Consider the following 111904-nt stretch of genomic DNA (forward strand, 5'->3'; position numbering starts at 1 on the left):
ATGCACAATTAATACAACATCTCAATTTAATAATAGTTTACAAAAAGAAGGGGGAGTCTTCAACCCATTAGATTTTAAATAGTCTTTTACCTTATATGAGGCTTTAAAACTGTTGCTTATTTGATACTCCATTTTGATAACATTATAAAATTTGGTTTCACCAAGTACTATAAACAGCGTTTATGTAAAGAAATATACATTCCCTGAGAACTATATATCGAAAGGATGTAACATTAACATACCCGCGTTCTGAAATACGTTGCCGGTCCAATAGATTGCAGTCTATTGACAGGCGGTCCAATAGATTGAAGTCTATTGACCGGCGGTCTAATAGATCGCAGTCTATTGACCGTCAGTTCAAAATAGACGCAAATATTTAATTTGTAATATAACAAAAAAATCCAATCAAAAAAATGAAGCGCTGTACTATTGACGATATTTCATTATGTGTGAAATCACGGGGTTTTTTAAAATTAGATTTCTGATGGTAGTTAGTGTTGACAGCTTCACGGATCAATATTCTATATATGTAGATTATATCTCTCATGCATGTATTTGTATTTTATAAATGGAAAGGAAAAGTAAATTGAGAAATGTTAATTCTTGACTATGTAATTAATTCTTCGAAGTTAATTGTTGATACATAATCCGTTTGACGCATGTTTGATATTTTTATCATTCGTTACTTGTATATGAATAAGTTGATAGATGTTATCAGGGACGTATATAACATTCCTTTGAATGAGAGGTTGTCTTTTGTGTAATAAAGGTCTCATTGGTGATGAATTTCATTATATTTTAGAATGTTCGGCACTAGAAGAAATAAGGAAAAAATACATAAACACAAAATATCGGAAAAGACCAAATTTTTTTTAAGTTTTCTGAACTCATGACTAATTGCAATTGTAAATCGCTAAGAAAATTATGTGTATTTATTTCAAAAAATTTTGATGCTGTCTGCTCCTCTTAGTTGTTTTCCTATTATGATCCTTTATACTAAAATCTAACATAAGTAATGATTCTATAGTCTGTTCTTTTTTATTTATATTTTTTCCCTGTATGAAAATGTACCTGTTTGTCTGTACCTCTGACGATTTGTATTTGTAGGTATTATATATATGTTCCTCTTGTACCAAATTATTTGGTTTGAGCGAATAAACTGAACTTGATAGCCGCATCAAGGGACCTAGATATGATTTTATTTCTGGTTTTTTTTTTTGTTTTTTTTTGTATAAATGAATAACTTTCGTATATAATTTGAATGATTCACCAAAATTTCAATGTTGAAAATCAAGTTTCAAGCGAGATACAGAGGAAAGAAGTCAATGTTATGTAAACAAAGCTCGGTCTTTTATGTGTTAACAAATAATGTAAAGTAACAAAATTATCATTTCTTCGATAAATAACTTGTGAAAACAAGATGATCTGATTCAATGTATTCATAGATAATTTAATTAACAACAAAGAGCAACAGATTGAAACTTATACCAATACAACACGTATGTAAACAAAAACAAAGAATTCTAACATCTTTAGCTTGCTTGCAACTCGATTTTTGACTTTCAAATTTTGAGACAAAGCATTAAAATCATCCATATTGATCATTCAATATATAAAAAATGAAAAAATTAATTTTTAAAACTTTGAACTAAAATCGTTTCCAAGTCCCTTTAAAAAACAGGCGATAGACACAAGACGTCATATTAACATATCCCTACGATAACGCAAACCCGATGGAATTTAATTCCGAATGCAAACCCATATTTTATTTAAAAATAACCCCTTTCCTTCGATTTTTAGTTGTAGAGAGAGAAAATCGTGCATTGTAAATTTGGTCGGCATCATACTATTGTTGTTCTTTTCTCAACCATACGGTCTATATTCACATCTTTTAACGTATCATTAAGCTCTAAATAATGCATATATTTAATGTAACTATTTTTAATTACGTTACCTTTGTAAACCAAAATTTTACCGGTGCTCTCCTTGAATTTGTATTTCTGTATTGTGACAGACAGTTACATAGAATAACCAGGAGTGTCCAATTGAAATTTTGTATTAAAACTGCCGTTTTTTAATGAATTTCATTATTTTCTTGAGGGTACCGCATTATCTAGTAATTTATGTCAGCCATCGGAATACAGAGGCGATAAAGCGGCCTTTTGTATTATCATTAAGAACCAGAATTATTTCAAAAACGCATGTAATTCAACTTAAATGATATTCAACATAAGAATAACAGCAATTTTCTTTATTCGGGAAATTATAGAGTTGCAATACAATGAACTTCATCTGTTTCTCATGACGTTTATATGTCAGTTCAAAAGAAAAAGGGCAAAGGCCATTTAATGACTGACCTCTGATTAAAACGTTCTCTCATTTTTCAAGAAGAAAAAAAACTTCAATAGAGAATTTTTTTAAATTCAATTTCTAACCTGGGCCACAATTTCTCATTATTTATCATGAAGTAACCTACTAAAAATGTGCATTCATTAATTTTAAGACACAGCTGAGATCTGCAAAAATGGTCACGGCGCACGGTCAAAATGTGTTTTTTCTATGTACCAAATAACGACGGGATATATAGTTTTGTTGAACAATATCTGTAACTAAAGATAGATTGTCCTCTTTAAAATTGGCTAAAAACATTGACGTCGCCTAATGTCACGGCGCAACGGAAAGGATATGGAATAAAAAGCAATTGTCTTAAATTAATAAAAAGTAAACGTCATATTTCATTGAAAATATACCTGCAATGTACTTTCATAGACATAGACAAATATATCTTGTGCCCATTTTAAGAAAAAGGAACCTTACTTTGAGACAAAGTTACAACTTATATGAGCAAAATTCAAACTTTATCTCAACAAATGGTTGTAGAGATGACACCAATGAACACCCTTCATATTTTTTTTTCAAATTTATAAACCTTTAAAATAAGCATGTAGCTGCGCAGTTCGACAGCTGTTTTAAGGGATTAAAAAGGCACTGTCCTGTTCTTTTATGCATAGTTTGCATTCAAAACAACATACATGTAGAATCTCATATTTATTGCTTTTATTTCATTTGGCAACAGTTTTGGTCAGTTTCGGGCAGAGACAAGCCAACTCAAGAAATGTTTACATTCTTATCCTCAAATGTACAAGATGTCCGCACATCCCCTTACCTGTATTATATTTTTTGGGGTGGAGGTATTTGTATTTTGAAAATCAAAAGAACAAAAAAGTAGGCTATAGATTACTGTAAATATTTTGCCAAAAGACTAAACAACATCTGACGTTCAGGGGGTTTTTCTTATAAGGAACGAAGAGACATGCGGTAAAAAAAAAATCGAGGAACTAACTAATGATTCTCGATCAAATGTGAACAAATTAGATTTCATGTGATAAAGCGCCGATTTCAAATGGTTGGTGAAAAGCATAAATGACTCAGGGCGATATAAAGATTGGGTATTTCTATTTATTAACTGTGCGAGCGTCATCTTGACGTCATGTTTACACCTTACCGTTCGCTGTGATGACAAAACATGTTGTTTTTTTTAAATCGAGTAACAAAAAAACCTGTTCATCAAATGGAATGAAACTTTGTAATACTTTATCAATAAAATAAGTGTTAGTGCATAAATTAATTTGTTAGTTATGACTATTATGAAAAATATATAATAGACAGCCACATTGTCTTTGTATTTTTTAATTGACCCTCGTAGACGGCTAGGCGGGTTTGGGTTTTGAATTCATTACTTGAAAAGTGGCAGCAGATGCTTAAACTTATTGCGCTGTGTTGTTACTCTATTTGGCAGACGTTACTAGTATTCCTTATTAATTTGATTAGCCAATTAAACATGCAACCGAAAAGTTTGTGCATTAGATATATGATTTATACTCAAATCAAATATTATTCATACTTTTTGTTAAGTTTAAAGTGACGTATTACTTTTTGATGATGACAACGTTAAAAGAAGAAATATACAAAATTTCATCATTTGGAAGGTTTAACGCATTATAAGCCATTAACTATCAGTTAAGGGTGTTGTTTACTCAGGGTTTGAGTTCTCAAATTCGGATTGTTATAAAGTTCAATGTCATGAGTAAAATTTGTTCTAAACACAAAAAGTATCTGTGAAATGAATAATTATTGACATAACATTCGATATTTCTACTATATTATGGAATTATGCCAAAACAAAAATAGACTTTTAGCTTAACAGAGGAAATTCGGACTATATTATGCAGATTTTGTTTTCCGCTAAAATATTTTTGGAAGTACTCTAATATTCAAAGTTAAGATTTTATATTTTAGTCTATATAATTTTGCATATTTTCTGTTAGTTTTACCTCATTTATTCATTATAACAACCGTATGGCCCGAATTTAAAAAATATTGAAATATGCTTAAAAACGAGAAAAGACACCATATCTCAAAATTTTGATCATTGACCTCCTATAAATTATATGCCAACAGAATAAGATCAATATAAGTAGTTTAATACTATAAATGTTTTAGTATTATCATCATTCAATTTTTTGTAAAATTTAATCAAAAATGGGTAGGAATTGGAAAAGAGGAAATTCGGACTGGAATATTTATAAAAATTGTGAATGAAAACTTAATGCTTTGTATGTATTTAATGTCATTGCCATTCATAAATTGTATTTCATTTTCAAAAGTGTTGAGCAATTCGTATTATTTTCATAATTAAGAAAATCTCAATCATAGTGTAAAATTTTAAGGGATTTTCCTTTAATTTTCCAAAAATATACAATGGCCATTGACTCAAAAACTAGGTCATTGACCTACTTTTTTGAAAATGAAAATTATCACTACAATCAAAGGTTTATAACACACAATAGTTGGTTTTTCATTATCATCAGTGGAATTTTTTTTCGTTCTGAGTAAACGTCATCCTTAATAAAATCATTTGGAAATTACACATGTAAACAAACCAAGTTGATTGAAAAATTGATTTTAATGTCACGCGATTGCTTACTAAACAAGAGGCCAATTTGCCTTAACGGTCACCTGAGTAGCATATAACCCATACACAAACTTGTCGAGGAGTCTCATATATGCATTTAATTAATTAGGTTTCATTCTGGAGTAGAAGAATTATATAAATTTGTAATGACGACCACCTCCCTGCCTGAAATCTTTGAAAAAGAACTGTGAAACCTATCATTTTGGCAAAAAACTTAAAGATCCGGTCTACAAAATCATGAATTCAGTTTTCCTTTCAGGTGCGTAAGAGTAAATAAGATAATCTTTTAACATTATATGCATTGACACCTATACATCCATTTTGGCCCTGCCCTAGAGTCAAAACCAATACTCCAGGGGACATGAAAATTAAAATTTTAGTAGAGTACTTCCTGGTAAACATAATTATAAGTCAGTTTTTTATACAGATGTGTGAGAATAGAGGATAAGATTCTTAAACATTATATGCATTAACACTATATTGCCATATTGCCCCCCCCCCTCATGTCCTGAACCCCTGACCCAGGGGCGATGAATTTAACAATTTAGGTAGAGAAGGTAGTGGACATCATAACCATTTATTAAGTTTTTGCCCACATATGTGGGAGTAGAGAAAAAGATTTTTTAAGGTTTAAAACATTTTTACTATAGCCTGAACCCGTGACCCAGGGGTCATGAATTTGACAATTTTGGTAGAAGCCCTTTATGGACATCATAACCAGGCATTTAGTTTATCACAAATATATATGGGAGTAAAGAAGAAGAGTTTCTAAGAACAAATATATATGGGAGTAAAGAAGAAGAGTTTCTAAGATTTAATACAATTTTACTATATGGCCGTATTGGCCCCACCCTAGAGCCTGAACCCCTGACACAGGGGTCATGAATTTCACAATTTAGGTGGAGGGCCTCATGGACATCATAATCATGCATTTAGTTTTTAACAAATATATATGGGAGTAGAGAAGAAGATTGTCTAAGATTTAATACAATTTTACTATATGGCCACATTGGCCCAACCCTAGAGCCTGAACCCCTGACATTTCACAATTTAGATTTCTCTTACCATAGAGATGCCTCACGTCAAAAATGGTAATAATCAGCCTTGTAGTTTTTAAGAAGAAATTGAATTAACGCAGGAGGACAGACGAAAACGGATAGCAATAGGTCACCTGAGTTTACTCAGGTGACCTAAAAAGTAACATTGGGATTTTGAAATTATTTAATGCTTGTAGTAAAAATAATGCACCCAATGGCACAGAGAGTGCATCTTAATAAATATAAAGTTTTTGAAGATCGACATCAGATTTCACTGAGAGGCCGCTGGCTAATGATAAATGCCATGCTACAGTATTTTTATTCCCATGCGCTTGCGTGGCTAGGAATCGGAATGGAAAGTCAATATTCATGTGTTGGCCCAACGCTCCATTCTAATTTTCTCTTTTTAATTTCATTTATTTAATTTATTAAACACTGTATTTTTTCAAAAATGTTTTCTGTCGCCATTTCTCTTCCTCTTTGTTATCGATTGGATAATTAAGACTGCCACATCAGACAGGAGGAATGGAATACAGTGGACTTCTCTTTGACGACCAAGACTTTGCTGATGACCTGGCTCTGCTCTCACACAACCACAATCAGATGCAGGACAAGACAACTCGCCCGGCAACTACATCAGCAGGAATTGGACTAAAGATCAACCTGAAGAAAACAGAGTTACTGAAGATAAACACCACTGCCCAGATACCAGTTACAGTTGGTGATAAGTCCATCAAAGAAGTCGAGCCCTCATCTACCTTGGGAGTGTGGTGGACAGACTGGGTGGCACAGACTCTGACATTAAGTCAAGAATTGGCAAGGCAAGGACTGCATTTTCCATGCTTAAAAACATATGGTCCTCTAAGAACGTCCGCATTATCACCAAACTGCGGATCCCTAACTCCAGCGTTTAGTCCATCCTACTATATGGAGCGGAGACATGGAGGACAACATAAACATCCCTGTAGAGGATCCAGACCTTCTACAACATCTGTCTCAGGCGCATCTTCAACATCAGATACCCTAAAGAGATCTCAAATGAAGACCTATGGCGGAAAGGAGGACAAGAAGCAATGGGAATGCAAATAAGACGTCGGAAGTGAGGCTAGATAGGATTTGAGGAAACCACTATCCAGCATTACACGCCAAGCCCTTACCTGGAATCCACAGGACAAGAGGAAAAGGGGTCGTCCAAGAAACTCCTGGAGTTGGGATGCAGAGGCATAGCTACAGGCACTAGATATGACCTGGAACAGTGCCACCAGAGCAACCCAGAACCGTGTTTGTTGGAGGACTGTTGTTGATGGCCTATGTTCCTCACGGAACGACAGGCCTAAGAAAGTAAATAAGTAAGTAATTTTTCAAAAGTTAATCTTTTCATTTAATACTAGATGGTACCCCGCGCAAGCGCGGAAATTAACACTGTACACATTATTGTCATACATGTAATAGCTTTTCAAAATGCTTGCCTGACTAAAAATATTTTCAATGGAAGCATGCATGTGTCAATTAAGCTATCTTATCAGAAATGAATTTTAATTTTCGCTGCTGATCATAAATTTATAAACGGAACGTGCAAATAAGACGAATTGTCGGCCTTTTCTTCGATCTAGAACATGTACATTATAACACTTGAAATTCGATTATTTTCTTAATTCAACTTTTTTAGGAATAAGTGAATGTAAGCTTGAAATCTGGATATTAAATAGTCATTTTTAATTGTATTTGTTATATTAAGATGCAAAATCAACTGAAAGGCACTTTTAAACATTTCCAACCATATGAAAGGGTATACAAATACGTATTGTTTTTAAATGTGTGTGGGGCAGCTTCATCAAACTCATCTTGACAAGCAATTAAAAAAGGGTGGATTCACAAATTCATGAGAGAAAAAACCCTAACTGTAACTTCAATTCAATTAGAATTCCTCATTTGCAGTTTCATTTATTACATGCTCCAACAAAAGTGGAAGGGGGGGGGGGCAAATCCATGATATTTCCATTTATTATATAAAGTTAAGAAAAGTGCTCGTTGTAAAAAAACGTCGGGAGGGGGAAGCAGCCCCCCCCCCTCATCCCAACCACCGATGCTACGTGCCTGTGATGTAAACACACGGTGTGCTCTGTGGTATTCTCATGTTTCCAACGGACTTGTCCACTTATCGCCGCGCCAAAAAAAAAAGCTGAGAAAGTCACCCAGTGGAATAATAATTTTCAGGTCAAAAGTGAATACACTATCTGTTGAATTACATAATTTATTCCATAACAATCATAACGGGCGGGAGTACAATTAATCTGCATACTTATTTTATAACTGTTTGAGGAGCAAGCGTGTAGCGGTAGATCCTTTTTAAAGTAATCTACAGCAACTGTGCATGTTGTATTTTTAAATTGTAACTTTGCAAAGACTGCTCTCTGCAAAATATGGGCCCCTCGTCCAAAACCATTGTCATATCCACTCCAAAATAAACGTATGCGGACTTCAAACCGTGGCTGCAGACGATACCCGTGGAAAGTTTTCTATTACAAAAGCGTGACTGGTGATGCGCAGTTTGACATAGAAACTGATCAGTTTCATAACTTATTCGAATTTCTCAAACACAGACTGTTTAATTCCTTCCCAGAATTCCAATTTATGCAAGCGCTTTTGCAGTTTCATCCTAACTGAATAAGTCAGCCCGCGGGCTGACTAATTATCTGTTCAATAATGTCCAAGGTTTACAACCAATCTGACGTGGTATAAAAAAGTATGAAATTAAAACACGCTAGGTTATGCATTATTATTCATTTGAATGCATATTTTTAACCAGAGTTGTCAGATTCAAAGTATCTGGCCGATGGTTAACTCGCCCTACACTTTCCGCCATGATGTCAATTAGTCAACCCGTTTCTGAGCACCCCGTTCTCGTAAGTTCTTTCAATTCATACTTATTATAAAATCGCATGTATTAATAGACGTCTAAGATATCTGCCCTCGATGCATTATTAACTCGTCCTACACTTTTCGTTAATTAGTCAATCCGTGTTTTGGGTTACCCCATTCTGGAAAGTTCTCAAGCGAATGTGTATCAAAACTAAAATCGGCAATTAAAGAAACGAATTGACCCATTTTATGTACTCAACATTTGTCAAATCTTAACTTTGTCAGATCTTGTATGTATTGTCTTAATAGGCTTACAGTAAATATATTCACTCTTTAAGTAATCATTCAATCTTATTTCATTGCAAGTACATGTATATATATTTTGATGCAAACTATCCCTGACTTAAATCTGCCAAAGCGTGTCCACCAACTTACTCTCATTTTAGCTATTTCGGGCTTGTTTATCGAAAATGAAAGCACATGTGGGTTTTTAATTAATTGCACAATAATAACTTATCAGTTAAAATTCAATTATGCTTTACGGACACCATCACAGATGTGAAATACCAACGGTGTAAGCAAGTTTTCTGGTGCAGGCATTTTGTAGTTTATTTGCAAATGCCGTAATTTAAAAGTATAGATATAAAATGTGTGGAAATCGTGAAAAAAAATATTATTTGGCAAATCATGAGTCACCATGTGTCTTTAATTTAACTTTAATTTATAATATACTGTCTTTGGTATATCTCATTTTTCTGTTATTGGAACTTTATTTCATAACAAAGCAATTATACATTCGCATTAAACATCACAATTTCAAACTGATAAACAAACAAAGAATCAGATACATAAAACCGGACTTATTAAATTGAAACATGTACATATGTATAAAAAATAAAACATTGAAGAAATCTTTAATCAATTACAATTATCAGTTCACTCGATCATGATTCAAACATATTTTACAAATTACACAACTCGATTTCAACAAAATTAACACAACCTTTGAAATAGAATCATCATGATATCAATAACTTTCGGCAAGTCAGATTCTACGTATCATTTTCACACCGATTGTCCATGCTTTCCATAGAATGTGGAAAAGACAAGTCAGAGTGTTTTATTTTATTTTTACAAAAACCAAATACCACTAGAAAAAGAGTTTTAAACTTTGTTATCATTTTCTCTTTCGAGTTGCCAGAAAAGAAAAATAAACACTTCTTACTACGCAATAAAAAATTGTTACGATATTGATTCTAGTAAACAAAACTTCAATAACCAAAGGAAATTGATTAAGTGAAAACCATTGTAGTTTTTATGTCATCAACTTAATCGCACGCTACATTAGTTCATTTCATACACCAATACCTTCCTTGTTAGAGGTTTATGAATTTAAGGTGGCAATTAAGCACCAAGAAATGTAGTATTTACTATAAAAGATAAGCATTAAAAAAACTCCAAAGAGGGCAGTCCTTTAGGTCAGGTACTAAAATACTAAGATGCCCTGGCATTTGTTAAGGCATTGTAATTTATGCATTCAATGACAATACATGTAATTACAAATACAAGGATAAAACAGAAGGTTGCACCGAGAAAGACCAAGGCGAACAATAATAACTAAACTAAGGAGGTCAGGGACTTGGATTCAATGAAATGAAAGCAATATGTTGCTATGGTCAAATTGTGGAAGAATATAAATTCAGCAGTGCTTTCCCGCTTAAATAAGTGTAGGATATGTTCTTATCATAAAAGAAACATTTATCCAAGAAACACTGTAGATACCACTACATCTAAATTTTGAGGGTTATTCTTTAAACCATTTATCCACTTTAAAACTAGTCCTATTCTTTTATCGGGATTTTTTATTGTCACCCAGTCATGAATGTTGGCAGCTGCCTCCGGTAAGTTATATCGTAATTTTTCCGGTAGTTCGCAATTGTCTGCAATTATTATTAGCACTCTATTTGTAGAAATCAAACCCATTTTAATACAATGGAGAATTGTCTCCAACTGAATATCAACAAACTTTTCTTCCTCTAAATATGCGGACGTCAGATAAAATATCAAATGCTCACACTTTTTAAGCAGGTCACAATGTATATTAAATACTGACTTTCCACTTCTGTTTATCAAACATTCCTCGAAAATAAAACCCGTTGTAATATTTTCTTTTCTCAGTGGAACTACGAGATGGTCATAAACCGAACCCCTATCAGAATCACCACAGAAAACGTAACAGCAATATGACGAACTACATCTTACGGCTGAGCACTGCCCAGCGATTCCATAAATTGGTTGTCCTAATATCATTTTACTGATCGGTTGGAGTACGCTGCATCTGTACCATTTCCACCATTTATACAGAGAAAAAATACAAAATAAAAGCAAAAATATTACGACTATCAGTTCGAGCACAACACGTTCTATCAAAAACAAAGTATGGTGTTTTTCAAACCAGAGATAATCCAAACTTAGTTTCTGTAGATTTTGTATTATTTCTTCTTTCCTGTCCTTCGTTGCTTTGTCCATTTTGTAGAAATACGGCAAATCTGGAAGAACATATATCTTGTCTGGATGTTTAACTAGTCGAAAGATAAAAGAATTGCTCTTTTTGTCATAAACTCGTCGAAAATACTCGACAGAATGAATGCCAAAAACACTCGACCCAGCACAAGCGGTAAAGCGGGTTTCATATAATTTTAAGTAGTTTGTTAAAATATGCGAGGACTCATACATGTTTGGAACAAAAAACCAATTCATTGCCGTTCCATATATGACGTATAGATATGACAAACTTGAACACATTGTGGTTAAACCAGGTTTTCTATTGTAATGTGCCCCATTTACGTAATAATATTGGATCAAGTCTTCATTTTCACCAATGAAAAACATCGGTTTCCATCTAATATCAATTGTTCCCCCAGGTGTTGCATAGATGTAGAATTCTCTCCCTGAATATTTTACCACATTGTACTGAGCCATAATGATTTCATGACTTTTAATTATGGGCGAAGCTTTTTTTCTTTGAAAATGTAACTTTCCTCCAATATAATTGTACATCTGGAAAGTGCATGTGAAATTCCCAAACCCGATATCGTCGATGAAATCAATGTCTATGTCGCTGCTTATTTCATTATAAGGAATACTTCTTTCAACATTGTTTTTAATGTAGCAACCACTGTAATTTGAACAAAGATTACTTCCATTTAAAGACCAAAAAACACTAAAAAGGCCAGTAGATAGTGCAGAACAAGGCAGGTTTACGCTTTCGCCGATTCCAACGTTATACGTCAATCGTTGATATGGATATTTAGTTCCTTTCGAGTCCTCTAATTGTAATCTCGACAAGCTTGATGTCTGATAAAGTTTTTTCCCAGTGGATCGAAATAAGTTTTTATCAAGACTAAAGGTCCTTTCATAGGCGTTTATGTTACTCACATTTAATTCATCGTAGATAAAAATTTGATCATAAGAAGACCACGCTGTCAGAAATCCGTCTTTGCTTTCCTTTATACAGTTAAACAACTCTATACAATTACTACATATACTATATACAAAGAAAGTCAATATAAATGAATGGATCAACGTCACAAATAAATACGCAAACAACCTCAAGAGATCATACCGCCGAACAATAGACAATAGATAAAAGCAGATAAATCGAAAAATTGAATACATAACCAGAAAAAAGTGGTTCCATTCCACTTGAGCCATTATATTGTCAGGTATATAGGCGTTCATATTGGCGTATCTTAGAACGAATGGAATAAGACACACCATACAATGATAGGGAAAATAGGGACGGTAGCATTGAATCTGAAACCTTGTCAAATCCTTTTCTTTTGACGAAACATATATCAGACCAACTAATAGAACAATCAAAAATGTAAAAATATAAAACAAAAGTGTTCTGTAATACGTATAGGCAAGGATAGGTTCCGATGAGTTTTCATAATATGAATTATCACTGGTAACAGACCTATACTTCTGTACGTCCAAAAATCCATACACTTGGAAAAATATTGGCAAGAACAGAAAAATCGTTATAGATACCACACCGTACAGGAAATCTATCCGTTTCATTTTCGATACTGTAATAAATACATAAATAAATAAATCATAATGATAAGTAAATAAATTAATAAATCATAATGATAACAACAATAATAATAAGGAACTAGAGCAAAGCTCGTTGCAAAGCAACGAGTGGGTCTTCCGATAATGTCGAAGGTAAAGCTTAAACTGTCTCTAAGAAGCAGAGTTCTTAAACCAATAAACATAAGTAAATAAAACAAAAAGAAAAAAAAATCGAATTATTTTTGGTACGAGTTCACAAAATCAAAATGATTCTAGGTACGAATTAGCAATAACATTATCAATTTCAAGAACGACTTAGCAAATACAAATCCGAATGTGTTTAAGTACGATTTAACAATTATCGATATATTTTAGGTACGAGTTAATAAAACTATGAACATAACATTCTTTTCTTTACCAAGAATGTGAAATCAAAATTTCCAGAAATGTCTATTTTCAAACACCTATATCTTTGTAATGCATCGGCCGATTTTAAAACGGATTTCAGTTTTACATTAAACTTAATAAGCTTTTATTTTTGCTTTTATGATTAATAACAAATTATCGCTCTAAAAAAGGTTACTATAAAAAGACTTTGTAGCATAGCCCTCCTGGCCCCTTATTTGAAGGGTCAGCCCCTTTTTCTTGATATCAAATTAAAGGTCTCGCAAATATAAACATATTTTATTCAACAAGTGTTCACGAATTATTAACCGTTATAGAGATATCGGAACAACTGTGTTTTAGGGGCCGACCCTTCAACTCCTTACTGGGGCCACCAACGAAAAATATTTAAGTATCACATTGTTCAAAACATTATTTTCAGCAACTTTTGTTATACAATGTTTTTCAAAATATTTCTCCTTTTCAAGATAATATTGATCAAAGTTTTGGACTTCTGGCCCCTTCAAACCCCTAATTATGTAACATATGACTTTAGTATGGTCCAGAATAGATGAACAGCTGTACAATGAACATTTTTGCTTCTATAAATAATAACAAATTATTTTTCAGTAAAGAGTTATTATATAAAGATTTTAGAGCGCTCTTGGCCCCTAATTTGAGGGGCTAGTCCCTTTTTCTTAATATTAAATAAAAGATCTTATTAATATAAACATATTTTGTTTAATAAGTGTTCAGAAATTGTTGACCGATTTGGAGATATCTTAACAACAGTGTTTTAGGGGCCGACCCTTAAACTCCTTACTGGGGCCACAAACCATAAATTTTAAGGTACCATGTTCTAAAGAACATTATTTTAAGCAACTTTTGTTCAACATTGCCTTTCAAAATATTTCTCCTTTTTAAGATATTAATGATCAAATGTTGGTCTTCTGGCCCCTTGAAACCCCTAGTTACGTAACAAATGTTTAAAATAAGGTACTGTGTAGATAAACAGCTGTACAATGAACATTTTTGCTTCTATAATTAATGACAAATTATTGCTCAGTTAAGAGTTCAAATTCAAAGACTTTAGAGCCCTCCTGGCCCCTAATTAAAGGAGCCAGCCCCTTTTTATTAAAACAAAACAAAAGCCCGTGTAAATCTTAACAACTTTTGCATTACATGTTTTAACAAATTATCAACAGGTTAAAAGATATTTTGCAAAACGTGTTAAAATTTTGCCAAAAATTTTGGTGCCAATTTTTGACCTCGGGCGAGCTTCGGCGCCGTGCGCATTTTCCACAATGTCAAATACAGAGGATCATCTACAGACATTCATCTACATATTCCTGAAAGTTTCACTTTTCTATACCCTTTAGTTTCAGAGGAGTTACGTGGACAAAATGGTCCTTAAAAATTCACAAAATCCTCAAAATCTCATACCGGAAGTGACGTCATCAGCTCAAAATTTTATATTCGCAAGCACGTTTTATGTTCTATCAGTCCTGTAAATTTGGTGAAAATCGACCAAATAGTTTTTGAGTTATAGCTCTCGAAAAATGTCAGAGGAAAAATATAGAATAATAATAAAAAGAAACCGTAGAATAACAAAAGGGTCTTCCGTTGGAAACGGAAGACCCTAATAAGAAATCAATTGATATAAAGACCTTTTCTGAAAAATTATAAATTCGAACTTCATCAAATATTACCTATGCCCCTTGTTTTTCCCGAACGTATAGATATTGTGAAGACTGTAGAATTCTACAAATTTCTGTTGATAGCATCTCATCCGTCACTTCAATGTTAACATCAACAGCCTCTTTTGAAGAAATGTAGAAAAAATCCTTTTAATAGAAAACTGCAAAAGAAATGAGGGAAATATGCACAACAGCATATAAATATTATGAAACTAGTATGACTGTTGAAGTGAGAGCAGAGTCAAAATGAATGCTTAAAACGGGGACAGCGCTTAATTTTTGTTTGTTTTTTTTATAATAAACAACATTCATTTAAATCGTACGTCGCTATCCATTCAATACCCCAGCATCTTAAATGGTTCAACGTATAGTCTATATTGATCGTGCCGTCAAATTTCCGATACTCATTTTGTTTGTTTTGTTTGGACTCTAATTTTATAGCTGGCCCAAGAACAGTCGCCACGGTTTTTGAATAGTCTGTCTTAGGTTACTGTTTCCATCACATTTTGACGATTTTTATAGAGATATACACAGCTAAAAGAAATGCAGTTGAATCATTAAAAACGTAAACATCTTTCTTTACTCAGAGATTTCCACTGGAACGGAAAACGGGTTTCTTAATATGTAGATTTTTTTTTCATTCGAAAGTCTCCTGGATCGCCTACCACTATTTTCAAATGCTATCATTCAGAGCTTAGTTATTTTATATCATTTGCAATACGAATCTCCACAGATTTTTATTTAACAGCTGCTCTCTTTAGCCGAACAAGTTAGAGAGAGAGGGGGACAAGAAATTCAACTACAAAAACATGCAAATAAATTTTCATTCTGATACGTAATTAAATATTGTGTGAACCCTGAGATATTTCATCTTTGCTAGCCAAGGGTTTCTGATCCGCGCGGCTTCTACGGATCTCAAACCCTTGGCTAGCGAAGGTAGGGGTATTTATGAATAAATAATGAAACAAAAAAATCTTGAGACAGATTTGAGCTGCATATGTTTGGTTATTTTGATTCTATTAATATACATTAATATTGTTTTGAAATCTTATTGTCTCTAGTCGGAAGTAATTTATACATATATTGGATAATACCATTTACATGTAGATGTAGTTCATGTATCTACATCGCAGATCTCCGGATAATATCTCAGCTTTTTACTCCCTTATTTTAAATGTATGAATTGTTTTTAAATGAAACACGACAAAAAAGAGTAATGTAATTTTTTTTAAATAAGAAAATTAATTTATCTCGAGAATATTTCACTTGATAGACAGAAATTGAGATTATTTTTGGTCCCAAAATTCAGTAGAGCTAAAAATTTAATTTTTTTTTCTTTTGTTTATTTTCATTTTTTCAATGTACATTCTGCAGTTCCCCATTATTGGTGGACCTTATCTGTTTTGGACCTACATAACCTAAAGAGGGTCCACGTTAACTCTCACGTGCCCACCAAATATATATATTTACATGTATATAAATCGATGACCCTACCCACTTCACAGAGTACTAATCCTCACTACTTGTCATAATACTAGTTAGTTATATTCTTGTCTCCTATCCAGAATTGCCGTTGGAGAATTTTTCCTTTGTCAATACCTACACGTCCATTGGTAAATATATGAATTTACTATTAAACCAGCATGTATCATTTTATCTTCTTCTTACGCAACATATGGCTCTAATAGTACAATAACAAATTCCGAACAAATCTGCGATCTATCAATTGAGACGAACTTCTTTTTGAATTTTGTACTTATAAATGCATGACGGAATTTAAAAGTATTATTACCTCTTGACGCCAAATGTATATTCCATTTAAATGTGTTACTATTTAACAAAGGGACCCGCCATGGTTTACCAACCTCTCAGGAAACTAATTCGAAAACAGAAAGACATCACTACAGGATACCTAAATGTACGTTACTAGTATCCGACATTAACTAAAATAATTTTAGAATCTCAAGAAACATCTACGCAATATATGCAATTTTTAAAAAAAGGCCCATGGGCCACATCTCTCACCCGAAAAACAATCTTTGTATATATTATGAATTTTTTAAAATATGAAACTCTTCTTAATTAGCTATTTTAAAAGTCACAAAAAGGTAAATTCTCATTTATTTCAAGATTTTACAATTTATAAAATGATATATACAAAAAGCGTTCTGTTTTGGAGATCATATTCTACGAATGAAGGTTCACCAACTGACCAATCTTATTATCATAGGCCCCAAAGTTTCAAAGACAACAAAATTGGAAAATAAACAATAAGAAATTTTAGCAGGTGAAGAATGTCATTGTGCCCTCGATATTAGGTAATAGATATTTACTACATTGTATATACTTTTAAACAGTAGTTTCACTAGACATAGCATTGTATTTCTTCATGTAAATATTTCTAAACATGTTGGTGTCGAGAAAGAAAACAAAAAAAGTCTCTCTCTTTAAAATATAATTCTTCTGCAAATAAACAGAAAACAACGAATCTACAGCCCATTACTAGCATCCAAACAGCGCTTGTCCCCTTCATTTACAATTAATAGTTTTGATTCCATTGTCTTGAAACAAGACAGAGTGTACCTTGCTACGATATCCATGCATGCAAGACACATAGAAGAACCCTTAATTCTCATAACACCAACAACTTACGGTAGTCCCAAAACAGAGTGTCTCAACCACATCAGTTCTTGTGAAGATTCTACCTTGACTTGTACCTCACAACATAGATGCTGAAACCTTTATATATAGTTACTTTAATTTATTGTGATGAGTGATGATAAGTTGATAACATATTTGATTACTAAAAAAATCACATATGCACTGTACATACACCTAGTGTGCCCTGCATGGTTTGTGCCTGTATGTGATTTTATTGAATGGAAGTGTTTAAAAGAAATGAAGAATTCAATCTGTACTAAACCTTGCCGGAGTTTTTTAAATATCCAAACTCATTGGCATAAACGACCTCTTAAATATATCTACCCTGCTTCGAACATTTGTGTATTTCAAATAAATATGAACTTTTACACATACAGCGTATAATACTGTTCTGTGTCGTTCGATTTTTTTTGGTATATAATTGTTTATGTAATATGTATGTAGAGATACATGTACGTCGATAATCTATAGATATGCATACTTATGACTTACAGTATTTGCGTCTAATATACATGTGCACACACACACACACACACACACACACACACACACACACACAAAATTGTGTATAATACTGTTCTGTGTCATTTGATTGATTCAATGTGATGCATGGGAGTTTGAATATAAAGAACTGTGAAAATATATCATTCAACAAATATTGAAAAATTATACTTACGTTTTCCAGCTCTAATTTATGTTCAAATCACATAAGGATAACCTTTAATGATATTCCCTATTCTAACACACACGTCAACCATGACAACACATAAAGGGGTATGTGCAAGCGGTATTTGGTTTACATGCATTCGTATTATTCCTGCACATTTTTTATTATCGTATTTTCCTTTATTACTGATAATTATTTATGATTCTACAGTTTCTTATTTTCATTATTATTTTAAAATAATAAAATCATCATCATTAAAATAACTAATTTATAAATATCTAATAGGCCTATAAACCTGATGAGAGTATATCGACCGAGGACGAGGTACGAGGTTGATATATTCTCGTCAGTTCTATAAGATTATGCACTGACTGATATCAAAAGGCTATAATTGTTTATAATGGTATATTAAATTTAGAACTAATACCCTTAAAAAAATATGAGTATAGGATTAAGTTAAATTTACATTTTCAACTGTCATTGTCTGTGATAACATTACGAATCAATTTTGAACCCTAAAACCCGATAATTTCATAAAACATGAGTGACACAAAATGGGCGTGTCTTACAGCATAACCGAGATTCGGTATTGCTGGGCCGCGTCGTACTACATAGCTTGCGCTACATAAAAAAAATAGTTGCATTAAAATAAAGTCGTTTTAAAGTGTACAAATTTGAAATAATCTAAATATAAGTAATAAGGAATCATACTTTGAATTTTATGAAGTGATAATTTCGGTCAGAACGTGGTCAAATTTATCATAAAGCCCTTCATGCTTTATTGGATTTGACCACGCCTCGACCGAAATTATCACCTCTTATACTCAAAGAATGGCTCCTTATTCCCTAATTAACACAGAATTTATAGCACAATCATGTGACAGTCATCGATAAAATATTATGTATTTCAATCTTTAATTAAGGAATTCTTTTGTGTTGACCTAGAAAAACAGCTTCGATTAACACGACGTTTCAAAATTAGCTCGACAATGTTGCAATTTTTTATTTAAAAATTAATAAAATATACCATTACATGTATTTTGATAATTTCGTGCATTCCATGACTTATTTTAGCTTGGTGTAGCTTTCGACCAATCGATAAACGGGGCTTGTAGATTTCAATCCTATCTGTTTCAATGCAGCTATGAATAAATCAACTATAAATTTCCGCAAGAAATCATACTTGTGTTATGTTGTAAATTTTGTATTCACACTCACCCAGTAAATTCAAAATTTACAACACGACACTTGGTAAATGTAAATAAAGTCCTTTAAATTTAAATGGCCTATACTTGGGGTGCAAGCGAGGTTTACTTATTTATATTCAAATATTTAATAGTACAATTGCTGAAAATTATATAAATAAAAGTAAAGCCCTTCGGGCTTTATCGAATTTGATTACGCCCCGACCAAATTATCACCTCATAACATCAAAGAATGATTCCTTATTCCTTAAATACATTGAACACAACGACACTTGTCCGACTTTATCCAAAACTGTATATTTCAGTTGAAACAGCGTCAATTTCACTCAGTACAGATAGCCTTAACACAATTCCACTAATCTGTTAGTACAGTGTGAACACTAATAAGCTTCTTTAAACAAATCAAAAAGAGATTTCAAATATTTTGAAAGCTTGTTCTGCTGAGCAAACTAGACAGTCCAAGATCTTGTTAAAATGGCTCTGCATGTATATGGTTAAAGGACATATCGCATGTTTTTAATTGATAAATAAATAGGAATTTTGGCAAGAACAATATATTGAATGAAAAAATTTACAATCATTAACATACAGGCAATTTGAAATATCTTGTTTTATTTTCACAATTGAATGAATAATTAAAGAAGATGGGGGAACAAGATAGCGCAAATGTTCATTTGGTTTTGTAGTAAAAAACAATTTCAAATTATTTTTTTTCTAACCAAATATACTAGATGATGTTATATTACAAGTTTACAAAAGCACTATTTTAACTATATTCAGTTTTGAATATTTTAACAAACGATAAGAAAAAAAATAAATTCTAAAGTTTTGGTGGTATCGAACCCACAACTTAAAAACCCTCGCTCTATAATGTTACCTCATGTCTGGTGCTCTAACCACTGAGCCATTTCAGTCACAACAAACATCATTGTTAAATGCTAAATGCAACTTCAACCACGAATTGACGGACTTGTAGTATTTCTCTAAAACGTTCAATTGTTGGGATACAAAATGACATTTTTAAAGTATAGTGGGTCATCTCTCCACGTTTTTGTTGATTGAAATCGGTTTGATTTCTTTAAACCTCATATAGACTATGACAAAAATATGGAGCCGATACCCACTCTATAAAAGAAAAGGCATTGAAGTTCTAAAAATGAAACTATTTGGAGGTTTTTGACACGCATACGCCAGTTTAAATCAACCTATTCCAAATATTTAACATATTTAAGGGATATAACTCGATGTTATGGTTAATATACATTGTTTTCAATAATTTAGAAAGAAATTATGAGATTTTTTCATATTTTAATTTTATAGTATTTTATCTATCCTCATATGGGCAGTTTACACGCCTTATTCACCCATCTTCTTTATATTAGTTGCACTTGATGAATTTATAAAACAAACAATACTAATTTGATAATCGTAACATACATGGGGGACAGTTTTTGTCTCTGTAAACATCGATCATCCATTCGAATATTCGTTTAATTTGAATTGGTTATAATACCTATTCGAATTACCCTTCTTCAAGGATAAAGTGTGAGCACCAGGGTTTCTGAGATTTGGAGGTCATTTTTCTTTTTGAACCACTTAAATACTTGGCTGATTCTTTTACTAGACTTCGTCACTGCCACCCAGTCATGGATGTTGGAAGCTGTTTCTGGTAAGTTATATCTTATTTTATCTGGTAATTCGCAATTGTCTGCGATTATTATCAATACGTTACTCATAGAAATCAAGCCCAATTTGATACAGTGAAGAACTGTCTCTAACTGAATATCACAAAATTTTTCTTCGTTCAAATAGGAGGAGTTCACATAAAATACCAAGTGCTCACATTGTTGCAGCAGCTCACTCTGTATGTCAAATATTGACTTTCCACTATTGTTTATTAAACATTCTTAAAAAATAAAGCCGGTTGTTATAGTTTCTTTTCTCAGTGGAACCACAAGGTGTTCATAAACTGAATCTCTGTCAGTGTTTCCACAAAAAATGTAACTAGAATACGAGAATGCTTGTGTTAAGGTAGGGCAACCGCCATCATTCAGTGTTTGTCCTAATATCATTCGCCTTATTGGTTGTAGCATGATGCACGTGTATGCTTGCTCGCATTTACTGACGAGAAAGATAAATAGAACAGTAAAGAAAAGGACAACTATCAGTTCAAATAAAACACGTATGTGTAAACAACAAATAAGACAATTGTAAAACCATAGATAATTCAAATCCATTTTCTGTAGTTTTGGTTTCGTTTTCTCCATTTCTGCCTTTGTTGCGTTGTCCATCCTGTAAGAGTAAGGCAAATCTGGCAGAACGTATATTGTGTCTGGGTGTTTTACTTCTTGCATTACAGAAGATTTCATTTTCTCATCATAAATTCGGCGAAAATATACAACAGTGTGAATTCCAAATACCTCAGTTCCAACACATTCAGTAAAACGGGTTTCAAACGAATATTTATGATTTTTCGTCCAAAAATGAGAAAACGTCAAATCGTATAGAACCAAGAACATATTCAGTGCTTGTCCATATGACACATACAGAGACGAAAAAGTTGAACATAACCATCCAGAATTTTGTGGTCGATTAAATGCAACTTTATTCACATAATAATATTGAATCAAGTCTTCGTTTTCATTATTGAAATTCATTGGTCTCCATCTGAGATCAATCACTCCACCTAGTGTTGCATAGATGTAAAACTCTTTTCAAATGTACTTTTTTACGTCGAACTGAGCAATAATGTTTCGGGTACGTGATATGTATGCGGAAGCCGCCAAATTGTGTTGCAAATACACTTTTTCAAGAGATAATTGATAAGTTTCCAAAGAACATGTAAAAATTTCCAAAATCAGTGTCTTCTATGAAATTTACATTTAAATCACTACTTATTTCACATTCCGTCGACCGTTCTTCAATATACGTTTTTGTGGTACGAAAACTGTTATTGAAACGAAGAGGACTTTTGTTGAAGGACCACAAAACAGTTATTGGATTATATGACGCTACTGCACCACAATACAAACTGACACTCTCGCCGATCCCGGCAAAATACGTTTCCCGCAGATATGGAGACATTTCTCCTGCAATATCTTCTTCCTTATATCTCCGGAAAACTACAGTTTGATAAAATGTCTGCCCAGTGCAATGAATAAGTTTCGGTCTAGACTATAAATCTCTTCATACACGTTAAACTCACTCACATTTAATCCACTGGATAAAGGTTCATCAAAAGACCATGTTGTCAAAAAATCTGCTTTGTTTTTCTTCTTTACATAATGAAAAAAATCAACACGATTGCTACAGAAGACATAAAATATGTATGTTACCATCAGTGCATGGATAACTGTTACAAATATGTACAACACAAGTCTCCAAAACGTGTATTTTCGGAGCTCAAACAGCAGGAAAGAGAATATAAACCGAAGAATTGAGAATAGGATCAAACCAATTCGTTTCCACTCTACTTGAGCCATGATATCATCCGAAATATTGACCGTCATGTAGGCGTATATTAGAACGCATGGAATTAAACAAACCATGCAGTGGTACGGAAAATACGGACGGTAGCGTTGCATTTGGAACATTGTCCTACGTTTCATAGAAGAATCCCATAGAAAAAAAATAGAATAAATAAATACCCATACGTGTAATATAAAAGGCTTCTGTAATATGTATAGACAGGAATGGGTTCTGTTGAGAATTCGTAAAAGGAACTTTTAGCTGTAACTAAAACGTACATGTACAATGTATGTCTGTGCGTCCAAATACCCATAGACTTGAAGGAATAATGGCAAAAGCAGGACAATGGATAGAAATATCACACCGTACAGGAAATCTACTCTTTTCATCTCCATTTAACTGAAAAGATAAAAAGAAAGTATTACTTGAATAATATAACGGCTGGAATTTACGTTATCATCTAAACGGCTTAAAATACGTGTGGTGCTATTTAGAATATCCTCAAATTGCATACTATACATATGATACTGGCCCAGTTGTTGTATGCGTTGTAAAAACGTACAGCTGTTTATGTGGTAAGCTTAACAATGCTTAATAAGTGTACTGAACAGATACTTTTGGTTTTCCTATGTCTATTTTATCTGCCACTACCTCCTCTCTACTCCCATACATGTGAAGAAAAAAATGAATGCATGGTTATGATGTCCATGAAGTTCTTTAATAAAACTGTGAAATTCAAGGGTTCAGGCTCTATGATGGGGCCAAAATGGCCATATAGTAAAAATGTAATATATCTTAGAAGACCTTCATCTCTACTCCCATATATATCTGCTAAAATCTAAACGCATGGTTATGATGTTCATGAATTTTTTTTACCTAAATTATGAAATTCAAGACCCATGTGACAAGGGTTTAGGCCCTATAGCGGGGCGAATATAGCCATATAATAAAAATGTACTAAATCTGAGAAAATGTTCTTTGTTACTCCTACGCAAGTAAATAAAAAAAACGAATGCATGGTTATGATGTCAACGAATTACATGTACCTAAATTGTGAAATTCATGGCCCTTGGGCTAGGGGTTCAGGCCTTTGGGGGGCCAGGAAGTCCTCTACTAAAATTGTAAATTTTATGTTCCCAGCTGGAGTATTGGTTTTGACTCTACGGCGGGGCCAAAATGGGTGTTTAGTGCCAATGCAGATATTGTATAAAAAATATTCTCTACACACTTGTAAGGAAAACTAAATTTATAATTTTGAAGACTAGGAAGCCCTCTTACCAAAATTATAAATTTCATGCCCCCAGAGGTAGGTGTTCTGAATCTAGAGCGGGGCATTTAATGTTTTAAAAAATCGTCTTCTTTACTTCTGCTGATACTGAATAAAAACTAATTGCATATAAAGAAAAAAAATAAAGCCATCTATCAAATTTTTAATTTCATCTATCCCAATATAGGGATTTAAATCTAGGGCGGGGCCAAAACATCCATATAGTTTAAAGGGTTGTATCATTAAAAGTTGTATCATTACAAGAGTTATGCAAGTATTTTTATCATTTGAAACTGTAACGGGATGGAAGAAATGACCAGACCGGGATTCGAACCCGGGCCCACTGAGGTGCTCTACCAATTGAGTTATCTGGCGCCGGTATTCGAACGGTATTCAACCGTCAAAAAACAAAAACTGTTTTTGAGCTTTCTAAACAAACAAATAGACTTGTTTCTAGTGAAGTAATAATTGGTTAACCAAAATCACTGCTATAGCAGTACAAGCAAAATGGTTTTGGTAAAAAGTTGGAGCAGGAGAAATGGGTATCAAATTATAGCATATAAAGTTTGTTTTATTTTAGCTCACTTGAGCTGAAAGCTCGCTGAAAGCTCAAGTGAGCTTTTCTGACCATATTTTGTCTGTCGTTCGTCCGTCCGTTTGTCTGTCCGTAAACTTTTCACATTTTCAACATCTTCTTAAAAACTACTGGGCCAATCTTAACCCAAACTTGGCACAAAGCACCCCTAGGCAAAGTGGATTCAAAGTTGTGAAAATTGTAGACCACTTCTTTTTTCAAGGGATATAAATAGGAATTAGTGAATTTTTTTTAGAAATTTTCAAAAATCTTCTTTTGGCAAGGAGAGCTGAAACTTGTGTGAAAGCATCCTTAAGAAGTGTATATTCAAACTTGTGCAATTCATGACCCCCGGGGGTAGGGTTGGGCCACCGTGGGGGTCAAAATTTTACATAATAATGTAAATAGTAAATTTTTAAAAATCTCCTTCTCAGAAACTAATAAGCCAGGAAAGCTGAAACTTGTTCGGGAGCATCCTCAGGTAGTGTAGATTCAAATTTGTGAAAATGACCCCCGGGGTAGGGTGGAATCGCAATGGGGGGGGGGGGGGGGGGGCTGGCGGGCAAATTTCTATATATAGGAATATATAGAGTAAATATTTTTCTCAGAAACAAACAAGGCAGATGATTCTTTAAAATTGTTTATACTTTGGCTGTTGGATAATTCTTGGGCCCCATAAGAGATTTAGAGTTTATGTAGGTTTATATCCCATATAAAAACAATTGTTTATGGTCTTTTTGAGAACAGCAATGCTCAACATTTAAGATGACTATAGTTATTTATCCAGCAGATTTTCTTAAATTATTCGATATCTATCAATTCCTCGGGATTCAAACGATGTCTATTCTAAAAAGAAATCCCAAGATTTGTCCTTACCCTACAATGAAAAATCAAGTTTTAATGAATACTACGCACGCCCCCCCCCCCCCCCCCCCCACAACCGGATTAGGATTTTTTTTTTGGCTTCTCGGATTTTTTGGTTAAGGTCCCCCCCCCCCCAACACATAAACTTTTTAAAAACGATGCTACGTGCCTGGACCTTTCATTGAGACATACTCGTATAAGAACTGTCTTAATTGGATGTCAATTGTAGATATGATGCAGTAGAATAAATTTACTTATTCAGTTTAAGGGGCATGTGGATCATGCCAGTATTTGCAGATAGAAAACGATGTAATCATTAATACAATAAGATTGTTTTTGTGGTTGGTGCAAGTATAACAGTAACAATCTTTTGCAAAAAATTGTCAAACCCGCGTACAGCTTGTATGTTCTTGTGTTATGCAATTTCGGATAAAAATTATGATTTTCAAAACTTTAATTCAGTAATTTTGAAAAAGCCCCAGGGGGATAGAAATTACGATTTCCAAAAATTCACAAATGCTCCAGGCGGATTTGAACTCGTGATCTGCGGTTTACAAAATGCCTCCATCAAATCTGAATTTTACACGAACTACCGAAAGTCCAAGCTCTTGTTAAAACGGCTCTAAATGACATCATGCTGTATTGTATAATGGGATACAATGTCATTTGCATGATAAAATGTTGTTACACATCATTTAATGAAAGCATGCATGAATAATGCAATTCAAATCGGAATTGGAATTATATGATGATATCATACACTGTTAATATCATCCACCACATCTACCATGGAAGTTTGAGAGAGGTTGAACCAGCTAGCATCACGAATGTTGCATCCAAAGCTACCTCTATGCTATATGCACGTATCTTCATAAAAACATACTATTTAATTCCAAAGTGTGTTTATATTTTTTTGTTTGTTTGTTTGTTTGTTTTTTTTTATCATTGTTGATAAATGAAACCATGCTCTGTAATTAAAGTCGGACAATCAAACCTGCTTTGAACTAATCCCAAATCTTAAAGCATTATGGGCTGTATTTTTATAGAATTTTATTTTGCTGCAAAAACTTGCTAGTATGCTATGTCTGCATGTAACTAAACTTTTATGATAAATAAGATTTGAAAAAATCGTTAATTTTTGTCAGAAGAAAGATTTCTCTTCTAAGGAATATATAGCAGTTCAATTTTTGTACAGGACGACAATAATTCAATTCTGCTTCAATTAAAGCTTCTTAACGGCGTTTCCCACAAAAATAAAGCTAACAAAGATTTTAAAAAACGTGCATGATATTTTTGTCATTTTAGTAGAAAATAACATTTTCAGGAAGAAAAATTCAGCATGAAAATTGCAACTCATATTGCTTTAAATCTGTCCTAGTATCCTGGAAAACGAGACCAAGCTCTGTATCTGAAGCTACCTCTGTGCTACACATCTATACATGTATAGTTACATTACGCATGGAATTCTGATTGGTTAGGACGAGTATGTAACAAGTTCCTAGACTCTAACCCACTTCAAAGTGCTCCTAAAACTTTAAACCTACACTAGCATCAAGATCACGTATGGGATTAAGCTCGATCCGTCTCGGAAGCCGCATTGAATATAGACACACTAAAAAAAAAACACTTTTAACTTCAATATAGAGAAGTTCAACCCGATTGCTCCAAAAGTCACACTTTCCTGCAACATCTGAAACCTATGGCATTGGTCTAACATTAAAGCAATCAAGTGTATTAGTATCACAAGTTTCACCATTAAATTCATCCAGATTTGGTGAAGATAGGGTCAGTAATAACTGAAATATGGTCATCAAAGTGCACCTGCTAAAAAAACTTTAAACTGCCCCTATAACTTTATATCGCTATAACTTAATTTAACCCCTCCAACATAATACTAATAATGGCTCATATTCAGTATGCAAGTCTTTAGAGTTCTCAAGCATCCCCAGATGCACAATCAATGCAAGTATGATGAAGTTTGGTCCAGTTATACAGTGTAACTTAGATATGAATCCTGCTCCAAAATCGGTATATGAAGCCCCCCAGAACTTCGTTGAACTAAGTATTGTTGCTTAATTTTTTTCGAGTGATTACGATGTTTAAATATTCCTAAATCAAACGCCTGTAAATGACTGCGACAAACGAGACAGTGCCGATAATAACAAGAAACGATGGCATGATTTAATAAGTCATCAAAAATTGTTAACTAGGAAACCCAATAATAGAAATACGATTTATCTTTCTTGTACCATCCCCTAAAATAGAAATTTTCCATCATTCTCGTCGTTTCTGAAATAGCTGCAAGTCTTTAAAAACTTAACATCTTGAATTAATTGATTAATTTTTTTTATCATTTATACACATTCATTTTTTCAAATACATCAAGTTGCATATTTTCTGTGATGGGGGTGTGGTATTTTATGCTAACTTTTAAAGATTGTCAAGGTACAGTGACGCATTTTTTACTCAGCTCAAAATGTACCGTTAATTAAATTCCTATGAAACATCAGAATGGATTACGAAATTGTAAACCTTCGCAAAATATTATGAATATTTGAACTTACATATTATTTTTATTTTCATTCGCATGGAAAATAATGTGAGTTTTTCTTATTATTAAAAATATATATACAGTCAGTTTTATTCCGTGAAATTCTACGTAGAAAGAAAGTAATGATCCGGCTGAATTTTACCAAGAAACTGAAAGTAAAAAATATTGAAGTCAATTTGAACAAATGCAGTGATTTTTTATCGCTGGAATTTAAATTAAGAATACAGTGAAATTCCAATTATTTTATCTTTATAAGATAAAAGTGTTACAAAGCAAATATCAACTATAAGGTCGGCTCTCTCATTTAAAAATTGCTTTACACGATAACGATTTTAAGCCCTTGTTTTTTGGCAATTGTAAAGTACAAAAGTAGTGTAAACACAATGCATTATATATGCAGATCGATAAATACGGCTGATACACAGCGACCTGGCAAAGGATGACATCACACTGCATGCATGCTGTAGTAGCGGCCATTTTCGCGAAATCATTTGTACAATCCCTGTGTCTGATTGAAAAGATGCCTGTGTTGTAATGTCTGTAATCACCGAGTAGTGTTCAGAACGTCATTTTTTCAAGCGCTCATTGTTGTCCGGGTGAGGGAAATTATACGGCTATTTTTACATAGGAGTCACAGAACAGGAATTTTAGTACACTCCATGGATTTGTTAGTGGTGATCGCATGTTTCATTGATTTAGAGAACACAGGCCGATGATATTTTACTGGAATCAGCTCTCCCCGATCATTGAAATCTTGTACGGGGTATAGAAAATGATGAGTGAATAAAAGCTGACACATCGGTTCGAATTTCCTCACTATGGCGTCGTTCTCACCGGATTATTATTTAAGACAGTATGGAAGTGACCAAGTGCCTCTAAGTTTAGGTGCTCTTCAACTAGAACCAGCAGACCGAGCAGTTCTAAAAATCGCAGGTAATTTGAATTAATTAAAATTGATTTATTACATATCGTCCTTTGACATCGACCCTCATGAAAAAAGAGGAAAATTGCACGTGCTCATGGTAAGGCACGCGCAATTTACCTGGCAAACACAAATATGCATGTAAAAATCTGTTACTAAGTATTCCTGTTGCATTCATGGCAATACATAATATTTAAATTGTCGTCTGTTAAAAAAATTCAAACGTCCCAATCCATTCCGGGCCGGTGTATTCAATCCGACTCGGATGAAAGTTTTACCTTTGGCCTACGTCACACAGGTAAACTTGTATATTGGGAGTTTTAATAGACACGCATGGTTTAGTGTATGAGTGACATGAATGAATTATTCTTTGCCTAGAAAGCAAAAGGAGTTGTTGTGATGGCTTTGAACCTTACCGACAGTTTAACGTCGAGGGGATGAGCACCTGCTTTTTGAACTGGTCTGAGTTTTAGTTTCATGCACCTATCGTCATGTGAAATCGAACCAATATATCGCTACAGAGTTAATGTACTGTGACTTTAACCCCGTAACGACACTTTCGATAAATAAATCGGGAATTTAATGTGTGGACGTTTAATTACAATGGGGTATGTTGTGTAGCTGTTATGTCATGGAATGTAAGGTAATGCCCATCGTCTGCTGAAAATGGACACAGCTATGTACAGATTTCGATCGGAGTCCAGCAGTGATGAGCCCCCCTCCCCCACTGCCATGGCTCACTATGAGCAGAACAGAAGGAAAGAGACAGGTATTCTTAATGTTCATCATTAGGTGAAAAATGCCATGTTAAATGCTTGATTGCTAACAGGGAGAAAACTTGCAGGACAGGTGTGTTTTCACGATTCTGAACTCCCACATGCAGAAAGTTTGGTGGAATTATAGATTGAATATTTTTATTGACTACTTTAAACTTTTGGCATAGTGTCAGATAGTAGAATAAAACTGGTTATATGTGACATTGCTGGTGATTGATGCAGCAATAGATCTGCTCTTTATTAATAGGTGTGAATTTTACAGATAACAGATGTGACACTTAGAAGATAAAAATATCCCACGATATTCAATCAATTGATTTACACATAAAATGTAGGTGTTGGAACATAAATTAAAGATTAAGCTTAAGGTTGCAAACAGATATATGTATCCATTGAACCTAGAACATTTAAAAACCTTGAAATATCTCCCCTTAGAAAGAGAGAAAGATAGGGAAATGGGGATAGAGAGAAAAGAGATTATATACTCTTTTAACTGTAAGCAGATATGTAACAATTAGTTCTGGTATATGTAATAGCTTAAAGCATTTTGTTTTGGTTTTTTTAAAAGTTGTGTTTTTTCCTTTTAAATGTAATAGTATGTCTCTCATCAGATTGTTAGAGAGAGGATGGGGACATTTTATAAATAAAGAGCCTCATTAAAAAGCTTTAAAATGCACACTTTTCTCCACAATCATCTCTTTCAATTTTGGAGCCTTCCTCCTACTTAGCTGGAGCCATAACACCAATTTCAAATTGATTGAAGTTCATGAAATTTAAATTGCATAAAGATTTCACACTATAACCCAAAATACTGAGTTCACGTTTTAATCAATAGCTGAAGGTTTTTTCCCCAGCAATTTACAAACAATGTGTCTGCAAAATTAATGCCCATGAAAATTTTGTTTGTTTTGTTACAAGAACCTGTTTGGCTACCTACATGTAGGTGAACAATACATAAATGTCAGAATGTAGTAATAAAATAGACTCTGTTTGCATACATAATGGACTTTTTATAATGCATTTCAAATATATGTAAATTATAATGGGAAAATATTTTATCTATGGTATATTAAGCTTCAGCTGGTATTCTTTGATATCAAAAAGATGTTCACAATTTAAAAAACAATTTTGAGCCAAATTGATAAATCAAAGTGAAAGTAAAATAGAAATATTTATATCCCAAAAATAAAAGACAAAATTATGAAATACAGATAGGTACAGAATTCAGATGTATATTGATAGTGTATTGCATAATAATTTGCAGCATATGTTTCAAAACAAGGAGATAAGATGCAGTTTAAAGATGCAATATGAATTATTTCTAACACCAGCCCAAAGCTGATCTTTTGGAAGGGGAATGCATTGATGCAAAGTTATTTTTGGGGCTTCAGCCCATCTGTGTAAGGTTTGAAATAATGCATGAGACTACAAAATCAAATCTTAAATTATATACACAAATCTTCATAGATGTGTACCACCCTACTACCAGGTAGTAATTTCTGGTTCTTATAAATCTTACATGAGTATTTTCCTTAATAGAACTTATATGATAGATTTCATGATACTTATTCTGAATCACTTGGGGACAAACCCTGCATGCTTCTTTTGGTTAAGGACCAGATGGTTCATGTATCATCCTAAAAGCTTTAGTCTACTGTGGGTTGGAAATTGGAGTTGTGGGGTGGGTACAAGGGTACTATAAAAATCAATGTACATGTTTTAATTACTAATGTAGTGTATTTTGCCCTTTAATTAGATAGAAATAATGTTAGCTTAAAAATTATGATTTAAGAAATATTCTTCCGTTGATGATATGAATAAATGTATGTTTTAGAACTTGGAATGAAAAGAGACCATGTATATGTAGCCCGGTATACTGGTAGAGAAGATAACATTCTTGTATTTTGTGGTTGAAATGGGGCCAAATCTCTTTTCTGGCCACTGTATTGGAAGCATATTCCATCTTTTTGAAAAACTGAAACTGATTTTTAAGGTGAAGGCTGTGCTATCTTATTCATGTTATTGATTGCTGCAATATTGTTCCAGACTGTACAACGAGTCAGTCCAAAGTCTGCAAGTCATTATGGCAAATTTGGATGTCTGTGTTGGCAAATTAGCAAAAATTTACAGTTTTCAATACATGCTATCTCTGTTTTGGGACTAGTATCTTTCTATGGTATATTTAAGACTTTATGGAAGTTGATCGGTTAATTATATGCTCAATTACCCTAATCAAGACTTGGTCGTATCTTTAATGGCACTTAATTAAGTATGATATCTCTTGTAAAACACATTAAAGAAAATAGTGATCAGAAAATCATTTACACTTTTTCTGAAATATTGAAGAATACTTTACAATCTTTGGGGGGTCTGGAGAACACAAAAAGTAGGTGACAGTCATATTAAGATTGTTTACTTAAGAAAAGACTGTAAAATCTTTTTCTCTAAGCTAGCATACTTGAGACATGCATTTCTGGTCCCATTATTTACACAATGACAAAACAGTCAGTGATAACCAAATTGAAAAAAAAAAATCTTGGTTGAACAAGCCAAGGATTTCTGAATTTCAGATATGGGAATAAATTTCAAGTTGTAGAATCCTTTTGAATGTCTACTTCAGTCTGCTTGCTGTGGTATCTTGATCTTTTTTTTAAAGAAGTGCGAGATTATTTTCAGTCCTCATGTTCACAAAATGACAAAGCGAACCTTTCGTGGGCACTGTAGTATGCGGTTTGTAGAGGTGTATAAGTTTGATATAATGGTAAGTCAGATAGGACACAACAGATTAACGCCCAGGTGTTAGCTGCATGTTACCTTGTGCATTTGTTGCTGCTGTGCAGCTCACAGCATTGTACTGACCATAGATATCGAGCTGTCAATTTAATGCAGGTACTTCACATAATATTTTAACAACAGATTAAATCCCAGGTGTTTAAGTTGTGTGATATCGCTGTGCATTTGTTGATGCTGTGCAGCTCACAGTATGAAACTACCCTGTAGATACATGTATAGAGCTGTCAATTTGATGCAGGTACTCCACACAGGACTTGCACAGTAGTGATGTCAAAGTCTAGTCTGACTCATGCAGGCAAGCATATGGACACTGTATCGTTCGTTCATTCATACTTTATTTCCCTTGTGCAAGGATTTCTGGTACTTAAAACCTAGTTGATCATCTTTGAGATACCCTTTCATCTTGTTAATTATCATTCGCATCAGTTTATTAATATTCATGTATCATTCCATTCAGTCTTCCTTCATGGGAGGAATAGTGTGGTTTTGGCATCATGATTGAAGAGACATAAATATATTCACTTGTTGTATTAACAAATAAATTTTAAAAAGTTAATTGGTGCATGTTTTATTTAAGCTACTATGTCCATTGAACTTTAGGTATTTTGAACCCATGGTTCATACTGTACATGTACCATGCAAGGGGCAAGCTAGGTTAAAAAGCCATCCCCTGTTGTACAGAGGTACATGATTTGGCAAAAATTGAAGTGGAATTAAACACTTGTTGAATGGATGAAGGGATAAATGAAGAGGACAACAACCTGCCTAGTCCAACAATACTGTTCATTATGGCGGGAAATCTCAGCCAGGTGCCCCTCTGATTATGTTTTCATGCCTGGTCTATCGGGTCATCATTATTGAAGGGTAGAGATATCAATGTATTCATTGTCACTTGTGGGACTTGTTTCCTGGAAGGAACTATCTGTCATTGAACTGAATTATTAAATGCTTTATAATATGAGATTTGTAACATTCCACCAATAATACCAAGCCACAGAAAATTCATTCTTGCCGTTTTAGTGTGGGTAGGCATGCAATGCATGAGGAAATTAAGGTCTCATTCTTAAGGGCATAATGTTTATATTGACTTCCTAACAATGTCTGTAATGTCCTAGCTAGCTTATATGGCAGACTTATGTTTTGTTTATATGGCAGATTGAAGCCTGGATCAGTCTGAAACAAGTTTTATCTACAATCATAGGTACATATACATCTAGGTATACCAGGTATCCTACATAATGTATCTGGATGTAAAATCGCATGATAAAATACATAAAAATAATGTGAATACATATATAAGCCATAAATTCTTCAGAGCATTTGGAGATCTACACATGGACATTGTAAAAACATAAAACTGTCTGAAGATCTGTGCACATTGAAGAATCCACTTAGATTAATGTTGTAATTACATAACTTTCTATATTGTCAGAAACTTGCAGCCTAGCAGGGTGTGCATACATATTGATTGAAACTGTTTTAAAAAGTAGACCTGTTATGTCATATGCAGCTACACCCTATCTTCTTATGTCAGAAGGAAGACCACTTAAAATGTGTAACGAGATGTGAATAAACGTTATAGGATAAAGAATTCAATTTGTCAATTAAGGAAGAAAGTAATCGAAAAGTTGCATAAAACTTGCAATGTGAACAAATTTTTCAGTACTTCTTCATTTCAAGAACTGTTGACTGTTTATCCTAGCTAATATATCACATTTTCTGCATAGTATATACATATGTATTTCTGATTGATTGAAAAAAGAATATGCTGTGCAGCATGTTATTACCAAGACTCATACATGTAAAACGGAAGCATTCATGATCTTTATCATTTATCTACAAAGATCAAGTCTGATGAGCACAGATTGTGGTAGATAGTTTCCCACTGAAGAACAGAGACACAATTTGGGTAAAAAGTTATCCTCTAGATACATGCATATTTAGAATCAGTGTCATTGTAGCAATATAAATGTATCATATTAAACAGGCTTGAACCATATAATGACATCCTATGATGTACACTATATAGGTACACTACAGGTGGAACTGTATCTACCCAGTATAGGTACATAAAAATATACTATACATGGTACGTGTAAATGTAGTTTATATATCAGATTCAGAATCTTGAGACCAAGTTTGGAAGATTGTCAAATGAGCACAGGTGTTTTTACATATTTGAAAGTTTTGTTGTTTGTTTGATTTCAGATGAAAGAGATGCAGTCCAGAAGAAGACATTTACCAAATGGGTCAACAAGCATCTCCTGAAGGTATGCAAGCTGGCAAACAAAAACAAGACAACTGGTTTAAATTCTCAGTGTTTTTGTAGCGTTAAATTCTTACATGTAACTTTATCTCAAATCAAGTTGAAGAGCGTGACATTTACACTTGCTGTTGACAAATAGAGTCAGTACGCAGAGGCAGGACTTGATTTAATTGTGAACAATCTCCTCTTTTGTTGGTCAGTCAGCCGTAGGAATGCTGATGTATCAGTTTGTAAATATTTGTCGTAAACTTTAAATGTAATATGTGCTATCAGTTTGATGTCAACAATTGACATGGGTTACATACATGAGATTTTCTTTTTGAAAGCTAAGAAAACATCAAGTATATATAGAAGAAAATTGTTGTGGCTTGGAAGCACTTGAGAATCTTTCATAAATGAATTAATACATACACAACTCCAAATACTTTGTAAATCTGGCCAGGTTACTAAATGCTTGTTTTTTACATAAGAAGCTTAAAAAAATATCAAAATAAGGAATAAAGTTTCTAAAAATTCAACATGGAATACTAGTACAGATATTCAATGATTAATAATTAGGTTCTTATACAAATTAGATTAAGTACAGAAGCACAATATTTATTTAATGTATCTATATTGTATATCTCTCTCATGAGGACTATATAGTATAGCCTTTTATCTCTCTAAAAGTTTTATTGATAAATGAATCTCAGGAAAAGTTTCTTTAATGACATTCATACACCTACGTTGTTGCTGTTGTCCTGTCAGTAGCATATTATTACCTGGTATGTAGCACTAAATACAATCTAATTATCATTTCCCTTTTAAACGTAGAAATATCTGCTACTGATTCAAATCTCTGACAGGAAACATTTAGCACCTATTTCCTTTTAGAAAATGCATCATAACATATGTACAAATGTTGTGCAATCTGCAGTATTCTGGAGTGTTCTGCAATCTACTCTTCACAATCTCAGTGTAAAATTTTTTAACATTTATGATGTACTCAATAATAGATATGCAATGTATAATCATTGAGAGAAAATCCACTGACTTTTTCGTCCATTCAAATGAATACAAAAGCTTGACCTTTCCTGAAATCTTTTAAGACTTATTAACATTTCATTTTAATATTTTAATACTGTGCCTTCTCTCAGTCTTTCATTTTTTATCTAGCTGGAGGGGACAAAAATGTTATTACGGAAAATGCCTAATTAAGATTAGGCAAGTGCTTGAAAAGTATTAATTTTGGGGGGCGTTTCATGGATCAAAGTAATACAAGCTTAGAAATGTTGGAATTTTCACAGTACTTCAACACTCTAATGAATTAGCAGGCAGAGGATTTTTTGCAAAAGTATTTTAAGACCTGGTCCCTCTAGGCCTATATAGGCCCCCCCCCCCCCCCAGTGTAATAACAAGTAGAAGAAGTATTTTCTTTTTTTTACCATTCCAAGAAACATTTTCCCTTGCAGTATGAAACATCTGGAGAAAATAAAAGTCATGATACCTACTCTACGACCTGGTGTATTCACTTACTTAATTGTAGTAAAAACTGATTAGTGACCTAGATAATGTAACCAGGAGGTTGTAAAAAGGGAATATTGTACAAGAGACTAGTAGCATACTACGCTCTGCAATATCTTACTAGGATGTGTAGAGGTATGCTTTTTATTGGTGGCCAGCTATAACTCCACGGTAAATTCCCACTTTGTGTGTTACCTGGGCAATAACTCAGTTGTCAGCTGGTCGACTCAGGTGTGCTGGGTGGACCTGTGTAATCCATGGCCAGCAGCTAGGGCCAGCTAGCGAGGGCACGTGTCATTAATTATCAAGGTGCAAGCAATCGTTTTTACAGGCCTTAATTCACACAGCCCATGCACACACATATATAACTGTGCACAGACTTTGTTCTTAAGTGCTCATGCCAATTCTTCCTGTTTTGTCAGACAAAATTTGCTGTTAATACAGTATTATATCAAATTTGTGACATCAATATATGTTAATTTGTCAATCACTGATAACACTTTCCCCAGTGTTGCCCCCAAAAGATCATCAAAATTGACAAACATAGACCAAGCCCTTGTTTAGCCACAGGGGTGTGTGGGTCAGGAGTAATTCGCTGGGTCCGTGTAGGAGTTATATTTTCTGTCAGTCTCATTTGATGTAAGAAGTTGTTTATTATGACTGTACCAGTTGGATCAGCATTTCCCCTTATCTCATCACTTAGTCAGGAATACTTGTGTTGTAGTGTAGAGGCTCCTTTGTTATAAAGAATACTGCCCCCTCACACCACCTAAACTCAAGAGCCTAGTGTACATGTAGGGACACACCCACTGAAGAAAGATGTATTGAAATATTTTAACATGTATTAATTATTCTCCAATCTAGGAATCACAGTTTCATCCCAGTTATGTGCATATAACTGTGATGAAACTTCTTTCGAGCAGCTATAGCATTTCCGCTTGCCTCGTGTAAGGGTGAATGTCTTCTTTGATAGCTAGAGCTCTCATTATACAGAGGGAAGAAAAAATATGTGAGGAAGTATGTAGTGTAGAAATGCCAACAAATATACTACCTTTGTGCACATGGGAAGAAGAATTTAAAATTAGAATCAAGTGAACCTATTTTTCGTGCCAATAGTGAACAGTATGTTTGACACAATCAATCTGAATGGGAGACTGGCATGTAACCAAGAATTAATCCAGACATATGGTTAGAATGTGCCCCACAATTCATAAAGATCCCCCTCATCTGTATGATGGGTGGATACGGGAAGTTAGATGTCTATCGATAAAAAATATACAACATGATGTAGCATTACCCATACCTGAATATGCCCTATAGCTCCCTTCCCCATATCCCCTCTCCCTACAGCAATATTTGTCATGGTCATGTACCTATAAAGACAGAGTACATATGACTTTTGTTGTTAACAATGCAAGAAGGATGTTGATACAGCTTAACTATGAACTGTAAATAATTGATTATGTATGAATTTGCCCATGTTTTGTTGGCCAAGAAGTAGCTATTGAAAGCGGTCCAAATCCCATATCTGGCATTTACTGCATGTAATTGAGTACTAGAGGTCAAATGCCAAGCATATAATTAGATTTGAATGATGCATGTTCATAAACATGTACAAGTACTGATACTTGCTGGTCAATATTGTGACCTGTAACTTGATTACTCTCGTGTTTTAGGATTCGTCAACACTGCTTGCTGGATGATCAAATCTGATGACCGTTTAATAATAAATAAATGTTTTTATAATGTGTTTATCTTTGATCCTTTTCGTCATGTCTCAGAAAGATGATGCTCGATTGAGTCAAAATGCAAATAAACATTTATTTTTTGTTTGTTTTATGTATCGAACATTATGTAGTAATGTCTGATGTGCCTCTGATAAATCAATACTATTGGGAGGCTTCCATCCCTACAAACAATGCAGGACTGAGAATCCACATATGTCCATAGACTGTCCCATTAATGACAATACAGGCATTTATACAGCTACAGAAAAAGTAATTTGACCCCTCTAATTAATTTGATATGTATTGCCTCGTCAGTGTGTATTGTTTCTCATTTTGGCCTCTGTTCCTACAATATGCAGACCCTCTTGTATTCAGTAACAAATCAAGTACAAAACAAACTAATGTGGCCAGTCTGTTGAAGGCTGGAAGTGGTGTTTATACCTTGTTCCAGCCACGATAGCTGCTTATTTGAACCATTGCCAGTTTGATAAACTAGTAAATACACAGTCTGAAATGGGAGGCTACTCTAATTGTCATATTTGTTTTATTAAGTCTGCATCTTACAGAGTTATCTTCTCTTTAAAACTTGTTCTTTTTTGTTAAGCAACATTATTACTATTTTTAAGTATACCGGTATATGTACATATAGATATTTCAATGATTTTAGAGACTTTCATTACTCTAAATGTTATAATATACTGGTAATGTTTTATAATGTTTATACTATTACATAGTGGTCTCCCCTTCCTGTTGATTATATGCAGCACTGGAGATTTTCGCAGGTTTGATATCAATCCTAAAGATGCTATGCTGCATGATTTGTTGTGTTAATTCCCCCAAAATTGAAAGAAAATACTCATTTTACATTTTATAAATGTTTGTAAGATAGCGATTTGTTACAGTTATGATGTTTGTATATGCGTCTGATTGCTTAAAACATTTCATTTTTTTTAAATTATCAAATTTTGTAGTTTGGATAGAATGAAAAACACTGAGTTTATTTCATTTATCGGCATGCATTGTTTTAATACCTTTACATTTGCGTCTGAGTATTTGTTCGAACCATTTAGAAAACATTTTGTGGAAATGTCCACGTTCATCACCCTTGTTCGTGACAGAGATTCTAATGGAGTCCGGTCAACACACTAACTTATAGGCCATCAATGGCAATCAACAATTTTCTTTTAATTATCTTTAAATTTAGTGGAGATTTCTTCCCTTCATTCATTTTATTTGTTGACTTTCGAATTAGTTTTGTTTATCTTGGGATTAAAAAAATAGGGTATGGAAGTTTTGTACTTCGTGGGATGGGAAAGATGTATGGATTATTTGCTACACTGGTCTCTAGATACCAATAGGCGAAGCTCGTAATTGGAATACAAAAACTAATTTACAGATATTTGTTATAATTATATGTATTATGTTTATATAGAGGTGAACGAAGAAATAGAACCATAGCTCTTAACACTAGTTAATTTAGTCATGTGCAGTTCTAAATATTTCTTTTGAAGTGGGGAGATGGTTGTTTTATAAAAAAGAAATCTTTGCCAGTAATTAGTGGTGATCAACTCTGCACGACCTGTCAATTGATTTCAATGATTAATTTATAAAATTAAAAACTCAAGATGAAGGGTCAAATTTAGAAAATCGTGCGCGGCAGACTGCACAGTATGTTAATCATCAATGCGCATGCTTTATTGTTTTTATTAAGCATGTCTGTGTCTTATATGCATTCCATTGTTAATTGTTCTACCTTAGTGTGTTGAAATGTAAATGTTGTGGTTTTAAGACATTTTCATTCATCATTTTTTATATTTCATTGTTTTAAGATTTATGCCAACATGTTTACTTAAATTAAAATCGAGAAAGCTGTTAGAATGTCCCTTAAATATTTTTTTATGCTTAGTTTATAACATCAACAGTATTTTGACAAGGTTCTGAGGAAGTATAGCTTGACGTTGAATGCTTTGTTACATTTTTCTAATTTTACATATTGATACACATTCTCTGTTGCAGGAATATACTTTGTTTCAAAAAATACTGGTAAAGCATATAACTATACATACAAATGTCTTTATTAAAATTATCACAGAGGTTATTGAAGAATGAAAATTGATACCAAGAAGCTTATTTTTTATATTTCGTACTTGTGTACATATCTGAAATCAATTTGATTGTATAAATGTGAGTGTTATGTATAAAAAAATAAGATCCTAATTAGGTCATGTTCACTATTTACAGGCGGGTAGACGAGTGATTGACCTGTTTGATGATCTTCGAGATGGACACAACCTGATCTCGCTGTTAGAGGTCCTAGCCCACGATACTCTGGTATAATCTTATGCATTAATTCATAGCCCACGATACTCTAGTATAATTTTGTGTACAGTATCATTTCATAACCTGTCTGTCAAACAAATTTATCTTTGATTTTGTTCCAATGTATATAGATCTAAATCTTAGTTTACTAACAATTTTGGGAGGTATCTTTGGCAAAAAGAAAGTTTTTCCACAATTAATAAACAATATTATCAAACATACAAGCAGAAGCAAAACCCTAAAACAAAAAAAATGTTGAGATTTGTGAAGCTCTAAAAAAAATATTTTACGTTAGTTTCCGGAGTTTAACAAAACGAGCAGCATAAGGGGACCATGTTGTTTGTTTTTCCGGATTATTGCTATCAAAGTGATTGAGTCCCGAGATTAAATTTTTTAGACATTTAACTTTGTTTGTTAGTTGATGGTAGATTAGAGAGCTTGAATGTCATAACTCCGAGTAATGTCGACCAGACGATCAGGGTCGATAAGAAACCCTGGCCCGTTATCTCCGTAGATAACACTGATTGCAGTGTCATCTTGTTTTAATTTAAGCATAGGAATAAACAGATATTTAAAAATAATTAATTATTCTGTATTTTTCCTTGCTCATTGTAAATTGTAAGCAATTATAAATTTTGATCTCACAATGATGTTTTAAAATCATACTTTGTTGTTGATAGCTTTGTTGCCATGCAATGATATGTTATCTAGAGAAGCTGCATTCTTGGAAATTAGATTGTTTCAAATCCTGTTTTGCAAGTGATTCAATCAAGTTATCTAGTTGAAGTTTAAAATTCTGTAGATTTATGAAATAAACAAATAAGTAATTATATATATAAACTTACATTTAGTAACATTTCAAGTGGATTTAGTTGATGTTGTTTTTTCTTTTAAGCCCAGAGAAAAGGGTCGCATGAAATTCCACAAAATACAAAATGTACAGATTGCTTTAGAATATCTCAGTAAGAAAGGGGTAAGTATTCATTATAAATGTGTTGATTTGTTTGCAAAATCATTGTTTAGCACCAGCTTTGAAGTGTTGACATGGTTCAAATTAAACCTTTAATATGCATTCATTGAGAAAAAAAACCCACATGATTTTACTTAGGTTGATTGTGCTTTTATTTAGTATTAATTAATTGTTTTTTCCAAACATTTTTTGATCAGTATGATTAAATATATGTAGAATCTGCAATAGAAAACTGTTTTTTCTAAATCAGATTCGACTGGTGAATATTCGCTCGGATGAAATAGTGGACGGCAACCCAAAGCTGACCCTGGGATTAATCTGGACCATCATCCTCCATTTCCAGGTAAGGCTGTTTGGTAAAAATAAAAATAAGGCTAAAAAAGAAAAGGGGTGCAACTTGTTTGTTAAGAAAATTATTCGAATGTCTCTCGGCGTTCATGTATTAATCTATAGATCTATCAAACTTAAGAAAAAGATTTTGGCAAAGTTTAGCAGATGTTTAGAAAGTTTGGGAAACCCAGCCCTTTTGGATATATGCAAAAACCAGCTGTGCACAGCAATGGTAGGATTTATTGTATTGACAGGATAAGTTGTTTATAGGTTCAGGGCCTGTCACATGATGCTTTGAGGTCCTCTGTATTTTACTGTTTTCTATTGGCGATAGAATTATTTTCACACAGATAATGCCAGTTCTTTACATCCACTTTAGACCATCAATGGAGAAGATTCTTGGGATTATAACACAGGTGCTTGGTATCTGTTGATTTTAACTGCATATTTAAAAGCCGCATGGGGGGATAATTGATTGTCCTTAATGTTGCTTTGAGTTAATTTTAACTAGCTTTGTGTTTCATCTTGACACTTTTGAATTTTTTCAACACAACCTGCAACGACTTGTAAACAGTCTACGAATAGATAAGGAAAAAAAATGACAGCGTTAAATTTCATTCATTGGATTTCATAGCATTCTTCCTTACAATCTGAAAGTTGGGCATTGTGGTAGAATTGTTTAGTCTTACGTTGCAGACTGAAAGTAATTTGTTATTTGATGTTTATGTGGAAGAGTATGCTTAATCCTCCTTTTGATCTGGAATTTGAGAATGTTTAGATATATCTACCATTATCATAAAACCAATTCTTAAGTCATTAGATAAAAAATATAAAAAATCTAGTGAAATTTTATGAATCTGGTGTTGCAGAATTCATATTGCTTTTAATTCTTATCTCTGATTTTCCTGTCAAGTAAATTATAGAAACTCTCGTTCTGAGCCAATCGTAGACTCTCTACTGTGCAACTGTGTCTGGGATAAGATAGATGCACCGAGATGAGATGATTGATGCTTGGACTCCTGTGATTTTGTTAAATCATAAACCCTTTGACTCATCATTATGCTGATGAGTCAACAGTCTAAGACAGGACTAGGAGCAGACTCTATCAGATGGCATTTTCACTGACAAATAAAAAAAAAAATCCTGATGCAATGGCTTTCGGGTCTCTGCTAGCTTGAGTGGTGTTCGGAAAGGTTTTCTGGTAGAGCACATTGCTTGCATGGTGCTTCCATCCGTGCAGACAGAGGGAGCACTCTGCAAGAAATCCTAATATCATTTTGATTTCTGATGGAGATAACACAGCTGTGGCTGATTATAATGTTTGATGGCAAAATGATACACAGATAAAAATGCAGGGTGAAGTTTTTTGACATATTGTGATGATGTACTGGGGTTCACGGCTTACTCACTTTTCCCTGGCCAGCTGACACAGTGATGCCTTCGAGCTCTGAGATTGCTGCTGGAAAAAAAATATCTGGTTCCACCAAACTGTGATGTCTGATCGGCTGTGGAATTTGGTGTCATAAGAAATCAAGATAAATGAGACATACTGGTACATGGATTCTCACCAACTGTTTTAGTACTTGTTAAGGCATTTAAAAGCAGATTTGATGTCCCGCATTGCTGAAGCAAATTGTCTGCTTGCTGATAGGGACTGAAGCACCTGTATGTCACATTAAGTTCAACTTGGAACAACTTTTATCTCTTTGATTAAAATCTTGCAAACACTGTTAACAAAATTAGTCATCAATTCACATTTAATTACCAGTGCTTGGCCATGTTATTAAAATGATAATTAGGTGTTTATAAATTCTTTTGAGGTTTTAATTTGATTTAATTATTCAACATCCACGCGTAGAGTGACATACGACTTACCATACAGCAGTCCATGTACCATATTCGTACGCAATCCCATCTTTCATTATAATTGCTAATTGCAAGCTGACTTCTTAATGTATAAAAAAGAAAAGCCTTCATCACAATTTAAATCTCATTGATGGCAAAGTTTCTAATTTTTTGAAATTCCGGAAATTATCAAATTATCTTTTTACTGAAAATTACCAAATCTCATTTAAATTTTTTGCCTGTAAAATTTCATTCAGATGCTTAATAAAAAAAATAACTTTTTATCTGCAAGTCTTCTCCAGTTTCTACCTAATTTTCTTAATAGAATGTATACGGTACATCTTAAAAGAAAAGTTGTTATGTTCGCAATAAATGAATATTTGGGCAATAATTTCAGGACAAAGAAAAAGTTCTTCTTTTCACAATAATGGTTCAATGGTGGTTCAGTAACTTTTCTTTCTTTCTTGTTTTTTTTTTTTTTACACAGATAGCCCACACCAATATTTTCAAATTTTATGTTTTTTACAGAAAAAAAAATCCTGATACCAATCTTTTCTTCTTTTTATTTTTTATCGAAGTGAATCACAAGTGCTCATGTCTTTTCACCAAAATGTCTGAAATGAAAAATCACCAGTTCCTGATCTGAGGGTTGCTTATCAATAAGGCTAGATAGGTGAAACAGTAAGCTCTGGGCAGTGATTGTATAATTGAGCTATCACAAACTTAGCTGTGTTGTGTTTTCATCGGTTGATGATGCATGTGATAGCTTTCCTATCCAGACTTGGTGTGTAAAGAACACCCTCAGTTTACTTTCTCTGTGAAACAAGAGTTTGGCATGACCAGTATTCGGGTGAACAAATTGAGAAACACAGGGCAAAAAAGCCAAGTTTGTGAACAAAAATTATGGAATGTTTGTTTTTGAGTTAACGAGAGCCTGTTTATGCCGTCAGTAATTTGATGTGGAGGCCCATGTTCAATTGTTTTGGAATATCCAAAAGTATTCCGCAGTGAAAAGGGGATTTTTGACGTGAGGTTAATTAAATACGCATTTATCCCGGAAAAGTAAGTTTTGATAAAAACAGACTGGATGGATAGGTTTTCAAATAATTGAAAGTTTTCACTGACTGACCGAAGAAGCTGTATCAGGCATATCATTTTCATTCTACAGAGATTTTGATGTACCTAGAGTAATTTAATTTCTCTAATTTGATGAGTGAATGGATATTGAGGAGGAGAGCACTGCTGTTTAATGTGTGTGCTGTTATATAACCACCAAGCAAATTTATCTCCGTTACCTCAAGCCATCCAGCACTAAATTACTAGGAGGAAATACATGTGCTTTTTTGCAGCCAGGATTAATTGAAAACATGGGATAATTGTTTCTACCTTCACAGCTATACTTTTGTGGGGTTTTTTTTTTCACACACACTCTCATTTTCATATTTATCTCATGGATTGGAATTATTCGCTAGTGTGGAGACAATGATGAACTTTACTTATAACCTCAAGCGTAAATTTAAACAGAAGTTCTCCAAGAAAAAGGTAAGGTAGCAAGCTTTGTTGTTTAATTTGTTTGAACCTTCCTGTACATTAAGATTATTCCCCTCTTTTCATTAGGGCAAAGTAGAAGCCAGCCAAACTTAAATGAATTTAATCTTTTGCATTAAAGTGTGTCTTTGCATTTAAGTTTCAAACTCAATTTTTGAAGTTATATGAATTACAAATAAGTGTACATGTATATTTTAATGAAAAAATGACAACAACAAACTGTCAACAATCTTAGAATATATAAATATATGGTATATATGTTGTAGTATTGTTTTTGGACCGTTTTTTCTTTAGTACCAGGTACGTTCCATTCAGACAGTGAGACAAAAACGTGATGGATCTTAGCAAGGTTAAAGAGGGTTGCGTTTTGTTCTGCAGGGGAATCTTTTGAAGGCGATGAATGACATTACATAGATTGATAAATAATTACGCAGATTTCTGCGATAGTACATTTGATTCTTCAGCTGATGAAGTATTTGTTTAGCTCAACTAACATCTGTTTTTGGGATTATAGACTACAGGAAGGAAAGGTAGATTGCTCAAAACAGCTTTATTTTTCAGTGGGAGGGAGATCTCGTTTTTCAATGCAGAAAGGGATCTTGATTTCTGCTTATATTAATGGTGTGGGGTTTTATGGTATATGATTTGATGAATAGTTTTCAAGCTTGAAAGTGCAGAAACATATTACTGTGTGGGGGGACTTTATGTCTTATCCAAAAGATGGCTTCTGATAACTTATCATTTCAGAATTCATCACTTAAAAATTGCAAAAAACATGGTCATATATTTTGTGCTTGATGGATTTTTATGTCTCATTCCCTCTCAAAAGAACCTGTATTTTGTGTTTTGGAAGTTGTTTTAGAAAGGGATTAAGATAAGGAAATTGTGAAACTTTTTGGAAGTAAAATGAAAGATTGGCAGTATATTGCTCTGCAGTGTACAATACATATTTGATTCCAGCATCCTTGCTGTTTTGGTTTTACAGGTTTTTGACAAGTAAAATCATAAAACAAACATTCCCCAGTATTTCTGTCTGTTATCATACCTGGTGCACAAAAATAAAAGTGACGTACGAGGAACAGAGAACCTAGTTTTTTTGTGCAGCATCTTTGCCATTAATGAATTGCCACATACCCAAAGCAGTGGTATAATGAAAACAAAGTGACATAATGTTCCAGATGGCTTAGTCTGATGCATAGGGGATGGAGTATTTTGTATTCAACCATCTCCTGCTAAGTTGTAGACAACCTTCCATCTCAACGGGTGTCTATTCATCTGGCAAGGTCCATTCACAAGAAAAGGTTATACCCCAAAAGAATTTAACTAAGGACAAATGAATGAAAAATGGAGAGTTGCTTTGACCTAGAGTGCTATGTGTGGCTGAAGGACAAGTTGCTGAAAATTGATCATAGAACTGTTGTTCATGAGTTGAATGCCCCTCTGAGGAATTGTTTTCGTAAACTCAATGGCTCTCTGTCACAAGAGTGTTTATAAACGGCCAGGTTGACTCATAATGTAGTATTTGTTTAAAATCGTTTCATCTTACCATTAAAAGAAATAACTCATTTATAGAGGAAAAAATCAGGATATTCTTGTTTCCTTGAATCAGTTGAAGAAAATTCCAAACAGTCAAGAATATAATGATCCATTTATCAACTTGGATCCTAATATAGATATAGGCCACAACATGACCCCGAAAAACGCAAATATTTTGATAAGTGGCCCCAACAGGCCATTTGGATTGTCCATGCAATTGTTGTATATAGACCCTGTGAAGAATCGGGGTATTGTAAAGCCCTAGGATCAAGACTCTACCATTAGTGTACCTGAGAATCGTGTAATTGGTCAACTGACATTGGGGGATTACTGTATCAGTACGTAGTGTTTGTTCAGTGTGTATACCCGAAGAGCGGCCCACACCCTGTGGTCTGGTTCACACTGTCGCTAACAATATTGACAAAGGAGACAGAAAGGAATGGCTGCACAAGTCTTTTATTTTTTTTCTGTGACCGGCTGATTAAATGCAGATCGAATTTCGTGCAGGGTTTGGATACCTTGACCTGATCTCACTTTATGAGCTTGATTAAGTGACAATAGTATTGGATTAACCCTCTAATCTGTTAAAAATTCACAACAGTTTGGCAGAGAGGCGATTTAATGTTGATCACACCGCATTTGGCACCCAATCCGATCATTTGAATACACTAAAAAAAGAAATTGTATATTTACATTCAGCAGTGTATTTGATAGACAGATATTATGTTCGTAGGCTTTTGTGGTGTTATTCATGGGCAATTTTACAAACTCTGAATGGGAAATATTTAGCGTCGCATGTGAAATTACTTATTGGAGCAGAAACAACTTAAAGGATTTTGACGGGACCAACCTGTGTTAAGGAGGACCTTTTTGTAATGTGAGGGTAAAAACTTAAGGGGGAAGCATGTTTTCATGCTTCAGAAAAAAGAAGAAAAAACTTAAAGGGAAGCCTCCTTTGGCTTCAGAGGCAGTTGTTTCTGTGAAGGAACCTCAGCGTCAGGCTACGCAACAGGTAAAACCAGATCTTTTGTGAACTCAGAATAGACAACACTCGATCTAAAAAACAAGATTGCCGCACAATTAGAGTGAGATGAAAGCTGCAAAACATTGTGTTTGCAAAAACCATTTAACATTTGCAATGATTAGGAAAAAATCATTCCTTTTAAGAATTTGATTAAAATTACCTTATATACTTCTATTATTTTCCAAAATTTAAATTACAATTTGATTTCTACTATTGTTGTATCATGATGATTCAATAAGATTTTTTTCTAATAGTTAAAGTAAACTTAGGGCTTGGAAGGAAACAGAGGTGACATATGAATATTATTTTCATTTTGTCAAAGAAAACATTATTTCCTCAGCTAACATGTCACCTGTAAATAAATATGGAGGACCCGAAGGCTCTATTTTGCACTTGAGAGAACACACTGTCCTGCTTTTTATCTCATCACAAAAGGATTTAAATGTTGTCAGTCTTTAAGCCTTTGTTTTAAGATATTCCACTACTCGAGTTCACATTCCTGTATTTAGGCCATTCTCATCATTAAGAGACTGTGGAGTAGTGTGGACCGTCTTTCAGATAACTCACTTAAGATTATTAATGAAGCTAGCTAATGTGAATTCTTAATACTTGTGGAAATAAAGAAATGGACCAAATGTGATACCTGGTGTAATTTGTCATTTCTGGGTTAAAAATCCTATTCTTTCTGGATTATATGGTATTTCTGCAAGTCATAGCAAAGAGCTAGAATTCTATGTTAGAAATAATTGTTTATGGTAATGACAGTGTAAACAATATTATATGTATATTAGATGATAGTAACTGGGAACTAGCTCTTACAAGTTTGTATAGGAAATATCTGTAAATACTTGCAGCACATGATGCGGTTAAAACCACACAAACCAATTTTTTTCTGTAAAACCTAAGGTTAACTCATGTTTGTTTGAGTTTGATTCTCGGGTTTTGTAAGAAAAACAACTTTTTTAATGCCACTTTGTCAGTCTCAAGAGATTTTTATGTTTCCCTTTTCATTTTTTTTGGAGCTAAATTTTTTCTCTCTCTTCCGTAATGTTGGATGATTATAAATATATCCGTCTTGCGTACAGAAATGAATATATTGCCCATCTATATCACATGCCAGCCACTCTGTTTATAATTGATAGTCTCTTGTACCTACAAAGCATATTCCGAAGTTTGCTGAACTTGATCAAGCAGCTAATGAGAATTTATAAAGTATTTAATATGACATGGAGACCAGATGTTGAGCAGAAATGAGGTCTGCCATGTGGGTTAAAACAGACACTGAGGGAAAACATATGGTTTATGTGTCAAAGTAACCTGAAAGATTTCAGGTGTAATGCATCAATGAATTATGCAAGGGAACAAAACGAGAAATAGTAATAAGGAAAATTTGTTTACTTTATTACTTTTTGAAATAAACCTGGTTAATTTACATGAAGGAAGAGTTGAAATGTGTCTAGCATTTGAGTGGTGAAATATGACAATAAATGCATGTAAAAGGTAAATGTATTACAATTTTTGGTCTTATTGAAGTGGAGATGAGAAAAAACTCTTCCTGTCATAAATTATTTTGAATTGACTGTAATCATGCAAGGAATTTGGCAGAGGGCTCGGAAAAGTTTTTGATCTCACTTTATCTTATCCCAACAAGTATTTTAAATTAATTTGATCTGTGGCGTCAAACTTACAAATGCATATTTAAGTGGTGCTCTAAATCCTAGGACCGTGTTGCACTTAGAGGGGCCAGCTATTTTGAAGACGGTCCTCATGCAGACTCTTTAGGTCATAGTTCTGACAATTGGTAGCTATAACACCAATATTTACCATCTACCACCAATAAAATAAGGGAAAGTGTTCATGATTTATAAAACAGCTGATTTATCTAATATTGGTTTTACAGATAGGGTACTCCAGCGGTAAGTGCTACCTAAGCATTACCTGGCTGGAACCAAATAAGTGATTAGGATAAACTCCATAGAAAATCTAGAACTCCCTCATTTACCTATGTGCATTACTATGCCCTCGCCAAAGAGGGCACTAGCTCTTGTGTCAACAGTAGGGGAGATAACTGCGGTGCTGCTCTGTAGAGAGTGGGGATATTGTGTTGATTATTGAATAAATAAATCTTTGGGACCGGGTGATAACTTCGCCTATATCAAGTTAATAGAAGATGAAAGCATGTTTATGTACATGAACTACCCCGTAAGTGTTTGGTTCTCTGTAGACAGTAGCCCAGACAAAGTCGTACATGGCTATACACAACAAACATCGAGTGCCTTGGCCTCAGAGAAAGGTTATGTGAAATGGGATCTTGGTGGCAGAAAGAGGAAAATTATTATCATTTTCTGATAATGCTGACATGTGCTTGGGAGGCATATGCATGTTTCTTGTTGATTTCTTCTTTTTCTCTCACAGGAAAAGTATTGACACTTCATCAATTTAGAATATTTTTTTTTCTGATCAACCCTTCAGTCTTATGAATATGTACCTGGTACAGATATAAAATTGAGTTTTCAAGATTAAACGACCAGTGGTGGAATTTTCTGCTAGGTTTGCTAAGAATTCTTCAGAGTGATTTATGTAGAAGAAAATTTACTTTGACATGAATGTGTGAATTTAAAGTACAGCAAAAATGTTGTGTTTGGTAGTTTAGGTCAAAAATGGATTTTGTAAAGAATCCTTGGGTAGTTAATTTTCAAAATTTTACACTGAGATATATTTTTTTAAAGGTTTTCCAATACTGTGGGGCTAGGAAATTATGTTAAATGCTTTACATTCAATTTACTACCATAATACTCACTGCTCATGTGCATATCTAAGTTCTATTATTTAGATTTATATTAAGTTTTTATCCCTCATATTGCCTCAGTTTTTGAAATTTTCCGAATTTTGATGCGTATAAATAAAAACAAAACAAAACTGCTGTAGTTTTATTGTATTGAAGTATCCAGTTATTTTATGGCATATGTGATGCCACTTAATTGATATGAACAAAATTGAATATTAAGTATCATTATTTAAAAAATCAACAAAAGTTGAATCCCCAATTGAAACCTGCAGATCTTATATGTGGTAATAGAATGTAGAACCATTTTAACAAGACCTTGGACTTTTGGTAGGACGTTACTACCTATTTCTTGCATTAAAACAAGTAAAAAATGACGCTGGTTTCGAGTGAAATATGCACAGATTGTGTAGTCTTGGCTCAAAAGCCAGACAAATCTTGTTTATTTCAAAGAGCCATGACTGAGTGGCCAACAACGAAATAGACAGACCTACATCACAATGCTGTTTGATTCAACCACCCAAAGTCCAAGCTCCTCTTAAATTGGTTCTAAAGTTCTGAATCCACCCAGGTGACCATTTTGTATTCTAAGATACAAATATGTGCAATACGATATGATACAACAGGTATTTCTGAATAAAGGAGTAGTTGTATGTTGATCACAGATGCACAACCCAACACTGTTTCACAAGTCATCAATGTATTATGTATGGAAGATATCACATTTACCTAGCATATGGGATGACCCATGCCGATAAGAAACCCAAACAGACTTCTTTAAAGCAGCTACTAGCAGGGTTTTTTTCTCGTGGGGGGGGGGGGGGGGGGGGGGGGGGAGTTATGTAATTTTCGAAAGCAATGTGAAGAAAGACACTTGATCTTAATCTTTTATAATCTTTCTCTGTATGTATATCGGCTGAACCTTTGTAGCTCTGAATAACTTTATTTTTAGAGAGTATCACAAAATCTTACATCATATTCAAAAATAATTTTGAATGCAAACTTTAAATATTGTTCATAAATTGTTCAACATTGCAAATAAAGAATACATGCTTAATTTTAGTAGATAATGAAATTCGAACATTGCTTTCTTATATCATTCCATATGTTTTGTAGGGCTGTACAATTTTGAAGAATCTATAAAGCGCATAAAATATTTTATTGAATGAAAAGTGCACTCCTTCTTTCGACAGGCCCTTTAATACTAAAAATACTTTAATAAACATTGGAAGATAAACATCCTTTGAGTTGCTTTTGAATCATTGAATGGCTGTAAATTTATATTCATCTAGCACACATTGATTTTTTAAATCATATTTAAATATTATTGCAAAGCCTAATACCTGTAAACCTCTTTTGTTGATTTGCAATAGTGCATCAGATTAAGGTAAAATGGGGGATGACGAAGTGAGAAGGCTCCACACATTTTACAATGAATTCTTCATTCTTTTTTACTATCAGAGTCTGTAGTAATTGCTTATCAACTTATCATATAATTTTCGCAAGCTTGAGCAATTCTCCTCCAAGGTTCAGTGGTGGTAAATCTAGTTCTTGGAAGTCACTGAGTGCTCATTATAAAGGCTGCCGAAGATTTCTTAGTTTTTCAATTCTGATAGGTCTACAAGGCCCCTACATTTTCCTATCTGGTCATAAAACCAACTTCCATGTTCATTAAGGGTGAAGAAGAATTCAGCATCAACTTGTAGAGATGTCATGGTCCCTAGTTAGCATGCTTTCTTGATAAGCTGTATCAGTTTCTTGATAACAATGACTAGGTTAGATCAAAAGTACATATCTTCTGTTAGCCATAGACTGTTATTTTCTGTGGCCATGTTGTACCTTGGATTTTTGGATTTCAGATCTCAGATGTGGTTGTGTCAGGACAAGAAGATCTCTCGGCCAAAGAGGCACTGCTTCTTTGGAGCAGACGGACAGTTGAAGGTTACCCAGGGGTCAAGGTCAAAAACTTCTCCAGTAGCTGGCGAGATGGACGGGCATTTCTTTCAATCATACACAGACACAGGTAGTGAAAGTTTATGATGCACAAAAAATACAACTTTCTCCAGCTCACATTTCTATCAAAAATAGAGTTATCGATAAACATGCTTAACATACCTAAATACCAGAGAAGATAAAAATTTGATTTGTAATAATTTATCAGTTTATAATACATTGTAAGACCTAAAGGAATGAAAGTGATTTTGCTGCCAGCATTAATTTGTTACAATGTATTCAGCCTATTTTACTGTATGGTAAAAAACCCTGTTATAAAACTGTGCCATCATTTCCTCTGTTTAGACCTGACTTGGTGGACTTTCGGAAGGTACAAGTGAGCACACCAAGACAAAACCTAGAACAGGCCTTCAGCATTGCAGAGACGGAGTTTGGGGTAACACGACTGTTAGATCCTGAAGGTAACCATTTCTGTGATATAAATCAGACTTTAAGTCCTAAAAAACATGGGTTTTTTTTTATCTTTATATCATTATGAACTTTTAACATGGCAAAATATTATTAATGAATTCTGATTGGGGCTCAGAGAATTATTGTAATGAGATTCTGTGTAAAATTAGATGCATGGCCTAAAAAATTATTTAAAAATTTTTTTTTTTATGAAATATAAAATTTAAAAAAAAATGTTGTTACAGATGTTGATGTCCCAGAACCGGATGAGAAATCTGTGATCACTTACATTTCCTCTCTATACGATGTCTTCCCAGATGTTCCCAGTGTCGAAGAAACTCTTAGGGACAATGTAAGATATAAGAGATGCCAATTTCACCTTGATACATATCTGTCTCCTTTAAATAATCTGGAGTAATGTGAGCTATAATAATAATGTGATACTGTAAATGCCTTACTTATCCTTAGGTCACCATTACCGGGCTTGGGTCCCACTATTTTTGGTAGAGGTGACCCAATTTACAATCTTATCATACTTAATTCCTTTTCTTAATTTGTCTAAGTCTTGAAAATTACTACAAATTACACCCCCTGAAAACTCTTTGCTTGTGTTTCTAAAAATATATCTAGTTATTAAGATTATTAAAGTTATATTAGAATGCTCACATTCTCTTAATACTATATTTACTCCTTTGCTAAAGCATTTCAAAGTAAACCAAATGCTAAGTATTCTACATTCAAAGTTTCTCAGCACAGTGGTTTTTTACCTAACTGTAAGCCCATACTGTACGAGGTTAATAATTCACACTTTATTTTATGCTTGAATAGAAACATACAGTATACTATTGCTACAGAAATGATTTTTTCATATTGATTAATTATGATCAATGTATCATTAATGTACCGGTAGTTAATTTAGAAAGTTTTCTTCGCTGTTAAATTGAAATAAGGGATATTTGAGAGTTTGCATTTCTTTTGTGTTTGTAGGAGCGACAGTTGAAGATAGACGAATATCGAGATTTAGCTTCCTCCCTCATCTCATGGCTGAAACAGACCATCATAGCCATGAAAGAGCAGAAACTCCCCTCAACTCTTATAGAAATGAAGGTAAGGGGATTCATTTTATTAACACTCGAAAAACGAGAGGATGGTCTTTAAGTTTGATTGTGTACAATACATGTACATGTACTAAAACAGGTCACTGAAACTGTTTACAATGGTATGAAAATAAAGCTTGATTTGGAGATTTTGATACAAGATTGTGTAGAAAATATGAAGATTAATTATGGTACAAAACTTTTTTTGAAATGAAATTAATAAAATACAAATGTAGGTATTGGTCATATTTGCTAACTTGTGTGAATTGATGTGTGATCAATGGCTTTGAACTCATGTGGGTATTAAAAGTTTTGAAAATTGAATTACTTGACTTTCTAGAGGTTAACAAAATTAGTTAAAATAATCTGTTGGCAAGGTAATTTTTCCAATTTCATACTAGGAAGATTTTGCAATTTGATCTATTTTATAGTTGAATAAGACATGGTTTACTTGTATGATATAGAAAATGAAAATTTAGAGGTGCAGCTTTCCAGCTTATGAGATAACTTTTATTGTTGCAGACTCTGCAGGCAGAGTGCAATAAGTTCAAAATCGAAGAGGTTCCACCCCGACTGGAAATGAAGAAGAAGCTATTTCACATCTATGATGAAATTCAGGTATCTGCCAATGCACAGTGTCTGCTAATTTGTTTTACTTTTCATATATGCATCAATATCAAAACAAGATTTCTGGAGTAATGTGCTGTTACACTATGATGTAATTCTGATATTAGGGGTTTCAAGGAGGAACGGCGTATTTGAACATACCAGAGGAAATACGACCAGAGAACATGAACAGATTCTGGGAGAGGTTCGCTCTTCAACAACAAGAAAGGGACAACTACATTCAATCAGAAATCATCAGGTGAGAATTTGACATTAAATTCGGGTCAAAATTAATGGCTGCTATCCTGTTTTAAGTATAAATGTAACTCATGTGTTTTACATAATCTTAGATCATCAAAGGAGCGTGAACGTAAACTGATGTTGCCAAAAAATCAGTTTAAAGACAATACTTGCATATCAAATGGAAGTCCCAAACTTAACTTTTCCATGAATTTTAACCTCTATATCTCTAATCCTTAGATATTTTGGAATTTTTTTCTCTGGCCTTTTTTTACTGAATATGTTTGGATCCCAAGAGTTTTATGTTCCCTTGGATGTTGCCCAACAAACTAGAAAGACTACAATTAGCTAAAAACAATATATAGAACAATTATTTTAAGCTTTATTAAATGCAATTGGAGAAGTGAGTACCTATATGGATCACTATAGTTTTATATTGGATATTGCCTTACAGACTTGAAAGACTACAAAGACTAGCGGAGAAGGTCCACAGAGACTGTAAACACTGTGAGGACAGCTTGGAGGATATCGGTCCTCGCATTCGTGAGGAGCAGACCAGGGTTGAGAAGATCCACCCACTGGAGGCCAAGAGGAACTGTGATGCCATAGACCGGGCCCTCCAGAACATTGAGGAAATGGCTCGCAGTGTGTTCAGAGACATCCAGATGCTGCAGGAGGGGAAATTTGCCACGTCTGATCAGCTTTTCAGAAGGTAAGGAGTCGTGCAATTTTGTCAATCTATGTGGATTTTTTAATTACCTGAGTGTAAAAGTTTGAAATATTTGGATTTGCTAGTTTTGATGATTTTTAAAAATGACGGAGAAATAATCAAAATTCAAGGAGCTTAGTTCAGAAACATGCATTGTAACAAAATATGTTTTTGATTTTGAAAGAAGCATACTCTCTTTAAAAGGATTGATGATATAACCAATTAATGTGAGGCACAATAGGCTTTGACTGATCTAACAAATACTAATTCTATTCCAGGGCTTCTTCCATCCAGTCCAGGGTGTCTGAGCTGAGAACACTGCTGTTTGGTGAAGTTATCCAGAAACTCATCAGTAAATCTTACATAGAGGAAAGCTCCACTCTTACAAAGAAAAAGGAAATTGTCACAGAAATTCGACTGATTGAGACCAACCCAATATTTAAACATGTGCAAGAATGCTCCAACTGGATAGAAAGCAGACAGGTTTGTCAGATTTTTTTATGGTCATCCACGCTGCCAAACATTGTATTGGATAAAGATATTGGAAACTACTGTGGTTTCATTAATATTCAAGGGTATCAATTTTCGTGGATGACGTGAAAATCACAGTTTCGTTGATACGTAAATTCGTGGTTAATAACCCTATCAATACAAAATGTTAATAAAAATTGCACTTCGATGAACATTTAATTTCGTGGATCAACTAAACAACGAAATCCACGAAATTTGGTATTCAACGAATATTGGTTAAATCACAGTATGAAACGAAAATTTTGGTGTATTTTCAGAAATCTCTTGAAAATGCTGAATATGGAGGTGACGTTGACACAGTTCAGAGTCTGGCAGAGGAACATGAGGAATTTCATCGGGAAGTGTTGAGCTTCAGGAAGGAAGTGGATAGGTGCATCGCAGATGGGGTAAGGGGCCCAGTAGATATATGTTTGCATTTATGTTAATATTCATTTTGACTTTGCTAAGAGATGAAAATTTTTCAATTAATCATAATTTTAAGATTTTTTTAGTAGCAGTTACAAAATAGTAGTCATTTGTTAAGTATTAAGGTAAATATTTTTTCCTTCTATATTAAAGAAAACATTACCGCCGGAAGAAAGTAAATTGTTTACCAAATGGCTGGCAAAGGTGGAAGTGGCATACTCCTTGCTAACTGTAAGTAACTTATACTGATCCACTTATTAATTGAAATGTAAGAATTTCAATTACCGGTAACTCGAAACATTGAGATGTTCATGGGGTACCTTTCTAAAAATTGTATAATACACGGTGTTCGTAATTTTCATAGAAGAGAAGAATTTTAAAAAATAGAACAGTTGTTCAGACAATGATGCAATTTTAAAACTTGTCTTTTTAAAATTTGACTAATTTTCATTTTGTGATGACCTGGTATTACCAATGCACATTCTATAGTCCATCCCGCAAAATCTTAATTGTCCACAGTACAAAGTATTATCAATTCTTCTTAAGTTTTGCATAAAAGTAACAGGTGCCCCCACTCTTTCTTGCAGAACACTTCCACACGGAGACACAAATGCCTGGAATCACTACAGGACTTCCTTCAATCGGCCACTCAGGAACTGATGTGGCTCAACGAGCGAGAGGATCTCGAGATCAGCCGAGACTGGAGCTCACCGGATGCTGACATGGAGCAGACAGACTCGGCCTATAAGGTGAGACATGAGCTAAGTATAAAGTTAAGTGGAAAGAGGCGATATCTGTACATGTATCAAGTCATAGGAGTTTTAATGGTAAAAGAAGGAATTATAATGGTAAGAGAAGGAATTATAATGGTAAAAGAAGGGCATCCTTCCCTTTTTTCTAATCACTGGCTTTAGCTTTAGGAAAAGGAGCAAGAAGATATGAGGTGTGATTTAAAAGAGCTTATACCAATAACATGATATTTGCAACATACTGTGCCATTTTATTAGATGTTGCAATTTTGCCAAAAATGAGGATTTTGGGGGACTAACAGAATTTTTTAAAATCGGGGAAAGGAGCAGGGTTTTTTGTTCATGTTGATAAAGAAATTCTGCTGTTATCATGATTTATGATATTGAATATGTTAGTAACCATTAAGATGAACTATTCAAGATTGTGTTACACAGTGACTCAGCAAGTGTCTTTTTTCTTATATCTCCAGTTATAACTTATTGTCTGTTTCCAGGAATTTTATGGCTATGAGGCACTCTCTAAAGAGGTTTGACAATTGACATATTTCGAGGAATGCCTTTGTGTGAAATAACATCCTATATATATATTTATGATGGTAGCATAAAACAGGGAGACAAACAGTGTACTGATAACGAAAGCTGTTGAGCATGAATTTGACATTCTATACACTTGTTCATGTAATTGTATCTGAATGACCTAGACGACTTGCATTTGTTGTTTTATCCAACTCTTGTTTTATTTTTGCCTGTGAAGTGTTATTATGAAATCATTGATTGAAAATGGTGATGTTCTCTTCTGTTCTCTGAAATTGCATGCATCCTTTGATGCTCTATCTTGAAACTTGGTTACGAAAAAAATACGAAGGGAAAGGAGGTAGGGGAGGGAATTGCATGTTGACAGAGATTTGGTTTAATGTATCACCAGGTTGTACCTGCGGTGAGACATTATGTGGGGGACTCGTTATTAATTAATTTATAAAAATGACATCAAAGAAGATCGTAATTTTTACCAGTTTAAGGATGACTGGGGGGGGGGGGGGTTGATTGCCCTGTATTGCATGATTGACTAAGACCTTACTGTAGAATACATGTACATATCATAACTATTCTTTACAGTTGATGAGCATGTATAATATTAACACGATAGTAACAACATATATTCATTCAGTAACAGTTAAATCAATAATGATATTAAAATGTTGTGTATCCATCTTTTTTGAATCATTGCTTTTAAAAATTTGATTGAAGCTTCCTTTTCAGTGAGATTCTAAAGGAATATTATTGGTAATTTTCTGTTTTATTTTCAAAATAGACAATTCTTCGAGAGTTGGAAGGTAGAGAGTCTCAGTTTAACTCCGTTCAGGATCGAGGGTCGGCCATGGTACTGGACAGACACCCTGCATCAGAGAGCATCAGGGTAAGAGATAGAGAGATGATAAAAGATAGATTGTTAAATAGATAGAGTGATATGGAGAATTAGATATTGAGAAAGAGATATATGTAGAGAAAGATTTTGATACTGATACTGTTTGCAGTTGAAATAAGTTTGTTGAAAGTGAATACCTAGTACCAAATTTGACCTAGTTTTTTAAAATTTTTTGTTAAAGGTTTGATTTATTTTCAATCATCTACATTGACAGGCATATATGGAGGCCATGCAGTCTCAGTGGTCCTGGCTGATACAGCTGACAGTGTGCCTTGAACAGCATGTCAAATTCAAGGCCCTCTACCACCAGTTCTTCAAGGACTGTAAGACGTGTGAGGAGGACATCGACAGACAGCTGGAGGTGCTGTCCTCCAGATACAGCCAGGAACACCTGGACTCCGACGAGGCCAAACAGCGAGTCAAGGAGCTCCAGGAGCTACAGAAGCACCTGACCAGCCTACAGCACCACATAGAGGGCCTCGTACATCGAAGTGGTGAGGTCCCCCCTCTACAGCTGAGGTCCTCGAGGGTCCAAAGTCCAGTCAGAGTTCAGTGCTTGTGTACTTACAGACAACCAGAGGTAAAGACTTTTATAGTTAATTTGTATCAATCATAATGGTTAGATACATTATCATTTATCTAGCTAAAAGGGCCATGGTTCTTATGTTTATACAGTAATTATAAAGTAAAGCCCTGGCAACCAGCATAAATGTTTATGAGCCATATGCAAAATTTGACACTGAGTTACCTCTTATTTTAGATGTTGTTGGAGAAGGGCATGGACTGCTTACTGTTAGATAACAGTGATGGAGTCCGCTGGAGGATCCGTAACAGCAGTGGTCAGGAGGGCCGAGTTCCAGCCGCCTGCTTTGTCGTTCCACCACCCAATCAAAATGCCATCCAAACAGCCCAAAGGTCAGGAACAACAAATTCTTTCTGTGGTGTTATACAAGAATAATGTTTGCAGGCATTGTAAAAAATATGTAAACCCCATCATCAAGTTAAAAAAAAATTCATAAGAAATAAAGGAGTAAATACAGAGAATTTATTTTATAATTCTCAGCACAAACCAATTGATATTGAGGCATCATATATATTCAATGATGATATATTTTTCTTCTTTTTTTCAGCCTTAAATCTAAATTAGAAAAATTGTTAGGAAAATGGAAACTTCAATACAGAACAATGAGATACAACATGGTGCTTGCTACTATCCATAAAGTGAAATCTTGGGATCTGAAGCAGGTATGGTCATTTCTATTGTAAAACATTTATGTGTAGCTCTTTAACATTTATTTATAGTCATAAATGAAAATTTGATATGATTTCAGTTTATGCTGCTGGATCCATCTCGGAGAGAGGCTTTCTGGAAAACTCTAAATGATGATGCAAACTCCTTGATGAGGGAAATTGGAGAGTCCTCTCCTGAAATGAGAAAACTTCGAGAGGAGTTGGCCAACTGTAACCAAATCTTCCTCAGTCTATCAGCTTCAGCCATGGAATATGGTTAGTTCCATTTATGGATTAGTTACATTATTTATGTTCATGATAAGTACTAAGATGTGGAGTATTAATTAAGATTTTATGAGGTTAAATGATGTCTATTTCAAGAAATAAACGAGAACCAGTCCCCTGAGCAGACGTTGCTACAGGATCTTGATTCACTGAACCATGGACTGAAGTCATGTGACCAGTCTCACATCAGCATGGAGACAGCTGTATGGGATAGAACTTCTATACGGCATGCATTAGAACAGCATAGAGTGAGTAGAGTGACCAAGTCAACTAGGATTGATAATGAAAAAAATTGGATTTACAATGTATACTTATAAACACTAAATTTGTATTTTAAGCTTCAATAAAATGAGTAAAAAATTTTTTGAATTATTCAAGGCATGGGAAAGAATGTTCAGAGCCTATGAAGGAGATCTAGAGAAGGTCAGAAGAGTCTATGCCACATTGCCAAGGAGGAGTCACAACTTGGAGGTCAAGTATTCAGAAGTCTCGCAGAAGTGGGACCAAATGTTGGCAACAGCGGAGGCCAATAACGAAAGGTGAGTGGATCAAGTAAATCACATTCAATTCAAGTGTACTTTATTTCTCGATGAGGAGGTCAAATTCAATGCTAATGGTTTTTTTTATTAACATGTTTTATCAAATGGACAAATTTTTAGGAAGACTCATTGTTTGTAGGCTGAAAGCAGTGGATTCTGTGCTGTCTGGTGTGGAGTCCATGAAGCAAGTTGTTGCTGACTTTGAAATAGCCTTGGTCTCCCAGGATACCATGACCTCTGACCCTTCAAGTCTTTATCAACTCAGGGAGGAACTACAGGTTATAAGAAGATTATAAGCTTATTCATTATATTCTAGTATAAGCAGGAGTATATTTGTATTTACTGAATGAAATTGATATCATTTTATAATGAATTCTATATGAAACTAACGTAAAGATAATTTCAATATTTTCTTTCATTTCATAATTTCAACTTGCAATGTCGCAAATGCCAATTAAATGCCTTGCAGCATGTAATGCTTACTCTGCATAATCATCCGCCTTGCGCTGCTTAGACAACTGATATGCTTGCGTATTTCAGGACTTGAGCAATTCCACGAAGCAGCACCAGCCTGTGATTACCAGCCTACAGAGAGAGATGGGTGGGCTGTCCAGTAGGGAGGGTGTGTCCCAGACCCGCACCCCCTACAACATAGGGCTGCTGAAGGAAGAGGTCTCCTCCATCACAATGCGCTGGGACAATGTCTGCAGACAGGTGTCTGAAAGGTATTTAAACTTATACTAAGTCAAGATTTACACAGTGGTAACATTTATAGTCCTGATCAAAGTATTTTAAATAAAGTCCACATTCATGAAATGGTCAAGTTTGTTAAGAATTTTTGAAAAGCAACTTGCTTGTACTTCAGTCATTATATACATTTAAGCCAGAGTAGAGAATAAAATACTAGGATGTTTTTTGTTGATAGGTTGCAAAGTATAGATTTGGCTGATGACATGCTGTTAAAATACACAACCGGCATCCGGGGAGAGCAGACATTTGTGTCTGAGATGCAGAGAGCCAAAGACAGACTACCAATGTTACCATTTGAAGTAGAGGAACTGAAAATGTGCATAGAACCAACGATGGTGAGTTAAACATATTTAGATAATGATTAACCTCATTAAAAATGGATGTTGAGCATACTATTGAAAGAGCACTCATTGTGGAGAAAATCATGATGAAGAAATATACATGTAGCTCAATGATTATAAAAGTTATTCTATGAGACAATAGAAATACATGTACGGTACATTGTATTCCTGGTAAAGTTCTATGGCTTTATGTGCATTTAATCATTTTATCATAATAGGCAATTTACAACAGTCTTGGAGAAGAGCAATACCAGATAGAGACCGTGAATCGACATGGCGGACAGTTTATCCGGGAGGCTAAGGTACAGCACAGCTTGCATCCACAAATCACTAGCAGCATATTGGCATCTTGGCTTATTATGGAAATAAAAACTCATGGCAACAAGGCTGCCATAGGATGCTTTCTAGACATCAAGAAAAGTCATAATGAAGGCTATTTTGACCTGTTAACAAATTTGTTTTAGCATGTCAAGAGTAGTTTTTTTTTTTTAATTTTATTTGTTTGTTTTGGAGAGAGAGAGTGAGGATGAATGAAAGACTGTCCTTGTCCACCTCTTCTGTCATGTTAACACCTAACCTGTAACCTCATGTCTCTGTTCTGTCATATGTTTTCCAATCATTTCGTATTGTGTATTCCTTTTATCACTCTCTTATGTACCATGTTCCAGCTTTCAGCAATCAATCAACCTCGACCAGTCTACTTTATCAGTAAAGTAGCTGGTAGAAATTTGAACAAGCCTTGCATATCAACCCTGTTGTTTTGCCAGCTGTTTTATTTTGCAATAGAAGACATTTCGGTTGTCTGCATTGACCCCCAGCGCATTTAGAGACTTTTGAACATGCTGATCAACCTATAGCATATTAATCAGACAGCTCTTTTCTTTTGATTAACACACAATACAAAAAACAGTTCAAGCTCATTATTACAGAAATGTGTCGGGTGAGTACAGAATCCCCCTTTTTTTAACCAAACAAATCAAAAACGAAACAACAAATGTATGAGCTGAGGCCTCTAAATGTAATAGGGCCTCACTGATAATGAAGTAATGTTAACCATTTAGCACAGCCGCTCACAGCCTCATCTCATGTCACACTACATGAACATGGGCTGCTTGCTTGACTGAATCGGTCAGACCAACAATCCGAAATGAGAAGTAAGTAAACTGTGACAGCTTTGTAGTGCCATTGAATTAACCCGCTTATGGGGAAGGGGGCCAGTAGTGGTAGTCTCTTTAAACACTCACTGTTCTTTGAGCCTCAGTTTGGAATGAAATAACCTTTGACCTTTGTCATAAATATTCTTAATGATTGGTTAAGTTTAAATTTAAGATACTGATAAAAATATATTAAGATTAACATTTGCTCAAAATAGTGAGTTTTTAAGGATGTTTATATGGTTTATTTTAGCATGTTTGGCATTTGTAGACGTCACCTTAGGTTTCGGTGATTCTAGATATTGTTTTAAACTCCTTTTCGATGATACAATTATTATGGCTTTTAAGTTATATTCAACCATTATTATAACAACTTTATATTGTTCTCCTAGTTTTAACATTCTGAAAAAGCCCAGCTTTTGCTTTTCTTAAAAAATGAAACAAAATACTTCTGTATTCACATACATGTACATGTATATATGATTTATTTGTATAAAAATATAATTTTTAGAAAAGAGAAATGTGAGAGCAGAAATATTTTGCATTTTTTTTTCACACCTTGCTTGTTACTCTAGCTTTAATGCCTGCTGAATGATTGTATGAAAAGCTGCTTACTGAATTTGAAGTGCAGCATGAATTAATGATTTTAACAGTTACAGGTATGTCGAAATCAGTCATGTCGGCATTGTGTGTATTTGAAGAACATGATGAGCTATTATTTGATCATCACATACAAATACATACCTCTATATATTTGTACAAGTGCATTTAGAAAATTCTTTTCAGAAATTTTGATTACAATACATATGTACAATAAATCTGAAAGAATTAGTGGAGTAGTCTTGGAGTATGTTGTTTTGACCTTTATATGCATAGTCTCAGTAGTTGAGTAGAGCCTTACGAATGAATTCAGACTTGTTAGAAAGAAAGGTTGTGGGTAGCACACTTTGTTTTATGGTTGAAAGAATGCTTGCAATGAGGAATACTTGAGGTTGGTATGGTAGAATTCTTGTAGAAAAAAATCTATGTACATGTAATAAGGGATCATTGTCCTTGGATATTGAAACATTAGCATAGTGGATTGCACTTATTGCATTTATGTTCGGTGTAAGTCATTTGCATTGAATTTGAATAAACTGTATCTTATGGTATGTTTTTGAAACAGTTGAGTTTAGGCAGAGTTTATGTCCGGTGCAGTTTGATGTATATGTAGTATCAATTATCAGATGAATAGTCAAGTATATAGAATATGTCAGCTATTTAGAATGTACAACATATTTTTGACACTGTGTATCAGCTCTTGCACACAGTATTTATCAGAGAAGCACCAATATCAATGTACTTGTGTATATATATTTATTTATTTTGGGTTAAGGTCAATCACTTGCTTAATGGTACATGTATTGCTAGTGGGGTACAGTAAGAATTTATTGTTGTTGGAATTTGGGTAGAACTTTGGATAATCTGCCTCTACTGTAGCTGCAGCATGCAAACTAGGGTGCAGTGCTCAATGGTTTACATTGCACTAAAATTAATTAAGCTAAAGTTTAAAACAAAAGCCAAAAAAACTTATACATGATAGTTAACAAACAGTATGGCCTAACACTAAGTTTGCAAACAGTATTCATTATTTTTATTTACTGAAATGTACACTCATTTTTGTATATTTAAAAACAAACATGCATATTATATATCTATATTGTTATTATAAATATTATGATATGGATTGGAACTTGTTTACTGTTCAAAGAACATTAATAAAGTAAAAGACTATTCATGAAATGTTTTTCTTTTCTTTCAGATTTATGACCGGAGGTTGAAGCAGTACAGGAGCAGTCTGGAGGATATTGACGCCGCTCTGATCCAGGGCATCAACAAGCGCTTCAAGCGACAGGACGGGGCAGAGGTGATCAAGATCGAGCTGGACGAGCTGAATAGACAGTACATCTCTCTGATTCAGTGGACCAAGGACAGACTACGGGAGATTACTCGCAGACTCTCAGAGGCCAATGTGAATATCCAGGTAGAACTAAAACATTATCGATAAATTGTGTGCTTAGTGGATAAGTCAAAAATTTTATTTTTTCTCAAATAGTATTGATCCAATTATTGTTTTCATCTGATTATTTTCATGATAACCATGCAAATTGGATTTCATTAATGATAACATTATTATTATATGGTATAAAATGTTTTATTGAATCAAATTGTTTGATTTTTTATTTTTATTGATCTTATTTTATTTTCTCAGTTCCAGATGGTGATTGATGATGACATTCCACTACTTAGGACTTTCAGGAGTGAACTAGCCAAGCGTTCCTCTGTGCTGATGGATGAAGACATGCAGGGTTTCTTTGAGGAGTTATCGGAGTATGAGGGCTACACAGGCACTCCCGGTCAATTCTATGGAATAACTCCAAGTCAGTTCACTGCAAAAGCCACAGCAACAGTGACATTCCAGAAGCCAGAAACATTAGAGCGTGTGTCAAAAGTCAGTGCTAGAACTGAAACTGTTCCGGACAGACCAGTCCAGAAGCCACTTGAAGTAAAGGTGAAGAGTAGGACAATTTCTTCCGTTCCTGAACAAAAGAACAGACTTTCTTTGAAACTTGAAAGCATGACAGGCGTGAGGGCACCTCAACCCACTCAAGAGATGGGATGGAAGCCTCCTAAAGTTTCCCAGACTCTGGTGACAGTGAAAGAAGAAAATGTGGCACCAACTTCGCAGTTTTTACATAAACCTGGTGTTCTGAATACTAAAACAAACATGAAAATGACCCTAAGTGAAGCAATTAAAACTGGAATATTTGATCCTAGAGCAAAATGTTTAACTGATACTAAAAACCAGAGAGAATTATCATATGAAGAAGCGTGTCAGTCGGGATTGATATCAAGAGACTTAAAACAGGAGTTGGGGAAATCCTCTGGAATTCTGAATGTGTTAACTGGACGTCCATTCACTGTCTTGGAGTCTATGCAGAAAGGAGTGTTTGATCCTGTCCACGGCACTGTGAGAGATCATTCCACTGGTAAACATATCCCTGTCCATCAGGCGGCTGCCATTAACATTATCACAGAAGATATTGCTGAAAGCCTTGTGGGACCTGAAGTGTCGGTGACAACAATCACTCAGTCACAAGCAATATTTGGAGAAGGCAGTTTAGACTCCATTGATGTTCCACTTAGCTTGGCTGAGATGGTGGAGAAGGGGTTCTATGATCCAAAAAGTGGCAAATTACAAGATCCAATATCTGGAGCTCAGTTAACCATAATTGATGCAGTGGAAAAAGGATATGTGAATCCTTCTAAAAGAGAGATCAAAGATCCAGAGACCAAAGAGTTTGTTACTATTGTTGAAGCAGTTGGCAAATCTCTGCTTGATCCAGAGACTGGACTATTTAATGACAAATCCTCAATGGAAAAACTTAAGCTTGATGAAGCCTATGAACGTCAGATTCTTAACAGACCTCTAACACTACCCAAAATGGTTCGAGATGGTATCCTTAGCGATAGAGGACATGTGACCAATCCAAGAACAGGAGAAGTGATGTCCTTTTCTGATGCTTTGGATTCTGGATTAATAGATGACACTGTCAAATGTGTTGTGAACCCCAGGACAAATGATGTTCTTTCACTGTCTGAAGCTATTGAACAAGGTTTCCTGGACTCCAGAGGGTTATTTGTACCACCAGGTGCTTCACCAGCCATTTCCATCTCGGAGGCTTTGGCTCAAGGTCACTTAAAACTTGTGCAAGAGGAGGTCATCTTTCCCAAGCCTTGTGTGTTAGATGCAATGACTGGTAACAAAATACCAGTTTCTGATGCCTTGAGACATGGAGTCATTACACATTCAGGAGAGTTTGTGGACACCTCTACCAATAGAAGGATTCTTCTTGGTGCTGCTGGAAGTCAAGGTTTGGTAGATAAAGGTGTGGTGGAGGAACTCACCAAAGAGACCACTCTAAGAGATGCCACCAGTAAAAATATCTCTTTCATGAGAGCAATTCAGATTGGAATGATTGATGTTGGAAAAGGCCAAATCTGTGACTTCAAAACTGGAGATGTCATGAACTTGCAAGAAGCTGTCAAAGAGGGGCTGATTTCTAGTGAAGATGCTGAAACCTTAATGGAAATGTTAAGTTCTGCAGTCACACATACAACTGTAATAACCAAGGTCCAACCTAATTCAGAAGAATCCAGCATTGAACCAATGACGATCTTAGAGGCAAAACAACAAGGTTTGATCAACGAATACACTGGTAACTTTAGAAATCCAATTACTGGTGCTACAATGTCTATCGATGAAGCTCTGAAGAAAGGATATCTCATACCTGATGAAGAAGAAGAAACACAGTACTATGTTGAAGAGATGGATGATCAAGAACCTCTGGAAGAATTGGATGAAGAGGCAAGCTGGCTGAGAGAAGTGTCGCAAAAACATGCCCAACTTATACCAGGGACTTCAGCCACTGAATCAAAACTCATCAGAAAGGGAGATTCAGGATTTTCATTAACGACAACAACTGTATCTAGACCTCCTGTTCAACAAAATGTTGTGTCTGAGACAAGACATATTGCAGTACAAAGTGCTTTGGACCCAAGAACCAAAGAGCGCATATCTCCACAAGAAGCTGTGAAACGTGGTCTGTTGGATATGCATCAAGGATGTTTTATTCATCCCGCAACAGGCAAAAAGCTGACCATAGTTGAAGCTATCAGTCAAGGATTCCTAACAGGAAAAGATGTTGATGAAGTGGATTCACATGAAGGATCTGCAATTAGTGAAGTCAAATCCTTTTCTATCACTGGAGTGATTCATCCCAGAACCAAGCAGAGGATCACAATTAGCCAAGCCACAAAAGAGGGAATCCTGCACTGTGAAAAAGGCCTCTACATTGGAAGAGATGCATTTGGAAGAGAAAAACCAATGAAAATCAGTGATGCTGTCAATGCTGGGTTTATCCTAGCAGACACAGTGAGTCATGATGCTCCCTCAGCAGCAGAACTAATAAGAGAAACTAAACAGTTCACAATAAAGAGTGTGGTTCATCCTCACACCAGGAAACATGTTCCTGTGATAGAGGCAGTGAGAGAGGGAATTATTGATGAGCATAATGGAATCTACCATGACTTCAGAACTGGAGAGAAACTTACCATCATTGATGCTATCGAAAGAAAATTGATTGAAGCAGAATTGACATCTGTCACTTCCAGTGCTGATGGGAGTGGTAACAAAATAATCACCACCAAATTGACAACTCTGATGGTATCATGGGTTGTGGATCCTAGATCAGGAGAAACCATTTCAATTTCAAAAGCCATTGAAGAAGGAATAATTGACCAACAACATGGTAGCTACCACAACCTTGTAACAGGCGAAACAATGTCCATAAATGATGCCATCGAGAGAAAACTGGCCATTGCTAAATCCTCAACCCAAGAATCCAGTGAAAGTGGTAGCATCCACAGCATTCACATTACTGATGAACAAGAATCCTTTGAAGCTACCTTAGTTGAGGACATACACTCTGAAACTGTGACTTTTAGCATCAGCAGTGTTATCGATCCACAAACAATGGAGATGATTTCCTATGATGATGCTGTTGAAAGCAACATCTTGGACATTGCTAATGGAGTGTATCGCAATCCTGCCTCTGGAGAAGAAATACCTATCAATGAAGCATTAAACAAAGGTCTCATTCATGCAGATATAACTGGGAAAAAGAGAGAAGAAGATCTAATGAGAAGTGCATTTGTAGCAGAGAAAATTGATTTCCCATTGAAAAATGTAACAACTGTGATTGATCCAAAAACAGGAATGGAAATGTCTGCCATGAGAGCTATACAATTTGGGTTAGTTGACCTTGAAGATGGCATGTTCTTGGATACCAGAACTTCTAAACGCATTCCACTGAAATCTGCCCTAAGACAGGGATTTATCACATTGTCCAAAACAACAGATCCAGCAGAGATTGAAAGATTGCAAAATGAGTCATCCGATTCTATCCATCCACCAAAATTCTCAGAAAATGGATTATCCCCATCAGTGGTGGATATAAAGCTTGAAAAATCAGGAACCAGAGAAAGCAAAACCTCAGTCTCAACCTGTGCTGATGAGGTGCTGAATTATACAACTGACATTGAACAAAGCATGGATGCAAGTTTCAATGATGATTCTACCGATGGTAGGATAGTATTTGATTTTGCTGATAAATTGCAAATGGAAAGAGGTGCCCAAGGCATTGGCATAGAATCTCTAACATTCCCAAAAGGATTCTCATATACTGAAGCAGTAAAGATCGGCCTGGTTGATCCAACTTCAGGGAAGGTGCGAGATCCTTCATCACAAAAGCTGATATCCCTGCAAGAAGCAATGATGGCAGGAATCATCAACCCAAAGAAACCAGCATTAGTGACAAAGACTGGAGATCACCAGCTTACTCTGCAGGATTGCATGAGGGAAGGATACATTGACCCCAGAACAGGAAAGCTGAATTTTGGCAAATGTAGTGAAGAAGAAATAGTTGTGAGCCCCAACTTTACATCCCAGTTCTCCAAGCCTGGTCCATTGAATTTACTGGATGCTGTAAGAGCCAATTTATTTGATGAAATAACATGTACATTCCTTGAACCACTTTCTGGAAATAGACTGACTCTTCAAGAGGCACTGAATAGAAATGTGATAGATGGAAATCTCGTGACAGTCGAAAACACAGAAACTGGTAGAAGACTTTCATTAAAAATGGCTCTACGTCAAGAATGGATTGATGGTTTCTCAGCCAATGTAAAAGACTTTGCATCCAAATCAACAATATCCCTCATTGAAGCTGTGGACAGAGGATTAATAGCAAATGCTATTGATGAAATGTCTGGAACACTGTATGATACAATATCTGGAAAAGAAATTCCACTGGCAAAAGCCCTGACATCTGGACAAGTCAAGAAAGATGATGTCATGGTATTGGACAAGAAAACTGGTGATTTAGTTTCACTAGACACAGCAATGAGAAAAGGGCTTGTTCAGAGAAATTCTGGCGTAGTGACAGATACCAAAACTGGTGAGAAGATAAAGCCACAAGATGCCATTAAAATGGGCCTGTTAGCAGTAGTTGGTGCGCCTGTACTTGGTGGAATGGCATTATATGATGCTGTGACAAGAAATCGCTCAGAACCAGAGGCAGTGAGCACTCCAAAATCCACCATTGAAAAATCCAGGAAACTTTCAGAGAAAAAAGATCAACCTCAATTTGACAAACCAAATACTAATGGTCACTCAGACTCACAAACTAATGGTAGATTTGAGAGATTTAAACAGGAAATAGAAGATGCCGCTCCCAAAACAACTGTTGTGTTTGCAAAACCAGGAGATAATATTCGACCTTCTCAACCCTCTTGGACACCTGAGAAGAAAGAAGACGATTCATTCAACAGAAGCAATTTGGTAAGTGAGGAACAGATGACTGAGGATGCACAAGAAATATTTAAAAGGATGAGAGAAAAAGACACCAAGTCAGGAGTTAAATTACCTACTAACCCTATCCCAGCTTCTCCTAAATCTCCTGCTTTCCGCTTTTCTCCTTCTGCTTCTGAACAGGTGAAGGACTCTGCTTTTTCCCCTTCTGCTTCTATTTCTGAGACTATCTTGCAAGAGGCTCCTTCTCCCTCTCCCTCCCCACCTCCCACTATCCTCTCTTCTCTAACAATCAAAGATAATATCACTGTTGATTGGCCTGCTGGCAAAGTAATTGTGAAAGACTCTGGGGAAGTTGTCAATGTTGCTGAAGCAGTCCAGAAAGGATATCTGGATTCAGAAACTGTGGAAAAGTTAGCAGAGGCTGCACTTATCGAGTCAAAGTCACCAGACATCGAGATAAACTGGAATGATGGAACTGTGACTGTGAAGGAAACAAGAGAGACAGTATCAATTGATGAAGCTCTCAAGCGCAAGTACATTGATGTACATATTCATGAAACATTGAGAACTGTAATTGAAAAAATACAGGAGATCAAGAAAACAAGCACTGTAACACCACAAGAAACAGTCACTAGAGTTAAAAGAAGTTGTGTGACATCCCATGCTGAGCAACCTCAAGTGCAACCACAAGTGTCAACAGTGAAGACAGAGAGACAACAATTTTTAAAGACAAATATGTCTGAAGTGCATGTTCCTCAAGACAATAGATGGCAAGAACAGTCGACAACCAAAGAATCAGCTTATATTGTTCACCATCATCCTCCAAGTTTTAATCAAGATGCCCAGAAAACCACCACTAAAGAAATGGCATATGTTGTACATCATCACCCAAGCCCCACGATTTCTCATTCTCAAGAAGCATTTGAATCTTTTAGACATGAGAACTTTTCAGAAGGGCCTTGGTCTCTGAATGAACTTGTGCAAGATGATAGGTGTACAACTTTTGATGGAAAAATTTTTGTCCCACATTACGGCATTCCCATCACAATTCAAGAATGCATCAACAGACATTTTCTGAACATAGATACTTCCTGTATCATTGACCCACGCACAGGAGTCGTCATCAACCTTTGGGAGGCCATGAAGAAGAACATCATAGATGCTGAAACTGGAATCATTGTTCACACAGGGACGGGAGAGAGGATCACACTGAAGGAAGCTGTCTATGAGGGCCTGATCCCACAACCTGGATACAGTTACACCTCATTCAGTGAGGAAGTGGTAGGTTTGACTAGTGGGTCTCTACACATGTCCTGGAAAGATGCTGTGGATCAGGGTCTACTGAATCAGAAGATGAATACCTTCCAACATCCTTATTCCAAAGAGGTGATGTCGGTCTCCTCAGCTGTTGAACTTGGACATATTTATCATCCTGGAACGGACAATGTTACTATTGAAACAACAGAAGTTCAACTGAAACCAATGAAATTGAGTACCATAAGCATGGGCAATAACATCTCATTTACTGATGCTATCCAGTATGGAATGCTTGACTTGGAGAGCAATCAGTATACTGAGACAGATACAGGTACCCAGATGACAATTCAGGAGGCTATAAAGACTGAAAAGATCAACCCACTGATTGAGACAACAGAACATAGAACTGAAAAGATGACACTGACTTATGCAATTGAACATGGATATTTCAGTGAGCAGACTGGAATGTTTACAGATACCAAATCAGGACAAACTTATACATTGCAGGAAGCAATCAACAATGGATTCATTGATGGAGATAATCAGATTTATGATGTTGAGAAGAAAAGATTCCTGACAGTCAGTGAAGGTTTGAAGCATGGTCAAATAGATAAGAAATCTGGTAAACTAAAGTACAAGGAAATTGAGCAGTATTCTTTGAAGGATGCTGCTAAGATGGGATTGATTGCATTCATAGGAGGACCAATTTTAGCAGCTTCCAAAATCCAAAAAGCCATGACTGGGACAGGCAAAAGAAGCAAATCAAAATCCCCTGAGACATCACCAAGCAAAAGTGATGAAGTTTTCTTTGCAACTTATCCAAAAACTTCAAGTCAGCATGTTACCCAAGAATCCCAGCATGTAGAACAGCATGATGCCAAACAAACAGCATTCTACCCTGATTATACTAACAGTCTTCCCTTAATCAGGAAAGAAGAGAGCATGACTCTTCTTTCAACTGTAGTAGATTACATATCACCAGACACTTTAGAAATAACTCAATACATTCATCACCAGGATGGTTCAACAAGCAAAAACTCTAGTAGAATGAAGGTTGACTCAGTTCGAGATCTTGGAACAGGAAACAACATACCCCTTCATCTAGCAGTTGATCGAGGAATTATAGATACTCATGAGGGAATTTTCAGAAATACGCTGACCGGACGAACCTTTAGTATTTCTGATGCACATCAAAGAGGTTACATTGATGGCAAGATTCTTAGCAACTGGGCAACAAAGACAGAGCCCCAGCAGAAAAGTGTGAAAACTGATGTCCTATTTTCAGGTAGAAAGGAACTTACTGTTGTGTCAGTACTTGACACATTGTCTGGAGAAAGAATAGGTTTTCAAGAAGCACTGGATCGTGGGATAGTGGACCAAGATGGGAAAACTTACATCAACCAAAGAGCAGGAGAAATGATGCCCATCATGGAAGCTGTTTCTAAAGACTTTGTCATGGTGAGAGATGTCAACGTGAGATCGGCCACTGCCAGACATACAGACTCTGTCAGGCAAAATACAATTTCTCAGTCATTTTCAGTGAAAGTTGACTCAGTGGTAGATCCAACAACTGGGAAAGATGTCAATCTTCCTTTAGCTATCAAATCAGGAGTTTTTGATCCAAGAGCTGGAGTTGTGAAGAATAAGATAACTGGAGAAGAAATATCCATCAGTGAAGCCTTCCAGAGAGGTATGTTGAAAGGAGAATCAACATCCTCTGCTGATGTCCAACATTTAGATGGTACTAAAGAGGGTAGTGTACACATGAAGTCTGTGTTTGATCCCAGATCCAAACAATTTATTCCTGTCAAGTTGGCATTAGAGAAAGGCGTAATAGATGTTCAGTCTGGTGCCTACAAAAAAGAGGATGGAAGAAGAGTCTCTATACAACAAGCAGTCAAAGAGGGCGAAATAAAAACAGCTCGAGACAGAGTACATAGTTTAGGAAGAGTTCGGCACCATGACATTATAGTTGAGAAACCTCAAAAAAGTGGAGGATTTCTGCCATCAGATTCCTTTGATTTCAGAAAATTTAGGGGAGATAATGAAATAATTGTTGGGTTAAAAAGATGTAAAGTAAGCTCTGTTTTGGATAATAAAAGAAACCAAAGCATTACCCTGGAGGAGGCTGTAAGAAGAGGCATTGTGGACCATGAACTGTGCAAATACTTGGACCAAAAGACAAGACAGACCCTTGATGTGTCTGAGGCAGTAGACAGAGGTTTCATTGTCCTTGAAGGTGGAAGCCATTCTCAGGTTCCTCTTGTGACCTCTACATTCCAAGATGAAATTTCTCTTAAGGCAATCCGCGACCCTGTCACTAAAACAGATATTCCTCTTGAAGAAGCTATTAGAAAAGGGATATTTAAGCCTGAGAAAGGACAAGTGCTTAACATCAGAACTGGCCAGATGATGTCTGTTGAGGAAGCAGTTAGTCAGGGAATAGCATTGACTGATTCGTCCAGTAGATCTTCAGAGGATGCAGTGGTTGTGAAGGGTGAACTGATTGAGAGTGTGAGAGATCCTGTGTCTGGTAGAAGCATTTCCTGTAGTGAGGCCATAAGAAAGGGCATTGTAGATATACAGAGGGGACTTTATTATGATCCAAAAACTGGAGTGTCCATGTCACTGACAGATGCCAAGAAAAGTGATTTAGTCAGAAGTAGAGGTGAAAATTCTGGAACATCTGAGAAAACCACCAAGGATCAGAAACAGATGAGCATTGGGCTTGTTCTGGACACACTGACAGGCTTAGAAATACCAGTCCATGAGGCTATACAGAGGGGTATCTTAAATCCAGAAATGACAGTTTACACCAATTTAAAAACAGGTGAGTCCATGCCAATAGAAGAAGGGTTTAGGAAAGGCCTAGTGTCTGGTAACCTTCAGAGAACGACTACAACAAAATTGGAATCAAAGTCGACAAAACCTGATGCCAAGTACAACATTACAGGAGTTGTTGACACAGTGACACATCGGTTTCTTAATGTGTCAGATGCATTACAGTTAGGAATCTTGGACAACCAGGGAAATTTCTTGGATCGTAAAACTGGGGAAATCAGTTCTGTTCCTGCTGCCATGAGACGAGGTCTAGTAGTTGGGGAGGAAATAACGGCAACGAAGAAAAGTGTGAGGTTCAAAGATGCACTCCAGATGGGATACATCCATACCCCAACAGGGATTTTTACAGACCCCAGTACCAATAAGATGTACACAGTTGATGAAGCCATTTGCATGGGACTTCTTTCTGATGACAAAGGAGATAATTTCAAGTATCTTCCTCCAAAAGCAGATGGGTCTACATTGACATTCCAAACAGCTATTCAAACAGGGAAAATCAATCCAAAAAACGGGATGTTGGGGGACAGGGCTTCAAGGGAACTTTCTGTTGAAGAGGCCCTAGCCAGACAAGTTCTGTCCCCGTTGTCAATCCAACCCAAACAATCACCCAAGAGAGAGGAAGTCAAGAAGAAGGCAAGATTTGCAGATATGCATTCTGATGACAATTTTCAAGGTTCTACAATGAGTGCTCCGAGAGAGAGTGCCATCCCTGTGCAGTCCAGCTCTGTTATTATTGTCAAAGGCACCGAAGTTCAACCTATGTCAGTGGATGATTTTATTCCCTCTGAAAATGTCATTCCTGATGATACATTTACTGAAAGAATGAATGAGAAAGCAAAGCGACAGCAAGTGGGCATCGCATCACCTGCTCCATTATATCTTGAAGATGCTATCAAACAAGGCTTTGTAGACAAAATCACTGGAATCTTCCATGATAAGTCTGCTGGGGACATGCCAGTGGACGAAGCTGTGATCTGTGGATTTCTTGAACTCCATAACGCAGAGCCACTAGATGATTATTGTGTTCCTAATCCCGACTCTCCCATTTCTATCTCTGAAGCTATTTGTAGTGGTAGTCTGAACATTAAAACAGCAGAATTTACAAACTTGAAAACAAATCTTGTGCTTCCTTTACAAACAGCTTTACAGCTGGGTTACATTCAAGCAAAAATTAGTACATCTGAATATGATGAAACGTCAGACAGTGACAGAGACTCTAGTGCAGTGTTTGTTATAAGTAAAGATGGTTCTCCTTTCAAACCTGAGGCAAGTATTGTGTGTGACAAGGCAGGTAAAGCTATTTCTAGGACACACACAGACCTCATCACCACATCAGGATCCACAACATTCAGTGTACCTTCTGGCTACATGGTAGATTCCTCAGGCCGCGTGGTGGATTTAACATCAGGAAGCACCATGACAATGGAACAGGCAGCTTCTGCTGGCTTGGTGGAGGTGGATTCTGTAGATGGGTTTTCAGATATTAAGGTAGTGGGGGCAATTCCTCCCTCCTCTTCTTCGGTGGATGGTGACATATCCTCCTCCTTCTCATCCTCAACTCTGCCCTGCTTGGAAGATGAGGTAAGTGATATCCATGGTAACAGTTTGAACGGGGAGATTTGCAGTGGTCACCATATCCACCTTTGTAGGCAGGTTGTGCATGCATAAAATGGTTTGCTATGAGAGTGCATACACTATCCCTAAACATTCTTTAATCTTCATTACCCACTGACATTCAAACACAACACACAGAAACTGACAGTTTCATGACCTTGTAGTGTAGAAAAAATGCATGTTGATTTTCACTAAACAATTTCTTGATACAGTGTCTTTTTTACTGTGTTCTTTAAGCTTAGGTATGTTGTTCAGCAGGAAAGTTGTTTCAATGGCTCCTTTAAAAATTTAGTTTTAATAAGAAAATTGGAGATGAAAACTAACCATATCTATTTATATTTAACTCAAGACATGGCAGATTGGAACAACTTAAAAATCAAGGGCAAGGTAATTCTGACTTTTTTTTCAGGGAATCATAATCTGTAAAACTCTTTTGTAGATGGTCAATGATCTCGCTGATGTCTCAGCCGATATAGATGCTGTAAAACAGTCAGCCTTGATACCAATGTCTCTGATTCAAGCAGTCAAAAGCAATCTGTTTAATGCTAAATCTGGGCACTTCCATGACTCTAGAACAGGTACTGAATTCTCTCTGGGGGCTGCCATTAAACATGGCCTCCTAAATGTGGACAGGACACTTGTAAGATCATCAAAATATGGGGAGATAATGGACTTTGATGATGCAGTAGACAAAGGATTTGTGGACACTAAGAACTGTTTGATTTACAATGAAGATATTCAAAAGTGGATTACATTTCAGTGTGCTATTCAAGAAAAAATGATATTGGAAGTGGGAATGAAATCGTTTTGTGAAAATGATGTTCAACAAAGAAATTCTAACGGAAACTTATCTTGCATTCCTAATTCTCCAGACTTTCATATGCTACACTTTCTTGATAAGAAAAGTGGGAAAACTTTGTGTTTCAATGAAGCCCAAAATGTTGGCATAGTAAAAATATTTAGCATTGAAAATAAAAGCAAAACGGATTTAGATATTCAGGGATGTTTTGTTAAAGACAGTGAATCACAGAAGTGGTTGTCCTTTTACCATGCATGTGAAAGAGGTCTTGTACAAAACAGGAATGATAGGCCCAAACAAACTAAACAGACAAAACATGTAAAATTCTTTGATGAGGAAAAAAGGAAAATGGATATGAAGGCCAAGAGTAAAAGGAAACATTCCATAGACCTGTGTGCTTCAGTGGATCTGCCAGTAATGTTAGTGGATGTGATAGAAAGTGGTCTGTATGATCCTGCTAACAACACAGTCAAGGATATAGACACATCTGAATTTGTCTCCTTCGTGGAAGCAATTGAGAGGGGTCTAGTTCACAACGACTCCCCTGTGCGTGATCCGGTCAGTAGAGATATCCTGACCCTGGATGAAGCAATTGAGAAAAGAATAATTGACCCACTCTCTGGGAGAATGCTCTTGTCGTCTGGTCTACCCATTGCTCTTAATTTTGCTCTAGTCAAAGGACTTGTTGTGAGGTGTAAAACACCATTCTTTCTTACTCTTTCTGAAATCATTGAGGAAAGACTTTTTGATGAATCCACAGGATTATTCATTCAACCAGACACTGAGGAACAGATTCCATTATCTACAGCAGTTGTCACTGGAATGGTAGACACCAACTCCATCAAAGTTCGAAACATAGAGACAGGAGACATTCATAGCTTTGAATCAGCCATAGATCATGATCTCATAAATCTTTCCTCAAATGAGTGCATGGACTTTAAAAGTGGAGAATGGGTTCCACTTATTGACTGTGTGGAAAAGGGAATTCTCCTGGATACCACCAATCAGCCAAAGTATGGGCTGTTGGAGTTTGAGGAGGAGTGTGTGACTGAGGAAGCCTTCATTGACCCTTCTACTCAATACAGCATGTCTCTTCAGGGTGCAATGGATGCTTGCATATTGGATCGAGATGGTGTTCTTGTAAGAGATTTGAAAACCAAGTTTTTCTTGACCTTAGATGGCGCCATCAATGAGAAATTGATGGATCCTGTTTCTGGAGAGTACATTTATCCCAATGGAAAGAGATTAGCATTCAGTGAAGCAGTGAACAAGGGACTTTTAATTCAAAATCTGGGAAGTGCTGACTTAAATCTTGTGGATGCTATTCATGAAGGTGTGTATAATAGTGAATCTGGTAAATTCATGGATCCCAGAAATGGTGAGTTACTAGGAATGACGGAAGCTATTGGTAACAAGCTGATCAATTGCAGTGATATTGTTATAAAAAACTCAAGGTTTAGAAAGTTTTCAACTGTTGAAGAGGCTGTATCATTAAAGATCCTAAAGTTAGAGACAAGTGAGATTTGTGATGAGAATGACATTTTTATTGATCTAAAAACTGCTCTTAATCAAGGCTACATTCAACAAAGATCTTCTTTTGAATCAGTTAATCTGGCAACTGCTCTGGAAAAAGGAATGTTTAGCAAAGATCTCAAACAGTTCATGGACCCTGTTTCTCGTATGTATTTACCATTGAGTGATGCTTTGGAAATAAATGTTATTGATCCCCAAAGAACTCTGGTAAAAGATTCAGAGTGTGATCTCTATAAACCAATTGCTACAGCTATTCAAGAAGGCGTTGTTGACGAATCGGACTGTTCAGTTCTAGATACCAAATCTCAATTGAAAGTTGAAATTTCTACAGCTGTGTCACAGAAACTCCTGATGGAGATGCCCACGCATGGGTTCTGTCTTGTTGATGCAGTTCAGTTTGGATTATTTCAGTCAAGTACAAACTCATTTTACCATCCATGGAAACAAAAGTGCTATGGACTTCAAGAATCTATTTCATTAGGGCTCATTGATGAAAAGCAGCCTCAGGTGCTTGTGGTGGATAAGGGAATCTTAACTGTTGAAGATGCAATGGAACAAGGGATTTTAGATAAGCAAACATGCATTTACCAGAAGCGTTTCACTCTTCCTGAGGCCATTTCAAAGGGACTTGTATTCAAAGTTGGCCAGAGAACTGTTCAGTCTATAATATCTGTCGTACAGGATTTACTGAAAGAGACAAATGCTAATTCGTCAGCAAGGGCAAGATACATCTTAGATGCTGATTCAGATATCTTAAAAAGACGAGGTATATCCAAACCATTGTTGGGACTGCAAAGAGCTGTAGAGGAAGGGGTGTTTGAAAAGCACTGCTGTAAGATGTTTGATCCGCGCATTGGTTCCTCTGTGACTCTGTCTGAAGCTGTGAAGACCTCTCTTATCCACAAGACAAGGTCTCGCATACTCAACCCAGAGACAAAAAGGTTCATTTCCCTGTCAGAAGCATTGGAAAGAGGAATAGTAAGTGGAAAGACTGGTTCCATTCTTGACAGGGTACACATGAAAAGTTACCCACTAGAAAAGGCAGTGGAAGAACGGATGGTTGTGGATGTCCTTTTCTCCAAGGTTACATTAGATGAAGCAGTGCATTATGGGTTGTTAAACCTTACTACCCTTCGTGTTCAAAGTTTCTATAGCGATGACAGGTTCACACTTACAGAAGCATTTGAGAATGAACTTTTGGATGTTACTAACACATTGATCAAGGAACCGTCTGGTGGAACTGTTATGACCTTGAGACAAGCAGTTGAAATGAAGGTGTTCCATCTGAACACAGGAAGACTTGTTTCAAATGATAACAAATCTTACAACATTTTGGAGGCCCTGCAACAAGGATACATTCTTAATGGTAGAAGCTTTTGTGAACAATTACCAACAAGACCAAATGCATTATCTTCTATTGCACCCATGGATTTTCTTCCACATACTACTGATTCCAGAAAAACTCCACAGAGAAGGACTTCCATTACTTTCAAGGAAGCTGTTCAAAGAGGTCTTGTGGATATTGAGAGATGTATGTTTAATGACATTTCCAATTCACAAAACATTCCACTTATAAAAGCTGTTGATGTTGGCCTGGTGGACATATCCTCTCAGTTATTCCATGATGAATTCATGAATGAAAACATTCCATTACAAGAGGCCATTAAGAAGGACCTTGTTTCTTTGAATGGTAGTAAAACAGTGAATTCCAAGTGCTTTACTCTAAAGGAGGCACTTAAGTATAAGAAGCTATTGGACTGCAATCATCAGGTGACAGAACCCAGTGTCACAATTGAAGTACACAATGCAGAGAATGGACCAGATCATGATCTTTTATCAAGTTCCAAAAGCCTTTCGTCTTCACTGGATTCAATTCTTCAGTCCTTGAAGTCATCTGGAAATAAATTTCGTATTGGAACACTTCATGGTGCTCTGCTAAACAATCTGGTGGATAAGGACACTGGAAGAATCAAAGACACTGTCACAGGGAAGCAACTCACTTTGGTGGAGGCTATTCAGAGTAGCTTGATCGATGGAGATGCCAAGGAAGTGGTAGATGACAGCACTGGTGAAATATTGTCCTTAGAAAATGCAATGGCTGCAGGGGTAATTGATAATACCAGAGGTACTTACAAAGACAAGATGTCTCTTACAGACGCTTTTGATAAAGGTCTCATTTTAGAGAGACAGCCATCTGACTCAGAAATGGCAAGTTCTGTTGATAGCTATGTCCAGGAGATTCTGCTTGGCGATTCATCAAGAGGACGAGATAAAATTCAGAAAGCCTTTTCGTCAGGCGTTCTGAACCAGGCAAAGTCCCATGTCATCGATCCAGACACCATTCAACCAATTACACTGAAGAAAGCAGCTAGTCTGGGACTTATAGACTTGAGTACTGGAGAATTCAAAAACCCACAGTCTGGAGAGTCCATGGCTATTTCTGATGCGATGGACAAAGGGTTCATTCTTAGTCCCAAAGGACTGAGTTTATACAGTGCTGTTAATCAAGGGCTTTATAAAGGAGAGCTGAGAAAATTTGTTGACCCTTCAACAGGAAAAGAACACAACCTTAGAGAGATGATTGATATGGAAATAGTTACTCCATTGTGTCAAGAAATTAAAGATCTGCTACATGATGGAATTATTGTAACCTTACAAGCAGCAATAGATAGAAAGATTATCGAAAGCGATGAAAATGTGTACATCAATCTGCTCACAAATCAAATGTATGATTTCAATGATGCCATAGCTGCAGGTCTTATCATTAGTAACAGTCCAAGAGAGGGTCTGAGAGAAAGTGACCATGCATTTACCGACATAGGCGCCAGGAGTTTGGAACAGACAAGATTCAGATACATGGCAGATACCCCATTTGGTCCAATTATGACTCGATCGTTTACTCTTGGGAATCCTTTGGAAGGAGGGAGTTCTTCAGATCTGTCCACAACAGATTCTTCAAGCACTGAGAAGAGAGACAATCCTGTGTTCACCATTCCTCTGACATCAGAGATGGTGAGAAATATCATCGCCACAGGCAAATTGAAGAAAGACTACCCAAAACCTCCGAAAGAGGCACTAGGTGATGAAGTATTAAGTACCGAAAACAGAGTCATGGAAGGTGATCAAACAGATAAATCTGGAAACAAGGGTTTCCCTGAAGTGAATGGCAGAAGTGTTGCTGCAGAGAATCATGGGAAACCATCTGACAAGGGCAAGAGATGGCCAGTTAGCGGTTGGACACACAAGGTACTCAGTTTGGACTCTCCGCATGGACTTGAACAACCCAGCATGACATTCTTCCTTGTTATTTGCTGATGGAATGTTGATCAACTTTTGATTTGTTTTCTTTTCATGATGCTACATTGAAACTGCATTGAAAAAATCTAGCTGCTGTTACGAAATATTGCAGATCTTCTGTCTGTTACGTTCTTTTGAATGAACTCTTTACCAGATTGCTAGCATAGTGAATGTTTCTGTTTATAGTCTGAATTTATAGCTTTACTGTGCAAAGTCATCCATTAATATGCATTAGGCCAAAATAAAATTACTGTTTGTTTGGAATTGCCTTCCACCTCATTGAAATGCCCCTTCTGATAAAATTTTATTAGCAAAAATTAGAGACCTTTTTTTAAGGAGATTTTTATTCTTTACCAATTTTTAATTAGTTAAACTTCAAGTTTGAAAAGTTAAAAAAAATTCCCTCCTCCCTCTATGGTCTAGAGGCCTCCAGGCAGCAATTTCAAACAAACATTTTTTTAAGGATGGCCTCACCTTTTCATGTGTGTTTGTGTGATTTTAGCCATATTAGACAAATAATTTTTTAGAATTTATAACGAAAGATGTACTAATTAAAGAACTGTGATATCTGTATTCAACGCATGTGTAAATGGAAATGACTCAATAATACTCCAGTGCATGTGTCCCCATCAAGATTTTTTTATATGTTTATATTTAGCACTAAGTGTATGAAATGTATTCCACGTAAACTAATGTTGAATTTTGAATTTAATGTAGGGTTAAATGTAATTGTCCTTTCTTTAGTCATTTTATGTGTATATCCATTCACCATTTCATACAAGATACTCCAGAACTTGAATGATTAATCATCAAGTAGTGCATTATTATAAAACATATGTAAATACATGTACAGAGCAAGTTCATTGATGAATAAATAATTGCTTTGTTTCTAGATCATATTGATTTTTTATACTACCAAAATGTATTATAGATATATCATGTTTTATTTTCTCAAAATATACATGACTCATGTACAAGGTTTATATAAGTGTTATATAGTGTGCATTTTTCAGAATATAAAATTTTGAGAAGAGTTTTAAAGAAGTGTGACTATGCAGTCTTGATTATTGATAGTTTTTATAGATTATTTGCATTTGAAAAGTCTAAAAGACATGTTTATATATGTAATTCCTAATTCAAGATTCATAGAATACATGTGTACCAGTGAGGAAATCAAAGACCCTCCTCTTCAATTTAAAAAAAAAGCTGTGGTAGTGGAGAATTTCCCGCATTATTCTAAAGTGAAACAGATTAGATTTTTTCAGTGGGTTATGAATAGCTTGCATTTTTTTTATGAGAAGATGGTGGTGTACTTTGTGTATATGAAATATTTTTTGTTTTGATTGTATTAAATCTTTCTGCATTGTACAGTTTGAAATTCAAAATCTCTAAATGACTTATTAGCTTTGATCACAATAGATGGATATGGCTATGAATTAATACACTACACTAAACAAACACATCTTATAATAAAAGTAGAAACTTGAACACTATAACACTTTCTAATGAAAGTTGAACACCCTCTGTGTGTGAACACGAACACTTGTGGGGTATCGGTGTACATAAACATCCAAATCCATTCAATGCATGCACAACTTCTCCAGACCAGACTATAGTTAATCAAATTTAAGTTTATATATGGAGAAAAATTAAAGTTACATATGATAAAAATTTAGATATTTAACAATTATACACAAGAATCTGAGCTTGCCAATTTGTTATTGCCATGGACTTTTGTTTATGAAATGTACCATGTGTACCGCTTTTCTGAATGACCGCAAACTTATTGCTTGTTTGTTTACTGTCATTTCATTGGATGCTTTTTTTTCGCCTATTTTTCAGTTTGGTTTGGTGTTAGTCGAGATGCAAGGCCTGTTGAGGCATTTTTCAACTCCAACACTTGTATCATTTGGAATGCATTAACTGAACTCAAAGCACTAACCCTCATTTCCGTGTTCTAATGTTCATGTACCTTTCCTTTCTCTCTATATACTCCTGTGCATCTTTCTGCATGTAACAATATTTATCTGACCCCTATACATTTATACTCTGTGTTTTGTTGTGAGAATGAAATGTGTGAATGAGAAGCTTGTTTGTTATATAAAATCATTTATTTCTATTTATGTTATATCCATAGTATAAAGTTTTCCTTCTAGACAGTACCTTATTTTGTAACTTAATTTCAAAGATATTGAGACTTCCCCTCAAAAATAAAAAATGGCTGCATTCTAGCTTTATATGTAATCAATTGCTAGTTTGTTGCTTGCCAGAATGTTTTCAATTGATTTTACCTTTAGTTCTTGATTTTTTTATTTTAGTTTATGCTATAAAGTTTTAATATTTTGTTTTTGCATGAAAATTTTATTGTTGAGCCCCTTTTGCATGTTATAATGTTATTTGTGACAATCTTTCAGGGACATTTAGTAGACTCCTGTGATAAGCTCATTCAGGATTTGAACAATGAACTCAACTGGTTATCAGATACTGAGCAACTTCTACGAGATGATCAACCAATCAGTGATGAGGCTTATAAGGTCAAAAGTCAGCTGGAAGCTCAAAGGGTATGTTGGAAAAAGGTTGTTTAGAGAATGAATAAGACAGCAATGAAAATTCCCAAGGAAAAAAAGAACTGAATAGTTCTGCAAATGAATTGAATGTCAGAATGTTTTCTGTGATTTTTATTACCTGATTGTAAGTTATGAATTGGAAAGTTGTTCCATTAAACCCGGCAGTCTCTATATACAGTCATGTAGATTAGATGGAGTTCTCTGCCAATCATCAGTATATGACATGCGTTTAGATGTATCTGTTTGCAGGCCTTCCACAGTGACATCCAGAAGCACCAGCAGCCTATCTTGGCCTTGGTGTACCAGACAGAACAGCTCCTGGAACACCACCAGGAGGAGCTGACCCCCGAACAGGTCTCCCAACTACAGCAGCTGGCTGACAACCTCAAGTCCAACATGTCCAAGGTATAACTCTAAACCGACTGATGCAATGAATATCCATTGCATTGCTATTACACATTTATCAGCAGTGAACTTGTATTCTTCTATTGCTCTTTGATATTTTACTATATTTTCTTAAATTATAAGTCATTATATGTGTAAAATGTTTTTCCTACTGGGTAGATAAACTTTCCCCCTCCCTCATACTGCTGTTTTATTAGCTTAAAATTGAGGTCTTACATTTTTTATGTTGTTTATCAAGCTTTGTGACTGATATGTTGTACAGGTTCAGAAGACCAGTGAGATTCGCCTCAAGCACCTAACGACTGCCTGTGATGAAGTGACCAAGTTTGAGGAGGAGCTTGGTAAATTTGAGGAGTGGCTGACCATGTCCAGCAAGGAACTGGACAGACAGGAGGAGCTGATTCGAGACTTGGACAACTTTAGCCGCGTCATGGAGCAGCAAAAGGTAGGGGCCAAGGGGGGCAAGGGGGGGGGGGGGGGCAGTTAAAGCAGTGGAGGAGCAGGTGTTTGTGAGGACTTCAGAAAAATATGAAATGGCTTTACATGTAAAATCACTATTATTCCAATAGATGTACTTAAATGAGTATGTCTGATTTAGTTTATTAAGCAAAGTGATATATGCAGTGAACATGACATTTGATCATTGTGTAAATATCACACTCATTCTAATCTAAGTGACAAGATTTCTGATATCAAATACATGTATTTACTGGAATCATCTTTTTTGAATTTAGCAACTGATGAATGACATAATCTCACACCAAGCTGACACCAGATTTATGACAATGTCTGTGCAGAAGTACATGGAAGAGGCAAAGGTAAGATCAGGACATGTTAATTTTTCAATATGATATTTGATATGATGCTTTACAAGTCACTTATCCTGTCCTCTGTATGTTACAGCTGCATAAGCTGGAGGTGGATGCATTCAAGGCCAACAGGAAGAAGACATCCAGGTTAAGCTGGATCGGCATGGAAGGAATGGATGCTGAAATGGTGGGAAACAAGCTGAGGTCAGAGGTCGCCAAGTATGATGAGCTCAGTTCCCGGTGTGGTGACTTTGGAGAAAGGCTCGGAAAACTCAATACAAAACAGAGAGAGTTCAATGACGATACATTCAAGATTCTGTCTTGGTTAACAACCACTGAAGAGAAACTATCCACTTCAAAACAGGAATCGAATACAACAGATCCAGATATCTTGAGAGAACAGTTAGATTTAATGAAATCGCTTGGAAGTGATGCTTACTCACAAGGTGTTCAGTTAGAGGAGCTGGAGAAATCAGCCAAGGAGCTTGTGTCAGATTTACATAACTTGTGTGTTGTCCCAGCACACATCACAAAATTCCAAGACATCATCCAGGACATAAATGGCAGACACAAGGAAGTGACTAAGGAAATTAATGACCGGTCGCATAGCTTGCAGACGGCACTCACCAAGTCTCAGGATGTTGAGGATGCTCTAGACAACCTGCTGACTTGGCTGAGAGACACAGAATCTGCTCTAGACACCCAGAGACCTGTGAGCCTCAGCAGAGACAACTTGAATGAACAGTACCAAGAAATCAAATTGATCCAAGCAGACATTGTCAGTCATAAGCCAAGCATTGAAACTATGAAACTTGATGCTCATGAATTGATCAAAACTTGTGAATTAGACATGGCTAAGTCTTTAGAATCCAAGCTAGAGGACTTGGATAACAGGTTCTCAAATGTGAATAAAAAGTGTCGAAACAGGAATAAAGACATGGACGAGATATCAGAAACTCTGTCAAATTTCCAAGAAACTATGGACAGCTGCAAACATTGGTTAAGTAAAAACTCAGAGGAACTGGAAAGCAAGGAGTGGAACAAAAAATCCAGTGAAGACACCCAGGAGAAGATCGACGATCTCACCAAACAGAGAGTTAGTAAAGAGAAAGTGGTGGAGGAGCTGTCACAGCTCGGTCAGCTGCTGGTGGAGGATCCAAGGACTGGGGAGGTGTCAGCAGTGAAGGAGTCGCTAGCCGACCTACAGAGACACTGGACAGACTTCTGTGAGGTCCTGGAGGAGAGACAACAAGAGAACCAGGAGAAAGAGAAGCAGAGGAACGAGTACGCTGACAGCAAGAAGGCCATTGTAGAATGGCTGGCCAAGATGGAGAACACAGTGGATGGGTTTGAACCAGTGGCTATTGATATCGAATTAGCAGAGAAACAGATAGAAGAACTTGAGGTAAAAAGGGATTGGCCATCAATTTGCATTTTGTTTTGTAACTGATGTTTCTTACAATAATTTTAAAGATTTGTTCTTGCTATATACATGTAGCTTCTGACTGTCCCTCTCTTATTGAATACCGTTAAATGTTTTGTGTTTGTAGCCCCTGCTTGAGGAGTACCAGGAATATGGACCTATCTTGGAAGAGGTCAATGATGCAGGCTATGCTTTTGATGCCACACAAAGTGAAGGCTCTAGACCTCAGAGTCCATTCAAAAGAATGATGAGTAAGTAATGGCGTACATCATCTGTTGAAATAATGGTGAACATAATCTGTTAAAGTAACAACACCTTCTGTGTTACATGTGTAGTAATAATATGAAAAACTTGTTTGATAGGAGGAAGACGGTTCCAAGGCCTGCTGTCCCCACGCCTGGGGAGCACCTCTCCTACCTTCCCCTACCCCGCCTCCCCTACAAACATCCTGAGTCCATCCAGTGATTCAAGTGGAATCAGCAGCAAAAAGAGCTCCTTCGACAACTTCCAGCTGGATGGTACGTTTGGTTATTTGATTCACATGTGATAAAATTAATGGATTCTTGTTTAAAGTGTATATTCTATAAACTTACACATTAATGAGCTGTTGATGGTAGTAAAATAAAGCTGAGAATGATGCACACTTTTTATTTTTCTCTGAATTTATGGCATTGTTGCAATTTCCAGACTTGAGCGAGATCCAGCAGGAGTTGGTGGACATTAACCAGAGATATGACATTCTTGGGGAGAGACTGGCAGACAGACACCAAGAACTAAGAAACATTGTGGAGAACATGAAGAGCTACCTCCAGAACATGCAGGAACTCCTCACCTGGATAGACCTGAAGGAGCTGGACCTCAACATACAGGGAGGCCTCCCCACCAGTGAAAGAGAGGCCAAGAAACAGCTCAAGGAGCACCAGGTAAAGGAACCAGTTTATTTGTTTGAAAACTATTGATGTATGTTTTTGAAGAATTAAATTCTGTTGTATATTTCAATTAAATTTTCATTTGAAGATTTGTTTTTGTTTTTTTGAAATACATTGATATGTGCCTGTTAGCTATTTCTATATTAAGATGTGGGTATTTCTCTTTTTTGCAGGAATTCCATGCAGAACTTCTTGGAAAAGAGAATTTGGTGACTGATATCAGAACTAAAGGACAGGAACTTCTCAAAACGAAGCAGGGTGTTCCTGGATTGGAAGTTTGTCAGCAGCAGCTGGCAGAGCTTGGTATGTCTTGGCTTTTATGTTATTAAATTCAACTCTCGCAAGACAAGCTGAAAACCTTTGCCAGTCATCTTTTTTGTTTAACTTGGGAATGATGTGAATTTTCTACAGATAACAAATGGCTAGATATCAAGGTCTTATCTGAACAAAGAAGGAAAGCCTTGGAGGAAATGGTGAAAAACATTTCCGCCTTCAAGGACGCTGGAGTTCACCTTCAGAAATGGATTGCCCAGAAGGAGAAGATGATGGCCGTGCTTGGACCAATCTCTACGGAGAAGGAAATGAACCAGAACCAAGTGGAGCAGGTCAAGGTCAGTATTCTTTTGTGAATTGTTGTTAAATGATGAATTTTTTGTGAAGTTTTGCTTTTCTATATTTGTGTTTATATCTCAACCAAAAATAACTCTATTGTAAAAAGTTGTTTTATATTGTTTTTATAGTCATCAAGTCAAGATTGGCAAAAATTGAATAACCAAAATAATTTACAAAAATAATAATTTACAAAAATAACTTAACCAATTTTTGGAATCAAAATGCAGAATTTGCATCATCAGAAAAACGGTCACTCTGCATATTTGATCATTACAAATATCATTTTATTCCCTGATTAGCTGTTGACTGAGGAGTTCAAAGGTCAGACTCCCCTGTATGAAAAGTTCATCCAATCGGGCCACACTATCCTTGACCTTTGTGATGCAGACTCCAAGGACGCCAGCCACATCAGTGAGAAGATGGATGTCATTAGCAAGGACTGGAGTCGTTTGGAGGCCCGCCTCCAGGAGAGAGGCAGGGCATTGAAATCCGTGGAGGGCCTCAGTCTGGAGTTCAATGACATCATGAAGACTGTGCAGGATTGGATTGACGATTTCTCAGACCGGGTCGGAAATATCACTCCAGGGACGTTGTCTCCTGAAGAAAATGAAAACTACCTGGAGGAACTACAGGTAAAGAGGCAGTTTACTGATTTGAGTTATTTAAAACTACTCATAGAATAAGATTTTGATTTTAATTTAAAATGTTAAATTTTGATATCTGTAATGTGTAATTGATTGTTCATTGGGTGACTTACATTCTGTGGAAAAAATAAGTAGTCTCAGTAGCAGGATTATCACTTATTTGAATTTCCATGTAATTTTAGGCACTGGAGTCTGAGCTGACCAGCCAAAAACTTCTGGCACAGAAAACAAAAGACCTCCACAAAAAATTGTGTGATGAGACGAAAGACCCAAGCACCAAGATGGAGCTTAAACAGAAAATAGCTAACCTGGAAAAACAACTTACTGATGCAGAAAAACAGATTGGTAGGTCTTGTTTGTGCACACTAGTTAAACATGTTGGAGAGAAGGTGGTCTTATCCATTAGATAGACTAAACTTGACTTGTTGACATGAATTGCCTTTGACCTTTTAGGTGCGAAAAGATCAGCTGTGGTCAAGGCCAGTTCTGAGGGCCAGGAGCTGACCGCTAAATGTCACGACATTCTGGACTGGTTATCAGACACCAGGGGACGTCTGGACCAACAGCAGCCTGTGTCAGGAAACATTGATGTCCTCAAGGAGCAGGCAGAGCAGCAGAGGGTCAGTAGCTTGGTTGCTGTCAAAGATTACTGATATTCCTGTATAAACACCATTTTTCATGGCTTTAGATGTTGATCGAGTCAATCCATGAAATCTTATTCATCAAAACCAGATATGTGACAACATATTATTCTATTAACAAAAAAATTGTCCAGGAATTAACATTGATGCCCATGAATATTTATGAAATGTTTATATCTAGATCAAATCTCTTCAAATTTGATATGTTGTTCTTGACCATTTATTAAATGTTTTACAGATTCTGTATAAAGATCTCGTAGACCATGAGGCAGAAATCAAAGATCTTCTCAGACAATGTGATAACACATTAGAGTCCATACCACCCTCAAAGGAAAAGCAAGACCTGCAAGACAAAGCAGAGGAAATTCGAGCTGAATATGATGAGCTGAAACTGTGTGCTCTTGAACGTGACCAGAAACTAGAGGCCAGCATGAGGCATGCTCAGTGTTTCCAGGACATGCTTGACAAACAGTTACTATGGCTACAGTTCAGTCAGGACAAGCTTGAAGGATTCCAGCCAACAGAACTCCAGAGAGATATCATTGCCAAGAAACTGAGTGATGCACAGGTGTGTAGGAGCAATATTTAACAAGTTATCATTGCTATTTTCTTCATAAAACTGTGTTGTTATAGTGTCAGTACCAGTAGAATTTACATAGGAAAATCATCTTCAAAGTGAATGTATGATATTTTGAGGTGTTTTTTTTTATTGTTGTTCTGTTGACAGTACCTGTTGACATTAAAGCCAAACAGTTATCTCTAAAGTGAATTGTATCATTATTCTTCACTATATCTATTCATTTTTAAGTTACCAGGGAAATCTACTAATTTTTTTTTTACTACAGAGCTTAAAGTCAGAAGTTGCTGAACATGCTCCTCAACTAGAGAAATTACAAAGTGAAGGAAAGTCACTGGCTAGTCTTGTTGAACAAGATAAAGAAATTGCAAAAGAAGCTATGCAGGTTGTGTCAGAAAAATGGCAGAGCTTAGATCAAGGGGTGACAGACAGGGTGAGGAGTCTGGAGGACCTGATGCAGAAACTGGACGACTTCCAGTACAACATGAAGGATTACAGTTCCAATTTGACCAAATGTGAGGACTCCCTGAAAAACCACAACAATATTGGACCATCGGCTAAAGATCCCAAACATGCGGATAAAATTAAAGTAAGAGTTTGGTCATGTTTTCATAATTTTTTGGGTAGTTTCATCATTATTACCATCATTATTATCATCAAATTTAAATCAACTATCATTTCAATGATTGATAGATCAACTATCATTTCAATGATAGTTGATGAAGATAGATAATTTAATGTAGATTTAGGCCTTTTATTCGAATAATCATCATTACATACAATGTGTATATGTTTACTTTATATGAATTTAGTTTTGTTGGAAGTCATTTTTCCGTATTAATGTGGTATGTTTGTTTTCAAGGCCTTACAAGATGATGTGGATGGACTCCATCCCCAGATGGACTACCTGGAAGCTGTGATTGAGGACCTGAGTAACACAGGGCTTGGCACCAGTGACCTCGAGAGGGACCTCCAGAACAAGAAACAGAAGCAGGAGGACCTCCAGACCAACATCGCCGAGCTGCTCTCTGAACTCGATGAGGGTACTCAAGTGGTCAATGAATTCCAGGTGAGAACACTGCATCAGTCTATGATTTAACGCAAGGTACATGTACCTGAAATTATCAGCATTTATTCCTCTGCTAATGAAAATTTTGCATTGGTTGTATAAATGCATATTTTTTTCTGTAACTATATATGAACAAATTTCATTTTGATAAGTCTGACTGAGAGGGATTTGGGTTTACATGAGTTGTTTTGTTACAGGATGAACTTTCCTCAGTTGGTGCCACCATGTCCAGCTATGAAGGGGACTTGAACTCGATAGGACCAGTGAAGAGGGATGAGAATGCACTCCAGACTCAACTCAGACAGGCTGAGGTGAGAACATGCGTCTTCTTTGTAATGTTAAATCAGCATGTTGCTGATTAAGCGCTCACCTTTTTAAATGACAAGTATACTGTTATTTTTTAGATGAATGCTCCTCTTTCTGTAAAACGAAGGTTGATTTGTCTTTATTTACTTCACAACTTGATCTTCTGTGCAATGTACACACATACATATTAATGAGATATATTCAGTGGACAGGACTAAACTTGTTTTGGTACATGCTAGATAAATGAATGAATTTCATCATTGCAGGAATTTTTGTCGAAGCTGATTTCACTGGAGGACAGAATTGCTGATGCTGAGGAGAAAGGAAAGAACCTAGAGTCCTCTGGCTATGTGACAGATCCTCAACTGATAGAGGCACCAGTAAGTAACTGTTGACTGTCAAATATCATTGTGGGTTAAAATCAACCTGCTTTTTAAGGGACTTTATGATAGAAAATCTGGTCATCTTGTGCAGTACTCAACTGGATAAGTTCTTTTGAACAAGTTGAACAAATGTAAATTTTAGAAAATACAAATTATAACATGCTGATGGTGTGTTTTACAGATTGATGCTCTGAAGACCCAACTTGGAAATTTGAAATCCAAAGCTGACAATTGTAAGCGTGACATAGAGAATATGCTGGATACTCTTGACAGAGCCATCGATCATCTCAGGCGAACCAGAACCAGCATCGACAGGGCTTCCGATGAACTAGACATGCATGAACCAATTGGAACAGATGTTAACGCCATCAAACGCCAACAGGAAGAACTACACGTAAACCTTCATTACAAACTGCATTCTTATTTTTGGTTCATTAAACTGTTAGATGTTTACACAGAAACAGAAAAAAAGGTTAGATTATATAAGATTGAGATTAATTATAAAACCTGTTCATTTAACTTCATAGATGTTTGAGAGCTCTGTCTTGGAGCCTCTTCAGAAGAGAGTGGAAGAAGGCAGCTCCATGGTGGAGAACCTGATGCAGACCGCAGCCCCAGGTGTTGACACTGAGCAGTTAGAGGCGGAGCTTGAGAGTATGAATGACAAGTGGGCAGACCTCAAAAAGAAGGTCAGTAAAGGCACTACTTTGTGACCATTAAGTATTTCTGATAATTAGTGATCGAAAAATAATGCCCACATAGAAATACAGTTTGCTATCCATTTGATGATAATGATAATAAATATGATGATGATGATTTTGTTGTCCTTATTTACAGGTGTCAGAGAGGAAACACAATCTTGACAACAGTCTGCTACAGGCGGGTAAATTCCATGATGCCCTGGATCACTTACTGGTCTGGTTGAAGGAGACAGAGGAGACTATTGCCAACCAGAAAGCACCGTCCCCAGAATACAAGATAGTCAAAACACAACTACAGGAACAAAAGGTATAAACATACATCTGCGTATGAATTTCTTTGTTGTGATCCTAGTACTCAAAATGTGAAATCACTTCAGTGTATTGGGTCCACGTTTGTTGCATTCTCAAAATATTAAGAAATTATGGTCAGAAAATAAATTTCATGAAAAGGCATCTGAAATTCAATACGTAATAACATAATCCGGTATGTAATAAAACAATGAATATAAAATAGAAATTATAAATATAATGGGTTCCGGAAAAAATTTAGATCTAAATTTTTTGGATATATGATGTTAAATGTTTTCTTAGTTCATGTGAATTTCATCATATTTTCAGTAAAAACAATGCATTTCATTGATCACATATAATACTGTCCTGAAATTTTTCCTGTTCTAGTTTTTAATGACGATGTTGGAGGATAGAAGTCCCAGTGTCAAATCTGCCAAGAACGCCGCTGAATCTCTGATGAGGGGCCTGAACCCCCAGGAGCAGAAGGGAATCCAGAACCAGGTGGCTCAGCTTGACCGTCGCTGGGAGACTGTCTGCGCCACTTCACGGGACAGACTGGACATCCTGGAAGAGATGCTTGGACTGTCCAAAGACTTCCAGGACTTGCATGAACCTCTGACCTCCTGGCTGGACTCCACAGAGAAGAAGTTCGCCTCCCTCGAACCATCAGCCATGGATACACAAGGAATTGAAAATATTATAACTGCACTGAAGGTAGGAAACTCGTCTTATTTTTTTTAGTTTTAAATTTTCTGTATCTTTCAGTTGTATGTACATATACTTATATTTTTCTGCTATAATCAGGACATGGATAGAGATGTTCAGTCTAAGGCTGATCAAGTGAAAGAACTAGCACTAAGAGGAAAAGATCTGCAGGATTTCTGCAAAGGTAAATGTTAGTTTGTTTTTCTTAATAGACAAATATGGGAAACTTGTTTTTTTTCTGTATCCATTTACAAGTAATTGCTACATACAGTTGTTGATGCAAGCTTTACATGTATTTTTCTTTTGTAGGCAATGATGTCAAAGTTGTGCAAAAGAAAATTGACTCTGTGCAGGCAAGATTCACAGAGCTGAGAGATAAAGTGATAGACTCCACAGAACAAATGGAAGAAGCTCTCCCATTGGCCCAGAACTTCAATGATGCACATGCAGAGTTCCTGGACTGGGTCCTCAAAACTGAGTCGCAGCTCCGTACCAAAGAGGCCACAGGTCAAGAGGCAGAGGAACAAGTACAGGTAGGTGAAAGTTCATAGGTCAAAGTGCAGATATAAAAACTTACAATATTCACAGTAAGTTTTGAAAAAAATGGAGTCATGTAGAATGTATACTTTACATTGTAACTAAGATGATTTCCTCTCAATTTAAAAAAAATCTGTTTTCCCCTAGAAATTCATGGAAAAACTTCAGGACATCCAGCCAGTTCTTGAAGTTTTGAAAGAAGATGGCAGTAATCTGTCTGATCTGGCCCCAGGGGATGCTGGGCTAAAAGTGGAGGAAACCATGAAGAAAGATCTCCAGAGATACGATGCAGTCAGCGATCAGATTCAGCGCCGGTCACAAAAAGTCTCCAAATCCAAGCAGAGGTCATCTGAGGTGTGTATCCTATATTGTCTTTGTCATGTGGTAGAAATACTTCACTTGATGCGTAGGGATGAATAACATGTTAATCAATACTGAATTATTTCAGATTGTTGGAAACATTGCTGATCTGCTTGACTGGTTTGGAGAAAAGGAAAAATCTCTCCTCAGTTCTCCACCAATCAGCACAGAGCTTGATACACTTGATAAACAACTGGCAGATATTAAGGTACATGTGCACATATTTATACAAGACAGTTTATTTAAAGAGAGAAATAGAGATATGATTGTTGCATGTATACTTAATCTGAATTTTATTGTGGCGTTTCCAGGAGCTGAATGAAGAAATCACAGAACAGAAAGTAAAATCCAGAGATTTGATCACACGGGGCAAGAAGATGATGCGGGAGAGCTCACTGGAGGATGACCCCAGGCTGCGTGAGGCAGTGGAGGATCTGAAGAATAAATCCGACCTTGTGTGGAAGATGGGGCAGGAGAAACAAAGGACTCTGGAACAAGCTCACCCATTGGCTAAACATTTCTGGGAGACAAATAAGGAATTGTCTGATTGGCTGGAAGAGGCTGCTGTGATTGTGGCAGACTTGAAAGTTATGTCCATTGATGCAGAACAGGTCAAAAAACAACAGGAGCAGATCAAGGTATGTTGATAAATGGAAATTGAAAAGACGATAAGACAAATGTTTAGAATTGTATGAGTGTTTCTAGAATTATAATTTTCATTACACAGTATGTTAGTGCACCAGAAAATATATTTATTGTGATATTTTGTAGGTTCTGAAGCAAGAAGTACAGGACCACAAGCCTGATGTTGACAGACTGAACAAAACTGGTGGGGCTCTGATCAAGATGTGTGGAGAACAGGAGAGCTGCCAGGTCAAGAGGATCATGGATGATCAGAACTCCAAGATGGAGGACATCAAAAACTACCTCAAGGACAGGTCTCTGTCTATTGATGAAGCTCTCCAGCAGTCAGCAGAAGTAAGAGCTTTTGTAAATGGTCAGCAAGACACTCAATTAAGTGTTTATAGTATCAAGCAGTGTTAACTGTTGTAGCCTTCTTGTTGTTCAATGCAAATTCTTGTGTAGGCAGTTTTTAACATGTTTTGAATGATTTTCTTCTTCAGTTCACTGATAAGTTGGAGGACATTTTGGATACCCTTACCTCTACTCATGAGATGGTGGAAAATGCTGAGCCAATTTCTGCCCACCCAGACAGAATCAAAGATCAACTGGCAGAAGTCAAGGTTAGTCATCCAGTATTCTGAAATAAAAAAGAAAAAAAACTGTTCTGTCTGTTTCACAGTTATTCCAACATTCTCTAAGCTGTAATTCATTCAAATTGTAAAATTGGCTTCTAGTTGAAATATCTATTTATATTTTGATGTTATAACAATACTTCAGGCCTTTATGGAGGATGTAGATTCCAGACAGACTGCCTTGGCTTCCATTAAGAACAAGGCTGAGGAGCTGATTAAGCAGGCAGGGGACAAAGAGGACTTTGCCGTACAAGGTGAGGGCATCTCCTGAGGAGGAGAGAGGGAAATTTTGAATATAATTAAATAGAACAATGTATATACTGTAAAACTATTTATAGATGTCTGTGCAATGTACATGTAGGATTTAATGCTAATATGAATGTATTCATTTCATGTGAGGAACATGAAAATTCAAAGCAAAGATAACTTAAAAATGTTTTATTATGTTAGGGAGGGAAGTGAGGAAAGAGGAGAGGGGGGTTGGGTATGTTACAGTGTTTAGAACATGTTAAAAAATAGATGTTTTGAGAGGCAGAAAGAGAGTTTGGGAGAAAAGCACTTGTAGATTGAGGACGAATTCTTCAATGTCTTTTCACTGTTTACAGAGGTAAAGACCAAGCTGTCCGAGTTGGTGGGTCTGTATGACAACATCTGTCAGCTGTCCACGGCCCGCAGCAAGGACCTCGAGGACACGCTGGAGGTGTCGGAGAAGTTCTGGGAGGACTACAACAACCTGTGTAGCACGGTCAAGGACCTCCAGGACCAGATCACCTCCCAGGATCCCCCCGCCCTGGAGCCCGCCATCATCAGGGAGCAGCAGGACTTCCTGGAGGTAATATGGCTCGCCATTGTCCATTCGCTCACAAGTTTGCAGATAGCTGTTTTTATTTGGAGAGACAAAATACAGTTCTTTATGGGTGCTTGAGCACCCACCCCAAGGAAAAATATCCAAAAACATTTTTGAAAAGTTTTCATTGTGGATATTCTAAAGTCATTGCCAAAAGTAATTTTCGTTTTGTTTTTTACCAAAAGTTGTTTTGATTGAAGCGTAAGAAAAATTTAAACCCAAGTTATTCATTGCCGTTAAAGTTGTAGTTAAAAAGAAAAATTTGAGTTTTATTTAGTGAGGGAACCTCTAATTATTATTTTTGCGATCCAGACTCTCAAAGAGGAGATTGAGGCTACGCAGGTAGACCTGGAGGATTTCAACATCACTGGAGAGCAGTTGATGACCATGGTCGGTGAACCAGAACAGCCAGAAGTTCAAAATAACATGGAGGATGCCAGCTCTCAGGTCGACAAAGTCACAGAAAAGTACGAGCAGAGAGCCAGAACTCTGGAGGCCGCGTTGGAGAAGGCTGTACATTTCCAGGATGAACTGATGGTATGTAATGTGGATATTAAAATCAAAGAGTAGTTACATATTTTATTCATTTTAATAACCCAGTGTTGGGTATCTGTGTAAACTTACATTATGGTCATTTTTCAATTGCTTATTCTCTTATTTCATATTTTTTAGAGAAACATAATTGTATTCACTTGCTAAAAAATGTATTTTTGAATCATTTTTAAATTTTCAAAATTTCTTCAGAAAATCTTGGTCTGGCTGCAAAAGAGGGAGGTACGCCTGAGAGAGTTCACTCCAGTTGGCTCAGATTTTGACACTATCAAAGTACAGTGGAATCAAGTGAAGGTGTGTAAATTGTAAATGCATGAGAGTCATTCTCTGAAGAAAAAAATTATATCCTGTCACTCCAATTTGAAATTTTTATATTCAGGGGATGAATTTTATCACAGTAAAACAAGTTAAAATGATCACACTTTTAATGATAGAAATAAGCACTTACACTGAAGTGATTTTCATTCCTCTAAGTCTTAAAACATTTATTAAGTAGATAAATTACATTTATAACAAATCAAAATGTTCCTCCCTGGCACTTCCAATAGGCAAGTGTTACTGTAAAGAACTATATATGATAAGAGTTAAATTTGGCCCCCATAATTCGCCATTTTTTAAGTGTTTTGGGTACAATAAAATGTTAACTAATTTTTTAGAAGAGTTGATATAAAATATATTTTTCATATATTTATTTGCACTCACTGGTAGTATATGACGTCAAAAGTGACGCCATTTCTATAGTTCAATCAAAATCAGCCAAAAATAGGCATTTTTCTTATCTATTTACAAATGGGAAATTTAGAGCGCATGCTTGAACAAGGACAATTTTTTTGTCACTTATTAGTCTTGGCTAGATACATCTCTGATTAAAATATTTTATTTGTTTAAGAATGCGCTCTATGTTTTCAGACTGAAAAACTGCTTGAAAACAAGCTGTTTTACGCTAAAAATGCAAAAATGGCGGGAAAAGGTTGTCTTTACAATGTCATATTTCTAAATTGTGGGCACTTGAACCAAAATGAATATTATGTAAACACATCACATACATATCTGTACTAAGAAAAGAAAGAATGATAGTAAAATGATGATGTTCATTTTAGGGGGCCATTTTAGGCCCGTATCATATATAGTCCTTTGGAATGATCATTGTTTTGATTTCGCTTTATCTTAGGAATTGAAAACCGAAGTAGAACCCAAACAGGTGGACATTGAGTCACTGAACCAGAAAGGTCAGGACCTGGCCAAGGATGCCCAGCCCGCAGATCAGGTGGTGGTCAAGGAACCGCTGTCCTCGGTCAACAGACGCTGGGACAACCTGCTGGAAGGAATCGGTGAAAGACAGGTAGGAATTCAAACCAGGAACATGTATAGATATGTAGTTGAACTTTGATGTCTCAATATTCATTGATATGTCAAAAGGTTGCAATGATTTGAAAATCCCAACCACTTAGTCCATAAGTACATGTATATTTATCTCATATCGATTCCTCATAGATCTTACATCTTTGTCTTGCTCTTATGGAGTACAACATATCTAGGTTTGACTGTAAATTGATGTGTATTGTGGAACTGTATTGAAATACGTTCAAAGCAACAATGAGGAGTTTTATCTGGACGAGTTTGTATGAAATACCTTTTTACATTTTGTAGCGAAATCTACAAATGGCCATGTTGAATGTGGGACAGTTTGAGCATGCCCTGAATGAGCTGTTAGCTTGGCTGGACAAAACTGATGAGACAGTAGATGACATTTCCTCCACATTTGGTGACCCAAAACAAATCGAGATTGAGCTAGCCAAGCTTAAGGTGAGATTGCTTTGTTGATCCTGTCGGTGTTATTTAATATTTGTTTGTAAAGTTTTATTCTTTGAGTACTGGTTTGTTAAATTTTATTAAATTTTCTATCTAGATCATACAAAATGATGTGGATGCCCATAGAGACAGTGTAGACTCTGTCAAGGAGGCAGGAAAGAAAGTCCTTGCTACAGAACACGGAGGAGATACACCAATCAAAAGAAAGCTTGGGGATGTTAATGAACTGTGGGAGAAAGTACAGAAAAAATCAGCCAACAAATTCAAACAGATGAAGGATGCTCTACGAGAGGCCAAGTCTTTCACAGGAGAACTTCAGGATCAACTCCTACATCTTTCGGATCTGGAGGGAAACCTCATATCATCCACTCAGATTGGTGGATTACCAGAAACTGCCAAAGAACAGCTTGAGAGATTCATGGTAAGCTGGCCAAAGTTCTTTAAAATCTTGTCAAGAGTTCCCAAATTTGATGTCACAAAACATAAATATTTGTGATAATTTTATGAATACTTATAAATACAGGATTAATAAAATTTAATCTTTCTTCAGAACTTGTATGAGGAGCTGGATGAGACAGGACCGAAAGTGAAGAAGACGGTATCAGACGGCGAAAGTCTAATCAGTAAATCCAAGGGTGCCTCTGCCAACCACATCAAACAGAATGTGGAGCTGCTGAAACAGAGGTGGAAGAACATCCAGATGAGAGCAGCAGACAAAAAGGTAAAAGCAAGGTCTTGGTTCTAATGTTGCAGTCAAAGATTTTTTATTCATTGAAAGTCTTAAACTTAAGGTTTGTCAAAAAAGTGCTATGCACCAAGTCTGGTCCCAGGGCCATGAAACTATGCACATTTAAGCATATTGAATCTTTAATGTATAAGCATGTATTTTGTAGAAAAAATTGGAGGATGCATTGCAACAGGCTGACAATTTCCACCTCAACCTGAACAGCTTCATTCAATGGCTGACAGAGACAGAGAAGACCTTGAACAATCTACAGCCAGTCAGTCGCCTGCTCGAACATGTCACTCAACAGATAGAGGACCAAAAGGTAACAGAATAGTGTATTCAGTTTTATTTGATTGAAAACTTTATTCTTAAATGAACTTTTATTTCCATAAGATTTATGTAGCATGAAAAACTGGAACATTTTTGTGGTTTACCTGATAACCATATATGGAAAAATATTGACAATTTTTTTTAAAGTCAGGGATCTATTCTTTTAAATTCATTTTCATGTTATTGAGGAAACATCAGTTATCTCATGATTCCAATCTGAATTGTTGACAAAGTATAAAAGAATACATTTCCAAATAGATTGGAGTGAAACCTTCAGCTAATATACATGGATGATAGTCTTTATATTGAAAATTTTCTGCATTGATTTAATAGGCAAACTAGCACTAACATTCACAAATGAACTTGCAGGTCCTTCAGAAGGACATAAGCCAGAACCGGGAGAGGATGATAGCCCTGGACAAAACTGGGACCCACCTCAAGTACTTCAGTCAGAAACAGGACGTTATTCTCATCAGGAACCTGCTGTCCAGCATTCAGCACCGGTGGGAGAAGATCGTGTCTCGCAGCGCGGAGCGAACCAGGCACTTAGAGAGGGGCTACAAGGAGGCCAAACAGGTGAGGGGCAATGAGGGGCACACCGATCAGTGTTCTGTGGTATCAAAATACCATTTTGGTTATGCTTCATAGGGAAGAACCGGGAATGAGCCTATTTTCATGTGTGATAACTTAATTCATTATATCAGATAGGATTATAATGCTGTCTTAAAATAAGGGGAATGAAACTGACTTCATTGTAAGTGTGAATTCATGTTAAGCTATTGCTGTGACTGAGTTTTACTTGTATACTGACACTTTGATTGGTTGATTAGCTTTTCTGTACTTTGTGCTGCATGATTGGTCTGGTTGATTTTCCAGTTCTTTGTGATGTGGAAAGATATGATGGAATGGATGCAGAAAGCTGAGACCCTACTGGATGCTGACACTTCTGTCAGTAACGATCACGCAACCATCAAAGCACAGATCATCAAACACAGGGTAAGATCTCATGAACATTTAAAAAACAATTGAGAAAGATGACACTTAATTTTGTGCAATTTTTCTACAGCTATACCACCTACCTGGTATGTGTCTCCTAAACATTATTTTGATTTGAGCAAATATGTCCTGAAGGTTCTTCTTTCTCATCACATTGTTCTATTGAACAGGAATTCCAGAGAAGTCTCGGAGCTAAGCAGCCTATCTACGATGGTGTGAATAGAATGGGCCGCTCCATGAAAGACAAGAGCCCCGAACCAGACAGACCAGAAATTGAAAAGAAACTTAGTGCCATGAAGGCCAAGTGGAACTCCCTTTGTGCCAAGTCTGTAGACAGGTAAGGCTAAGTCAACCATTCCCCTAGTCCATTTGATTTTAAGACTGTATTACTAATGTTTAGATTTTAAGACTGTGTTACTTATGTTTATAATTAAAGATTTTAAATTTGTTGGATACAATTTTCAAATTCTTATAATGGATTGGAATGACCTCGATTTTTCAGACAAAGGAAGCTGGAAGAGGCCTTGTTGTTTTCGGGTCAGTTCTCGGAGGCTCTGCAGGCCCTGCTGGATTGGCTGGCCAAGGTTGAACCAACCCTGGTGGAGGACCAACCTGTGTACGGGGACGTCTTCACCGTCAACAATCTGATGGAAATCCACAAGGTCTGTCAGAGGAGATAATTACATGTATCGATATTAAAGTATTATTACTTAATCCTTACCAGGCCTTAACTTTTATTAAACAGCTGGTACTGATAATATGAATGTCTTTTATATGTGGCTTCATCAAAAATTGGTATTGTTGGGTTATTTATAAAATGATGATTAATTTATTGTGTGGTTTTATTTGCAGGCATTCCAGCATGAATTGGGGGCCCGCTCAAACACAGTGGCTTTTGTCAGAAAGAGAGCCAAGGAAATGCTGGACAAATCTGAACATGACATGACACAGCAGCAAGCTGAGCTTATCGAGCTTACCACAATGTGGGATAGAGTGTGTAAGCTGAGCGTGAACAAGCAGGAGAAGCTAGAACAAGCTCATAAGCTGGTCAGTATTGATGTCCTAAACCTCATACATGTATTATCATATCTTCTCCCATGGTTTCATTTATGATATTCATTGTCATCAGTTTTTATGGATTTTTAAAATACACAGAAAATGCCAATTTGTAGCCAGTGGCTCTGCCAATACAAATTGTTTCCATGTTTTTCATTTCAATTAACTATTTTTTCCTTGATCTGCCCAACAAAACAATTTATGAACATTGGTGCTGTGCAAATTACGATGAAAGCATGTACATATTGAAAGTTCCTAATAGGAAAAGTGACATTCAAGACTTTAAATTGGTGCTTTTGCAGGCTGAAGACTTCCACCAGAAAGGCCAGGGCTTGCTGGATTGGTTGGCATCTGCTGAGCGACAGCTTAGGTATCGAGGAGCCCTTCCAGAGGAGGAGCTGCCCCTCCTCAAACAGATTGAGGAGCACAAGGTAATGTCCAAAGTTCTGATATACATGTAGGCACATCATGGATCCAGTAATGTGTAAAAGAAGATAATTATTATCTGTAAGTTCTGTTGGTGAATGTTTACTTGATTGTAATATAGTTACTCATTATGTGGTTTTAATTTTAGAAATTTGAGGAGGATTTAATGAGACAAGAAGCAAAGTTAAGAGAAACTCTCAGTATAGGACAAGATATCCTAAAGAGGTGTCACCCAGATGCTCTGACTACTTTGAAGCACTGGCTATCAGTTCTCAGAGCCAGATGGGAAGAGGTAAGAAACACATTAAACAAGTCATATGTTGACAAATAACAAAGTAAATTTTTTTTTCAATAGCCCTTTTCAGCATACTTAATGAAGATTTGAAATGCAAAATGATATTTCACAAAAAAAGTACATGGTTCAGACTACAAGTATATTCAGTACTTTTATGATATAATATGAAATATAAAAAAAATTCTATGACTGCTGTATATTTTTATGTAAAAGGTGACAGCCATGTGTAAGCAGCGTGGCATAAAGTTAGCACAAGGTCTGCAGACCATGAGACGCAACAACGCCATCTTAGATGATCTGCTTGCCTGGCTAAACGGAGCAGAAACCAACCTGATGGGTCTGGATCAGGAACCAGTTCCAGGTGACATCCAGGTCATCATGGACCTACTCAAGGATCATCAGGTAGGAATCTGGAATTTTTAGGAATTTCCATTTAAGATGCCAGATATCCATGAACATTTGAGTAGTGTAGAAGTACAAGTAAATGTAGATCAGTGAGTTTTATGGATATTTTATTTTTTCCTGTAGGATTTCCAAAATGACATGTCTTCAAAACAACCGGATGTGGACAAACTGACTAAAGGGGACCGCAGAAGGGGAACCTCAGTGTCAGAGTCTGCCTCTCAGATCCCCGTCTTGAAGGCCTCACCCTCAGGGAGACACACCCCCATCAGGACTCCAAGGTCAGAGGTCACAGACAGTATAGAGATATATATTGTACATGTACATATATTGTAGAAAATTCAGAAATTTTGGCATACCATGCAATATTTAGACCAAACATCATTAAGAGAAATGTCAATTTTTCGACCATCCAAGGTCAGAAGTCACAGACAAGTGCATGAATGTTCAAGTACCATGGAAAATGTATTGAGTGTTTTGGCTTTACTACACATAAAATACTTCAAACCAAGCATCATGAAAAGAAAAATGACTGGGTTTTTTTCATCCATGTGGTATCCATGGAAAACCTATACTTACAATGATAAATATAACATATTTTTCTGGGATATCTAGGAAGGACACCAGTGGAAGGAAGACCCCTGAGCCAGTGTTTAGAAATCCAAGAGTCGGGGCTCTCTTCATCAAATGGAGGACTGTATGGTTGATGGCCATGGATCGCCACAGGAAACTTCGGGATGCACTCGACTACCTAGAAGAGGTAAACAATTGATTATCAGCCTACGAAAATACCTAAAGTATTTGATTGCAATAGTTTGTTGTGAAAACTATTGGATGTGTTCATCATTTTTGCTCTTTTAATACTTTACTAGGTTGAGAGACTAAAGGACTTTAAATTTGATGACTGGAGAAGACGATACCTTCAATTTATGAGACACAATAAATCACGAATCATGGATATGTTCCGTCGTCAGGACCGAGACAGAGACGGCAGAGTCTCAAGGAAGGAATTCATCGACGGCATAATTGCTACCAGTAAGTTTAATTCTTGCAAAAAGTGTCAGTTCTTTCATAGGAAAATTTATTGTTTTTCAGACACAGCAAAAAACAATAAAGGAATATTAAGTAATCTAAAGTGATATTTTAATTTATCCTATGGGCTTGTCATCTATACCCTAAAAATATTTTGCATATACATGTAAATAATTGCATTTCTAATCAATCAAACTAAAACTTTTCAATCTTCTGAGGTAGATATCTAGCCACCATTTGCATCCTTTTTTTCTTTGGTGAAGTATAAATTAAAAAAACTTTTATCATAATGGTTATTTTCACAGAATTTCCGACCAGTCAGTTGGAGATGGAGACGGTAGCCAATATGTTTGACAGGGACGGGAGTGGCCTCATTGACTACAAGGACTTTGTGAACGCCCTCAAACCCGACCGAGAGCCCCAGAAACCAATCACCGACACTGAGAAAATCAATGACGAGGTCAAGAACCAGGTCTCCAAGTGTACCTGTGTCAAACAATTCAAGATTCACAAAATCGGAGAAGGAAAATACCGGGTAAAACTGGATGTTGTTGATTTAAAATAAATAACAGAACGGCTTATAGGATTCTAGCCATCCTTATTTATTTTAATGTTTTATCATATTATGTTTATATCAATATACGGTGGATATCACTCATGGGATAAATTTTAGATTTTCCACTGTGTGTTCTTATGCCACATGATGTCATAATTTAACATTACGTAGGTTTAGGCAGTTGATTGAAATAGAATAAAAAAGTAAATAATTTTAAATTCAGTTGAGGGGTGTTGAGATGTAAACTTGAAGCATTTAATGTTGTTTCAGTTATTTGTCATGAATTCATAAAAAATGTTTGAAAATGAAATGTCTGTTTGTTAAACTTCAAGGAACTTTTTTTCCATGCTTAAAGTTGTTGGCGTCTTGTAGATGTGTTTTGCGGCTCACAATTACAATTTTTACAGAAAAAAGTTGGGATTAACAAAATGCTTGGTAAAACATATGATAAAAAGAATCTTTCATGATTTGCGATGGTATATGATTTTTATCCAACGAATTGTGTTTTCTATCCCTGAGCCTTGGTGAGGGGATAGAAAACACACAGCTTGTTGGATGAAAATCATATATCATCGCAAGTCATGAGAGATCCTATATTTATTATTTGAAGATATTGAAGAAATTATTTTTGATGTACATGTATGATATCACTAACAAAATCAGCTCCTCGTCCGCTTCTTTGTCATGAAGTATTTTATTGTTGAAATGCATTGTTCTGAAAAATAAGAAACTGTTTTGGTCATGGCTCTCCTTTATACTCTCAGTTTGGAGATTCTCAGAAGCTGCGGTTGGTGAGAATCCTGCGCAGTACGGTGATGGTCCGTGTGGGTGGTGGATGGGTGGCCCTGGACGAATTCCTGGTCAAGAACGACCCCTGTCGAGGTAAAGTCTACCCCCAAATCTTGATATGCTTTACAACATTCTCTACTTGGATATTTCTATATTTGTAAAATATTTCTAGAAGTTATGTTATAACAATGAAATTACAGAGTTGTGTGGTTTTTCAGCAAGATATCTGAAATATTTCCCTTGTAAGTTGGGCTTTTAGGTGTGCTATCAAATTATACATGTAAATGCTATCTACCTAGTATTTAAGCTAACTTAATTTACTGTAATATGCCAGAGATTTTATTTTTATATGCCATCCTACATTTTTTCACGTCATCTTTGCATATGTTGTTATACATAGCTATGTGAAAGTCAGCATTGCAGTACAAAACTCAGTCCAACAAATTCTAAGGCTGCAGTTTTCTTTTATTTAGTTTGGGTTGTTCCTGTATTAAGGTCTTACATCACATCCTTTATAATTCATTTTATTGGAGCACAGTCCTTTGAAATGACAAAATTTCATCCATTGTATTTCTTTTCTTGTGGCCACAGCATTATGCTTTGTGCAAGCTGTATTTTGAGTTTTTCAGCAGCTTATGAATTTGTGCTAATCAGGTTAAAAATCTTTAATTTGCAATGAGTTTTGACTATAAAACTTACTTTTTGTCAGATTTAAGTAAACATTTTGAGACGTGCCCGGCATGTGAGTACAATCAAGCTTCCGTTGCAAACGGATTTTTGTTCCCTTTTTCAAAAATTACTTGTACCTTTACAGTCAAATTTTATTTCATCATTTTTGGAAATGGGATTATCTGCATCCATTGTACCAGAGTACATGTATTATACTTTATTTTTGGATCGGTATATTATTTTTACTAAGTTATTTTTATTTTAAATTTTTGTATTCTGGGTTTGCCAGGGAAAACCATTGTCGCATATACATTTCAGTTCATTACTGTGTTATGTTCATTCATTACCATGTGGGTTTCTTCATCGCCTTCTGTTTCATTTTTTCGGTATTTTGGTTTTCCATGTGTCTATCTTTTCTTTGCTGTAGTAGGTCTCCGCAGAAGAAACCGTTTTCAGTTCAAGGTTATCATGACACCAGAACAACTAAGTATGAACTGCAATTGTCACCTAGCAACCTACAGATGCTTTGTTTGTTGTAATTTTATCTTTTACTGTTGTGTTGTTATTTTTATCCAATGGTATTACAGCAATGAAAATTTATTTTTGTTATTGCATCATGGCTATTAATAGAATTCAGATTTGCAGAGAAGTGTTTAACTTCCAGAACCATGGCTTCAAAATATTTTATTTGCATGTACAGTGTGATCCAGTATTCATTTTAAAATAATTGTCTACTTTTCAAAAAAAAGAATGTTTGATGCTGAATAATTTACCCTCAATAACTATACAGTCATGTAATAGTCATATTTTTTAATGGTTTTCAATTCCCATGGTATATAGTAACTGTAAATAATTTAACATGAATTGCAGATATTCATAATGTGTGAATTAGGCTTAAATTTCTACTGTGTTGGATGAAACATGTATGAACATCTTAGCCATTGAAAATTAATAATCTATATTTGATAAAACTACCAACTTCCATCAAAAATTACATTTAAAGTATATACTGTGCTCATGTTAGTTGACTTGATCAAATACACAGAAGATTTAACTATGGAGTTGAACTTTGATTTACAGTTATAATTAGTTCTTGATGAATGAGATGGTTTTTGCACTTCAGATTCTAATTGGTTTAATTATAGGCAAATTTAAGTTACTGAAATGGCACATTACAAATTTGTTGAGTAGATTTTATGAAGCAGTCTCACAGAAGAATTGAGTTATTTGTATACGACAACAATGATGCCACGTCAAGCAGACTGATCTTGAAATGCATGCTCCTATTAATTGACCTTAATAGTGATATTGTTTGCGTACATTGTATTAAGTCATGAGTGAACCAGCTCATTCTTTAACAACATAGCCATTTTTTCCTGATGCAAATTAAATCTTTTACATGTTGAATTCATGCTTAAGTTTAAATCTAAACTGAATGTAGACAATTAATTCTATGTACTCTCAGTAGATGTTCTAGTTTTTCTGAATTTCTTTTCATAGTTTACCTCTGATTTGTTACTTGTACTGTGAAATAATCCATGGGATGTTTTGATTCTTTCAGCCAAGGGCCGAACTAATGTAGAGCTCCGAGAACAGTTCATTCTGGCACAGGGAGTCAGCCAGTCCATGAGTCCGTTTGTTTCCAAGAGTCCGAGCGGAAGCTCCCACTCCGGAAGTTCGTCAGCCTCCTGGAGTACAAGATCACCAAGTTCAGCAACTGGGCCCATTACTAAAGTATGAAATGGAAACCATATTATAATACATGTGTTATTATTTGAAACTGTACAAATAAGTACTGCACTATCTGGTACCAAGTTTTGTATGTTAATCTTTGCATGGTACCATATAACATGACTTTCCTGCAGGGTGCTATTATTTGCTTTATTTTTGTGGTGTCATCTAAAACAAATCAATTTCAAAAAAATTATTCAATTTTTTATAGTTATCAATGCAGATATCACCGTAAAAGACCAAAAAAAAGAATTAACCCTTTTTGTTATCACGATGCAAAATTAATATATATGATTTGCTGCCACAGTAAAAAGTAGTGTGGTATTGGTTTTGGTTTCAAACTGTACTTGTATGTATAATATATTGATATTATATTGATAATGTTTCAGATTAGAGAAAAATCTGTTCACTCCACCCCTTGGAGACAGAACGGAGCACGGTCCACCCCGGGGCCTGACGGCGAGGTCAGACAGATCATGTCCCAGCCCCACCTAGACAGCACTCCCAAAAGATCGCGATACTTAGCCTCACCACGTAATGTTTTCAGTCCAGGTAAGAATTAACAAATCTGTATCCACTTTTTCCTTGATTTGAAAGCAACAGAGTAGACATATAAAAAAGTCTATGACGCACCTAAAAGACTTCACCATGGACAATGTAATGCAGAAACACTTGATCTTCATATAACCACTGGATATAGAGATATAGAAAGATACCAATGTCATTACACTGTTAGCTAAAAATTATTTAGACCTACAGTGTAGATATTTAGAAAGATACTTTGGTTGTCCCATTATAAACTGAAAACTGTACTCTTTTTATGCCCTTACTTTTACTGAGTTGACAACTTCATTGTAGCTATTCCCAGCAGTGGAAGATCTAGTCGTGCCAGCACAGGAGGGGGGAGTCGTCCACCCAGCCGAGCGGAAAGTGAATGCTCTGAGATCAGTGAACCGGAAATGTACACAACTGTTCAGCATGAGACCAAATCTTCTGGTGGACGAAATCAAACTGTAGTGACTTATCAGACCCATGTGGTCAAGACCCGGACAGCCAGCAATCCCTCTCCCTCAGTAAAGGGGGGACCATCAGGGAAAGGGGGACCTTCCCCCTCTGCCAGGGGGTCCAGAATACCAAAACCCTCCACAACTCCTAAAAAGTGATGAATAAATGTCATGTGATTTACTTAAGCATTCCTCTCCTACATGCGATACTGATTACGAGACAATCGACGATACTCATTGATAATCAAACAGCAGACTAACGCCTGCTTTCTGTTCGATGTTACACTTAAAGTAATGCTAATTTGGTGCTGTGCTTTAACTCAATGTCAATTTCCATGAAAAGCTTTAATATATGACCTCAGTGATGTACGTTTGTGGGAAAATACTGTTTTTACGTAAGTAAAGTATTTGATGTACGTTAATATTTTGTATTGACTGTGTGTATACATGTAACAGCACTGACATACTGGATCTGTTCCTCATGTGCAAATTGGTCGACAGTTGATGATTTTTTTTATGTACATACAGCATGTGTGCTAAGCCCTTGTTTTAATGCTGGGTGCATTTATATTCATGGTTGTTAAAGCAAGTTTGTTGTTAGTTCCATTTAGGCGTGTTTATTTTTAACTTCCTGTACACCCTAGAGCTCTGTTGATTTCAGTTCTGTTTTGATCTACTTACAAAGTTTATTGTTCTGTATCGTGATGTGTTGCTGTATAGAGTTTTTTGATTTTCAATGAATGACGATTTTGATTTTATATGGATATTATTTGAATTTGAATGGATAACTCCTTTACATTTCTGAGGACAGCAACACATATCATTTTGTACTTTGTTCTTTATATGTCTTTTAAGATTCATCTAATTAAGTAGGTGTACGATATATAAGTATTTGTTGATACATGTATTGATTATTTATATTAACTTTTTTTGCTACGGAGTTCCCATGCAATATGAAGAAAACATAATGAGCACTTTAGATTTTTGATGAGTACATCTATTTTTTTATGTTTTGCTTAAAAGAAGATATTCTCTTGAATTATATTTTGGGGGATTTAATTATGAACTCCAAACTGTGAAGTCAGTTTTATTTGTATGTGACTTATTGTAATTGTCATGAAAATCGGAAAAAGAGTAGCTGGTAGTTAATTTTGGGGTTTCAGTGTTCCTTGTAGAACTGCATGTCCATTAAGCAGTGGTCCTGGATTATTCATTGTGGTTATCTGAGAGTTATCATGGGTTTATTTTCCCTCATTGTCATTATCACTGCTACATGTTTTATCACAGTTAAAGAAGCCTATGTAAATTGTGAATCATCTATTTATTTAATATTAGCAAAATGTGATATCACTATATTTTTTTTTATTGTGTATAAACATTCACAGCCTGCGCCATTTTTTTTTTGTGAATGACATCCTGTGTCTTTGGCATCATTGTCAGCTAAGCAGGCGATGATGTCATCATTGCATCATCAAGGGGAATAATCTTTACAGAACTGAACAAAGAAAACAATGTACTGTTCAATTATTGATTTATTTTAATTCACTTAATACAAGGGTTGGGGAAATATATGCCTGTACTCCATGTATACTGAAGTAGCCTGTGATCTGTAATTTAAGTAAGTGATCAGTTTATTAGCCTGCACTTTTCAATTGCAAGAATGAGTTCTACAATGCTATGTACCTGTGTTTACTTGTACAGGGTGTTGCTTAAATGCAAGTATTTTTAATAAATATATATAGAATCTCATTTGCCTGCATGTGATTTCTCAGAGATTTAGGCCCATAAAACCTAGATGTGTTCACTTTTTATTTCATCTTTGCTAGTCAAGGGTTTTTTGATCCACTCTGGAGTGGACCATAAACCTTTGGCTAGCAAGATGTTTTAAGAAAACTCTATTGCCGATATACATATATACCGGTAATGAACATTAAAAATAGACAAACCTCGTTATCTCGAACTAGATAGGACAGTAAACTTCGAGATATCCAAGTATTTCAGATATCGAGGGTAAAATCCTTTTAAAATAAGTGGTTGGGACTTAAAAATCACTTCCACATATCCATTGTATTGGAGATATCGAAGTTCAACTGTATGGATTGTGTCAATTAAAAGGTCAAATTTGTACAGACTTTTCCACCTACTTAATTATAGGTGGGTATTGCAATATTTTATTTATTTTTACTGATTTAATATAAAGAAACCTTTTTAATATCAAAGATAGTTGCCTTGCCTTGCCTGATGATTGATAATGTTTCAAAGAGAGATAATTTGTTAAATTGAAAGACCAGAAGCCCATAATGTCCTTTTTTTTTTAAATTGCTATATATCTTTAAAAAAAATGTTTCAATTAAACAAACTTATTTTTGGAAAGATTATGCTAATTTATAAATCTTAAAAAAAGTGAACCCGCAAATGTGATCTTGAACAATAGTATACGGTATGACCTTGAATCAATGTCATGGCACTGGTTATGTAAGATAATCATCTGGATCCGAAAGGCTACACGTTGATTTTTGTTTATAGATGTAGATTATTGGGGCGGCGACCGCATCTGTCGCCCCTGTTCCAACACCCTTGAACAAATCCCACTTCGTCCGAACAAAAAACTT

At 35.8% G+C, this 111904-nt stretch overlaps 2 protein-coding genes across 19 annotated transcripts; one reads left to right on the top strand and one right to left on the bottom strand.

The window, feature by feature from the left end:
• Positions 1 to 10236: 10236 nt before the first annotated feature.
• LOC128164875 (uncharacterized) lies at positions 10237 to 12957 on the bottom strand. The gene has a single exon (XM_052828934.1). It carries the CDS (start codon positions 12955 to 12957, stop codon positions 10633 to 10635), a length of 2325 nt encoding a protein of 774 aa, XP_052684894.1. The 3' UTR covers positions 10237 to 10632.
• Positions 12958 to 28387: 15430 nt separating this feature from the next.
• Positions 28388 to 111041, top strand: LOC128166152 (microtubule-actin cross-linking factor 1-like). 18 transcript variants are annotated; one of them, XM_052831117.1, is made up of 88 exons: positions 28388 to 29980; positions 34989 to 35050; positions 39011 to 39058; positions 40518 to 40607; positions 41491 to 41568; positions 41816 to 41908; positions 52493 to 52656; positions 52932 to 53047; positions 53282 to 53388; positions 54024 to 54143; positions 54656 to 54751; positions 54868 to 54998; positions 55434 to 55691; positions 55967 to 56171; positions 56477 to 56605; positions 56778 to 56855; positions 57212 to 57373; positions 57868 to 57900; positions 58686 to 58790; positions 59014 to 59379; positions 59560 to 59714; positions 59930 to 60044; positions 60131 to 60305; positions 60411 to 60562; positions 60693 to 60853; positions 60993 to 61131; positions 61394 to 61578; positions 61779 to 61938; positions 62163 to 62246; positions 64900 to 65121; positions 65350 to 76191; positions 76664 to 81802; positions 84268 to 84414; positions 84670 to 84825; positions 85088 to 85270; positions 85560 to 85643; positions 85729 to 87039; positions 87185 to 87308; positions 87420 to 87575; positions 87745 to 87980; positions 88160 to 88289; positions 88398 to 88597; positions 88898 to 89230; positions 89425 to 89587; positions 89696 to 89862; positions 90122 to 90451; positions 90729 to 91049; positions 91323 to 91529; positions 91727 to 91840; positions 92102 to 92215; positions 92400 to 92612; positions 92746 to 92907; positions 93056 to 93226; positions 93598 to 93924; positions 94015 to 94099; positions 94225 to 94448; positions 94600 to 94806; positions 94901 to 95020; positions 95124 to 95450; positions 95584 to 95790; positions 95937 to 96056; positions 96214 to 96322; positions 96674 to 96900; positions 97228 to 97452; positions 97660 to 97761; positions 98639 to 98809; positions 99118 to 99273; positions 99377 to 99700; positions 99830 to 100000; positions 100173 to 100328; positions 100706 to 100912; positions 101213 to 101332; positions 101503 to 101669; positions 101835 to 101994; positions 102185 to 102379; positions 102691 to 102819; positions 102963 to 103106; positions 103323 to 103511; positions 103638 to 103792; positions 104127 to 104271; positions 104384 to 104546; positions 104849 to 105078; positions 105864 to 105981; positions 106598 to 106630; positions 106988 to 107044; positions 108119 to 108291; positions 108678 to 108840; positions 109147 to 111041. In XM_052831117.1, the coding sequence occupies exons 1-88, from the start codon at positions 29878 to 29880 to the stop codon at positions 109449 to 109451; spliced, it is 31206 nt and encodes a 10401-aa protein (XP_052687077.1). In that variant the 5' UTR covers positions 28388 to 29877; the 3' UTR covers positions 109452 to 111041. The 18 variants fall into 18 exon arrangements, with proteins under 18 accessions (XP_052687077.1, XP_052687076.1, XP_052687083.1 ...); XM_052831116.1 differs by having other exon boundaries at positions 28388 to 29222; XM_052831130.1 differs by having other exon boundaries at positions 28393 to 29222; positions 65350 to 70539.
• The last annotated feature ends 863 nt before the right edge of the window (positions 111042 to 111904 follow it).

This window comes from Crassostrea angulata, chromosome 10 (genome assembly GCF_025612915.1).
Source record: "Crassostrea angulata isolate pt1a10 chromosome 10, ASM2561291v2, whole genome shotgun sequence".
NCBI lineage: Eukaryota > Metazoa > Mollusca > Bivalvia > Ostreida > Ostreidae > Magallana > Magallana angulata.

Bases quoted from the DNA above. Each gene is read 5' to 3' on its own strand.
- LOC128166152 (XM_052831116.1), top strand. From the start codon at position 29,108: ATGGCGTCGTTCTCACCGGATTATTATTTAAGACAGTATGGAAGTGAC. The intron at 60,306-60,410 runs GTTAGTTCCATT...GTCTATTTCAAG, and splicing joins AGCTTCAGCCATGGAATATG to AAATAAACGAGAACCAGTCC. The intron at 102,820-102,962 runs GTAATGTCCAAA...TTTTAATTTTAG, and splicing joins AACAGATTGAGGAGCACAAG to AAATTTGAGGAGGATTTAAT.
- LOC128164875 (XM_052828934.1), bottom strand. From the start codon at position 12,957: ATGAAACGGATAGATTTCCTGTACGGTGTGGTATCTATAACGATTTTT.